General features: G+C 35.2%; 1 long non-coding RNA gene across 1 annotated transcript; it reads right to left on the bottom strand.

The window, feature by feature from the left end:
* Positions 1–24,533: 24,533 nt before the first annotated feature.
* Positions 24,534–117,263, bottom strand: LOC111093928. The gene is made up of 4 exons (XR_005383636.1): positions 116,462–117,263; positions 33,670–33,789; positions 25,718–25,849; positions 24,534–25,172 (listed from the first exon to the last, which is right to left on the bottom strand). It is a non-coding gene; the product is annotated as an uncharacterized LOC111093928 (long non-coding RNA).
* Positions 117,264–144,179: the final 26,916 nt, after the last annotated feature.

Here is a 144,179-nt window from a genome sequence, read left to right as displayed (position 1 = left end):
CCTTATTCTTGATTCTTTTGTTTAAATTAGACTAATTAAAATATATTTCAAATTTAAAAACAGTATTTGCAAAACATTTGCCTTAATTTTTCTTATGAGTATTGATATAAAATGTTGAATGTTTTCATTAGGATTTAAAATTAAAGGGTTTTCTTTCATTTCTGTGGCATAATTAGAATCAATTACCAAGTCTACAACATGAAATTATCAAAATTATTTTATTTTATTTTTATTTTCCTATAAATGTCCTCCTTCACTTTGTATTATTTCTAGAATGATGTAGCATAAATATATAACCAACTGCCATGGTGAGATCACAACATTCAGCATATCTTTCAACTTATTTTTAAAAAGTATCAGATATAAAATCACTGGAAAAATATCTATGAATCAGAATAATAATCTAAAACTGACATAGGCTTAAATTGTCACAAAATAACTGCAATGAATATAAAATAACTTCTATAAAATAACCTCTTTCCTGATTTTTCTCTATTTTAGCTTTCACTGATGACACAGCACAGAGGACTTTCTAAAACAAAAAAAAATTAATCTTTATTTTTCTCTAATTGAAAATCTTAAATGAACCTTAGCTGTTCTCATGGCAAGAAGCCAAGCTTCTCATAAGAGCACATCCTATCACAGAGGATTTGGATCATCCTTCCCTTATGAACTCATTGCTCATCACTAAACTCATGTATTTATGCCCATCTCTCTCATGTTACCTATACATTCTCCTATTTGATTATCACAGCAACTCTGGGTTAGATCACTAAGGCATAAATGCTGAAGCAAAGTTCAATTCAGATAGGGATGTGTGGAAAGTTCATTTCCTGTCCCCACAATGCTTTCTGGCCAACTGTATTGGTAATATTTTATCCAATATCTTACTTATATACTCTACTTCTTAATTGTCTTAAAATCTAGATAGGAAAAGAATATGACACAGTTCCTTCTTACATCACAACAAATCTCAACATAAGACCTAAACTTTTTATGAACCAAGAGCTTTTTCAGAGGATTTAATTTTTAAAAAGTTCTCCTTAAATTCCTTAAAAGAGTAGAAATGTCCTGAATGAGCCACAAGTTATTAAAATGCCTTTCTGGGTCCAGAGTGTTTCTTTCACGGCCTTATTCATAGTAAATGTTCAAAGCATATTGTGAAATAATTAAATTAAGAGAAACAGAAGGAAGCACCTTGATATAAATATAGTGTATTCTGTAATTGACCTGGCAAAAGAAAACTAGCATCTAGTGCATGTATTTATTTATTTATTTATTTATTTTTAAGATTTTATTTATCTATTGTAAAAGAGAGAGAACAGAAGCAGGGCAGAGAGGCAGAGGCAGAGGGAGAAGCAGGCACAGAGTCCGATGCAAGGCTCAATCCCAGGACCCTGAGATAATGACCTGAGCTGAAGGTGGACCCTTAACTGACTGAGCCACCCAGGTGCCTGGCCAGTGTTTCTGTTTGTGATGTGACCTAAGATATTAATATTCCAGGTTAATACATTATGGTTTTAGTTTAGGACACAAGTTGTGTTGTAACTGTCCTTTATTACCGTGGCATCTAGTATATTACATTGATTACAGAGTAATTTAATCAATAATTGCTGAAATATGGATATTTCTGTTTAAAACAGAACTCTGTAAACTCTGTATTGAATATATGTTAATTTTCTTTAGTGGTTCATTGAAAAAACATGGGTAAAATATAGGCCTCACTTAAGCTTTAAGGATTCTGGCTAAAAGCAAAGTGTATCTGTCTCAGTCAACAAAACTCCAAACTCTATAAAGGGAACAAAGTTATTCAATATTTAGATAACTTTTTGTGTTCCAGTTACACAAAGGGCCAACAGCTGTTTATAAATCTCCTTAGCATTATATTCTGGCTTAGGAAAACCAAGTTTCTGACATAGAGAATGAACTCCAGCCCTAGGAAATAATTTTATTCAATAGGAATTTGGCAACAGCAATTGGCTTGAGATTTAGGCCTCAACATGAGTTCATTGATCCTAGAAAATGTTATAAGCACATGGGTTAGGATACATATTCTCAATAAGAATTTTTCTGGTGGGTAGAATGGAATACTTAGAATCTTGATATGACGCCCCTCCTGTTATATAAAATAGGATGGCCACATCCATTGGAAACCGTTGTGTAGTATATTTTTATTTTCCTGTAATTAAAATGGCATTTGCTTCTTTGTAGAAGAACCATCAGGACTCATAATCATCAGGGGCACTATAAGACACTTAAATCAACTCTTCACTCCCATCTCTATACAGCTCATCTTTCATAATTACTATCACATTTATATTTTCTATTTGGATACTTATGTGTTCAATGAGATTTCAGTCATTTAACAAGCAGCTATTACTTCACCCAGATTGCAGGTGTCCATGGCATCAAGGCCCCCTGACTGTAGGTGAAATTAAATGAATATAGGGAAATTGATCTCTGAACGGCTTCCTAGCCCTGCACTCCTAGCTTTAATATTTATTCTTGTCTTATAGAATACCTCAAGGGGGAAAATACTAACATATCTGAAAAACAATTTCATCTTTTAAAAAATTATATTGCTTTCAGTAATTTTAATAACTCAATAGATTTATTCCATCCATATTTACTTCTTTCAAAACAACATTTACAAGAAGCCTATGCCAGAAAAAAAAAAACTTAAAAAAAGTCTGTGTTTATGATAAATTGAAGACACTTATTTACTTTTCTTTTTGTTATTTGGAGAAAAGGGAAAAAAATGTTAAGACAACAAAATGAATAATGTAGTATGTTTCTATGACTACAAGAACAGGCATATCAAACGGGTCCTGTTGTTAGGACATTTGACAAAGTAATAGGCAAAGAAGGAAAATTCACATCTCAGGTATAAAAAGTTTATATAAACCATGTAAACAACTTAGTGCATATTCTGAGCACTCATGATTCCATTTTGAATATGGTAATATTCCAATGTAAGTACTGGTAGTAACTGTATATCAAATTTTTCTGTTTTATTTCATTTTATACAATAGATAAAAAGCATTTGAATATTACAGAAAAAATCCTACTCATGGAACTTATGCTATAGTAATGCATGTATGATCACTAGGATGCTGTCTTATATTTCCTTGGGTGAAAAGAAATGAAACATGTTTTTCCTCAGTCATGATTAATTTAAGAAACTAAAACTCTTTGAAAAACTGGAAGTATTTTCTCCGCGAGATAATCAGAAATGTGAGGATACGATCATAAAGTGGGAAAAAGCAATGTGTTTGAAATGAAAAATCAGTGTTTGAGTCCTGTCTCCCATCTTTGATCTAGATCCATTTTCTCATCTGTGAAATGAAATGAGCAGATCTGACAAGGTCAGTTCTCTTCAAACACTTATATATTCCAGACGCCAGCCTAAGTCTTCTGTCTTAGAAGTTGCTCAGACTCCACGGAGACCATCTAGACAAGCCAAAGCCTCGTTTGGCTGACTCTCAAAAAGGACCTAGGAAGCCCACATTCATTCTTCAGCCTCTATTTTATCATCGTCTGACAGAATGTTAGAATTGAGTAGAAGGTAGCTAGTCATTATGTTCAAAGAGCCTTTTTAGTTCTGGGGATATGACATATCACAGAGTTTTTTAAATCTATTGTGCTAAGTCCCTCTTCCCATTATTATCCCTAACAGAGAGCTCAACATACTGAAGAATGATTATGCATTTACTATCCTATCTTTCCTCACTAGACTACAAACATCATAAAAACATCATGAAAAAGAAAAATATATCTATTTTTTTAGAGACTTTATTTATTTATTTGATGGAGAGAAAGTGGGGGAGAGCACAGTTGGAGAGTCAGAGGGAGAAGCAGACTCCCTGCTGAGCAGAGAGCTCAATGTGTGGCTAGATCCCAGGACCTTGAGATCATGATCCAAGTTGAAGGCAGACGCTTAATCAACAAGCCATCCCAGTGCTCTGTTATCTATTTTTGACATCTATTTTTGACAATTCCTAGTGTTCCATGCAAGAAATGGTGTTTAATGTATCTGCCATAAGGTATTGGGTAGAACAGGATCCAAAGGGCAAGGAAGTAAAAAAGGTTTAATCAATATAAGGAATAACGAGTCAGTAGCTGGTTTTATTTCTTTATTGTTCTACTACTTATATTATGCACTTGGTTTTGTTTTTCTTAGCAATACATCTACTGAAATTTTCATGAATTTATGCAAAATAAATATTTTCTTAATAAAATCAACTAAAGTAATCTCTCTACATTATCTTGAGATTCTCAATACCATAAGAATTGCTCAGACAAGAATAAAGGGTCAAACACCTCTCTTCTATTAGAATGCAACCATGGCCAGTCAACAGATCTCGTAATTCAGACCTTCTTTAGAAAAAGAATGATAACTATTAGCTTATTTAGAACATAATTTCAGCATATAATTTCACCATATAGCTGTTCTTTTCAAGGTAACATGAAAGAAACTTTAAATAGAAACTTCTTTAATTTAACACAATGCAGTCATTATGTACAAATTAGAAGTATATTCACATTGTATTGAACAGATATTTATTATTTGCTGTGCTGTTTTCACAATATTCTTCCACTGGCAAATAAAAATATACTGCACATATTAATATTTAAGAACCATAAATTAATAAAATGTCATTTAATTAGAAAATAACTTGTTAAATTGGCGTGTTTATCCTATGGTGTGATTTGATAGGGTGGGTAATTTATACATCTTTTACTTTGCTTATTGATTTCTACATAAATTATGTAGGGTTTAGATGCTTTTATTCCTAAATTATATAATTTTTATGCACCTGGGCCAAACAAATCCCAGTGTCTTTAGGATAATTAGATAGAGTTAGCAAAACACCTGAATCTGTAATACCATATGGCAGTAAAACATAAGTGTAGATTGAACTCTTAAAATTAGTGAAGTCTTCAGCATCTTGAGAATTTGGGCAGCAATAAAAGTAACTACAAAGGAACACAAAGAAACCAAATTGTTCCTAATTCTGCTTCAGTAGAGCCACTGAAAATGTATATACAAAAATAAGTATAATTTAGACCTACTTCTTTCTGGTCTCCTTGTCACCATTCTCAATTTTGGTTAAGTAAGCTAAAGCAGGATAAGCAAATTGCTATATATATATATATATATATATATATATATATATATATATATATATCTCCAAGTTCTTCTGTCTTTATACACACACATACACACACACACATACATACTTTTAAAATAAGCAAAACCATCTTGATTAACTGACATCCTACTACTTCCAATGTAAAGAACATTATCAAAATGCTTACAGCCTAACTCCAGAAGAATCTCAAAGCAAAAAGAAAACCAATTCAGTTCTAACTTAATTGGATGAAATCTAAGAGTAATCTATTGCAGACTGTTTTGAAATTACTCTGGTGTGTGGCTTTTACAACATATGTACTCAAGTTTCTCAGAAGACTGATTGTTTCAAGTATTTTGCATGCAAATTCAGTGTGAATAGGGAAGTGCCTATACTAAATGTGGAATATTGAACCTCATCCTTAGTGTGCTCCTGCTAAAGGGCGGGCCTTTGAACAACTACTATAGCACATATTTACACTTTTACAGGATAGAGAGAGCACCTAACATTTTCCAGAATCATTCTATTTATTTATTTGTTTGTTTGTTTTATTTATTTTTTATTTAGAGACTGCCTCTGTCCTGTTTTCTGCTTTCATTAAGAGTTACAGCCTTTACTAGTAGATTCTACACACAATTCTCCTTACTTATTCCAAATTCTGACTTCTGCCCCTTGCTCTCTGAGAAATTACCCTAACAAATTCAGCAACGACCACCAAATTGCTACATATGGACACCATTCACTTTACTTTGAGGCTTCCGTGATGTCCATTCCTTTCCTAACATCTCGGCCTCTCTCAAGGTTCCTTCTGTCATCACTTTTTAAACATCTTCCCCCTCCTGTTCCCCACCCCCTACTTCCCTTTGGTCATTATTAACTGACATCCTACTACTTCCAAATGCATAACTCTATCCTGTTATGCTCTTGAACTTTAAATTTCAATGTCCAGTTGTCTGAAGAACATGTGTATTAGGAATAACTTCGCACATTGCTATATCAGTACATACACTTTTGAACTCATCATCTTTTCTCTGAATTTTATTCCTCTGTCTTTATTCAAATTTTTTCAGCTGTGGCACAATCATACATGTAAATCCAGAAGAGCTTTGAAATTATCCTGGATTTCTCTCTCACCATTGTTTCCGATCAACTGAAATTCCTTTCTTTGACATCCTCTATTTCTCAATGCATCTTATCACCTCTGTATCTATCGACACGACTCAGGCTCTTTTCCCAATTCTTTAGAATAGTTGTGATTGAGTTTGCCACTCTGCCTCCAATTTCTGCTTCAAATCCATATTTTAAAGAACTGTCAAATTGAACTAAATGAAATTTTTTAAAAAATTGAACAACAATGGTTTTCAAAGCAAAGTCCACAGAACAGCAGGACCAGAATTAACTGGGAAATTGTTTGAAATGAAAGTCTCAAGCTGCATCCTCAAGCCAGCAAATCAGAAATTCTAGATATAGGGTCCAGAATCTGCCCAAGTGTTTCTGATATACTTTCAAGCTTGAGAACGGTTATTCTACAGCTTAAGATCTAGGATACGTGCACATACCATGTAGACTCTTGTTTTCTGCACCTCGCCTACTTGTTTTTTCTCCTTGAAATAGCCTTGCCATCTTTATTCATCTAAATTCCTCGAGGCATACATTTAGACTGATCAGATAGCCTCACTTCCACAATTTCATTCCTGATTCCCAGGCTCTATATCTTCATGAGTCCTCTAGTTTTTGGTGCATAGCCCTATAATTTCTTACCTCACAAATTCCATTAGTCACAGTTCTCCACCCTAAACTGCATGCTTGCTTAACTGAGTGATGGTGTGTCATTTATTTCAGCATCCCTAAAGTTCAAATAATTTACACAGGGAAAATCCAAGTTTCTTAAGAACTAATGAAAAAGTACCCAGCCTCATTACAAATAGGGAAATATAAATTAAAACATCAATGAGGGAGACCTGGGTGGCTCAGCTGTTAAGTGCCTGACTTCACCTCAGGGCATGATTTTGGAGTCCTGGAATCGAGTCCCACATCAGGCTCCCTGCATGGAGCTTGCTTCTCCCTCTGCCTATGTCTCTGCCTCTCCCTGTGTGTCTCTCATGAATAAATAAATAACATCTTCAAAAACCAAACCAAACAAAAAACATCAATGAAATACTGCTACACATAGCACATAGAAAAAAACTAAAAACTCTATTACTTCCTAGAGTTGGTGAGAATAAAGGAACTAAAACTCTATTCCACTGTGAGGGGAAGTGGGGCAAAGTGGAAATAATTATAACCAGTATAGAAACAGATTCCATCAAACAAGAAGAACAAGATTCCATCAAAATCCTAGAGAAGAACACAGGCAACACCCTTTTTGAACTCGGCCACAGTAACTTCTTGCAAGATACATCCACGAAGGCAAAAGAAACAAAAGCAAAAATGAACTATTGGGACTTCATCAAGATAAGAAGCTTTTGTACAGCAAAGGATACAGTCAACAAAACTAAAAGACAACCTACAGAATGGGAGAAGATATTTGCAAATGACGTATCAGATAAAGGGCTAGTTTCCAAGATCTATAAAGAACTTATTAAACTCAACAGCAAAGAAACAAACAATCCAATCATGAAATGGGCAAAAGACATGAACAGAAATCTCACAGAGGAAGACATAGACATGGCCAACAAGCCCATGAGAAAATGCTCCGCATCACTTGCCATCAGGGAAATACAAATCAAAACCACAATGAGATCCCACCTCACACCAGTGAGAATGGGGAAAATTAACAAGGCAGGAAACCACAAATGTTGGAGAGGATGCGGAGAAAAGGGAACCCTCTTACACTGTTGGTGGGAATGTGAAGTGGTGCAGCCACTCTGGAAAACTGTGTGGAGGTTCCTCAAAGAGTTCAAAATAGACCTGCCCTACGACCCAGCAATTGCACTGCTGGGGATTTACCCCAAAGATACAGATGCAGTGAAATGCCAGGACACCTGCACCCCGATGTTTCTAGCAGCAATGTCCACAATAGCCAAACTGTGGAAGGAGCCTCGGTGTCCATTGAAAGATGAATGGATAAAGAAGATGTGGTCTATGTATACAATGGAATATTCCTCAGCCATTAGAAATGACAAATACCCACCATTTGCTTCAACGTGGATGGAACTGGAGGGTATTATGCTGAGTGAAGTAAGTCAATCGGAGAAGGACAAACATTATATGTTCTCATTCATTTGGGGAATATAAATAACAGTGAAAGGGAATATAAGGGAAGGGAGAAGAAATGTGTGGGAAATATCAGAAAGGGAGACAGAACATAAAGACTCCAAACTCTGGGAAACGAACTAGGGGTGGTGGAAGGGGAGGAGGGCGGGGGGTGGGAGTGATTGGGTGATGGGCACTGGGGGTTATTCTGTATGTTGGTAAATTGAACACCAATAAAAAACAAATTAAAAAAAAAAAGAAACGAACTTGGTGCTTCCTGGTACAATTGAACATCTGAAAACCAGTAACAATATCCCAGCAATTGCTCCATTGCATATGTACCTAGAAAACTTACACATATGCCTATGATAAATATTCACAGTGGCTTTATTTAGGATATCCCAACATAGGAAAAACAATTGCTCATCAGCGACATGCTTTTCTTTCCAAAATGAAAAAACAAAACAAAACAAAAAGACATTGTGAGGACTTCCCTGCACAGTCACCATTAAATTAATTCATTAGTTACAATGTAAACAAAGGGGTAGAGAGAAGGGAGAGGTTTATGACCACTGCAATGTGTTGATCTTTTCCCGTGGCAGTATGTTTAGTTAAACCCTAAGAGAAAGCCTCTCCAGTACTAAGAAAGGCGAATGACAGGATCCAGACACAGGATGAAGAGGAAAATACTAACTCATCAAGACTTTAAAGGGAATGTGGTGTTTTCAATTTCTCTAATACACCCAAAGGATAACATAATATTTAGTTTTTGCCACCTATGTCCAGTCTATCAAATAAGTGGAATGTGAAGGATTGGATTTTTCCTATTTTATAGTATCCATACAACATTTATCTTGTTGTTACTAAAAAACAACACAAGCAAAAAAAAAAAAAACAAAAAACAAATCTAAATGCAAGCATGAAAAATACATTCTGTAGAGCAGGCAAGATTTTCTGATCGGAAGTTAAATAGAACTAGTTCTATATCTGATCCTTGATCCTGGTTTTGTGCTTGAGCTAGTCATATTGCATGGTTCTTATACTAGAAGGGAGGTCATCTCTATTGACAAAATGCCACAAGTTTTAATACATAGCATCTTTTAGAATTACCCATCCTTCTCATATGGGATTGTTGTTAGTCAGGACTGATACAGGGCAAGAAAACACGGAAGAAAGAGAAAAGGAATTTCTCCTCAGTTGTTCTTAAGAGGAAGCAAGTAAAGATTTTCAAACCAATACACATAGAACTACAGAGTAAAACCTCATTAAATGTGTAAAGATGGTGCAGTAATCATTACAAAAGAAGATGGAGAAGGAAAAAAGCATTTCCCTCTAGGAAAAAAACAAAAAAAACATGATGGTTCCATCTACATCTAGAGTTCTCTCTTTGCTGAACAAGGAGCCCATGCTTGGCTCTGTCCCAGGACCTGAGATCATGACCTCAGCCAAAATCAAGAGTCCGCTCTTCAACTGACTGACTGGCCCAAGCATCCCTAAACCCACATAATTTTAGGACAAAATGCACAAAGTAGGAGATCTTAATGATTCGTCTGTATACCAACTAGAGATGACACTCTCATGAATTAAAATACTTTGTTTCAAAGGAGAATTTGGGCAAAAGTGATGAGAATAATTATAAGTATTAACATTCATATAGATTGAGTAGAGCTTTTATTATTAATAAAAAGGCATATATCTTTTTGTACAATATTATGTAAATGCCATAATAAATAAACCAAAAATCTACTTTTGTGCAAATCATGCATATACACATATGGGTTTGCATTTGAATGCTTCTGTGTGTTTATTATTTTGACATTCTTTGTTTTGGAGTGACTCTTTCAGTTTTTACCCACTTCTCCCCCCACTGCCTTTTACTTGCTTTATTGTAGAAATTTTAAAAATATACTCAAGAAGCTATAGTCAAGTTATGCATGGGTTTATAGGACATCAGTAATAAGGATGGAGTTTAATGCTGCATGAATGGCCTTCTGAAGCTGAGGTAGGAGGAATGTGGGGGGTTTTCCTATGGGGGAAGTTGCATGTGATGGCGAGTTGTGATGGTTGAGCTAAAATGCCGAAAGTATCACCTGCTATTTGTCAACAGTCCTCTACATTCAAGTGTTTTCTAGGCCTTAGTGCTGTCTCTCCCTTGGCAATCTATCTCACCGTTCATTGTGGATTAAGTTATGTCCCTCAAAAGATATGTTAAAACCCTTACCCCTGGTATCTGTGGGTGTGAAACCTTATTTGCTGATGGTATTATGATGTCAATTGAGATGAGATCATATTGAAGTAAGGTTTGCCCTTTATCCAATGTAACAAGTGTCCTTATGAGAGGAGAATAGGTATAAAGGGACACACACAGGAGCGCCTGGGTGGTACAGTCCGTTAAGTGATGCTCTCTTCCTTTCGGCTCAGGTTGTGAACTCACGGTTGTGAGATCAAGCCCCGAGTCAGGCTCCGAGCTCCACATAGAATCTGCTTAAGTTTCTCTCTCTCTCTCAATCCCTCTCTCTCTCTCTCTCTCTCTCTGCCACTCCCCCCCCCCATGCTCTCTCTATCTCTTTCCCAAATAAATAAATAAATAAATCTTAAAAAAAAAAAAAGACACACATGAGAAGACAATGTGTGCACAGAGGGAGAATGTAATTAAGCAATGGAGAGAGAGATTGGAGTGGTGTCTACAAGTTGAAGGTTGCCAATGACATCAGGAACTGAGAGGACCACGAAGCAGATCATCTTCTGGGGACTTCAGAGAGTGTGAGAGAGAGCCCTTGCTGTCTTGATTTGAACTTCTAGCATCAAAAATGTGAGCGGATTAATTTCTTTTGTTTATGCCATCCAGTTTGTGGTCATTTGTTACAATAGCTATAGGAAACCAGTGTAGTAAGAGCAAACTATGATATGTTAATTCAACTCAAACAGCTTTTTTAATACTCGAAAACCGTATCTATTTAAACCACAGAGGTGGTTTTTTTGAATAGATAAATGAAACAAGCCTGATGAGACTTTGCTTGATGAACAAATACACTTCTGGGGGTAGTGACACTGAAAACAAGTTTGCTTTGACCACAGAAATCGTGGAAGTAGCTTACTGAATCCCCTGCAGAGGGTGAGTGGTGAGATTATTTTAGAAATGAGATGAAGCAACCAGCTTTCATGTTGGTATAGAAAATCCATGGGACCTCCGTATCTTACAGATACTAGAACTGTAGGTCCAGCAGGTGGGAAACACTTGGCAGTTCATGGAACTCAGTTAGGGAACTCACTACTTTCTTATAAACTTGCAGAAGATATTTTCAAGAATTTCTATGACAAGGGGCCCATAGGTGGCTCAGTTGGTTAAGCATCCACCTTGGGCTTGGGTCATGATTCCAGGGTCCTGGAATTGAGCCCCACAAGGGGCTCCTTGCTCATTGAAGAATCTGCTTCTTCTTCTCCCTCTGCCTGCTGTTCCCCTGGTTGTGTAATCTCTCTCTGTCAAATAAATAATTAAAAAAAAACTGATTTCTATGGCAAATACATAGACAATACATAGATAAATATGTGATTTACACTTTCTCTTGTCTTAAACTTAATGGTTTATTTTTCTGAATCAGTCTGAATCTCACAGTAATACTCCACATCATCTCTTTTCCTTTAGTATCGTGGACTCTGGTGAATGACCTATGTTCTATTTTTCTCAATGAAAAAAAGGGTGAAGAGAAGGCAACTATTCTCTTTGCTTTTGCTGCATAACAAATGATCCCCAGTTCTGTTTACTAATGTTTACAACAAATTACAAAAATTTGAGCATCTGAAAACAACTGGCTTACCTTTTTCATTATTTTTGTGGGCCAGTATATTGATTTTTTATTATTGTATAGTTACCAAAAACTTAGGAGCTTAAAACAACTATTTGTTACCACAAAGTTGTTGTAGGTTAGGAGTCTGGCCATAAAATAGTGCACTTTCTGCTTACAGGGTACTCAAGGCAGCTTCCATTTTCTAAGCCTGCAGAGGAGGTGTCTCTTTGATATGCTACCATAGAATCTTATAAAATAAAATCACAGGAGTGACACTTCCATTATCTTTGTCTCATAGAACATGGCATGATCAAGGGAGTGAATATCTTGTTGTATTCACAACTCTGGCCCACACTCAAAGGAAAGCGAATATACAGAGTGTGTGCTCCAGGCCAGGTCTACCTGGGAGCCATCATAGAATTCCACGTATACCAGTCAGGAATAAGGACAGAGCTTGTCTTGGCAGTTCTAGTTTGTCTGGTTCTCTCATGCAGTGCAGTCAGATGTCAGCTGTCTGAGGTCATCTGCAAGTTAGGCTGTACTGGATTCCCAGGATGACTTACTTGCTGGCATTGATGCTGGCTGTCTTCTGGGAGATGTACCCAAGAAATTATACATGGACTGTAAACATGGAGAGTCAGGTTTTACAGGCAATTGTCTTCTTCTGGATCAAATATCCAAATAAATAAGGCTGAAGAAACTTCGTCTCTTCTGATATGGCTTTGGAAATCTCATTGTGTTATATTTCCTATACTCTCTTGGCTATATTGGTTTCAAATCCAACCGGATTTGAGAGTAGGGGATACTCAGTGGGAGGATGTTCTAATAGTTTGCAGGCATATTTTAAAACTACCATGGACACCAGAATATAAGGACAGTCAGTGAAGTTATTGACCTCTATGGGCCTCTGTATAAAAAATGAAAGTAGTATCTACTTAGTAGAACTCTTACAGTAAGAAAATGTGAAATATGACAACATAGATGTGACTAGGATACAACAGCACCTGTTGTGTTTTGTTGTAATTTCTCCAACATTTGTCATTCTACACCTCACCTGTTATTTCACTAAGGGTCTTTTCCTAGTTCTATATCAAAACAAGACATATCTTTTGCTTTCTCTGAGAAATGCTTTGAGTAATGTGATAGTGAGGGCTCACTGATTAAAGAACCTGAATTTTCAGATAATACATTTGCTTGTAGTTTCAGAGGCATTTTTAGCTTGGTCAAGTTGATCAGTCTACAACCAAAAAACATACCCCAATCCTGCAGTCTCTGGAGATAAATTTTCCTATTTCCTCATTATTACTTAGAGCTGAAGCAGGAAAGGACTCCATCATCACCATCTTCACACAATTTAATTTAATTTAATTTAATTTTATTTAATTTTATTATTTTTTTATAAATTTATTTTTTATTGGTGTTCAATTTCCACACAATTTTAAACTTTTCTCTTTCAATGTGACCTCATATAAAGCAGTAATTTTCAACACTCTTCAATATTCGTAAATATTTTTACCAGGTATAGTATCTTTCAGTCTGTATTTGGTAAAACTCATGTATTTAGTTGAATACTCATAGGAGTGTCAAGTTTGGATAGTTACCTCTGTTTCTATAACATTTTTAAAAATTTAAATATGGGCTTGCTAACGTTTCCTTTCTTATTTTTTATTCTAATGATTTGAACAATGTTTACCTAATTAATGTCTTTCAAATGAATGACTATTGGCCAGTTAGTTAGAAGATACATTAACTTCTTTTTTTTCCCCAAGATTTTATTTATTTATTCATGAGAGATATAGAGAGAGGCAGAGGCACAGGCAGAGGGAGAAACAGGCTCCTTGCGAGGACCCCGATGTGGGACTCGACTGAGGACCCCGGATCACGCCCTGAGCTGAAGGCAGACGCTCAACCACTGAGCCACCCAGGTGTCCAGATCTTTTAACTTCTTTAATTTAAAGTTATCTTTTCCTTCTAACATAGGAAGAACCTTTCCAATTGGTATTGATCATGGCACTTATAATCAGAGAAATGCAGTAGCAAGTGAAGTTAGTAATGCATATATAGCTAAAATGCCCATATAAAACAGTTTTAATAATTCTCAACTTTTATGACAAGGTACATTAATAAAATAGTTCATCTACATAGTTATATGAAATTGGAATTTATTATCCATTGGTAGTCTATGAGAGGGTGATATTTAATTATAAAATGTACATAAATTAAAAATCCTAACCTATAAAAAGAGTAGCCTGCTTTTACTTGGCAAATGAGCAAATATAAAAATCAATATTTTTTACACATCATGATACTTAAAAATTGTGTAATTTAACACTTCATGCACAAGTGATTTTGATACTGTGAGTAGCTTGGACTTCATGTTGGGATTGAAAGTACTGTTTTTCTTTGTTTCTTTATAGCCCCATGGCTTCCCTTGATGCTTTGCAGGTTCTACAAAGCTGTGACTGATATGCTCTTGGGATGGGTCACCAGAGGAGATTCATTTAACCTTCCCACAGTTCTCGGGATGTTTATTTTAAATGTTTTTCCCATAAGCACTTTATGTATTAGAACAGATCCCTGGGCTCTAATAACTCAGAAAAGCTTACATTTGACTTTCAGCCAAACCCCCTTACAAGCATATGTTCTCCCAAAATGCCAAGTTTGAAATTGTCACTACACAAATTCATTGTGAAACTTCAATTTATTATGCAGAATGGGAAATAAGAATAGGACCTATTAATCTATCAAGAGAGCAGGGAAGTTTTAGCTACAATGTTTTCCTGGTACAGACCCAGCTTAATACTTACTGTAAATCCCTCTGCTCCCAAGATTATTTAAACTCTTGATTCTGAATGCTGATGACAAGAACAACACAAAATGCATCACTTCCATTTATTTTCAGATAACAGCTGGAAGATGAGAAACACTTAGGAATAATATTCCAAACCAATGAAATGAAATGGCTTATTGGAAATAAGTTATAGAGAAATGAAAATGTTACTACTGTCATATGTCTTATGTATTCCCGTGTATATTTTTCTTAACATCCAAGCACCAAATATGTGAAAAGACCTCTAACTTGGTTTATTAAGTCATTTAGAACAACTTTACCTGTCGTGTGTTAGAAGTCTATAATACAGAGCTATTGTTTCTTAGTCTAATTACACCAGACATTGATTGGAATGATGAGAGGTTGCAATTAAATGTGGGAAAAAATGCTCACCATGTACCTTAAAGAAAAAAAAAAAAACTTTTATCGCTATTCACAGATAAAAATCCTAATTCATTTATGTTGCATCAACATTTTAATCCTGCCCATATCTCTCTGAACTGTACTATATAATTTGTTCCTTGTCCCCGTGAGCATCTTTTTTTAATTTAGTTTTTTATTTTATTTTATTATTATTATTTTTTAATGAGAGAGATCACAGGGAGAAGGGCAAAGGAGGAGGAAGAGGGAAGTAGAGGGAGAGAGAATCTCAAGTAGACTCTGAGCTGAGTGCAGAATCATTGCAGGGCTTAATCCCTCCACCCCAAGATCATGACCTGAGCCAAAATCAAGAGTTGGATGATGTCCAAGTGACTGAAATCACCCAGGTGCCACCCCGTGACGGAGCATCTTATCTCATTATATACAAATATATAACATCAATACCTGCTAAAATTTTTGTCCTTGCACAGAGCCCTTCAATTTGGACCTATGGATGGCACATGCCTACTCAATCAGCCAACACCCAGATCAATGAGGAGATAGTTCCTCTAGATCTATTTGCTCTATTTTCAATGTTCCTATCATAACTTAAATTTCTTTAATATAGGAACTGGTTCTTTTTAAAATCTGCACTTTTTTGAGTTGGCAAATAATAGGCTCAGTGAATCTAGCTAAGTATCTTCTCAACTGGATTGCTGTAGGTTTAAGTTCAGGGTCACTGTTGACTATGTACTGTAGATCAATGGTAGACTAGCAAACGGTATGCAAGCTGTTTGATATTTCTGTTCCTATGAAGTTCATAAACTTCAAATGAAAGATTGAGATTTTCATATAGAAATCTCAAAGTATCCATACATACTAAACCTTACTTTCTTCAAGTTTACAAAAGCTCAAGGAACTATGTTTTTTTCAGCTAATTTCCATAGATTTGTTTAATGAAGCTTCTTTTACTGATTTCAAGTTACTGGAATTTTAAAAAATTGTATTAAGTTTACATTTGTTATTATTTACTGTGTTTTTAGAAAAATGGGTCAACTTTTTGAAAATTAATTGTAGGTATGCCATCATTTAAGAGCTGCATGACCCATATTTCATGTTAACATTTCTGATAGTAGATTGTGTATAAGTTTAATTGAAAGTATTTTTTAGAGAGTGATGAATTTTATATTACATGGCATCTTAAATTCAATAAAGTAAAGCATTATTCATCACTAAATTTTACTTAAATAATAATGTGCTATAAAAAACAATTAAAAGATGACAAAATGCAAATTTATAGTTGTCAGGCAACCAATCTTGCTGGTAAAAAGATACTGAAGAAACAGGAAAAATATGAAAATGTTAAAATGTGTGAAAAATGAATTTTATTAGAAAAGTGACCTTAGGACAATAGTCTAGTCTGCCATAAGTCTGAAATGAAAGTAGATCCTATAGAAGCAACCTAAGGTTTTTGCATAACATTCAAAGTTTCTTTCTCATTAATTTATTGAATTTTCCTGAGAGAGAGCTTAAATAATGATTTTCACTATAAGCATTCAGTGTAGCAGCTAAAGAAGAGGAAGAAAACAAAATTATGGGGCCATTATTCGAAGTTGTTCTTTCCTTTGTAAAAGCTGGAAAAAAGTCACAGTTATCCTAAGAGGCTCATAAAATGTGATGGAAAGTTATGACAAATACCCTCAGACAAAAAGAAAAAACACGTTTTTGGAAAAAATCTTTGTCTAATGACATGATTATTGTTCTATGTTATTATTGTCAGACCTATGGCAGAAAAAAATATACTCTTTATCAAAAAAGTTAGAATTTCATGAAGCTCTCAATGTGCAATGTGTGGTACACTGGTAGAAAGTGCCTGAATGAAAATATTTGTGACATTTTCTCTTTGTAGAGAAAATTAGGAGATAAAGGATTTTGTTTTCTTGTGTTTTATGAGCTGTGAGGTTAGAGTGCACTCATTTATGTATTGACATACCATAAATAAAGTATAAAAGTCACTGTTTGAAGAAAGTATGCATTTATTCTTATGTATCATCAAACCATGTACTGTTTTATGTAAATTCAGTAGCCAGTTATCAATAATTTACTCTCTGATCTTGATTTCTTTCAGAAAAATGTAAATCATAACCTTTGATTGTGTATGATTCCAATATTCTGTAAAAAATAAGATACAGGAAAGGGAAAATCAGTACACAACTTTTCTTACTCAAAACTACCCTAGTCATCAAAAAAAAAAAAAAAATACATTCCTACATGTATGAATGCTTTGAAGTGGATGGTTGAAATAAAGTTTTTATTCGAGTGATTTTCTTTGTGTCAATAGCTATTAATTATGGAATTTCAAGTATATCTCAAGGGCTTCAAATCTGTATACATCAGAGTTATATGTTACCATCTTGAAATACTTAATTGTATTATTTTAGTGTAAAAATATACCAATTTAAAATTTTCAGAGAATATTTCAGGAAAAAGTAAGAACAAAATTATGATCCACACACTTCAATTTCTAGGATTTCAATTTTCTCTAAAAACTTACCGATTCCTTATACATGTCAGATTTTTGGAAATGATTAGGTATTATTGGCATAATTAAAATTTCTTAAAATAATTGATTGAATATAAATACTTTGTAGAATCAATCAAATTATGAGTTAGAAATTCATTCAGTCTCTGATTTCTTGTTTTGTCCCAATTTGAAACATTCTTCTAGATTTTGAAAGTTTTTTTTTATTATTCCCAGAATATCTAAGGATATATTTTTAGTAAGAAAAATCTCTGTGGTTTTTTTGTGTTCATGTTACCTTAATATTTTTAGTCAAAAGCTTTGTAGTTTTCATCTCTATAACTCATTTTTTTATCGTTGACATTCTCCTTAGTAACTATGATGTTTTTGGATTTCAAAGCTATGGCAATCGTAATATCATCTTATTTTTCCAAGAGCAAATAATAACTCTTAGAAGGGGTTGAGAAAGGAAAAAGAGTGACCATTTTGGAAAGCAGGATAGTAAGTTGATCAGAAAAATGTGAATAGAAGCTAGACAGCCTGTCATTTTATGCCACTTTGGAGAGACACAGAAGAGATAGATATTTGAATTTAAATGGGAGCAAGTTATGAAAGACACTGAGGGCAAAAGGAAAGGGTTGTGGATGTTTGAGTGTGGTTGGGGTAAGAGAAATTCATTGTCTGGAGCCGTGTTTCTCAAAATGCAGTCTATAAACCTGCAGCACATATCATCTATGGACTTTTAGAAACACAAATCCTAAGGTCCCACCCTAGACGTGCTGAATCAGATCGCTGGCGACAGACCCAGCAATCTGTTTTCAAAAGCACTCCAAGTAACCCGATGCACACTGAAGTTGTGATGAATTTATTTGTAAAGCTAAGGGATAATGTTAAGAGAGTGTAACTTTGATATCAAGATTTTGCAGGTGATATATTAGTCCAAGATAAGTGAATGGTTGATAGGGAATGATAAAAGATCACCAGAAGATGAGGAAAGCAGTCAAGGAATAGAAACAGGCATTGAACAGATTATACATGTTGACTCATCCATCAGTTCATCAAAAATGATCATGAAAGTCTTAATGGAAAGAAATCCATTAGTCAATAGCAAATATTTTCAATAAATCTTCAGTAATTGAGACTAAAAGGATATTTTGGGTTTTATTTTTTTTTTTTTTTTTTAGATTTTATTTATTTATTCATGAGAGACAGGGAGAGAGAAAGAGAGAAAAAGGCAGAGACACAGGCAGAGGGAGAAGCAGGCTCTCTGCAGGGAGCCCGATGTGAGACTCAATCCCAGGACTCCAGAATCACATTCTGATCTTAAATCAGACACTGAACCACTGAGCCACCCAGGCATCCCTAAAAGGATACTTTGAAAGAGCTACTTCTTTCTCTAAAAGAAAAGGCATAATATCTTTAAGTAATAAAAATGAGCAATGAACACACTTATTCCATCCACAGGCAGCATGGTACATGGAGTGGAGCAAAAACTAATAAAAAAAATAAAATACATAAAAATAAAAAAATAAAATTTTAAAAATGAAACAAGGATGAACAGATCACAAGAGACATGTGACTCAGAGTTGTAGACATTCTATTTCTTCATGAAATACATAGGTTTCTTTTTCTTATTGGAAAGTTTTCATTTTAGAAAATAAAATATTTGCCATCTTGAGCAAAACATCAGATTATACCATGTCCAGAGGTCAAAATAGGAATTTTTCTTTTCATGATGGTGCTATACATAAAAACTCAAAAGTATAATTAAAACATTTACAAATCTACACATTGACACACATTAAGTCAATTGCTTCATGTAGATCTTAATTTTCATGTAATCACAGATTTTTTTTTATGACTTCTCAAAAAAAAAAAAACTGTTCATCATTCTCAGTCTCGCACTCTTTTCTCAATCACTTATCACCCAGATTTATTTTTTATTCATACCACTGGTAGAGCCCTGCATTATGATATGCTTTTATCTATTTACTTGAATTGTCTTCCTTGGCATAGAATATTTCATGAGCTTATGGACCACACCTTGTCTGTCACTATCATTAATTCTGAGCATATCCAGCCCTCAGTTGCTTTTGTTGAATAAATAAATGAACACATTAATGACTCTAGTGTTGCTGCTTTAGTGATAGAGGTCTTCCATTAGACAGCATGACATATTTGTTTTTACATCAGAAATCATTGGTATTGGCAATTATGACTAATTTCTTAGCCACTGCAATATTTTATTTTATATTATTTTTGTTTTTATTTTTTTAGTCACTGTGATATTTTAAAGCATTCTTTAGGGAAAAAGCTATGCCTCTTTCCTTAGATCTTGAAAGAGATCTCTGAGGAAAAAAATTAAGAACTGTTTTTAAGGAAAATAAATTTAAAAACAGAACAAAGCTTTTAAAATCATCCCTATGTGTAAAAAAAAAAATTATAGAGATAAAATAAAAACCAAATAATATCTCATCATTTGAGGTAACCACCTTTAACAATAGTCTCTACATGGTAATAAAATCCATTTATATTATAAAACAAATATTTTTTACATATACATTACATATTTTGTTATGTTGTTAATTAACATGATTTGCATTTTAACTCAAGATGGCAGAGAATTGCATGACAATAAATGTGGCTTAAATTTATCCTATTTAATGGCTATATTACTTTGCAATGCAAGTTTGTATCATAATGCAATTAACAAATATTAAGTGTTAAGGTCCTCAATTTGTCTTCAAAACCATACAATAAACAAGAGCAAAAACTTTATACTATTAAATGATTTATTTATGATAAATTCTACTATGACCAAAAAGGCTCTTAAATAATGTACAAAATTCCATTTGCTGTTTTTTACATCATGACTATTTCTGAATTTATTATATTGGTAACTTTTACTAAGAGAAATATTTAAAGTTAAAGAAATGATAAGATGGAGATATTCTAACTTGTCTGGGGTTTAATGAAAATTTAGCAATAGCTATTCACTTGCAAACAACTCTGAACTATAAGAACTATAGAACACAGAACTCAAATCCTGAATACTTCCCACTGCTGCTGGCAGATGAAAGTAGATCATAGTCAGTCACTGAGATGAAAACCTATTTTGTGCAAACAAGGTAAAAATATAAATATATTATACATCTCTATTGACACTACTGACTTTATAAATGTCTTGAAAAAATTTAGTTTTCTCATTGGTAAGTCAGAGTTGATAACAGATAAACATCATCATGAGGATAACAGGGAAACAAATGCTAGCTACAGGACCCTGCAAAGCAAAAATATTAAATGGATTTTCACTTCCTTTCCCACTGCACCTCCAACTCTTTAATATAAAGAAAAGCATAACCATTTTTTACATAAGACATCCTGCTTCTCTAGTACAAAATAATATTTGGAGAACAATACAATGAACTTTATGAGAAGATGTTGGAAATATATTTATCAGTCTGGGCATATTTTGAGCTAAGCTGAGTCAGTTACTTCCTAGGTATGTGGTTGTTGAACTCACTTTGAGAATTAGCCTTCAGAGTTTCAACATTACCAATAATTGCAGAATGTCAGTACTTAGGATTTGTGACTATTTCTATCTATTCATCATCAGAATTATTGGCAACATTGCAAGTTTCATTCTAAGGTAAATTCAATACTTGTAGGTTGGTCACCATGGGTATCAAGACATAGAACCTTGCCATCTCGTTCAGCAAGCAATGAATGTCTGCTTCCCAAATTCTTTCTTGTGAGTAGAAAAGACTTCTCCCAAATGTCTAGCAAAAACTGCCTATCTATGGCCAGATTTGTGGTGTATGCCTATTAATGACCAAGTTCATGATGGTGAAAATGATTTTGTCACTAGAATGATCATAGTACTTCCTGAAAAATGAAGTTTTTCTTATTGTCCTTAATTTCTTGAAAGTTCTCTAAACACATGCCATTAAATAGTTGGTTAATTGCTTTGTTTCCAAGAATTATCAGAATTTAACGTCTGAGAAAAATGATCTCAGATGCTATTTTTTAATTGAAGTATAGCTGATGTACAATGTTATATTCATTTCAGGTGTACAAATTAGCAAATCCACGATTATATACATTACACAGTGCTCACCATGATAAATGTAGCTGCCATCTGGCACCATACAGAAATATTACAATTTTATTGACTATATTACCCTCAGATGCAATTTTTTTAATTTAATTGTAGTTTAAGCAAAGCAACACTGATTTCAGAGTATAGATCTGAAAAGAAAACTTCATGTGTTTATTGGCAGTGTCAGAGGAATTGTGTATAGTGGTTTTAATGATTCCATTCACCATTTAAATTTTCCCATAGCCAGGAAATATGCTCTTATTACTCTTCTCATTCCACATCATCTTAGGAAATTAAACTAAAAATATGTAATTATCAGAAAAAATTTGTGACAGGGTAAAATTTAAATAGAAGATATCAAAGAGGTGCAACAGATACTTCAAATGTCGCTAAATACACATAGGCAATGAAATCTGTGATTTCCAGAGTTAATTTTGCATATAACTATCAATGAATTAACTATTTTTGATATATTTCTGGGAAATGATCAAGGAAGAATTTTCTAAGATTTGGGCTGCTGAACACACAACCACAATTGAATTTATTTTATTCTTTTTGTAAATAAATATAAGAGTGATGTATTTATGACAATTTTAGAGGAAACATGCTAAAGTGAAATGCATGGCGATCATGTGATTTATGTGATCCCTGACTGCATGCGCACATGTGAAACATAAAACATTAAAGTGACATAATTTTATTTATTTTTTTAAAGATTTTATTTATTTATTCATGAAAGACAGAAAAGACAGAGAGAGAGAGAGAGAGAGAGAGACACAGGCAGAGGGAGAAGCAGACTCCATACAGGGAGCCTGACATGGGACTCCATCCCGGGTCTCCAGGATCCCACCTGGGCTGAAGGCAGCGCTAGACCGCTGAGCCACCCAGGCTGCCCCAAGAGTGACATAATTTTAAATCGGAATTCCACAGCACTATTGTAAATGGTATCTTGAGGTTCTTCAATTCACCTTTAAACGCTTAAGAATAATAACTTATTGTTTAGTGATTAATTATCAAAAAAATAGTCCGGAAATCTATTCATATTCAAATTATTGTAAGAAACATTAATTTTAATTGAAAAATAGGTTCAGGGAAATGCAGTTGTTATAGCTTTTTAACTTGAAAGAAAATAGCAACAAATAGCAATGCAATACATTTATAAATACCTTAAGATCATATTGTAAATAAGTTCAATAACTCTGGTAAAATGACAGGTTTATTTTAAAATATTTTCATAGGACATTTAATGCATTTTGATCCACTGAAGTTTTTTTTCCAACTCTAATTAAGGTGTTTTTTTTTGTTTTTGTTTTTTTTTGGTTTTTTTTTTTTTTAGTTTGTTTTATTTTTGTTTTTCTTTTGCCTGGACTCATGGATTCAAGAAGAAACAGACAATGGAAACCACTCTGGCTTTCCAACTTTTAGTTATTCTTACACAAACCCTGAAGAGCAGAGCATGGTAGAAAGGAAAAGTGGGGGATACCCGTCATCCCCACCATTTTTTTCTTCCAATGACTTGACACCACCCAGGCCATTTCAACACATAAGGAATGCTGACCCAAGTCTATTTTCCGGGATTTACTGCTATACTCCCAACCAGTAAACATTTTAGGTGCAGCAGGTCTAGCTAATCTGCTATTTGGAGACGTTGACAAGACTGCGTGTTTCTGGAGGCTATGCAACTTTGTTGGAAAAATTAAATGAAAGAATAAAGGTATGACTTTAGTGAACTATGAAGTCCCCACACGGTTTGCCACCCTCGTGTGAGTGTAGCACGTTTACGTATAGTACAATTACTTGCTAAATTAAAACCAAGTATCAGTTGGAAATCTTCACACTATGGCAAGTGGAGGCAGTGAAACCCGTGATTCAACTATAGAAGAGAGTTTGAGTCCGAAATTTTGAGGCCATCAGTGAAATAATCATTTCTAAGTGTTAGGAAGTTTACGCTATAGTTCTAGTGTTGTATACAGAGAGAAACAGAGAGCCAGTGAGTATCTTTCCGTCTTTTGTCTAGTTTCTTCATACCCTGTAACAATTTTGCCAGCCTCTCATCAAAAACCCTTGGAAGTTTTCCCTGCACTCCTGTTCAGTACAAACTTATCATACTAACTGCTGTTTGTGTCTACATTTTTTTAAATCACAAAAGCCTTCCAAACCATTCTGAGACAAGTAGACATGCATTTGTGGAATGCAAAAGGAAAAGAAATATGTGACCAACAACATATAGTATTGTGAGGACGGGAAACACAGATGGTGGAAACATTTTTTTCGTTAATATTTGTCACAAACATATGAATGAAAGCTCACACACTTAAAATGTTTTACCTTTGCCCATATTATAGACATTTGAATTTCAACATTGAGCAGTGATAGTTAATGACAATATAATGTCTTAACAAGGAAGCTAATAATGCAATTCTTCTTTGCTTGAACTTCCACCTTTCACATTAGCTAGAAAAATGCACTTCCTACTAATCATAAGAAGGAACAAAATAGATTTTAAAAAATGAGTGAAACATCCCCTGTGGCATTCTGGACAAAAGTGTCTGGATTGCACATTTATTGGATATTAGAGTAGAAACATTGCTAATTTTTATTCCCAAAGCTCAATAAGGTTAATTAAAGTTCACATGAATATACATAAAATATTCACATGAATAACATATTAAATCATCAGCACATTGTTCCAATAGAGGGCAGCTGATTAACAGACTTAAAGTATAGTTTTTACATACATACTGGGGCCTGGCCAATGAACCAAATCAAATTGTCTAATGAATTGAGTAATCTTAAAATGGATTAATTAGGTTGGTAATTATGAATTAAGAAATTAAAAAGTGATGAATTATTTTGGTAGCAGATAATGGCAGTTGACAATTTATTACAAATTCTCATAGTATTTATTATAATAACATTAATCATGCACAGCTGTTCTGCTATTAGGATAGTTAAGGATAATTCCATAGAATTTCATTCAAAAGTAATATCTTCTGTTCACAGGAGGGGAGCTAAGTGTGTAAAGATGCATTAAATAATAAGAAATCTAAGATTAGCTTTTCGTGTGCTCATAAATTAACTTTGAAAGGAGGAGATATCTTTCTAGGTGATGACTTAGATAAATCTCCCGTCGATTGTAATGCTAATTTGAATAGTCCTCCGGTGTCTCTTGAGCCTCCATTTTTCTTCCGGGATGCTGAAAGGGCTGGACTTGCAAGGTGAGAAAACTCTTCTCGATGTTCAGTTACTGTCAGCAAAAAGAGGGCATAGAATTTATGTCTTTATGGCCTCAGCTTAAACTATATTATTTACCATACCTTCAAATACTACGCTAGTGTTGCAAAACTGATTGGGGAAGTTTCTAACTTTGGCTATCATCTGGAGACTTTTAGATTACTTTGGGATTACTTGCTTCTTAAAAGTCAGATAAAACATATTGGTGAAATGCTTTGCTCCAGGTGCAGTTCAGTGATTTATCTAAAAAGTAGCTGGAGAAGAACAAACATTATATGGTCTCATTCATTTGGGGAATATAAAAATTAGTGAAAGGGAATAAAGGGGAAAGGAGAGAAAATGAGTGAAAATATCAGTGAGGGAGACAAAACATGAGAGATACCTAACTCTGGGAAACGAACAAGGGGTAGTGGAAAGGGAGGTGGGCGGGCGTTTGGGGTGACTGGGTGATGGGCACTAAGGGGGGCACTTGGCAAGATGAGTACTGGGTGTTATGGTACATGTTGGCAAATTGAACTCCAATACAATTAAAAAAAAAAAAAGTAGCTGGTGGGGCACCTGGTGGCTGAGTGGTCGAGTGCCTGCCTTCGGCTCAGGTCGTGGTCCCAGAGTCCTGGGTTGACCGTGTTGGGCTCTCAGCTTCTCCCTCTCCCTCTGCCTACACTCTGGGCCTGTTGGTGCTTGCTCGCTCTGTCAAATAAATAAATAAAATATTAAAAATAAATAAATAGTAACTGGTATTTTCAAAGTAACAAGTTACTGAGTTTATTTATGCATTTGGCTGTTTTTTTTTTTTTTTTTTGCATAGTTCATTAATTTCACTATTTACCTTTACTAGTTTTCTCCTCCCAGTTTCTTTGGTCTATAATGTTCTGCTTTTTCTAGTTTCCTGATATAAGTGCTTCTTTTAGTTCTCATGCTTGATCATTTCTTACATAGTGAAATAAGACTGGTATACTTGAATTATTAGGTCTATTTTTCTGTACCTTTTGTTAAAATTGGGAATTAGACTAAACTATGCGGTTTCTTTAGTAAAAAGGATGAAGAAGGAGGAGAAGGTGACACCATGGAGCATCTGACAACACAAAAGTCAGAGGAGCATTTCACAAAAATGAAGCTTTCAAAAAAATGCAAACAGAAGGCAGAAGAATTAGGATTTTGAGGCTTTCCAACATGAGATCTCTGACCAAACTTCTTTTCTGAAACTGTGGAAAACAGCAGTAGAAACAGAGCTTTAGCTCAGGTGCCAGAAATAGGGGTTTACAGTCAGGGATTCAAGGAGGAAAGTTAGGTAGCAAGGATATCACGGAGCAACACATATCTTGAGCATATGCTCCCCACAGATCTCTGGCTACTATATAAATATGTACGAGTTATGGAGACCCCAAGGCCCAAGAGAATCAATGAGGAGACAGACAGTTTGAACCATAGAGCCACATGGGGCAAGATGTGTAAGGTTTTGCTTTTATAACAGTGCACTCCTAAAATTCTGTACCTCATGAAACAGAAAGTGGAAGCCCTCGTTTTTAAAATGTCAGATGTCAGAGCCTAGGCTGGCAGAGAGCTGTAAATTGCACAGGAATCAGAGAGACACCCCCAGGGGGCTGGATAAAACAGCAATGCTGAGAAATCACAAGAACGTGATAGGCATTTTTGTGAAATGCAGAGAAGAAAAATTTTGTTGAGTTCAACGAAATTAACTGCCATCTAGAACAGCAGACGCAATGGTATATTTTCCACAATTTCCAAATTCCAAATTCAAACCATTAGAAATAACAAGAAATAGGAAAATGAGACACACCAAAGAAAAGTAGTAGTCAGTGGAGACAGATTCTGAGTACAATCAGAAATTAAACTTATTAGACAAAGATTATAGAACAGCTATTGCACCTAAATTAATTTTTAAATGTATATTTTATTTTATTTTTTTAAAGATTTATTTATTTATTCATAAGAGACACACTGAGCAAGGCAAAGACATAAGCAGAGGGAGAAGCAGGCTCCCTGCAGGGAGCCTGATGCAGGACTCGATCCCAGGACCCCGGGATCATGCCCTGAGCCAAAGGCAGACACTCAACCACTGAGCCACCCAGAGGCTCCTAAGTGTATATTTTAAATAAGGGAAAATACATATTCAGGTAAAGACTATCAAAAGAGAAATCGAAATTATGTTTTTAAAAATAAAATTTTCAAAGCTGAAAAGTGGAATCACTAAAATGTATAAAAATGCTTGTTTAGACCCATAGCAAATTGGAGACAAATTTATGTGTGACCTTGAATGTAGATCAAAAGAAACTACCCTCTCTGAAGAAGAAAAAGAGAGAGATTGAAGACATATGGATGGACTTTCACTTCCAACAATATTGTAAGAGCAAGAACTAGAATCATGCTTGCTATAATAGCTTATTAGTTCCAGAAGTTTTCCTGCTCATTCTCTCAAATTTCTACATAGACAATCATGTCACCTGTGAACAAAGACAGTTTTATGTCTGCATTTGCCACCTGTATACTTTTAATCTACTTTTTATGTCTGATTGCACTAGCTAGAACTTCCAGCAGAATGTTGCAAAAGGGTGCTGAGAGGGGACATCCTTGCTTTGGACATAACCTCAGTGGAAAAGCTTTGAGTTTTTCACTATTAAGTATGATGTAGCTGTAGGTATTTCATAGATATTACTTATCAAGTTGGGGAAGTTCCTCCTCTATTCCTAGTTTAGTGAGAGTTTTTAACATGAACAGGTATTGAATTTCACCAAATACTTTTTCTCCATTTGCTGATATGTGATTTTCAAGTCACAGAAATTGATATGATTTCTTTTCTGTAAAAAAGATTTTATTTATTTATTCATGGGAAACAGAGAAAGAGAGAGAGGCAGAGACACAAGCAGAAGGAGAAGCAGGCTCTTTGCTGGACATGACGTGGGGCTCCATCCCAGGACTCCAGGGTCGCTCCCTGAGCCAAAGGCAGACGGTAAACCACTGAGCCACCCAGGTGTTCCTGTGATTTCTAAATGTGTAAATATGACGTAAATCTCACAATATTGTGGGGTCTGTTTTAGACTGGTTCCCACAGAAGGTTTTAACTCTCAAGTCTCCCTGCTGGACCTCAAGCATCTCATCAGTTACGGTGCAGGTTTTCCTACTCTGACACTACTTCCCCTGGTGGAAACCCCGTTGAACCTCTGCTCCCGTAAACTGCAATTCCCCATAAACACCTGCCTCTCCAAACTTGGGGGCAGTGATTTTCCAAGAAGACTGTGGATTTTTCAGTCTATTCAGCATTTTACTTCCTGGTAGAAGAGAGCAATAACTCCCAAACTCCTTCTATGTAGAACCCCAAATCCCACTAATCTGTTTTGGTCACATAAATCTGCCTATTGTGAATATTTCTTATAAATAAAATCATACATTTGTGGGTTTTATGACATTTCTCTGGAGCTCTCTTCATCTTTCTTCCTTCTTCAGATTGCAACTTCTCCTGTCCCACTTTCAAGTTTGTGTATTTTTATTTTTGCCAACTCAAATTTATTATTGAGCCTCCTCTATTGAAATTTTAATTTCAGTTATTGTACTTTTGCATATCATAATTTCCACTTTTTAAAATAATTTTTATACACATCTGCTTATTTTATGGGACACTGTTATCTTTCCTTCCTATAATTCTTTAAGCATGGTTTCCTTTAGATTTTTTAACATATTTACAAGCAATACTGGGAAGGCTTTGCTTGCAAACCCTACCAGGTCCACCTCTGTGACAGTTTTTATTTCTGTTCTTTTTAATGTGTATGGTTCAAATTTTCCTTTCTATTTGCATGTTTCACGTTTTGTAGAAAATAATTTAAATAATATACTTTAGCAACTCTGGATCATGATCCATTCTCGATATTGATATTGTCGTCTTTGTTTACTTCTTTATTTCTTTATTTAGAGACATGATGGACTAATTCTGCAAAGTCTGTTTTCCCACTTTGTACAGCCTCTGATGTCCCCACACAGATCTTTCCCTGTGTTTTATTGGCCTAATCACCTAAGAGTCATCCCTGGATCTGCATCTGCCACTTTTTGTTCAGAATTTGTGCTTTATGCCCCCTTGGCCAGTTAGATTTCTCTCCTCTGCTATTGCATGTATGCCTGGCCAGTATTATAGTCCAAGGGGTTTGCAGATCTTTATACCCTTGTAATTGTTTGTCAGGGATCCTGTACCAAAATACTATAGACTGGGTGGTTTGAACAACAAAAATTCATTATCTCACAATTCTGGAAGCTAGAAGTCCAACCTGAAGGTATCAGCAGGGTTAGCCTCTTCTGGAGACTATAAAGGAAGAATCCTTCCCAGTTCTCTCTGCTTGGCTTGTAGGTGGCTGTCTTTTCTGTATGCTTTTTCACACCGTCTTACCTTTATTCGTGACTGTGTGCAAGTATATTAGAAAGGACACCAGTCATCCTGGATGGAGATCCATCCAATCACCTCACTTTAACTTGATTACCTCTCTAAGACCCCATCTCCAAATAAGCTGGCACTCTGAGGTACTGAGGTTAGGACTCCAACACATGAACGGAGAGCACAACCCAACCCATGACTGCCATATTCAGTCAGGGATAAGCTTGGAAGTTGTCCCTCGATTGGTCCTGAAAAAAGGTGCAAAGTTGGTCCTGTGCACAGTGTTTTAGAGTGCCAGGGTTAAGTGTGATGCTATTTTAAGTCTATCTTGATAGGAATTGACCCGGCATAGGTATAGTTTATCTTTCTGTGTCTGCTAAAACATTCCTTTTCTGACATTCCTTTTGTGCTTCTGCCCTGTGTTGCTGAGCGCACGTAGAGCTTGAACAATGTTAGCAGGTGTGCTCCTATTTCTCTCTGATTGTTCCTGCCTGTATGTAGGCTAGCACATGTGCACAGGTTATCCTGATCCACATATTTGGGTGGGTTTCTAGGAGGACTCTTTGAGATTTTCTCTTTCCAGGCTCTCCCTCTTAAACTTCAGGTGGCTTTGCCATCTTATTTGTTTCCCTGTAAACTATATGTACTTACGAGGTTTCTAAATTTGCCTTAACCCAAGGATGTTACACAGGGGTCAGGTAAAGGCAAACAAATGTCGAATGTCTTCAGGACAGTCTTAAAGAGACATAGTGTATCAATTCCACTGCCCTTCTTCCCTGGACCTATCAAAACATTTAAAATTTACACCAACTCCTCAGAAAGACTACCTATAAAATAGTGGAAGCCATGTCTTTCACACTGAAGGGCTTCCCTTGGCTTCACAGAACTCAAGCTCTGATTTTTATCTCAAAGCCTGAGTGTTTGCTATCATTTTACTACATAAGACATTTGCACCTTTATGGATTCTATTCTTGACCTATATCATCGAATTCCGTGCATTGCATTTCAACTTCTGAGAGAATGAAAAGATCCATTATTTGAGAAATTGTGACTTTTTGAGTATTTGATTTCTTATTCTAGTGATGCAACTATGTGAGACATGGCCATATATTCAGGTCTCCGGAGACTGGAAGGCAGGATAAGTCTCCCAGAAGTATTTCTGTGGAGAAGTGTTGTTTGGTGACTACACTTTATGACTACAAAGATGAATGAAGCTGTTCTTACTCTATGCATATAAATTTTAATGTTATCTCTGGTCATGGAACAATGAATATGCCAGAAGCTGAGGCTTCTTATCACTGACCCATTAGTGCCCTCAACTCTGATTACAACATATAAAACTTTCCAAAAGTGTATTATAGCTGAGACTTTATATTAGCCGAAACTGATGCTCAGACAGGCTTGCCAAATTACTTGTAGACAGTAATGTAAAATTATGGCTGATTTTAAATGTGAGGGTCACCCAATGATCTCATGTTCTTACTCCTCAGACTTAGAGGCAACTCAATTTAATGCAACCCTTCTGTGGAAGTCAAATTCTGTTAAAGAATGCCATATAATTCCCTTTTTCTTATAAGACATCATGATCAATAATGGTAGAGAGCTCTGTTTATCTTATTTATTTTACATTTGCAGACCAAATGGGTATCCTGAACAAATAATTAATTTTTATTGTAACTAGCCATACTTCTTTTTGGCCAGCTTAATTCTTTTAATCAAGTTTGGATTCATTTACCTATTAAAAGGACAAGATGTATTGATTGTGTTTGAACACAAGTCCTACATAAGTCTCAATAATGTTTCTTTGCCTTGAGAAAATAGGGTTTAGGGCCCCTGTTATTTTGATTGCCAAATGCAAAATGATCCACTATTTATCACTTAGAAAATTGATGGGTGTGTTTTACCTCTAAGAACAACATTTTCATGAGGAATAACGCATATTAATTAAAAGCTGATATCTTAGCCAATACAGTTTCCTTTTCTAGGTACTGCTATCTGGTTTTCTTTGGTCTAGCAATTCTCAGCAGTGTCATCAAGAAAGTTAATTCACTGATGTGATGAAGTGGTGACAAACAGGCTGATGTTTACTGGCCCTAGTGACTCCACTTATTTTTGATGTTTTGCTTTGTATTGTTGGGGGTTAGCTGTATAGACTGTAAGGAAAGGGAGGACCGGCCCTCAGAAATCCATCCTAGTCACTCTTTCTTTTGTCAGTATAGACTTTTCCTTAATTTGGTACTACATCTTGACTAAAGGGACAGCCTGTAATGGGCTTATGCCATTGCCACTTCCACTGGCAAACATGAACTGTAGTGAACTGAAATTCTTGAGAATAGTGGGGCATACTATAAATTTATTGATCCTTAAAGAACCATGACACTGAAATTCAAAGACTGAATTTCCCCCTCCCACATGGATTCTGACTTTGGTCTTGTGACTGGCTTTGGTCAATGGAAGGTAGGCAAATATGACATAAGTCAAAGCTTGGTAAGCATTTCAGCTTATGTACTCTGAAGCTTGTTTTTTGTTGCAATGTGCTTGGTATCTATTTTGAAAAGAAGTCTAACATACCACAAGGAGGGATAAGAGAGATTGAGAAAAAGAGGTCCCAGATTTCCAGCTATTCCCACTGAGGTACATACTCATGAATGAGGCCATTTTGAATGTTCCAGCATGAGCTACTGTCTGGTCGCTGCAGCATAGAATACTCCCAAGGAGTCCAGCAGAAGGACCAATCAATTCAAAAACACATGAGCAATATTACAGTATTTTTTTTAATTTTAAGCCATAAACTTGGACTAGTTTGTTACACAGCAAGAGGCAACTGAAATCAATGGTGATTTGGAAGCATTTGAGTCATGTGGACATCTTGATAAATTTCAGGTTGTGATTCAGTGGTCTGGGGTCAGGGCTGGAGGTTCTATATGTTCCACAATTTTCAAATTGATACCAGTGAAACTTCTGTGCAGACCACACTTTACAAATGGAGGCCCAATAATTCATTGTTCTTCACCTATCTTAAGACCATTTCTGGGCATATAATTGCTTTAAAAACTCAGATGAATCCTCTTTTTTTGAAGTTGTTTTTACTAGAAGAGTGAGTATAGAAGATATACCATTCTAGTAACATACATGGACAAATATACCTTTAAGTAACTCAAGTTTTGGGTGGTGCCTGGGTGGGTCAGTCGTTTAAGTGGCCAATTCTTGCTTTCAGCTGAGGTCATGATCTCAGCATCCTGGGATTGAGACTCGCATCAGGCTCTGCACTTAGTGGGGAGTCCGCTTGAGGTTTCTGTGTCTCCCTCTCACTCTGCCTCTCCCTTCCCTCTCTAAAATAAATAAATACATTTTTTTTTAAGTAACTCAAGTTTTTGGTGTCTGGAGAAACCTGCCTGAGGGGATCATTGTCTCTAATGTTCAAATACAGTATTTCAGTCACCAATAATTAGTCGTCTGGGAGAATCCTCAGAGGGCTGGCACTCGTCTTCTTATAAACTCCTAGACCACTGAACTCTGCTGTATGATTGGCCCCACTGAATCTGGAATCTTTTTACAGCATGTTTATCTACACTGTTTTCCTTCCTTCCACACTTTTTGTGAATGCACTGCTTCTTTTTGAAGTTTTGGAGTAACCAAGTATTCAGAATACATTGTAATGCAATCAACAATTTAAGACTGAATGTTACACACTTGACTCACAGAATTGATTTTGATTTTGTTCCTTCATTTGTTTTTGCTTGCCCTTGCCTCTGTTGAGGCCTCAATGAATGTCATTTTCTCTATTCTTACTTTACTTGCTCTATGTATCCATCAGTCTTAGCCCCTAACATCACTCTCACTTTTTTCAACAGATGAATTTTCCTTACTGTCATTTATCCAAATTAGACTCCTGATCTAAACGTATTGATCCTGACTTATTAAGGTGTTCTGCTGAATTTGCTGTGGCTCAGCAGTTGAAAGAGTTCTGTGTATGGCGATAATAAAGATGTGTTAATAGGTTTCTACCTTAATAAGTTCACTTTTATTAAAATGACTATAATGTATATTTTAGATTAAGTAAGTGAAGCCATTGGAAGGTTAGGGCAGGACAATACTCAAAGGGCAAGGTACTCACATCTAAACTTACTTATCTCTTTTGTTCCTAGAATCTGAATATGATCCCAGTCTCTGATTTTTCCCCATATTCAGAATCCATGCCTCTCTTACAATATTTTTTTGCAAATTCAGTTCTGCTTCATTCATGATTCTACAGTAATAGAAAGGAAAAATTTAATAAGCTATTTTAGGAACCCAGAATCATTCCATCTTAACTACTACAGTATCTAATATTAAGGGTTTTTTTTATCCCGGAAAGCCATTCCAAAATTTTAAACTTGTTTTGATTACTGATTCCATTATGTAGCTGAGTAGTTTCCTGATACATTGACAGGACATTTTTTACATTTCTCTTTCTAGGGTAAAGCTGTAAAAGTTGTGTATGGTCATGATAATTGTTGTCAGTTAGCCCCAACTCTAGACTTTTAATATGCCTGTTGAAATTACATAACCAAGTGCTAGTAGAGATATATGTGTAAAAACAGTGAATCTATAAATTTTGATCTTATTCAGAATGTGAATCAATTTACCTAAGTGATTGGCTAAAAGGTACATTAATAGAATATATAATCAAAAATTAAATATTCAGATGTACTTATAATTTAAGTTCTGTTCATATTCTAAATGATTTGAGGAATTACAACCCTATGCAATAACATAATAATCATATACAGTCTTCATAAATATAGTCATGACATGGTAAAAGTGTAAAACCAGAGACTATGAAAGGCAGGCCATTTGTTTCAAATAAAAGTTGTGTGAACCTTTTCTGAGTACAAATTGGGGTTGTTAGGCCCTACCCTAAAATGTATTTTTCTTACCAAAATTTCAGAGTTTAAATTACTTATTGTCTTACGGAAGCCAGAGGAGAAAAACAAATGGAACTTGTCATAAAAGACAGATCTTCTCTCAGATGAGTAGAGCTTATTCATAGGCAATACTAATATAAAAAGTAATAGCTGCAGGATATACAGCATGCCTTATTACAGCATATTGATTAGACACAAAATAATTTTTTTAATTATTTATTTTAGAGAGAGTGGTGGGAAAGGTATAGAGACAGAGAGAGAGAGATTGGGAATCTCCAGCAGATTCCTTGTTGAGTGCAGAACCATCATGGGACTTGATCTCATGACCTGAGCCGAATTAAGAGTGGGCCATTTCATTTCTATACACTAACAATGAGACTGAAGAAAGATAAATTAAGGAGTCAATCCCATTTACAATTGCACCCCAAAGCATAAAATACCTAGGAATAAACCTAACCAAAGAGGTAAAGGATCTATACCCTAAAAACTATAGAACACTTATGAAAGAAATTGAGGAAGACACAAAGAGATGGAAAAATATTCCATGCTCATGGATTGGCAGAATTAATATTGTGAAAATGTCAATGTTACTCAGGGCAATTTACACATTTAGTGCAATCCCTATCAAAATACCATGGACTTTCTTCAGAGAGTTAGAACAAATTATTTTATGATTTGTGTGGAATCAGAAAAGACCCCAAATAGCCAGGGGATTTTTAAAAAAGAAAACCATAGCTAGGGCATCACAATGCCAGATTGCAGGTTGTACTACAAGCTGTAGTCATCAAGACAGTGTGGTACTGGCACAAAAACAGACACATAGATCAATGGAACAGAATAGAGAACCCAGAAGTGGACCCTCAACTTTATGGTCAACTAATATTCGATAAAGGAGGAAAGACTATCCATTGGAAGACAGACAGTCTCTTCAATAAATGGTGCTGGGAAAATTGGAGATCCACATGCAGAAGACTGAAACTAGACCACTCTCTTGCACCATACACAAAGATAAACTCAAAATGGATGAAAGATCTAAATGTGAGACAAGATTCCATCAAAATCCTAGAGGAGAACACAGGCAACACCCTTTTTGAACTCAGCCGCTGTAACTTCTTGCAAGATACATCCATGAAGGCAAAAGAAACAAAAGCAAAAATGAACTATTGGGACTTCATCAAGATAAGAAGCTTTTGCACAGCAAAGGATATAGTCAACAAAACTAAAAGACAACCTACAGAATGGGAGAAGATATTTGCAAATGACATATCAGATAAAGGGCTAGTTTCCAAGATCTATAAAGAACTTAATAAACTCAACACCAAAGAAACAAACAATCCAATCATGAAATGGGCAAAAGACATGAAGAGAAATCTCACAGAGGAAGACATAGACATGGACAACAAGCACATGAGGAAATGCTCTGCATCACTTGCCATCAGGGAAATACAAATCAAAACCACAATGAGATCCCACCTCACACCAGTGAGAATGGGGAAAATTAACAAGGCAGGAAACCACAAATGTTGGAGAGGATGCGGAGAAAAGGGAACCCTCTTACACTGTTGGTGGGAATGTGAACTGGTACAGCCACTCTGGAAACTGTGTGGAGGTTCCTCAAAGAGTTAAAAATAGACCTGCCCTACGACCAGCAATTGCACTGCTGGGGATTTACCCCAAAGATACAGATGCAATGAAACGCCAGGACACCTGCACCCCAATGTTTCTAGCAGCAATGTCCACAATAGCCAAACTGTGGAAGGAGCCTCAGTGTCCATCGAAAGATGAATGGATAAAGAAGATGTGGTTTATGTATACAGTGGAATATTCCTCAGCCATTAGAAATGACAAATACCCACCATTTGCTTCAACGTGGATGGAACTGGAGGGTATTCTGCTGAGTAAAATAAGTCAATCGGAGAAGTACAAACAGTGTATGTTCTCATTCATTTGGGGAATATAAATAATAGTGAAAGGGAATATAAGGGAAGGGAGAAGAAATGTGTGGGAAATATCAGAAAGGGAGACAGAACATAAAGACTCCTAACTCTGGGAAATGAACTAGGGGTGGTGGAAGGGGAGGAGGGCGGGGGGTGGGGGTGACTGGGTGACGGGCACTGACGGGCACTTGACGGGATGAGCACTCGGTGTTATTCTCTATGTTGGTAAATTGAACACCAATAAAAAATTAATTTATTAAAAAAAAAAAAAAGAGTGGGCCATTTAACTGACGAAGCCACCCAGACGCAAAGCCATTCTGGCAAAACATGGTTTCAGGGCCATATGCCACCATTTTCCCATAATAGTCTCAGTTTAGGCTTCTTTTCCTGGTATTAGTCGTAGCACCTCCTTTCTTTCTGAAAGATGTCTAGGATTAGATGACAAAATATTTGGCCACTCTATAAATATTAAATAGTTTGCATCAACTTTGGTCAGATTTATAACACATAGAATGTTAAACTTGGGCACAAGAAAATGACCATCCTAGATCTTTATAGATTGGTAAAATGATTATATGGGGCTCAGAGAAGAAAATTATCAGAGCCAGGATAAGGCAAGAAAAATAACTCTAAACTAAATAATAAATAAGGGTAGCCTGCAAATATGCATTTTTCAATAAAGATATTGAAATCTTTCTTTGTGCAGTTTATTATTATAAGCCCATTTTTTGGGTTATATAATTATTCTAACATTTCTGATTTATGTTCCATTATTGTTCCCATTTTATGAAAGAGTAAATTGAGGCACAAGGATTTTAAGTAATTTTCTCAGGCTGACATAGTTCGAGTTTTCAAAATATACATACACACACACACTTTCATACATATCCCTAAAGCATATTATGTATACACCTAACTACATATATATTTTTATATATACATCTGTATTATATATACATATGTTACATAAACTTAGACATATGGTGTCTATACACATATATAATACAGATATTATACCCATATTATAAATATATATATATATATATATATATATATATATATATATATATATATACATAAAACTGAATACCATGGCATTTAAAGAAGATTTGAGGTTAGGGATTTGAGGTTGGGTAAACATGGGCCTTTGGCTTTGCCTCTCTCTAGCAACATGATCTTCAGCATATTTTGTATTTCACTTAAGTCCCAGCACTTGAAATTGGTACCTGACACATAGCAACAATTTAACAAATTTCAGCTCATTTTTTATGTGGTTTTCAGTGTCTAATACGAAACCAAAGATAACTTATCCATTCAAAAACTCTGGTTTAATGCTTTAAAAAAAACTATTATTTCAAATGTTTTTAGTAATGAACTTATTAGATGTTTCACTGAGAACCTCATGTACTGTCTTACGACATTCAGCCATGGGTGGTAGCATGGGAAAATAAGCCTTGTTAATTGGAGAGGCTGGAGGCTGATAGAAGGAAGCAAAGGAGGACGGCAAAGACTGCCTGAACACAAATAGAATAGTGAAAGGGAACAGTGGAGCCTCCAACACATAGAGGGGGTTAATTCTACCATTGGGCTTCCTAAGCTGATCCCCACAAAAGGCACTCAGGTAATTACAAGCTTAGTTAATTATACATAAACTTTAAAACCATTACTGCATCCTTACTTTTTTTCCCCTTGGTCTGTTTACAAATGTGTGCTTATGATTTTGATTGGTTGCAATTCAAATCACTATATAACACAAAGCAAATGCTCTAGTGACTTCTTTTCAAAACAAACTTGTTTTTTTTTTTTTAGGATTTTTATTTCTTTATTTGAGAGAGAATGTGTGAGTGAGAGAGAGCATGAGCAAAAAAGGCAGGGGCAGAAGGAGACGGAGAGAGGGAGAAGTAGACTCCACACTGAGCAGGGAGCCCGATGTGGGACTCTATCCTAGGACACCAGGATCAGAACCTAAGAGGAAAGCAGCTACTTAGGGGACTGAGTCGTCCAGGTGCCCTCAAAAGAAAATTTTGAAGTAATCAGAAGGCTTGGATAGTTTATTATACTACAGAAGCAACAGATTTAGAGATATATGTGCATTTTCTTTAAATAGAGCTAATCTTTATATGGAAGTAGTTATCTTATCAATAATGAACTCAATGCTTTCTAATGCATTATGCTTCAATGAAGTTCACTTTCATGTTTAAATGCAAAGAGGAGATGAAAAAGAAGTTATAACTTACTATATAGGTATATGTTTATTTATTTAGCAGAGAAAGTGAGTGAGTGAGAGCATGAGTGGTGGGAGGGGCAGAGGGAGAGGAAGGAGCAGATTCCCGGAGGAACCAAGAGGCCAAGCCAGGTTCCATCCCAGGACCTTGGGATCAGGAGCTGAGCCAGAGGCAGACCCTCAACTGACTGAGCCACCAAGGCATCTGATAACTTGGGGTGAAATTGCATCTTTAATATTTTATGTTAAAGTATCTGTAAATTCTAAAAATATAAAGATATATGCTGAAGTTTGTATTTCAAAACTACAGTTTAAACAAAAGGATGAAAAATTAGGAATAAACCAATAAAAGGGTACACCTACACTACTGCGTGACTATGTACAAAATACAAAGGGTCATTATAATTCTAATGTTTGGAAACCAACTATATAACTTCAAATGAGTTATATAAATCAAATATTAACAACTTATGAGTTTATCAGTGAAAGGCAAATTAAACTTATTGTTATTATAATTTACTTACTTTCTAAGATCAGATTGCATATCAATCAGAAAACATTTTAATAATGTGTTGTCTAATTTATTAGGTGCTGTTTTTCTGGTCACAGAAGGTACCTCCCTTCCCTCATCATTTAGAAAAAAACAGATAACAAACGGCATGTAATGAAAGAGGGAGATGTTTTAGCTTTCTTCTAAAACTACCCACATAACCTATTATCTATTTGGTTATATTTAGTAGTAGTTTTTACCTGATTAGATTTCATGATGACAAAAATAGACATTAGATATGTACTGAAAGATTTATAGGACAATAAATAAAGTAATTTTACTGACCTGTTTAACCAACGTGAATCAGTTTAAATAGCTTAAGCTTAAAATAAAAAATAGTAACAAATTAGAAATGTGTTTCATAGATTTTTAATAAAATGTTTTTTTAAGTGAAATACAGCATTCATACAGGTAAACGTCGTTTAGACGAAATTATACGTCTAATTTGATATATTTTCTCGAAATGAACTCATTTGTATAACAGATCCAAGACAGTCATTTTAGTAACTGAAGAAGCCCTTGTGACTACCCACCAACTTCCTTGAGAACCACTATCCTGCTTTCCAATGGCCTAGTTTAGTTTTGCTTAATTTTAAGATTTTATTTATTCATGATAGACATGGGGGGGGGGGGTGGGCAGAGACACAGGCAGAGGGAGAAGCAGGCTCCATGCCAGGAGCCTGACATGGGACTCGATCCCGGGACTTCAGGATCACGCCCTGGACCAAAGGCAGGCGCTAAACTGCTAGCCACCAAGGGATCCCCCCCTTAATTTTTATTCTATAATACTATTTTGTGTCTAGCTTTTGTTTTTTATTCTCATTATTATGTTTGAGAGACTTACACATGATTTTTGTGGAGCAATAATTAATTGTTCATTTTAATTCTTGTGTAATACTTGATTGAACTAATTTAGGTTATTTACTTATTTTAATGGTTGTTTCTGGTTAGAGATTTTAGTTTATGATGATGCTATAAACTTGTCTTCTGTCCAGGTCTATACTCATTTCTTTTGCATATATGCTATGGATTAGAATTTCTGGATCGTAGTGTGAATATATGTAACCTTGGTGCACAAGCCAAAGCATTCTCCAATAATGTATTTATCCCAATTTGTACTCCCCACAGCACGGTATAAAATGTCTAGTGACTCCATATCCTCACCTATATTTAATTTTTGTCAGTGTTTCTCCAAATAATTTCATTGAGGTATAATTCACTTAAACTGTATGCTTTTAAGTGTATAATTTAAAGATTTTTGGTAAAAAAAAAAATATATATATATATATACACCCATGTAATCCTATGTCAATCTGCACATAGAGCATTTCTATCACTCACCCTAGTTCCTTCTTCAACTTTATAATTATTGCCACCAACAACCCCAAGTAATCAATAATTTGATTTCTACAACCATTTACTATTTTTGTCCATTATCAATCTTTATATACATGGAATAATACTGGATGTATTAATGCCTTATTTTCCTTGGTCAAATGTTTTTTTAAAAAAGATTTCATTTATTTATTTTCAAAGACAGAGAGAGCACAAGTGGAGGCAGGGGCAGAGGGAGAGGGGCAAGCAGACTCCCCGCTCAGCGAGAAACCCAACCCTGGGCTCAACCCCAGGACCCTTAGATCATGATCTAAGCAGAAGTCAGATGCTTCACCAACTAAGGCACGCAGGTGCCCCAGCAAAATATTTTTTAAGATTAATCTGTGCTGTTATGGCAATGTTAATTTGTTCATTTTTACTTATGAGTAAGATCTCACCATGTAGGTATATCAGTATTTATTCACCTATACACAAAAAGTTGAGCTGTTTTGAGTTCTGGAATATTATGGAGGAAAAAATTCTAATGTTCCATAAACAGTTGTGTATGTGCTTTATGTGAAGTTATGGTTTGATTTTTCTTGAATATACATAACTATAATTAATTTCTGAGTCATATGGTAAATGTGTGCTTAACTAAGAAACTGCCAACTCTTCATAAGTGGTTGTACCATTTACATTCTCTCTTTTTTCTCTCTCTCTCTATTTTTTTTTTTTTTTGGTGACCATTTACATTTTTACCAGGACTGTGTGAGTTTTGTTTGCAAGAATTCATCACCAACATGATACAGAATCAGATTTTATAATTTTAGCTACTCAGTGAATGTAAATGGTATTTCTACCATGATCTTAATTTTTACTTGACAAGAGATAGTGAGCATATTGAGCATATTTCATGTCTGTATTAGTCATTCATATCTTCTTTTATATTTGCTTAAATTTTTGGCCACTAAAAAAAGTATATATTTTGGATGCAAAGCCCTTTGTTAAAAATGTGTTTTATAGTGTTTTTTTTTTTTTTTTCCAGTCTCTGGTTTGTATCTTCATTTTCTTTTTTTTTTTTTTTTTTTTTTTATTTATTTATGATAGTCACAGAGAGAGAGAGAGAGAGAGAGAGAGAGAGAGAGAGAGGCAGAGACACAGGCAGAGGGAAAAGCAGGCTCCATGCACCGGGAGCCCGACGTGGGATTCGATCCCGGGTCTCCAGGATCGCGCCCTGGGCCAAAGGCAGGCGCTAAACCACTGCGCCACCCAGGGATCCCGTATCTTCATTTTCTTACAGTGTTTTTTAAAGAGCATAAATGTTTACCTTTTGTCAAATTCTAATTTATTATGCTTTCTTCATCATGCTCTAGTGCCTTTTTTTGGTGTAAAATTTGCCTACATGATAGAAGATTTAGTCACTGTTTTTTACAAAGGTCTTATTGTTTTCATTTTGACTGTAGGTCTATAATCCCTTTCAAATTATGTTTCGTGTATAATTTGTGTAAGAAGGCAAGGCTCACTTTTTATACCAAAAGAACTGTTTTTTTTTTTTTCAGCAATTTCTTGAAGAGAAAACTCTTCCTCCATTGAATTGTATTGGTCTATATATAAATTTGAGGAAACATCATGTAACAATAAGCCTTCCCATATGTTATCATGATACATCTTTTTATTTCCTTAAATATTTCTTTCATTTCTCTCCATATATTTTTCAGTATATATAATCTGCACATATTTTATTAAGTATATTTCTAAGCAATTTCTGTTTTGAGATTATCAAAAACTGTCAAGTTTTTAAATCAGATTCTAATTGGGAATTGCTAGTGTATGGAAATAGAGTAGTTTTTAGGCGTTTTTCTTTTTGTTTGTTTGTTTTTTTTTGTTTTTTGTTTTATCTTTGTTAATTCTAGTTGGTTTTGGGGCAAGACTCTTTAGGATTTTCTACCCAGACAATTATTTTGACTATAAGAAAAAAAACCTACTTCTTCCTATCAAATATGTCTGCCTGAATCTATATTGTTTCTTTACCTTACTCTGTAGCTAGTATCTTCAGTAAACAATGATTATTCTATTGGTGACAGAGGACATTCTTCCTTGTTCTTTTTTTTTTTTAATTTTTATTTATTTATGATAGTCACACAGAGAGAGAGAGGCAGAGACATAGGCAGAGGGAGAAGCAGGCTCCATGCACCGGGAGCCCGACGTGGGACTCGATCCCAGGTCTCCAGGATTGCGCCCTGGGCCAAAGGCAGGCGCCAAACCGCTGCGCCACCCAGGGATCCCCTCTTCCTTGTTCTTGATGGCCCTAATGAACAAGTGTTTCATGAGCTGTTGGATTCTTGTAGATGCCCATTATCAGACTGAAAATATAACTTTACATTACAAATGTGCTGCAAGTTTATACCATGTGTGATTATGAAATTAAGTCAAATGGTTTTCTTCCTCTGTTGAGAATATTCTATGATTTTCTCCCCTTTCTGATAAGCATAAAATACATTTATTTTCAAATGTTAAACCAATTTACATTCTTTGGTAAAATCCATTTAGTCACAGTGTACTATCCTGTTTATATGTTTTTGGAATCACTTTGCTAATATTTTGTTAAGACAGTTTGTGTCAATATTCATGAAGGATATTCGTCTGTGTCTTTCATTCTTAAAATATCTATGTATGGTTTTGGTGCCAAGCTACATTAAGCTTCAAGTGAGTTTAAAATTGTTTCTTCATGATTCTCTGAAAACATTTGGGCAAGATTGGCTTTATTTCCTTCTCAAACATTTGATAGAATTCACCAGAAAAGTTTTATGGGTCTGGACTGTATTTTGAGAGATGGGTTTAATTTTTAATAGAATGTCATTAATACATAGAAAACAATTCAAAATTTTCATTTCTGAATGCCTGGGTGGCTCAGTTGATTACGCATCTGCCTTGGGCTCAGGTCATGATCCCAAGGTCCTGGGATCAAGTCTTGCATGGGGCTCCTTACTCGGAGGGGAAACTACTTCGCTCTCTCTGCCTGCTACTCCCCCTACTTGTGATCTCTCTCACTCTCTCTCTCTTTCTGACAAATAAATAAAGAAAATCTAAAAAAACTACAATTTTTTTATTTCTTCTGGTTTCGATTTTGGCAGGTTGTGTGTGTGTGTGTGTGTGTGTGTGTGTGTGTGTGTGTTTAAGAAATTTACCTATTTCATCTACATTGTCAGTTTTTTGCCACAAAGTCATTGTATTACTTTTATTATCCTATTAATACCTGAAGGATCTGTAGTGATGCTCCACCTTTCCTTCCTGATCATAGTAATTTATATCCTCTCTCTCTTTCTCTTTTTCACGGGTAAAAATCTAAAATTATTGGATAAGTACTTCCTTCCAACTAATAAACTTAAAAGAAAGTCTCCATTTTCATTCATTTTCTTATTCCTCCTCTAACATTTTAAAAGCATTACATGCTAACGTATGACTAATCTTTCACTTTAGATAGCACATCTTTGCTTCTCAGGAATACAGGACTCCAATTATATCATGACTTCTGCAAGTTTACAACACTCTTTCAACTAGATCATTCTCAACATTCAAGTACACTGAACACACTTTAATCTCAAGAAGCATCGATTCCCCATAGACATGTCTCTCTTCTTGACCCCCACATACCATTTTTACAACCACCTTATAACTCTTCTACCCTGAACAAACTTCTTGCATTTTCATTGAGTTGAGGGGAAAATATTAATGAAATTATAAGTGGCCAAATGTTACAAGCAAAGTAAAAATGTTTGTACTTGAACATATTTTTACTAGGAATCAAGTTCACTGAGAGAAATGAAAAGGCATTCGCTTGATGTTTGCAATATTGTAGTCCTATAGTCAGAAAAAAATGGGAACAATTCTAAGGAAATAAATGAAAGTGAGTGAATGAAAAAATGAAATGAAAGAAGAAGCATTCTTCTAACGTAACAGTTGAATTTATGGAAGCCAGTTTAGACAGATGATAAAGGGAGAAATGATGTAGTCTTTCCAAAATGATAATAAATACAGGACTAAGAATTAGTTTAACTAGTTTTAGCATATCTGGAAGGATGAGGAAGATCTATGAAATTCTAATCAAAGAATTAAAAAGAAAATCTTTCAAAGAAATCTAAAACAATCTAATCCCCACCCCCCAAAAAAAACATAGAAATTTTTTTAGAAAGTTTTGAGAGAATGAATGGGAAGTTCAGTATTGAGCATTTAAGCAACATTATGGCACTAGTATCAAATTAAACATTAGAAGGATTCCAATGAGTATATGAGGTTGGGCATATGAGGGAAAGAATTGGAGGTTATTCCATTATCAAGACTTGGGGTAAGTGTTGAAATTGTAGGAGCATACCACCTGAAAAGAACTTTCCCATAGAGAAAGAAGTTGGTAATGTCACTGGTAAGTAGATTATTTTAGGAGACTCCTCTGACTGGCTCTAATATATCTCACTCTGATATTTGGAAATGTAAAGGTATGGCATTGTATCACAAGAACAAGTGAAAGATGTGTCATCGGATTAACTTGCACTCAGTTTAGCTCTGAAATGACAGAAGTTCAAATATCAAATCTTCAATGGAAATTAGGATATTTAATCAGATAATCACTGAGGGGAAACACAAGTACTGCAAGTAAGGTCTGAACATTGGCACACTCACCACTCATCTAACTCATTTATTTGCCTTCAAGGCTCCTGGAAGAAGGAGAATATGCATGTGATCGGAGACTCCTTCCACCTCACTTATGTTGTCAATTTGTACGTTCTTAACTTGCATACTACTTTAGTGAAAATCAAGCAGATTTTTAAATCTTTTCTCCTGTTTTGTTCTTTTGTTTGCCCACCTCCCTCCAGCAATTTATAATGTACTTTAATACACTTGACAATTTGAAGAAATAGATATTTGGGTTGAACTCTTTACTGAGTTCTAGAAACATAATTCTGATTCAGAAAATTACTTCAGAGATTTGTGATTCACTTGTGGTTTTAAAAAAATGTGTTTATTGTGTCTGATGTCACAGTGATCATTCTGATGAAGATTGTGTTTTTTAAAAAATAATAGGACATATAGCCAACTACAGAGTGTACTTTTTTAAGATTTGTTTATTTATTTTAGTGAAGGAAAGGGCAGAGAAAGAGGGAAAGAATCCTCAAGCAGACTCCCTGCTGAGCACAGAGCCCTACGTGGGGCTCAATCCCAAGACCTTGAAATCATGAACTTAGCCAAAACCAAGAGCTGGAGGCTCAACAGGCGTCCCCCACTACAGAGTGTATTAATTTAGCTTTGTAAATCCTGAAACAAGTATATAGTTGCCAGTAAGAGAAGATCAAGATATGGATGATAATGAAATATGCCTCCATCTAATCATGTAAATAAAAATTCATGGTTGATATTGGAGAAGAGAAGTTAAAAGGTGGAATATCAGAATTGAATTATTTTAGCAACTATTATCAATCAGCTTTTCCTAGAAATTTCATGTTAGAAGGAAGTTCATTTGATGACATAATTTGCATATTTAATGCTGTCATTTGAATTTTTGTACAAATATAGTTTAAAAATTATGCAATATGGTCAAACTTTTAACTAAGAAATAGAGGAATGATTGAATTGTTGGCCTATGCTAAAATGTACCTTTAAAATTTACTTAATTAATGTCCTATTTTCATTCATTTGTTTGTATTTGAGCAAGAAATGTTTGACAGTTCCAGGAAGAGGCAGGGGGTGCTATTGGATTAGTCACCTGAGAAAGGCAGACATAGGGCTTCCCCAATAAAATTTTGGTCTTTGTCCTAACACCACCACACATGTAGTTGATGATAGGTTTAGTTTTTAATTGCAGTGGATTTAGAGCAAAAAAAAAAATGTATGGAGACATATTATCTCACTGTTGCTAATACTTCACCTTAAGAGGAAAGGGTGTAACAATAAAATGAGCCATTAATAAAACTCTTTCTGTCCTAACTCTCCATTATGTTTTCCCCATGAGTAAGACTTAATTGATTTTATTAGCAAAATTTTAAGGAATCTGAAACCCATTTGGCCACACTGGGTAAGGAGAATGATTTTCTTCCTGTGTGGATCCATTTGTCTCTTGGCTTCTTGAACTATTTAAGCATGGCCTCGTTTAACACCTATGTCATTATATTGCAGATTTTTATTTACATGGCCATCCCCATCAACTTGGAGGACTTATTTATGATTATTCATATGTATATAAATATACATGATAGTTAAATTGATGTAATACATACTTAATTAATGAAGGATGAGAATAAGGATGTATGAATGTCATGTGGCTTTTATAAAAATATTTATAAATAGGCAGTAATATTTCCTCCTTTTCCTGAAGAAACACAAAGAGATTTTGTAATTTGCCTATAACTAAAAATATATTAATGGTGAAACTGATCCAGGTTTTAGACATCCTGATGGTTAATACGGCATGAAGTTAAACAATGTTGCCTTTACTTTTCCTAGTTTCCTGTCAGGGTTTCATTAATTATGGTTTTGCCATCATAATGTTGGAAGTCTGATATTGTCTTAGTGATTGGGAATCTTCTCGGGATGTTTTATACGTATTGTAAAGAATCCTTCTTAGCCATACAGTGCCTTCCTAGCCTTTTCTATCACAGCAATAATATTAATGCAAGCCTGCACTACAATTAATAAGGAAGGTAATGTGATTTAAAATACAATTTAAATCACTCACTCTCTTGGTTATCCCTAAAGACTTACACACAAACAGACATAGCAAAGCTAATGTATTATTTTTAATTTCAATTTACTTTTTGTTATAAATGATGTTTGACAATGTAAAAAAAAAAGTAGTTGTAACTAGATTTCAACATTTCAAATTGGATTAGTTTCACTTTTAAGTCTAGGAAGGGTACAAAACCCACATCATTTACAATAATTACTAGGTTAATATTCTCTTAGAGATTCAAGAGTAATGAATTATTACCTAAGTGTGATTTATCACAATGTGGAAAGCTGAATTAATTCATTCCATTTTATAAAAGACTTAATATTCTGGTTATAAGCAGAGGCTTCATTTTTCATTAACTGATACCGCCTTTGAGGAATCCCCCCACCTTATATATTAAGATTAGGAGGGTGGCAGGTACTGTGACATTTTCTGAAGGCTGAAGTTGATAGTATGCCAGGGGCTGTGCCCAGTGTCTGCCTGTGACGGGGGGATCACCTCCTCTCTGGATAATTCCCACTACGTGATTAGGTCTGTGGACCTGGCCTCAGCCTCCCTTGATGTTTGTTTTACAACTTGTTCTCCAGCCATCTTAGTTAGTCAATGAGCTACTTTAATTCTTTTTCATTACTTCCTATTCTTTAATCTGAGCAAAGTTGGGTTTAAATGGTGCCTTATTTCCTCCTATGGCTGCCACAAAAGAATTGTCACCCCCTGGATAAAACTTAAAACTACAGACATTTATTTTCTCACAGTTCTAGAGGCCAGAAGTCCAAACTCACACTGTCAGCAGGGTTGTACTCTTCCTGATGTTTCCAGGGGAAGATCCCTCTTTGCCCCTTCCAGCTTCTGGTGACCCCAGTCCTGTGGCTTCTGCTTGGCTGCATGACTGAATTCTGCCTCTGGAGTCACATTGCCTCCTCTACTTTATGTGTCTGTGCTTTTCTTCTTCTTTTTCTCTGCTCTCCGTCTCCCTCTCTCACACTTTTTTTTTTTCAGATTTTATTTATTTATTTGTGAGAGACACACAGACAGAGACAGAGACACAGGCAGAGGGAGAAGCAGGCTCCCTCTGGGGATCCTGACATGGGACTCAATCCTGGCACCCTGGGGTCATGCCCTGAGCCAAAGGCAACCACTGAGCTCAGCATCCCATCACTCTTTATTTTTAAAAAAATTTGTGACAAAAAACACATAACACAAAATTAAAATTTTAACTATTGCTAAATGTACAGTAGTGTTAAGCATAATCCTATAGTTGTGTAACCAATCTCATTAGCTTTAACATTGACCCAAATTGGCCTTTTAAAATTCCTTTTATTACGTACATATTATTTACCAATGCTACTTAAGAAATAATCCAAACTGTGTCATATACAGCACTTAATATAAAAACAAAAATGAGGGCAGGCTGGGAGGCTCAGCGGTTTAGTGCCGCCTTTAGCCCAGGGCATGATTCTGGAGACCCGGGATTGAGTCCCACATTGGGCTCCCTGTATGGAGCCTGTTCTCCCTCTGCCTGTATCTATCTCTCTCTCTCTGTTTCTCATGAATAAATAAATAAAATCTTAAAAAAGAAAAAGAATTCTATTTTCAGAAATTTGTTTTTGAGCATTTGCAAAAATCACAATGCATTGTTTGTGGATGATGTTTGTTAATGTCACTTTGGCCTATGAAAGGAAACTTATTTCATTTACAAATTAAATCTAGATATTGTACTTTATCTGAGATTTTACAATGTTTGAAAATGCATGAGTATAGTTTGCATAATGTGAATTGTCTTTATAGCTGAGATATAAAATTAGAAATAGTTTAATGAAATCTTAATATTTTCCCTTGATAAATAGACAGATGTTTATATTTATATAAAACACCTGTCTCAAAATAGCTGCCTTCTTCTACCTACCATCCATCAGAATACTGTAGCATTACCTGGTAGATGTAAGTGGGCTCATGTCATGTCGTAGTCTTACAAAGACATTAGCCACCTTGCACTAAAAATGGGTTCATCGGCCATCTCCTTCATGGCAGGTCAGACAGGTGTAAGTATTTCCTTTGAATTATGATGTTGTAAAAATGAGACTTGATAATTGAAAAGCTGGCCACTGTGACATGCAATTCTGGAAGACTTTAACATTTTTGAGGCAGCATAATTTGTAAATAAGGTGCATTTATTATTGCAGACAGCCTTAAGGTACACATTCATATTCCCTTGACAAGTAGTATATAGATACAAAACCTTAATTCATTAGCCTTGTTCACAAAATGTTGTTACATTTAAAAGTAGGATAAATTTAAGCACATCATAAAGATAAAATGATTTAAGTTGCTTCCTAACTGAGAAAGTTATTTTAGATAGAGAAAGCCTGCAGATTTGTAACTTTCTTTTATAAACAAAGATTTTAAATAGTTTGGATGACTTCAAAAGAAACATATGTTGATCAGTTGATCAGCACTTATTTAAATTAAAGTATATATATGCATTTATAGTTTAATAAATAAAAGTTCAGATTTTGTTAAAATGAATTGCTACTAACATGAAAAAATTTAAATATTTTAAATTTATTTAATTTTAATTTTTGCTTAATAGTTAGTGCAGTTTCCTCTACCTCATTTAGTATCACAATTTCTGACATTACAAAAACTCCTGTATGATTTATGCCTTTTAAAGGCTCATTAGTTTAAAAAAAAAAGACTCATTACTGTTTTTACTTTTCAATTCAGTTTTCACACTTTCAGTATTTATTTTTAAGTGACTTAGAAACAAAATTTAAGAAAAAAGAAAATATTCATAAATATAGAAATATACTATATAGTTATAGCTATCCATATGTTTTTTATAAACATATATAAATCCATAAATCAATCAAGTATTTTTATAATTAGACTAGGGATGACCCTTCTCCCAAGTACTGTAGCAACTTCACTGAATTAATAAACCACATTCTTCGCCTTGTGGCTTATATTCAAGAGTGGAGACACAGCTGATAAACTCAAAAGTGTGACATATATACTATGTTAGATGACAATCAGTACTATGGGGAAATGACATGGGCAATAGGAAGGGCTCCAAATAGAGCCAGATTTCAAATTTAAATATCCTGGACTTCATTGGTCTAATTGAGGAGGTGCAATTGAGCAAAGATATGAAAATTGTAAAGATACTCATAATACATGAACAGCTGAGGAGGGATCCTCCGAGCAGGGGGTGCAAAGGCCCTGAAGAAAAAGAATTGCTTAGCAGGCAGGTCAGAGGAGGAATAGGAAGAGATTATGGTGGTTAGAATTTGATGAAGGAGTGATAGGAGAGATAAAGGTAGAGTAGAATAGAGGAAGGGCAAGGAGTTTTGACTCAGTAAATCAGAAAGCCACTGCAGTATTTTGAGCTGATGGACTTGATGTGTCTTCTTTTTCATTGGAATCTTCTGGCTGCTGTATAGGTTCGTGAGCTGGAAAGGGAAGTGGGAGAATTGACACAGAAAGACCCATGATTAGGTCATTTAGATTTGTCAAGGGAAGAATGATGGTGATACTGACTTGGGTGATAATGGTTGGGTGGTTAGAAGGGGCTGAATTCTGAATATATTTTGAAAGTATATTATTTCCAAGAAGTTTTACTGACAGACTGTGAGGTATGTGGGGAATAAATGAGTAAAAAAATGACTAATGTATATGGTCAAAGCAACCAAAAAGTTGTGACCCTTTACTGATAATAGAAAAGATGTAAGAGGAATGGGTCTGAGGGGTAGGTTCATGAGTGCAGTTTAGAAATCAGTGTATGTAGAGGTATATCTATACCTGTCTTTATACCTAAATGTACATCTGCTTTTATATCTATGTGTATCTCTTTTTTTCTTCTCTTGGCATCTATATGCCCAACTCTCATCACAATGTCTGGAACTAATGGGCAACTTATAATTGTTTGTTAAAAAAAAAATGTTGAGGGGCATCTGGGTGGCTCAGTGGTTGAGTGTCTGTCTTTGGCTCACATTGTGATCCCAGGGTCCTGGGACTGAGTCCCACATCAGGCTCCTCACAGGGAGCCTGCTTCCCTCTCTGCCTGTCTCTGCCTCTCTCTGTGTGTCTCAGGAATAAATAAATAAAATATTTAAAAATAATTTAAAAATGTTGAATGCATTTAATCTGTTTGATACTGAAATTAGAGTATGACAACATGCAACCTCAGTGTAACATTATATATGGGGTGTTTTCTTATATTCTTTCAGAAATATAATTTGAACAACCATTAAATGTATTCATGGAAATTTTCTATGTCTTTATCAAAGTATTGTATTGAGAGTATTTTTTTTTTTTTTTTTTTTTTGCTATGCACTGAGGAGGCTTATCTGAGTCCAGGTTATATTTCTTACTAATTATATACATTAAATTACTTAAACTTTCTAAGATAATTTCCTCGTTTCTAAAAGGAGGATAGCATTATTGCCATGTTTTGCTAAGATTAGATTCATTATATAATAAACATTTGACACAGAGCAGGCAACCAATAGATTATAACTAAAATGTGTATTATTCGAAGTATGTTAGAATTGCATTAATAAGGCAAAAGTTGTGGGATTATCTGGGTCGGTATTATAGGTTTTTATTGAGTAAAAGATAAAAACCTGATAATAAATTGTACTCTGAATTAGTAAAATAAACCTTAAGTTATTACAAAGTCCCTAAAAACAACACAAAAGAGTAACAACAAATCATAAGTTATTACAGCCCAAGTCTCAAACTCCAATTATATAAAATGGCAACCTACTTCAAAATTTCTCCTGTTTGTGAGGAATATGAATTATAAATGTTTAACTAAATTATTATTATTTTAAGTTTTATGGTAATCTATCTAGGCAGCTACCTCTAATGTAAGGATATCAAGATGAAGAGATCAATGTTTTTGGCACATTAAATTGTCAGTAACAGAAAGCCACCACAAAGAGGTCACCCTTTATATTTTTTTTTTCTGGCTACTTAATGTACTTGACCATCTGTGAAGATATACCTCTATTCATATAATTCTGATACTTGAACTTATTTTAAAAATATATTTAAAAACTCACACTTTATGGTCATAAAACTTCACCCTAAAGGACCAATTTATCTTAATCCCTAACATGTCCAGCTTCAACAGAAATGAATCATGGCAAAATGTAAGAAAACCAGTCTGAAGACATGAAACCATCATCAAAATGAAAATCAGTTATGACAAAGATGTTGGAATTATTGGATCTAGTACTTAAAATAATGATTTATGTGTTCAAGGCTCTAAATGAAAAGGTAGACAACATAGAAGCAAAGATAGATAATGTAAGCAAAGAGATGGAAACTAAGAATCAAAAGAAATCCTAGAAATCAAATAGAATAAATAAAACAATGGGGCTCCCAGCTGGCTCAGTCAGTGAAGCATGCAACTCTTGATCTTAGGGTCATGAGTTTGAACCCCAAGTAGGGGTAGAAATGATTTAAATAAATAAATCTTAAAAGAGAGAGAGAGAGAGAGAGTAAGAAAAATGAAGAAGGTCTTCCGTGAGTTCATCACTAGATTTAACATGAGCAGATCAATTATCTTAAAGAGAGAAAATTTCAGTTGTTATTTTGAATATTTCATGTTGATTGCCTTATGTTCTTTTAATGCCAAATATAAAGTGAAGAGGCATTATAATATTCTTCTTCAAAATAAAGCATGTTGTGATTTGCAACAATTAATATATACTTTATGCTTTAGTTAAACATAGGTGGTCAGATTCTTCCATTTGTAACTCTATCTCTGCACATAATGCTCTACATGTTTTTGGATTCTTATATTGTGGCAAAGGTAGAGAAAAACTCATTACTACTTCGAGATATAAGATTACTAAATTCTTCGAAAAATGTGTTGAGAACTAGGCAGTGATTAAGAAGCACACTTACAGCCAGACAGTTTTTGCCTGCTACATCTTATAACAGATGTTTTATTAATCCCCATTGATCTTCCATGTAAAAGTCAAATAAATTATAGAAGAAAAACAAAACAAAAAGGAAAGCATTAACATATACACACAGGTTTATGATACTATTGTTGAGAATCGATATCCATTATGTAGTTTATGTTTACTATGTAATAGCAAAAGGAGCAATGCATGAGAAACTGCTAAACAGCTAGCACTATGACTGGCCTACGGTATTATATTTGATGGAGATTACAAAGTAAGAATATTTAAAGATAATGAGGGTTATATCGACAATACTCATAGGGATTTATAAACACATAAGTCATTGAATTGGGTAATTTTAATAATACTACATTGTTTTTCAGTCTTTATAGGTAATAATTCAGCAAATTAGAAAGGGAAAAGCTACAGAGTCATGCTTTAGAACACAGCATAGGAATAACAAAGGCAGGCTCTTGAAATGCAAATCTGCTTAGATAATGGAAATTGTTTCTTTAGGTTCAATGTTTAATTAAAATATTTGAAATTCTGGGAAATATGCAGAAGAAAGAAATAGAGATCATGGAGACAAATTACCAATTTCAGAAAACATATTAGGTGAATACAAAGAAAAGAAAAGACAAAGCCAAGTCACATAAAAATTCTTTGAGGGTTTAAATGTTTGTGGAGATGCACTAAATCCTCATAAACTAGGTATATGCTGTCCTTTTCCTGAGATTATCTTTAGGTCTGTAAAAACGTACTGTTTTAAGTCTTTGAGATAAAGTACCCACACTAGTGCATCTAATACATGTGTGTTCTCTGTTGTGTTTTCTTTTCTCCTGGAAATAATAAACACAAACATTTCGGAAATGGTGGTAGGAGATGTCATGGTTTATTTATCAAATTGATTGGACAACAACAGTGCCCAAACGGTTGGTCAGATATTATTCTGGTGTTTCTTTCAGGGTGTTTTTTGATGAGTTAACATTTAAATCAATAGACTGACCAAAGCTGATTGCCCTCCCTAATGTGAGTGGGCGTCAACCCCTCAGTTAAAGTCCTGAATGAAACCAAAAGGCTGACCCTCTCCTGAATAAAAGGGGATTTCTCCTACCTAACAGCATTCCAGCTGTTTTTCCTGCCTTCAGACTTGGATTGAAAATTTGGCTCTTCCTGGATCTTGAGCCTGAAGGGTGTTTGGACTGCACCCGTACCATCAGGTCTCCTGTTCTCAGGCCCTTAGACTCCTACTGGAACTACATCATTAGCTCTCCTGTGTCTCCAGCTAGCTGAGTACACTTTGGGACTTTTTAGTCTCCATAATCATGTAAGCCAATTTTTTATAATAGATTATAAGCAATATTGGTTCTATGTATTTGAAGAACTCTGACTAATGCAGAGATCACTACATCCACTTTGTTTCATATAGCATTTAATATATTTGTCTTTAACTACTCATATCTTATGTTAATAGTTCAAGGTATATTTTTAATTTTAATTCACTTTTTCTCAAACCAGTAAATCATACCTGGATTTAAACATTCATTTAGTAATTTCTGTGGTAATTCTCATAAACCTATTTTAATACATCTACTAAAGAATTATTCTAAAAGTATTCATACATTTTAAAGCTTGTAACTTATCTGAAGCCTCCACTCTCTAGTAATGTTATTTATTGATCATTTATATTGAACATCTGTTATATTTAATTAGCCATAGTCATCTATTAACAAACTGTATTTCTCCCTTTTGATGGGTATATTATGGATTAAAAAAAAGATTTTCATGGCTATTTTAGATATTTTAATTCTATTATTCCCTATCGTGAAAGCATATTGAAAACTTCAAATTTATTATTCGGAATCCACCCTAGTCTGTATTTGATTAATATTTTTTCTTTTTTAAAATTTTTATTTATTTATGATAGTCACACAGAGAGAGAGAGAGAGAGAGAGGCAGAGACACAGGCAGAGGGAGAAGCAGGCTCCATGCACCGGGAGCCCGACGTGGGATTCGATCCCGGGTCTCCAGGATCGCGCCCTGGGCCAAAGGCAGGAGCTAAACCGCTGCGCCACCCAGGGATCCCTGATTAATATTTTTTCTAAGGAAATATTACCTGCTATTTATCATCATCTCTTCCTAATTCTTAATAATTCCTCAAAAGCAGCCAAAGCAACATCATTATCACTACCAACACTAGCATCAATGACAAACTTTTAGTTCAGCATACATATATAAATGTTTATATGTATATGTGTGTGTGCATAATGTATCTTATATGCATATATGCATGTATGTGTATAAGAATTGTGTGCATACATAAATATATACACATATGCATGTGTGTATGTATGTATTTGTGAGATATATAAATATTTGGATACATCAATGTTTTATATTTATAAATATATTTATTTATTAAAGGTTTTATTTATTTATTCATGAGAGATACAGAGAGAGAGAGGCAGAGACATAGGAAGAGGGAGAAGCAGGCTCCCTGTAGGGGCTCTATCCCAGGACCCTGGGATCACAACCTGAGCCAAAGGCAGATGCTCAACCATTGAGCCACCCAGGTGCCCTAATGTCTCATATATTTAAATCAGATCACCTTGTTTGCCTCCTAAAAGGAAATTAACAATATTTGGAGATATTTTTTATTGTTAAGACCAAGAGGGTACACCTGTCATCTAGTGGGTTGAGGCTAGGAATGTTGCTAAACATTCCATAATGTATATAGTCCTCACTCTACAAAAAATTCATGAGGTCTAAACTGTCAGTAATGCAAAGGTTGAAAACTGCCTCAAGATGATCTCAAGTGTCCCTAAATCCTGCTTAAGCAATATTGTAAATAGACATAAACATTTAAAAAAAATAACGAAAGGCAAACTACAGATAAAAACTGTTCATTTTTAAAAATTTCAAGTCACTGGTTTCTTCAGTTTTAAGTCTGCTTCTTGAACCTATTGCTTTTCTAATACACATATTTAATGAGACTGTAATCCTTTAATCCCAATATTACAGTTTGTGAGTCTTTTTTTCCCATCCTCCAAATAACTCTCCTGCACTACCTTTGAGACATTTACTTCCACCCTTAGGGGCACTTACATGTTAAGGCCTAGAAATCAAATCTCAATTCCTAAAGTCTGCCCTATAATAAATCTAGCATATGTTGACCTAATAGAAAGTACAGCTAGGGATGGTTCATTTTGAAAGTACGTTCCATTCTATCAGTATCTTTCTTTAGTATCATTCTGGACCTACTTCCTCCCTCCTCAGGCAGGTGTGTTGACCAAATGTATCTAAGTTTTCTGCAAAATCCAGCTCAAACAGTGTACATATAATGTCTCTTGTAATTTCTCTTCTCCTTGGGTTCCAATTTCCAGGTCATGATGAGGATACTGAGAGTCAGCCAAACCACAATCCAATCCTAGATTGTTAAATTCTACAGAAATCTCTAGCAAGACATGAGTAGAGCTACTGTCTTTTCTGACCACATGCTTCCTCTCTTAGCCCAGCTGACCAGTTAGCAGAATATGTATGAACAAGTGCTCTTTTTATTAAGTACATTGATCTAGGTCAGCTAGAAAAACAACAGGTTTGGTCCTCCAGGTGTTCTCAAATTTACATGACTTGGATGAGCATATTTACACAAATTCTAAAACAGTTCCTTTATTTTTAGCATATTTGACAAAATTCAACTACTCTGCTCCTCTTTCTGCATGGTCCTTTAGTTTTGCCTATGTACATATTTGTTAAAATTATGCATCTGCATTCACCATTTCTGTGTGACATATAGATAGTTGTGCCTAACATCTATTTCTCTTTTTATTCCACTGTAAGGGAATTTTAAATTTTTAAGTAGACACATGGGCAGTTATAATAATGTCAAACTAAGTCCCTTACATATTGATTCTTCCATGCTTACATTATTTGATTGGTGAGGTGCTTCAATATGTATTGCAATAAAACAGCAAAAAAAGCTTTTTGTGGTTGTTCCTCAAAATGCAAGGTAAATGATCATGAGAATAAACAGACATATATGACAGCAGGCAATTGGGTTTAGATTGTTTAACTAGAAAACAGTAACAAAACAATTCCAATTCACAGATCTGTATTGACTGTTAAATATCAAGTTCCTAGCACAAATCCTGGTACATAGTGTACACTCAGTAACATCTACTTTGTTTTGTTTTCGGCAAATAATTTGCATGGTCTGAATATATAGTTATACCACTGGTGATACTTTGGAACTGCAAAGTAAACAGTTGTGTCACCTTGAGTAATGGGTAGGAATAATGTGTAGAGGTGTTCAGAATTCAAAAAAATTCGTCATGGAATAGTAGGAAATAGTAAAAATTTGGTTTAGATCCATAGATTAAACAAATGTTGGAAATCAAGTTGGAGTAATAGATATGATATCAAATTAACATTCAGGGTTGAATGGTCATTACAGGAACTGGTAGTACAAGGCATATAATTACAAGTAAGAAAAGTAAAGGAATACCTTTAAGCCATTTCTTGACATGTATCACACATGTACAAATACACACATACACACACATACAGATACTATTTGGGGGCTTGTTTTTAGGTTTCAACATGGAGCAGAGTAATTTGAACTCTCTGACAGAAGATATCCCCCCTAACCTCTAGGTAAACCTCCCCATCTGTGCCCCCTTTGACAGATGCTAAATGTTAGAGAGTCACTTGTGGAGCATAAGCGAAGAAAGGGCCATACAGATTAAAACACCAAGGAACTAAATTAACTGTGATGTACATTGTTGTTAGATATTCACAGTCCAAATAAATTCATGTGAAAAGCAAGGAGACTGAGCCCGAACTGTCTTAGTATTCAAGTGCTTAAATGCAAAATTTCAAGCTAACCACTTTTGGAAGAGAAAAAGGTACTAGAAAGTTGACTTATTTTGGCAAATTAGTCAAGTCAAGAAATTTTGAAAAGATGATCATGATGGATCAACAGTAGCCACAGATTGTTTGACATGACCCCTAATGAGAAGTTGGTCTACTTTCTCTGCTTTGACCTCATCAGTGCTTTGATAAGTAGAATAAAGAGAGTCAGTAGTTCGGTGTTTGTCTCTTCAATCAGAGCCTTCATTTATGAAAGAAAACTGCTCTGCTCAGGGCTTATGTGGAGACAACTTAAGATGGCATGGATAGATAGAATGATTGGGAGGACCCAAGTTTCTAGCTGTCTTCATCAAGATGCCAGGAATGTGAGTATAGCTATCTTTGACCTTCCAGCAGAGTTTAGCTGCCAGCTAAATACTGTGGGGTGATCCCAGTCAATACCATCTAGAGCCTAAAAATCATCCAGCCAATTTCTCATAAAACCATGAGATACAATAAAATGTTTATATGTGAAGCTAGTACGTTTTAAGATAGTTTGATTCAAAGCTACGTATGATAAATATACAAAGTAAGGCATGAAAAATCAGAATTACATAAAATTTGGAAATCAAAATGATGCAATGAGTGATGGGCATATATACTTCTAAGAAGAAGAGTATATTTATGGGATAAGAAAAGTAGATCCATAACTGAAATTTTTCCTGCCTAAGACCCCAAAATACCCTCACTCTGGTAAAATACATCATCTGATGTTGCAGGATATAGTATGTGTTCTTGTAGTAATTTAGTTATTGTGTAGTAGAAATAAGAATGGAGCATTCGCCTCCATAATTACATGTGCCTACTCTGATCTAGAATGGGATAAGAATGACTAATAAGATGTAGACTGTATAAATGAACCTACAATCTTATTCTTCCATTTTGTTGTTTTATTTATTTATGTATATCTGGGTGATATAAGAGGGGTATCTGAGATGACTTAGGTGACTGTCTTCAGTCACACAGTAATGGATGGTGCTATACCATTTCAGAGCTCCTGACTCAGAGGGGACTGCTATGGATGATTTTGTTGCCTTAGTGAAAATTGCCTCAGGAATTGGTGCATGATTTAGCACAAAATGAAAAATTTTCTGTGTAAAATCAGAAGAGGGAGACTGGGAAAATGGGAGGAAAGAGACTGCCAACATCTATGAAGAGATTGAAAAAAACAGCTTGTCAATTCCCAGAACTACTAGTGATAGTGAAGGGTCAGGAAGAGTCTGAATTAAGTGATCAGATCATGAGGAAGAGGACATGACATGACTGGAAGTCAAAAAGAAGGCGGATGTTAGTTGCCTGGATCTCCGATGGCAGCAGTGAGAAATTCCTGTCCAGAGATATACTACATTATCCAAGCCATCCAAGTCTCAGAAGTTGCGTACTTGCCTCAGATGTCTTCATATTTAAAGAGGCCACTGTCAGATCCTTTAGTGGTTGCTACAGTCACACAACACAAAATGTCCACAGAGCATGAAATGAAAGAAGGAGATAACCAATACATTAGTTTCACCCCTGGAAAATCCAAATTATTCCAAAAGCATTAATTATTGCAGAGGCTCCCACATTCATTTTACTCCATGGTTAATTCATTTTTAGTGATATTCACAATAAGAGATATAATAATTCAGTAACAAATATAATAATCAGAGATATTGTTCTACAATTTTGTACTTATATGCAGTCAGGTCATGTGGGAACATACAGTTTTGTTCATGATGATATTTGCTTTTCTAAACATTTTAAACTATGATTTTTTTACCTCAAAAGATTACATTGAATAAGTTAAAAAACACTTCTGATGAGTAGACATATTCATTCATATGGTCTAGAGTATGGAAATAAGAATGGATCATTCAACTCCATAATTACATGTGCCTACTCTGATCTAGAATGGGATAAGTGAGGGCTCATCCCACTTGAGTGAGGGCAGCCAGGGTGGCTCAGCGGTTTAGTGCCGCCTTCAGCCCGTGGTGTGAGCCTGGAGACCTGGGATTGAGTCCCACGTCGGGCTCCCTGCATGGAGCCTGCTTCTCCCTCTGCCTTTGTCTCTGTGTCTCTCATGAATAAATAAATAAAATCTTTTTAAAAAAAGGAAATACTTGAGCTACATTTTCACTTCTTTATATATATATATATATATATATTTTTTTTTTAAGATTTTATTCATTTATTTATGAGAGACACAGAGAAAGGCAGAGACACACAGGCAGAGGAAGAAGAAGCAGGCTCCTCACAGGGAGCCGGATGAGGGACTGGATCCCAGGACCCCGGGATCACCACCTGAGCCAAAGGCAGAGGCTCAACACTGAGCACCCAGATGTCCCTACTTAATATATTTCAACTAGTTTTCTGGTTTGTTTCTTTGTCCTTTGGGTCTTTCTCAATAAATAACAAATATGTTCATTTACTAAACATAGCATTATTAATGGTAATTTAAAATATGTTTTAGGAGTCTGGAATCATATATTAGTGCTACTCCTTGAGCTGATTACAACTAAGAGATCTGAGAAAAGTCTTATTAACTCAAAGTATACTTACATATTTTTAGTATAACTTTGTAGTCCTCAAGTTTTAGCTTCTCAGCCCCTCAATGACAGGGAAGACAGCTTAATTTTTGTTTGCAATTTTTCCCCAAAGATATACTAGGTTAGCAAATAGCATTCTTGTAAAATTAGGCCAAATTTCTTAATTTTATATTATTATCTTGGATGTTTGTTATTCATCAAGCATTTATTTTGTACCTCTTCTGTATAGTTACAAGGGACACAAAAATGAATCATAAAGAATCTATAACATACTGAGCTCCCAGTAGGGGAGTCACATAATGTATACAATGTTATAGTTCATGTAACAGATATCTGAAAAGAATAAAAGGGAAGTTCAAGGAAGAGAGTGGTCAGTTGTTGCCAAGAGGCAGAGGAAGTATCAAAGGAGTCAGAGAAAGGATAAATGATGAGGAATACACATCTCTTAAAGGGAAATGGGCTGGTCGGAAGAGAGTACAAATATTTTCCTTCCACGTGGAGGCAGTGGGGTGAGCCAAGATACAAAGATCTGATAAATTGGGACCATCACAAAGCTTTTCACTACAGTTAAAGCACTCAGTTCAAATGTTCAGGGCACTTGCGGGGCTCAGTGGTTGAATGTCTGCCTTTTGCTCGGGTCGTGATTCGAGGTCCTGGGATAAAGTCCTGCATCAGGCTTCCAACAGGGAGCCTGCTTCTCCCTCTGCCTATGTCTCTGCCTCACTCTTTCACATGAATAAATAAAATCTTAAAAAAAAAAAAAAAGTTCAAATGTTCAAAATTTTGGTGGTGGAAAGACCCCAGATGGTGCCTAACACACTTGGATGTCCAGTGAAAACAATGAGCACCTACTGAAAAGTTGTAAGAAGAGAAATTACATGAGAATGCATGTTTGGGGAATATTGAGTGGATATGGGAGTGAAGGCATTTGGGGAGTTAAGATATTATATCACAACACCTTTAACCAACAAACATAATTATTAAAAAATTTTTGTCAGGAAATTTCAAAGTGAATTGGTGATATTAAGAATAATGCAATTTTGAAAAACATTTCCATTAGAATCTCTCCCCCACCACACCTACTAGATTTTAAAACTCTTGGTTAATTCATTTTTGTGTGTATATTTAGCATTCAACATCATTTCTATAATTAATCCAATTAAATGTATTATTGGATGAGTGGCCTAGCATTTCTGTTGCCCATAAAAAATCATGGCTACCTAAAAGGAATCTAAACTCTAACAGTTAAATTGTACTAATTAGAATCCTGGGGAAAAATATAATCTGTATAATAAGGTTTGCTATTAAACTTTTTAAAAATACAGTTTTATCATACTACACTTATATATGTTAATTTTCACCTTAGTCAAAGATCACACATAAACTACACTGTACATTAGGTAATACAAATTATTAATATAAATAAATATACATTATTTAATACAATGCATACTTCTGGACCTTAAAAAATCACTTGAATTGTTGTTATGTGAAATTATATTTTTAAAAGATGTATATATTTTGAGAAAGTTTTAATCTGCCACTGAGAACTGTGCATATTTTCAAAGAAACAGTTTCAAAGAGAAGACTTGAGTACAAATTGGAATTAGAATCTGCCTGACAAAAAAAAAAAAAAAAAAAAGAATCTGCCTGACATTCATATGTGAAAAAATGTTCTTTGACGTTAGTTATCATTGCAATAATCTATTAAATTGTTATACCATGGATGCCTGAGTAGCTCAGTGGGTTAAGCATCTGCCTTTGGCTCAGGTCATAATCCCAGAGTCCTAGGATCCAGCCCTAGGTTGGGCTCTCTGCTCAGCAGGAGGTCTACTTCTCCCTCTGCCCCTCCACTGCTAATGCTCTCTCGTTCTCTCAAATAAAAAAAAAAAAATCTTTTTTAAAAATTAACTGTTATAACATTAATCAAGTATTATGTCTCATAATAATTCTATATTTCTATATTTTACAAAGATTTCGATTACTTATGAACTAGAGTTTATAGTTTTTAAACTTTTCTTTTCAAGATTTTATTTATTTATTCATAAGAGATACAGAGAGTCAGAAACACAGGCAGGGAGAGAAGCAGGCTCCCTGCAGGGAGCCCGATGGGGGACTCGATCCCAGGACCCCAGGGTCACATCCTGAGCCAAAGGCAGACGCTCACCCACTGAGCCACCCAGGTGCCCCATTTTTAAACACTTCTGATTGAAAAAAAAAACACCCTCATTTTCTTAATTAAAGGCACAGAGAGCTACCTCTATTACGAATACGTTTCCTAGAGCCTCTGGGTGGCCCAGCAGGTTAAGCCTCTAACTCGTGATTTTAGCTCGGGTCGTGATCTCAGGGTGGAGAGACTGGGCTCCACACTGGGCAGGGAGCCTGCCTCAAATTCTGCCTCCCTCTCCCTCTGCCCCTCCCCCCACTTAAGCGCTCTCTTTCTCTCTCTCACAAAATAAATAAATAGATAAATAGATAAATAAATAAATAATTTTACAAAAGAATACATTTCAAGTTCATTTTACCAGTTTTATAAAAAACAAAACAAAACAAAACAAGAAAAGCACCAATATATATGCACACAGTTTAAAGCATTAAATCATTTTAAAAATACTGGTTCATAGAATATCAGGCCTCTGTTCTCACCTTTCCTCTCTTTGTGATTTCTCTTTCCCCATAAGCAATTAAATTCATCTATCTTAGCTTACTACAATAGTTTTTTTTTTTCCCGTTAGCCTTCAATACATTCTTATATTCTTTTTTTTTTTTTAAGTATTAGGTGTATTGTATTGACTTCATGCTAACGACATGTCAATTTGTTTTTTTTTTCTCCTATTTCCAACAAAATAAGGTACTCTTCCCATACCACCACCCATTAAATATATTTGTATCAGACATTTGGTTAAAATATTAAAGATACTAATAAATTTGCAACATTTCCATTTATGTTTTTACAACTATGGTGTAAAATTGCTTTCAGTTTTATAATTGTAATTATAATGTAATCTAACACTGAAAACAATGTAATATTGCTTTCAAATTTAAAATAGTAAAAATCTAGGGGCACCTGGTGGCTCAGAAGGTTAAGTGGTTAAGCATCTGCCTTAAGCTCAGGTCATGATCCCAGGGTCCTGGGATGGAGCCTGGAGTTGGGCTCCCTGCTCAGCAGGGAGCCAGCTTCTGCCTCTCCCTCTGCCTCTCCACCCTGTTCATGAATGCTCGCTCTCAAATAAATAAATAAAATATTTTAAAAATAAAAATAAAAATAAAATAGTAAAGTTCTAAATTGCATATAATTAAAATTGTCACTATATATGGTCGAAACTTTTAAAATCATGAATAAAAGGGAAAAATTATTTTCAATTAAAAATTATTTTAAAATGTTACCACAAGGATAATTTTTCATTAAAATAGTGAAAGAATATTTGATCCAAATCGAATCTGCTTCTCAAAATGGTGGCATAAATGGAATACTTCTTTTAAGTACATAAAGAATTTGTGAATGTCAGTTTTTGAATGTGTGTCTTCAGATCTCTCTGCACATAGGGGATATGATTTTAGGGAGCAGATACAAACTGATAATATTGTGATTTTCACATAGTTCAAAATATTCAAAATATTAAAATAAAGCATGCTCAAATGGCAGTAAATTATGAAAAAATGACTATCTTGTCATCACGGAACAATAAGAATGGTTACATATGAAAATAAAGTTGTTTACTAAAGACTAGTGGAAATATGTGAACTTTGTATTTATGAAAATATTATTTAAAAAACAAATTAATGGGGATCCCGGGTGGCTCAGCGGTGTAGTACCTGCGTTCAGCCCAGGACGTGATCCTGGAGTCCCGGGATCGAGTCCTGCATCAGTCTCCCTGCATGGAGCCTGCTTCTCCCTCTGCCTGGGTCTCTGCCTCTCTCTCTCTCTCTCTCTCTCTGTGTGTCTCTTATGAATGAATAAATAAAATCTTTAAACAAATTTAAAATAAAAAAAAACAAATTAAGAGAATGTGCTGATGCTTTCTTTTGCTAAATTTCTTTCTCCTATACAGATAGAAGGGGCTATGAATCAGGAAAATTCTCTCCAGCAATATCCTGTCATTCTTCAAACATTGATCTACCTTGGGAAAAAACTCTAACCCCACTTAACCGAAAAAGCAAAATTTGAAATACTGTTATCAAATTGTTCTCATCCTGAAATAAAATGTTGGCACTTGGTGATCTTGGATGAATAATGTATTATTCATCATTTATTATGAACATTTCATTTTTCATTCCACTGCAAAGGGTTCTAAAATCATTGGAGAAATATGTGTCTCTAAATATGTTGAAATATGATTTCATGTTTCTTTATTTAGAAGTGTATTAAAGTAAGTGGCTGCTGGAAGCCAAGCCAGTAACTGCTGTTAATTCTCCGTCTTGGCATCATGCAGTATATTTCTGCTAAAATGTCATATTTCCATCTCTGAACACATATAAACATCCAGTGTCAATCATGCCTTGGCAGCCAATGTATATACAAAATGTTTTATCCTGTCTTCTCAAGTTTCCTTTCTCTCCTGCTTTTTTGGCAAGGCCCTTCTAAATTTACCCCCATTAGATGCCCTGGCAAATGAAAATGAGTTTAAGTGCAAACAGTTTCAGTAATCGCCAAAACAACCCCACCCTTTAGGATTTATGTTGGTGACACTATGCGGTTGACCATTTTTAGATATTTTAGATCAGCCATCTCCACAACTGCTCTGTAGATGTCATACAACACTGAGTAGTAGACTCTGTCATTCATTTGCCTTGGCACAGCTGTCAGACTTTTGCAGCAAAGTTTGAAATCAACCATATATGTGTTTAAATGGTTACTTCATTGCTTACTGATTGTGAAATTTTGAGCAGTAAATCTAAACTCTAGCATTTTCTGATTTTACAAAATAATGGCTTATCTCCTGCCTTACATTTCAAGGTTAATTCATAAGTGTCTTAGAAAAAAACATTCCATCTTACTTCATGGTTCCCAGCTATGAGACTTAATCTTAAAGAAATTTCACATTAGAGGCTGAGCTATCCTCATATAGTTGCAAAATAATATTTGTAAATATAGCAATTAAAAAACTTGCTATATAATAAAATCCTTTTTTATTGCCATAAAAGAAAAATGAATTGGGGATTTTCTTCTTCTTTGAATTTTATTAAAATATCTCTTGTATTATTTTTTGGTTCATTTTGGCATCCTACTTTTAACTGTTAGCCTTCTCCTGGCCTCCCTCTATTCCTAGTAAACATGCTTTGGATATTCCATGTCTGCAAAACACTTTAGCTGGAACTAGAAATTAACTTGTCCTCTCTCTCTCTCTCTCTCTCTTTTTTTTTTTTTTTGTTACACAAGTCTAAGAAAATCTGAACTTTGGATGAACTCAATGGTTTGGCTTTAGGTATACATTCTTACATACTTATATTTGAATAGCCAAGCCCAATTGAAAAGTGTAAATTGATGACTGTCCCTTATGAATCATAGGTAATTTGTTGTCTTCCATCGGAAAGAGTAAATAAGGTTGGATGAGAAGCCAAGAATGCTGCTATGGTCACATCTTTCCACATAGAAACATAAGGCACAGGCTGGTGGTCAATGTTCAAGCCAAGCATGTTGCAATCTCCATCTACAGCTTTGGCTTATCAGGATATCCATGTCTTTTGCTCTCTCCTAAAACATTCTGTAGACATTGAATTTTACCACAGTCCTCCCCATCTTGTTGATTTACTCTTCTCTTTACCTTTGCTGTATACATTATTTAAAGAATCTTCACCTAGTTTTATTTTAATAACAGATTGTTTAGTTTTCAGTCTAGGTATCATGTCCTCAGGAGAATCTTCTCTGAATTCCTAGATGAGGTCTGTCTCTCATTACAAACTACAATTAGGGACGCACCCTTTAAAAAAAATAAACTTTATTTTTTAGAATACTTTTGGATATACACAAATATTAAGAAGATAGCACAGAAAAATAAATAAATAAAAGAAGATAGCACAGTTTCCATACAGACTGAAGCCAGTTTCTCTTATAACATTTTATATTAATATGTTACATTTGTTATAATAAAAAAACAACATTAAAACATTATTAACTAAATTCCATACATTATGCAGATGTTTTTGTTTTATCTCTTGTCTTTTTCTGTTCCAAGGTATCATCCAAGATACCACAGGACATTTAGCTGTAATGTTTTTCAGGTTTGTCTTGATTGTTACAGTTACTCAGGCTTCCTTCTTTTTGATACCTTGACAATCTTGAAGAATACTGGCTTGATAACTTACAGTGTGTTTTTATATTGGCTTGTGCAATGTTTCTTTATGAGCAAACTGGGGTTCTGTGCTCTTGGAAGAATGACAGGGTTAAATGCCACCTTCAAGACAACTTATCAATTGCACATGATCATAATGACTTTCCATATTTGATGTTGACTTTCATCAGCAGACTCAGGTGGTATTTGCCAGGTTTTTACACTGTGCACTGTAAAGTGACTCACTCTCTGCCCACCTCCAACACTTCATTTCCCTTTACAGTATATTTTGGAAGGAAGTTACTATGTATATAGTCCACACTAAAGAAGGGGGAGCAGTATTTCAACCTCAGTAAGGGTGGAATCTATACATAATCTGGATTTATCTCTCACTTTTTACTTATTTAATAATTTATTTACGTGAATCTGGGCTCATGAATGTTTTATTTTATACTTTGAGTTATAATTCAATACAACTGTATTTTGTTCCTCAATTTATTTTAGCTTTGGCTATTAGGTATTTTTTCAGGTGGGTCTTATGTCCCTTTGGTATATCCCCAATAGTGTGAGTTTTTAGTTTTTGTTTGATTACTTTTAATCACTTCCTCGCTTGCTGGTACTATGAGATGTTTATTTTGTATATTTCCTTCCCAGTTCTAGAGTCAACCATTTCTCTAAGGTGCCCTCTTTCCATTTATTGGAGAATGTTGTTAGAAAACAGGATCTGGGCACAAAGTATTATGCACTTTTTTTTATAGTACTTTTACTGGATTGTAAATATTTATATCATTAATTATTCAACTTAATTATTAAATATTCTCTTTAATCCACTAGAGACTATGTTTTATATTATCAAGGACTCTAGTAGAGTTCATAGCATAGAGTTTAATAAGCGTTAAAATTGTATATTAATTTAACTTACCATTATGCAGTCATGCATCAATGCTTAGTTTGGGATTCATTTAGTGCTATATGAATCTCCTGTGTGTGTGTGTGTGTGTGTGTGTGTGTGTGTATTATATCTAATTGAATAAAAGATGAAACACTTAATTTATAATATTATAATATGGAAACTCATGAATTTCCAGAAATCATGCCATGCCATCTGTATGCCTATTTTTAATTATGTCTTTTATACTATGACTGAGATTAGAGAAAGAAACTGAAAATATATGCCTATAAAATATGTATTTCAAATTCAGGGGATGCCTGGGTGGCTCAGGGTTCAGGGTCTGCCTTTGGCTCAGGTGGTGATCCCGGAATCCTGACATCGAAAACTGCCTCAGGCTCCCTGCATGGAGCCTTCTCTCTCTGCCTATGTCTCCGCCTCTCCTTTTGTGTCTCTCATCAATAAATAAATAAAATATTTTTTAAAAATCAGCATAATTTGATTATTGTAGATGATCAGCACTCTTCAGTTAGCCATTAATTACTAGAAAATATGCACTGTTTTAAAGAGTCTAAGTACCCTCTTCATGAAATCCTCTGAAATAATTAATAATTATATCTAGGTATATTTTCCATAGTTTAGACATATATTTTACAATCTTGTACAATGGCAGTCTATCAAACAATGTATCTTAGGCGAAGATTAACTCTGAAAACTAGATGAGGAGGGTATTATTTATTATTATTTATTTATTAAATATTATTATTATTTTTTATTATTTATTTTTTAAAGATTTTATTTATTTATTCATGATGGGGAGGGGCAGAGACACAGGCAGAGGGAAAGGAGGCTCCATGCAGGGAGCCCCACGCAGTACTTGATCCCAGGACCCCAGGATCACACCGTGGGCTGAAGGTGGTGCTAAAAGGCTGAGACACCCAGGGATCCCCAACTTCCTCTATAAAAGTCACATATATTCAAAACATTGTATCCATGAATAAAGTAAGAAAAGAATCTTACAATCATATCAAGAAAAGTACAATAGATCTGATTTATGAAAGGAATGGTAAGAAGGATAGAAGGAAAAAAAAGGATAGGAGGAGCAGCAAAAGAGGGAGTGAGGAAAAAAGATGTCAACTTAAACAGATTATTGATTATAGCTATTCACTAGTCTAAGATTGAGCTCTAGAGCATGTTTTTCATATGCTCAGCTCACTGCTGTGGATTAAATATCATAAACTCATTGTACAAAATGAGATGCAAACCTGGTATTTATGGCCCTTGGCCATTCATAAATGTAAACATATTCTAATATGTAATTTGTTTTAATAAGTGCTAATTTTGTGTCTAGAAATTAAGGCATTTATGATACCTCAATTGTTACTGACACTATTTTGGATTTTTAACTACTTTTACTTCATTTCAATTAACTTAGGTCTTTTCAGTCACAGTTATAAACAGATTAATCTTACATGCTATATCTGTCAGGTTAGTAATAAAATATGAGTATTGTTTTATTTTCATAAGTAGTTATTAATAAAAACGGCATCTCACTATTTTCTAAAGATTTCTCTCGATTCCTATTATTTATTTTGATTTCTTATTTAAAGACTTATGAGCAAGAACCATGTTACCCTATAATGATTCATGTGTTTAATATAATTGTACCTATTTTTTTGTGTTAATTACTATTCTTATTTTGAGTAAAAATATTTGAGACACCTGGGTGGCTCAGTTTGTTAAGTGTCTGCCTTCCAGCTCAGGTCATGATCCCAGGGTCCTTCTGCCATCCTGGCTCCTTGCTCAGTGGGGAGCCTGCTTCTCCCTTTCCCCCTGCCTGCAGCTCCCCCTGCTTGTGCTCTCTCCCTTTCTAATAAGTAAATAAACAAAATCTTAAATAAAAGAGTAAGAATATTTAATGAAAAAATGTATATTTGGGGCATTTAGTTAGCTAGTGCTTTTTAAAGTAACAGATTAGATTTATGCATTTGGGAATATAAAATAAGACTAGAGTTAGCTAGCTAGATAGAAGTATTTAGATGTAATAAAACAATGTTTTTCATCATTAGCTTGTGGAATCAGAATATCAGATTCTCATCCAATCAGTGAAATTTATTTAAAATATTAAATTAAAATATTAGTTTTAAATTCTAACCAATATAATCACAGAACAGATAGGAAAGTTTTAAGTATGCATAAAAATCTTTTGGTACATAGTTAGCGTAAATTAACCGTGGGGAAGTGTTTTCTGTAAAGGGACAGATAATAAATATTTTTGGCTTTGTAGGCCATATGGTTTCTGCCACGACTACTCACCATTTATGGTACAAAAGTAGTCACAGACAGTAAATAAATGGATGACAAAATGATGAGGGCTGGATTTATTCAATGCTGCAGGCCGTAGTTTCCTGACTTCTGGCATAAATAATATTTTATCAAGATAAACTTACATTTTCAATTGAAATGGCATTTCACAGCTAAAATCCAGTATTACTGAAAATAAAAAATCAATAGTAATACATTATTGTTTATTTCATATTTACTTTTCCTTTATTTCATCTGATTTTATTGTTTCAGGGTGGTGTTTCTTTTAGTGAACGTTAACATTACTGTAATTCTTCTTTGGTGAAGCTTTTTATTTTTTTTCCTTTTTCCTTTTCTCTTTTCTTTTAAAGATCTTATTCATTCATTCATGAGAGACACAGAGTGAGAGAGGCAGAGACACAGGCAGAGAGAGAAGCAGGCCCCATGCAGGGAGCACAATGTGGGACTCGATCCCAGGACCCCAGGACCACACCCCAGGCCGAAGGCAGGCACCAAACCTCTGAACCATTTTAGGGGATCCTCTGGTGAAGCTTTTTACATAATATTTCTGTTTCTCCATATGGCACATTGATAACCATGCCATACTTCTGCTTTTTTAAAAAAAGATTTTATTTAATTATCTTCATTTATTTATTTGAGAGAGAGAGAGAGAGAGAGAAGGGGGAGAAGGAAAGAATCTCAAGCAGACTCCACACTGAGCACACAGCTTAACATGCAGCTTGATCTGACCACCCAGAGATCATGACCTGAGTCAAAATCAAGAGTCAGACATTTAACCAACTGAGCCATCCACAGACCTCCTTACTGCTACTTTTTACAGTGTAATGTCTTAGGAGACATGACTAGACTTCACAGACGCTTGTAAAAGGGAACAATCTGTTACTTCCATTTCTCTTATTCTAATTCTGTCTTTACAATTAAAGACCATTATAACTTGATTCCATACTAACTCATTAATATTTATAAATTTTACTTATAAAATTAAAGATAAAATTGTATCACATTTGGAACATTGAAAATTATTAAGCTATAATTTTTGATGCCAAATGGATTGAGATGTAACTTCATATTCTTATGATCAATAAATTGTTCAATATATTTTGTACCTGTGAGAATGTCTAAAATTAAGCTTTAAAGAAAGTGTAAAAGTCTCAATCACAGTTTGTTTATTCTCTTTTAACTACTCTCAGATAATTGGAAATAAAAGAAATCTCAAAAATTATCTAGTCCAAAGAGATTTACTCTTCTTAAGCAATATATTTCTTTAAGCTCTATCTTCAATTAGATATATACCTATGTAATAGAATGTGGATTTTTTATTATTTTGAATGCTTTGTCAGTATAGTTTTTTTATTTTAAATGTTGATAAGTATATATCATAAAATATTTTAACTTCAATTTCTAAATCTGGTGGTGTTCTGGAGGTGTATTCCAAATTTGGAGGTGTAAAAGACATTATTAGAAGATCATGTAAGGCTTCATAGTAAAAAATAGTATGACATAGTAAAATAGTAAAAATAGTAGACATAGTAAAAAATTCGAAAGTGACTCTAATTGCAATGGGAAACTGTTGTGGACAGACTTGAAGATGGCCCCAGATTATCTCTGCCTCCTAATATCCTTGAGTATGGGCAGGGATTATTTGAGTTATGACTTGCTCCTAAATCATAGGATATAGCATAGAATGACCGTTGTTAGGACTGTGTTACACGAAATTGTAGTGCCCCTCTTTCTAGTAGGCTTTTCCCCCTTATTGATTTGATTAGAATAAGTGATCATGGTGAGGAGGCCCAGATGGCAAGCAACTGAGGGTAGTCTCCATCCAAAAAACAGTTAGGAATCGTTGGAGTCATCTGGTTGACAGCCAACCAGAGACTGTGATCTTAGCCATACAGCTCTCAAGGAACTTAATGCTGCCAAGAAAGACATGAAATTGGCAGCAGATGTTTCTCCGGTGGATCCTTAGATGGAACTGCAGCTATGACCCACACCATTATTAGAGCCTCTGAGATCCTGAAGCAATGGACCACTTAAGCAGTAGCAGTACCTAGACTGCTGGTCAACCCAAACAATAAACGTAAGAAATATGTGTTGTTTATAGCCACATTTGTGACAATTTGTTACCCAGGAATAAACAACCAATACAGATGTGTTGAAGGTTTTTGAAAGACAATCGTTCACTTATGTAGCAAATGAATCACCAATTGCTTTTGGACTGTAGGCTCTCATGGTAGAGGAAGTTATAAAAAGATCAATTAGAATTTGTGTGTGACTTTAATCATCCATCTACCCTGCTTATGACCATCATATTTCATTTTCCTATAAAAGCTGTTTTTGGTTTTTTTTTTTTGCACAATATTAATGCAACAGCATGCTCTTTGGAAAATTTTTATCATCTAACACCTTAATGTTGTAAATCAATTTAAAAAGGCAGTTGGAAAGGAATCATTTTATAAAGAAAATCAATGCAGTATTTTCTTACATATTATTTGTGCTGACCAAATTAGGCTTTGAATTAGTGGATATTGTCCTGTGATTGTTCTATAGTGCATGAAATCTTATTAGATAATTCTCAGAACTTTTTGCCCCAGAGTAAGTGATTTTTACCAAATACATTCTGATAAAGTGACTTACATGAGGGAAATTTTATTTGGTTTGGATATTACTAAATATTTTTGTTTTTTAATTGTATGTTGAGTGTGTGTCCATATGTGCATTTAACTGTAATTGAAATAGCACTTAAATGCATTCATTAGTGAAAAGTCTTACCTTTGAGGAAGATGGGATTCTGAAATTAAAAAAGAAAAACCACAATCTTAGTTTGTACAAATTAATTTGTAGGCTTTTTAGGAAATTTAGTGGAATGAATTGGTTATATAATTGGAGATACCATTTTTCTCAGATCTGTAGCATCTGACTGGGCACTTTCACTTACATGAGAACAATGACAACCAATAAGTGCAGTGTTTTCATTTGCTCATGACAGCTGCAACTCTCAATCTAAGCATGTTACAAATTAAATTATTCTAATGCTTACAGCTAATCTGTATATATTCATCATCAGTCCAGAGTAATGCCTGAAATCACAAAGGGAAAATACTTCCAAGTTTCTTAAAACAGGACCAAAATGTTCCTTGATTAGGATCTAGTCCTGCTCTCTGAAAATAGTTGCTCAAAATAGCTATAATTCTTCCTGGGAGTGGCTCCCTAATTCGTTGTTCATCATGGCTTTCTCTATGGTTCTTAAGTAGCCTGCTTTTTGTTTATATAAGACTCAAGTCCCAAAAGCCTTTTTGCAATTTGATTTGTCTCAGATAATTTTAGCAAACTCAGTAGTGTTTTAAGGCATATGTTACTCAAAAAATTTTGAAATTTGTATGCACTGATTTGAGTCACTTTCACTTTATTTACCAAAAATCACAGTATCACAGTAACCTTTCCTTTCCAGGGAGTTACCATCTTATTTCAAAGAGACATACAACCTTGCTCTTGCTTTTCTCTTTGTCCATAGGCTTTACTTCATTTCAAAATCTTTTATTGGCTAGAAAACTAGACTTTAAAATATTATTTTCCAATCCAACACAACTGGCCCATATGTTCCCTTTAAATTCTGCTTAAAAATCACAATTCTTTCTTTAGTTCATCTTTTTCTTGCAGTATCTTATCAGGCTCAGCAAGGTGCACTTAGCTGACACTTTGAACAATCTGCCTCAATCTAGCCTTAGTAAAATCCAAATGTTGGGATCCCTGGGTGGCGCAGTGGTTTAGCACCTGCCTTTGGCCCAGGGCACGATCCTGGAGACCCGGGATCGAATCCCACATCGGGCTCCCGGTGCATGGAGCCTGCTTCTCCCTCTGCCTATGTCTCTGCCTCTCTCTCTCTCTCTCTCTCTCTCTGTGTGTGATGACTATCATAAATAAAGAAAAAAGAAAGGAAACCTGCTAAAAAATAATAAAATAAAAATGTTTAAAAAATAAAATTAATAAAATCCAAATGTCTTTAACATATTTTATATCTGCTAAGTTAGTGCAAAAAAAAAAAAAAAGTTTGGGCACTTGTTTCGGTACTCTAAGTATCATTTTTCCGGACACAAATTACATACTCTATTTTCACCAATTGTTCAATCTTTGCTAATAATTTATTCATCATTGTTCAAGGCCCACATGCCATTTAGTGTCAAAACTAATTTCACATTAAAAAAATGTTTATGGCAATGCCACACTTTTAATACACAATTTTTAGTATAAGAGAGCCCATAGTGTGAAGAAGATGACACAGGATTACCAAGAGGCTAACACAGAAATAGCAGGTTTATACCTGCTTATACCAAATGACAGAAGGGCTGCCATTAACTCCTTCTGGTCAAACTGCAACAAACATGTTTAGTGACACACTGAAGTGTGGTTTATGGTCCTAATGGATTAGACATTTACCATCAGTAACATAAAATGAGGCTCATCAAACAAAATGCGATGGATTTTTATGGATAATTTGATGTTAAGATGGAAATATTACAAGTAACATCCTGAATATTTTAAATGTTCCTAAGACTTCATTCCAAACAAGATTTGAAAGGATCCATACACTTAATTTCTGAACTTAAAGCAAACTACGACCACAAGAAGAAACACAAAATCGCTGCAAAGCAAAACAAAAATTAAAAATTAAAGATATGTCATACATACACACAGAGAAACAAAACTGAATGCACAGTATTCACTCTGTAGCTTAGAAGAATAGATATTAGAGGGGAAAAAAAGGGCAGGAGTCCAAAGTACTTTTGTGGAAAACAAATGCCACTGAATTTTGAGGTCCTCAACATCCATTAGCCTACTAAAGGCATTTATGGGTATTTTCTTGTTTTTAACTAAGTTTTCCCCAAACATATTCAAAAGTAGGCCAATTCCTTTTTGCCTAGGACAAATCTATTGTTGAAGGTTTTTGCCATCACTCAATGGAGGAGCTTGTTTCTTAGCTACCTATGGACTATTCTGAACTGGTTCTTTGTGTATGTGTTGGCATATTGATTTTTTTTTTGCATATTGATTTATATTGAATTTTCACAAACAGATCAACTTATTGTCAGATCACATGAGTAAATAGGAGGCCATGAATTTTACACAAAGGTAGAGAAACAATTGTTTGGACACAACATTTAATGCCAGAAGATTGATGATTTCACTACAACCTTCAAGTGCTCTATGAAAGAGTGGTTGAAATGTCCTTGAAAGAGTATTTTGCCCACTATTGTTTGCTGCAGGGTCTGTCATAATATCAAACAAATAATAGCTTCTTGGTAAATGCTTTAAATGAATTTAATAAGGTTAAATATTAGCCTTTTCCAAATTGACCTCATCGTTTTACTTCAATAACATTTAGAAGAGCTTTTTAAAGCAGGTCAAGAGTATTTATTTATGTATGTATTTATTTATTTTTAAAGATTTTATTTATTTATTCATGAGAGAGAAAGAGAGAGAGGCAGATACAGAAGCAGGCTCCATGCAGGGAGCCCGACGTGGGACTCAATCCCAGATCTCCAGGATCACACCCTGGGCTGCAGGTGGCGCTAAACCGCTGGGCCACCGGGGCTGCCCTCAAGAGTATTTTAAACACCAGTTACTTTAACAAATGACTCCCCAGATTACATGCCTAGCTTGATATAAGGTCTGAAAAAATAATTTTCTCCTTTATATCTATATGTATTCATCATTACTTCTGGCTCCTTAAAATTATTACAATCATAGTTCCATAACCATTTGTTTAACTTAAAATGTGCCTTTAGCCCAAAAATTGGGAAGAAAAAGATCTGTTCAGTGTGGATTACAAATCTCTCTGAATCTGAGAAGTTTGAATATTCTTTCAATAATATATCATTGGAGGTCCACAAGTGTATATGTATGAAATACATGAGTGTGTGGGTATCTGTCTTGGAATGTAAATTATGATAATTCTGTATATCGACTTAAAAGAAAATTTAGAACTAGAAAATAAAACATATCACAAGTGAGATATGAGCCATTATAAACTCCTGACTGATTTTTTTTAACTTTTTCTGTATTTTTATATAACCCACAAAAGTTACTGTGAATGAAATAAATGGATTGCTTAGTTAAAAATCAGGTTTTAATTCACATGGGATTTACAGTACTTATTGCAATGACTTTTGAAAGAGCTGTTTAATAATGCATTCAGTTTCAAAGAAAGCAGGTAATAAATGTTCCAATTTGTCAGACTTTATTTACCAAAGAAAACTATTAAATAAGAGAATCCATGGAATACAGGTTTAAGATCCTCAATTTGACAAGTGTAATTTAACAAGTCAACAAACTATAGAGAACATCAAGCCACCATGATTTTTCCTATCAAGGTAACCCTAGGATACACAACTAAGCATGAAAATGAACTTTGTTATTTTCAGTATTGTACCTATGGTCCTTTGCTAATTGAATATAAATGCTAGAAACTTGTATGTCAACAATATGTATAAAATAACATACTTATCTTTTTTTTTTAAAGATTTTATTTATTTATTCATAGAGACAGAGAGAGAGAGAGAGAGGCAGAGGCACAGGCAGAGGGAGAAGCAGGCTCCATGCAGGGAGCCTGACATGGGACTCGATCCAGGGTCCCCAGGATCAAACCCCGGGCTACAGGCAGCGCTAAACTGCTACGCCACCAGAGCTGCCCAACATACTTATCTTTAACATTGGTAAATATATTTATGCAAAATGCATAGATTATGAACATATGTACATTTATAACTTTCTTCTTTAATAATTTTATATTCTTGACTTTTTTGTACGGGAAACAAAATACTATACTCCACTATGCTTTATTTTCTCATAAAAAATACATATACATTTGTTTTGGAGATACTTAACAATACAGGAAACCACAAAGAATAACATGAGAAACAACCACCTACTATATTACATTTGCCTTTAAAGTTTTTATTGTTAATTATCAGGAAAACAATTACAAACATATCTGACCTTTCCCAAATCTCTGCCACTAATTCTTTTTCTGGAGAAAACATTATTGTGAAGTTGGATAGTTTTCTTTACATGTTTTTGTCTGTTTTATTATATTACAATATTTCTATAATATATCTATCCATAAATAAACTCAAGTGCTGTGTTGTTTTAAAATGTATGAAATATAAATAAAATCTTTTTAAAAAAGGGATGTCTGGGTAGCTCAGCAGTTAAGCAAGCATCTGCCTTCGGCTCAGGTTGTGATCCTGGAGTCCTGGGATCGAGTTCCACATCAGGCTTCCCTGGAGAAGCCTGCTTCTCCCTCTGCCTGTGTCTCTGCCTCTCTCTCTGTGTCTCTCATGAATAAATAAATAAAATATTAAAAAAATAAAATGTATGAAATAGGCACTGTCTTTTTAGTCAACATATTTTTATCAACCTACTTTCTGTAATTAATATCACATATTTTCAAACCCATTCATACTTTTCCCTAACTCAATAGCATCCTTGATCACAAGAGTTAATTCAAATGAAGTCCAAATGGTCTGTTCTTTCCTTTGTTACTTGTGCATTTGACATCATGTCTAAGAAACCATTGCCACTTCTGAAGTCATGAAATTTACCCTGTTTTCTACTAAGAGTTATGTGGTTTTAACTCTTATATGTAGATCTTTGATCTAGTTTGAGTTGATCATTATATTTAATGTAATATGAGTCTAACTTCATTCCTTTGCATTTTGGTATTGTTGTTCCAGCAATAAAGGGAGTATTCTTTTCCAATTGAATGGTCTTGGAATCCTTGTAAAACGTTTTTGACCATAATGTGTGATTCTTTCTGCACTCTCAGTTCTATTCTATTGATTTATGTGTCTATCCTTATATTAATACCACTGTTAGGATTACTGCAGATTTTTTAATAAGTTTAGAAATCGAGATGTGTCAGTCCTCTAATCTTGTTATTTTTCAGAATGATTTCAACTACTTAGGGTAGTTTGCAATTTTATATGAATTTTAGGATAAGTTTTTCATTTCTGAAAAAAACAGCCATTGGGACATTTTATGAATTACACTGAATATGTAGATTACTTTGGGGAGTGTTGCCATCTTAACAATATTAAATATTTGAATGCATACACAGGGAATATCTTTCACATCACTTATGTTCTTAATTTATTTCAGCAATGTTTTGTGGTTGTCATTGTACCGGTCTTTCAATTCCTTGATTACATTTACTCCTCAGTATAGTATTCTTTTTGATGCTATTTTAAGTCGAACTTTTTCAATATTTCTGGATTTGTGCATGTGTGCTCTTTGGGTTTTTCTATATATACCATAATGTGACTAGAGATAGATTTACTATTTCCTTTCTTTTTTTTTTTTTTTAATTTTTATTTATTTATGATAGTCACAGAGAGAGAAAGAGAGGCAGAGACACAGGCAGAGAGAAGCAGGCCCCATGCACCGGGAGCCCGACGTGGGAATCGATCCTAGGTCTCCAGGATCGCGCCCTAGGCCAAAGGCAGGCGCCAAACCACTGCGCCACCCAGGGATCCCTACTATTTCCTTTCAAAGTGAATAGCTTTTATTTATCTTTCTTCCTAATTGATCTGGTTTTACTCCCTAGTCCAATGTTGAATGGAAGTGAGTGAAGTGGGTAACTTTGTCTTAGTCCTGATCTTGGTGGGGAAGCTTTCAATCTTTCATTGCTGAGTATGATGTGAGTTGCAGGTGTTGTTATAAAAGCCCTTTATCATGTAGAAGAAATGTTTTTCTATTTCTAGTTTATTAATTGTTTTTATTATAAAAGGGAAATAAGTTTTATCTAATTTTTATTTTTTAAAGATTTTACTTATTGATAGAGAACGAGCACATGCACACAGTGGCAAGGGAGGTGCAGAAGGAGAGGAAGAAGCAGGGTCTCCACTGAGCAAGGAGCCTGATGCAGGACTCCATCCCAGGACCCCTGAATCATGACCTGAGCAGAAAGCAGACACTCAACCACTGAGCCACCCAGGCATCCTGATATCTAATTCTTTTATTGCATGAATGGAGATAACACGCGATTTTGTTTCCTACTGAGGTGGTATATTACACTAAGGTAGTGTATTTATGTTGAACCACCCTTGCATTCCTTGAATAAACCCCTTGTTCGTGGTGTTTTATTCTTTTATATATGCTGCTGAATTCAATTTGCAACTATATATTGAGGATATTTCTATCTATAGTCATAAGGGATATGTCCTGTTCTTTCTTGGGGTGTCTTTTTCTGTCATTGATGTCAAAGTAATTATAGCTTCATAGATTGAGTTAGCAAATGTTCCACCCAATTTCATGTGCTAGAAGATGTAAAGAACTGATGTTTCTTCTTTTACATATTTGTTAGGGCAGCCCAGGTGACTCAGCAGTTTAGCGCCGCCTTCAGCTCAGGTCGTAATCCCGGAGTGTCGGGATCGAGTCCTGCATCGGGCTCCCCATATGGAGTCTGCTTCTCCCTCTGCCTGTGTCTCTGCCTCTCCCTCCCTCTCTCTCTCTCTCTCTGTATCTCATGAATAAATAAATAAAATCTTAAAACAAATAAATAAATATTTATTAGAATTCACCTTTTGAAGCCGTCATTGAAAAATTTTCACAGCCAAAAGGAACATAGAAACAAAAATAAATACAATGTGGCATTTTGTATAGAATCCTGGAACTGAGAAAAATGCACTAGGTAAAACTAAGGAAATCTGAAGAAAATATGGAATTATTTAGTAATATTGTGGTAGTATTGTTTCATTAATTGTAACAAAATGCACATAGTAATTTGTTAGTCATAAAGCAGTAACTAAATGAGAGAATATATGGAAGCTGTATTCTCTTTCAGTATTTCCTCTAAAGCCAAATTTGTGCTAAAAATACAGTATTTTTTAAAAGCTATGTATCAGATATGAAAAAGCACCTCTGTAACTTATGCATATGCATTATTAATAAGTATACTTTTATTTTAATCTTATATGCCTAATACTTGTAGCATTTTACTCGTCTCAAATATCTCCAAAATACTGGCCAAATATAGATTTATACACTCGCTATAAATATATTTAATATGACGAAACAATCATTTGTTTGGCTTCTTGTGTCAATTATATAATCACAATACAAAGTAGCTGGAAACCACATCATTTTATCAAAGAAACCTGTTAAGTATAATTTTGTGATAAGCAAAAAGTAACATATAAAATCACACAATAGTAAGATCCCTTTCATTTCTTTTTAGCTTGTGAATATCTCTGCCATACCAGTTGACTCAAAGTAGCCATAATTGTTGTAAAAAATTAGATGATGTTCATTGTCACAATAAGGATTGAATGCTATTGTCAAACACTGAGGACAATAGTGTTTAAAAACAGTGTTCTCTAAAGAAGTTCTTAAATGAACACACATAATTAAAGATAAGTTGCTTTTAAACCACATTTCTCTACAGGAAAAAAAATAAAGCATTTTTTATTAACAATTAAGACGAGGTGGCAGTGTATCGTGTTCATATTGCATTTATGTGTTCATTTTGCATGGTCATCTTTTGTCCCACAGTGAACCTAACTTAACACACTCTCACGTCCCCTACCTCACACCTCCGGAACTTTCTTTGCCTTCATTAACATTCTCCAGAACTACCACACATACCCAATTCTCAAAATCCATCTGGCATTTTAAGATTTTGCCTTCCTCCTTTATTAGCCTCATATTAATCATCACTTTGATTCTAATTTTTACTAGTAATTTTGAGCTCGATTTGACAGAAGCATAGTTTCTTTTTAAAAAAAAATAATTTTTTATTTATTTATGATAGTCATACACAGAGAGAGAGAGAGAGAGAGAGAGGCAGAGACACAGGCAGAGACAGAAGCAGGCTCCATGCACCGGGAGCCCGACGTGGGAGTCGATCCAGGGTCTCCAGAATCACGCCCCAGGCCAAAGGCAGGCGCCAAACGGCTGCGCCACGCGGGGATCCCAGAAGCATAGTTTCAAGTAGAAATATATACACTTGGCTGGTGGAGGGTCTTGCCTCTATGCTGACAGCTGCTGACTATCAAGGTGGTGGCCGATGCACAGTTTCCTAAAATAAGACAATGAAGTGGCCTCAGCAACTGTCTTTCGTTTGAACTCCTAGAAGCCAAGGCAGGGTTATCGAGTTGGTGATGTTCAATATCGTGGTGTCTCAGGGAACCGGGATGCCCGAGGAGAGAAATAGAGACCAGGGAATGGCCCATCCGTGCAACAGTTAGAACACATACTTCGATGAAGTTCCCTGTCTTATTTGGGTGCTGTACAAAGCGCCCCAAAAGAATGACAATGATAATATCAAAGATCACTGATCAGAGGTCACCATAGCAAATATAATAAGAGTGAAAAAGTTTGAAATACTGTGGGAATTATTGAATGTGACACAAAGTGAGTAAATACTGTTGGAAAATGGCACTGATGGATTTAATATAGGGGTTACCATGAACCTTCAGTACTGTAAAAAAAAAAATGCAGTATGTGTGAAATGCAATAAAATGAAGTATGCCTTCACAAAGGTTGCTGTGATCTATATTTTGTCTTCCTACCTACCAAAACATTTTTCTTCTAGTATCTTAAGTAGTAAATACTAACAAATTTTCATACATTGATATACATCAACCTCTGCAGTTACCAAAACTTTTAAACAGCAATGTTGTATAAAATTAAAGCTTTTTAGAGCAGGGGTATCTGGGTGGCTCAGTGGTTGAGTGCCTTCAGCTCAGGTGGTGATCCCGGGATCCTGGGATCAAGTCCCACGTCGGGCTCCTTGCAGGGAGCCTGCTTCTCCCTCCGTCTCTGCCTCTCTCTCTGTCTCTCAGAAGAATAATAAAATCTTAAAAAAAATTTTTTTTTAGAGCAGAATCACTTATGTAGTGAAATTCATCACTGATTCCCTGTATAGTTCTATCTTTGAATCTATGAAAAAGGACATTCTTTTTTTGTGTTTATAGTAATAGATTCACTAGGAATTCCTTTGAGTATTGTGTAAGATAAAAATCTGATTTTACATTATCCAATTTGTTTAACTAGTAGGTTTTAGGATTAATATTTTACAAAAAAGAAATTAAAATACATATATTAATTAATTATAATACAGTCTTTATATCTTGCAAAAACATTGAAGAAAGAATTACATTTATAATTCACGAACTATTTTATATTAATTCAGATGTATTACTGAGATAGAATACCTTATTTTTTTACTTCAAAAAACCATAAATGGAAAATAAGATTTTATTTCTTCTGTAAAAGTAACCACTTATTTTCAATACAAATGGACAACAACAAAAAAGCCATAAAATTCAATTTTCTGTATTGGGATAGGTGTGTGACTCATGTCCTGTTAAGTGTCCTTGAACTGATACTCATATTTTCTAAATCAGTGTTATTAATTATAAATTAAGATATAATTGAAAATTATCATACTTATACCAGGAGAAAAGAAAATTTTCTCAAACACAGTATTATTAAACATCAACCAAAACATATTTAAAAGTTTAAGTATTTGATAATTGTTCCATATATTATGAATCAAATTTTTTTCTTCTCATTTGAAAAAATTTCCATGTTTTGTCATTAAAAATCCTTGTCCAAAGATCAGAAGTAAACCAATTTTTCTTTTTGTTTCTTCTCAGTTGGACTATAAAATTAGTTGAAAACTTTTTTTATAGTTTGCTGTATTTTTCAAAAAATGAAAATTTTAGGAATGTTTAAATGTAAATTCTGTAAATGCATTGTCATTAAAATTAAATGCTTATGATTTTATATACAGATGAATAACACAAAGGTTATAAATTACTAATATTAAAAACATTAAACAATTATCAACTATATCTTGTTATTAAAATTTCATAATACACACATGTGTACTTATATAAGTACATATATAGAATATAGAATGAATTTATTTGCATTAAACAAATGAAGTTTTCTTATATTTTTTAATTAAATGGATATGTTTATAAACTATCTTTCCCTTTTTTAATTAAAATGAATAAATACATATATATGTGTATATATTTGCATATATATAGCATTTAATTGCCCAGAAATGAACATTTTTCTAATTTTTCTCCTTGTTTCAAATCATGTATATTTAAAATCATAGTGACATAGGAATAGAATACAGAATTTTAAATTCTGAAACTTGTACAACTTAGCTCTATACTATTTTTAGAGCATTATTTTTTTTTTTTACAAAATTGGCCTGATCTATAGCACAAACTGTTAATTTATTCTACTAGACACTGATGTAATATATAGATCCCCGTCTCATCTACATGTCTCAGATTCTTCAGAACTGAGATGTAGCAAGTAAGTACTCTATAAAATACATATGGAGTAAAAAAAGATATTAATACAACTTATGTACTTTTTCTTTATTTAGGATTTGATATTTCAATTGCTTAATTAGTGAAGGGAATTTCCAGGAAACCCATATGGCCTAATTTATAAGTACATGAAGATTTGCTATGAAATACAACCTCAGTTCAAATTATCTAATTTCAAAATCATCTCAAATGGGCGATACAGCTGGTATCAAGGCTGTTCAGTTGGGCAGTTTGGAAGTACAGGTTCCCACACAATGGTCCATGCAGTGTTGCAGGGATGATGCATGAATATTTGAATGCTCATTGAATATGCAGAGCCCTTATCTCTGCTCAAAGTTTCTGCATCAAAACTTGGAGAGTGATCAAAATGTGTATATTTGGAGAGTATCTCTCTATTAAACACTCTGCCAACATAGGGAGGGCAGCCCTGAGAATATGTGTTATGGTAATCAAATATAACCATTTCTTAAATGCTTATGTATATTCCATCTTACCAATTATGTATCTCAATATTTTTAATTAAGCAATGAATAAATTTTTTTGTTGCTTTAATAATTCAGCTGCTTATTTGACGTTATTTCTGAGTCTCACTAGTTATAACTTAAATCCAGGAGTATGTAATAATATTCAATTCATTCAAATTATCAACAGATTATTTTCTAAGTGAAAAAATAAAAGATGGATATTTATTTGAAACAATTTAGTACAATAGATATTTTGAACATTTACAATACTTCTGATTAAGACTATTTGAGATTATTATAAATTAGTTTCTTAGTATCAATATTAAAATATAGGTTGGCAATACCAATTAATCAATACTTTTGATACATTATTTTGGGATAAGCTTATCTTCTTCATTTATACTGCATGGTGCTTATATTATTGTGGAAGGCAAATGTAAATATTCAAAGCCCTTCTGAGTACCATTATGGTAAATCACACATACCAGCATCTCAGTTTGTCATCTCATAATTTGAAGAAATAAAGACAGCCACAGTGGGCCACAAGGCAAGCAACCCTCAACCGTTTGACTCACTCTAAACTTGTGATGCAAAAATACTATAATCACATGTCACTATTTGTACAGTAAATAAGAAATAATCATGAAAATTTGAAAAGAAAAAAACAGTAATTGCTTCAAGTGAAGGAATCAATGATAAGGATAGTTTAGGGATCCCTGGGTGGCGCAGCAGTTTAGCGCCTGCCTTTGGCCCAGGGCGCGATCCTGGAGAGCCGGGATCGAATCCCACGTCGGGCTCCCGGTGCATGGAGCCTGCTTCTCCTTCTGCCTATGTCTCTGCCTCTCTCTCTCTCTCTCTCTGTGACTATCATAAATAAATAAAAATTTAAAAAAAAAAAAGATAAGGATAGTTTAGCCAAGTGGAACAGAGAAATTGATTAAGAGCAACTCAAGGCAAAAGCCAAAATGAAGTTAAGTTCATGAAGCTGAAGCTGAAAGTATGCAGTGGTTATAAGTCAATTCTGCCTGTAGGTCATATTGGCAAAAAAATAAAATCTCTATCTCAGGTTTTATATTAATGGTGGTGAATGGTTAACACAAAATGAATGTATTGGGAGACCAGATAAAATTAGTTCCATTGGAATATAATCTCTCATAACATTTAAAGAATCACTGCCTCTAACAGTACCCTAAAGGTGCTGTTACTTCCATAAACGTATTTCAGTAACTATGAGAAAAACGACAGGTAACAGCAATAGATTAGGGAATTGATAGACTCAAATGTTAAGCCTAGTTTCATCTTCTAAACTGTGGAGAGGATAATTGGATAATTTACACTAATTGTCTTCCTTTGACAAGGAGCTATACCTACTTGAAATATCATACACCTAATACATTTTTGTGAGTTGACGCATGTCGTTTAATCCCATTTTGTTTTACTTGTTGAATTGTTTTAAACAGTGTCTTGAGTGTCATTGTGAATGTGCCACTAAAATTGAGCCCCAATCCAGTATGTTCAAGGCTAGTTCTAACCAACAATACTCCTCTGAAAATGTGTCTCTTGGGTATATGGACAAACACATGGCTATTAGGGAATTTTATGTCATCTACTAGTCCTCTACATGTATTTCTCATCAGTAATTCCCTGGTACGTCCTTTATTTCCACAAATAATGCAGGTAGTTTTTTTTTTTTTAATTTCTCCAAATAATACAGATGGATTTTGTTTTTGTTTTTGTGGGGTTTTTTTGTTTTGGGTTTTCGTTGTTGTTGTTTTTAGTGTTCCAGATGCTATTACAAACTGATAAATTAAGAGGTCCAAAGCACCATGATAATCCTCTGTACACATATTCATAACAGGGCATGTTAATTTCATTTGACATTAATTCAACTAATGTTACAACGGACTCAGAGCCAAACAATTTCACAGTTTTGGAATATAGTGAACAAAAGAAACATTGCCACTAGAAAAGGGTATGCAAAGACGTATACCCGATCCTCCTTTAAAATTACTGTAAGTAATCATTTGGAAATAGCTTTGAGTTTCCTGTGGGAACTAAAGAAGTTACATACTCCCATTTTCTATACAAAATAATATCCATACCTTTAATATGCTATTTCAGGACATCTCCATCTTCTCTAAAATTTCCTTTCCAGTGCAATTTCTGTGTTATTTCCTTGCATATACTTTTTTTGTACAACCAACACTAGACCATTATTCTTTACATTCTTTCAATGAAACACCCACATCTCATGTTAATACATTTCTTTTTTTTTTTTTTTTTTATGATAGTCACAGAGAGAGAGAGGCAGAGACACGGGCAGAGGGAGAAGCAGGCTCCATGCACCGGGAGCCCGACATGGGATTCGATCCCAGGTCCCCAGGATCGCGCCCTGGGCCAAAGGCAGGCGCTAAACCGCTGCGCCACCCAGGGATCCCCCTAAATGAAGTTCATCACATTGGATCTAGCACAAATGGTAACTTTTCTTGGAATCTTTCCCAAATACCACCAATTGCTTCCAAAATTCTTCTGCTAAATTAAGATATGCTTCTCTCTCGACACTTGTCACATGCTTCGTTAATCATAATTCTTGTCTATATTTTTAATCTTACATGACATGACTGATTTAATATATTAATAATAATAGCATCAACCTTAAGAACAATATCAGTTAATCTTTCTTACTGAAATAATTTGATGTAATTGAGTAAATTTAAGATATAAAACATGATAATTTAACACATTCATATATTGTAATATGATTGTCATTGTAGCAATAATTAGCTCTTCTATCATGTTATGTAATTATCTCCTCTTTTTAGGGGTTGGAATCATTAAGTTTGAGTCTCTTAGCAAGTTTTTATGATTATAATAAAATATGCATCATATATTCACTATACAATGCATTAGATCTCTAAAGCTTTAATGGGAATATAAATTGGTTCAACCACTATGGAAAACAATGTGAGATTTCTCAAAATATTGAAGATAGATCTACCACACGATCACCAATTCCACTTCTGAGTATATACCCAAAGGAAATGAAAATAAGTTATTAAAGATAACTGCACTACCATGTCTCCTGCGGCATTAATCACACTAGCCAAGATGTGAAAACACCCGAAGTCCCTATCAACAGATAAATAGACAAATTAGAGGTGATATATATTTTTTCAGCTATAAGAAAGAAGGGCATCCTGACACTTGTAACAACATGGATGGACTTTGAGCGTACTATGCTATGTGAGATAAGTCAGGAAGAGAAAGCCAAGTACTGTATGATAGCATTTTTTTGTGGAACCTAAAAGAGCCAAACTCATGAAAATAGAGAGCAAACTGGGGGTTATGAGGGGATGTGGGGGGTACAGCCCGCTAATCTGTACAACTTATCATGTATGTGAAAATATCTTCCTGTAAGAATTTTACCTATAAAGTTCCTATATTAGCATTTATTTACTCATTCATAATCAGGAAATAAGGAAAGTAAGGCATGGAGAGATTAAATAGCTTTGAAGTGATATCTCAGTACTTCTGTTATTTTCTATTAGAAACAATTTGCAGATTCTGCCCCCACGTAAAGGGATAGGATTACAGAGGGATGTGAAGACACAGAAGTGGGGCTAATTTGGGTCATGCTAGAGTCTCCCTGTCACAGTCCATCCTCTGGCCCTCAGTGATCTGTGTCCTTCCCACAGGAAAAATGCATCCACCTGCTTCCAAGGTCCCCAAGAGATGCATCCCATTAAGCTATCAGTTCTAAGTGTCGATATTTGTCATCTAGAGCAGATCCAGGTGAAGATGAGACTCTTCATTAATCTATAAACTCAAAAAAAATCTATAAACTCAAGAGGCAGGTTATCTGCCCCCCCACCCCGGCCACACCACCTGCAGTGGTGGAGCAGGCAGGGTAACAGATGTAGACATCTCTGTTCCAAAAGGGTGACAATGAAGGTGCAAAGGATTCCCTGCTCCATAGTGATTTTAAGATGGTGCCAGGGAAATGCCAGCCATCTCTTGAAAAGTTTCCAGGCCTGGGAATGACTCTCTGAGGCTCTCCCTCCTCCCTCTGTGTTCCTCATTCCAGTCATCCTCCCTCTTCCATCAAAGTAGCATGTATCAGTGGCCCAATAGTTCTAGCACTTGCTTCCTGCCTGTAGAATTTCAAAACCATGAAAGCTTCTTTTCATTTTCCACTCCCCTTCCTCCTTTCAACTTTTTTTTAAAGATTTTATTTATTTTTTTTTAATTTTTATTTATTTATAATAGTCACAGAGAGAGAGAGGCAGAGACACAGGCTGATGGAGAAGCAGGCTCCATGCACCGGGAGCCCGACCCGGGATTCGATCCCGGGTCTCCAGGATCGCGCCCTGGGCCAAAGGCAGGCGCTAAACCTCTGCGCCACCCAGGGATCCCCCCTTCCTCCTTTCAGTCTAAGCTGGCAACCTTTTGGGTAAAATAATTTTCTCAAACGCTGTGTGGATTTTCTGTGGATTTCACGAGAGTTTACTCCATTAGAGAAAAAAAACAAACAAACAAACAAAAAACTATACCCACATTTTGTTTCTAGATAATCCCACCTCTATCTAGGACTAGATGCTGAGGCAATGCAGGCCAAGTGATCAAGCTTCTTAGTTTCTACTGTTAGACTGACACAACCTGAGACAAAACCTCAATCTCTCCAAAGGACCAGTTTTGTAACTAAATAGCCAATTGATCTTTTGAGGTTTCAGGGAACATTTGTATAGCTGCAGCCTTCATTTTTGGTTTTGGTCCCTCCCCCCCACTCCCCGTAAAGATCATGTTTTCCTGACAGTTCTTAAAAACAATTTCTAATTTTAATATCCTTTTTATCTAGAAAAGGTCAGAGTTTTCCAAATATTCATATTCTTTTTAACAGTTCTTCCGTCAAATTATTTTTCTATTCACACTTTTTACTATAAATAAAAAGAAGACACCAGTTAGCATCCCCAACACTTCCCTTGGAGATCTTTCTTGCTCAAGAACAAAGCTCACCAATTGTGGTACTACTTTCCAGAAAGGTGCTGAAGAAAACGTCCCTAAGTTTTCTGCCGGTACATGTCAAGGATCTCCCTTACTCCATTTTCTAGTAAAATACTTTTCCTTTACTTTTGATCCATCACTGGCAGTGTTCTCAAAGTTATGACACATAACTATCTCTTCCAGGAAATTTATTTATTTATTTGTTTCTTTTTATTTTTTGGTTTATGTTAATTCTTTTTTATAAAAATTATCTAAAATTTTAGTTAGTTAACATGTAGTGTAATACTGGTTTTGGGTGTAGAATTTAGTGGTTCATCGCTTCCGGAAATTTAGTGTTTAGTATGCTCTTCAGAGGGTTCCCAGCCTCTGTCCACTGCTCAATTCCAAATCCACTCCCACATTTTACCTTATTTGTTAAAATAGCACCTCATTTCCAGGTAAACAAAATCTGAATCAATTGCTGCATGTGAAATTGACACAAGCTTAGCTACATAAAATAACACACATTTTGTAATCTCAGAGTTTGTGAGGGTAAGAAACCTGAGAATAGCTTGGATGAATCCTCAGCTTCAGGATCTCTCACAAGAATCAAAATGAGATGTTGGTAAAAGTTTGGGTCTTAATTGATGTTTGACTAAGGAAAAGATTTTCATCAAACTCATGAGGTCGTTATATGCAGAAGAATGAAGTTGGGCCCCTAATTTCCAACACTCATAAAAAATGAACTCAAAATGGAAGAAAAAACTTATACATAAAGCCTGAAACTGCAAAACTGCTAGAAGAAGAAAAAGGGAAAAAAGTCCTTGACATTGGCCAGGCAGCAGTTTCCAGGATCTGACACCAAAAGTGTAAGTGACTAAAGCAAAAATTAATTACTGGGACTACATGAAACTAACAAGCTTCTGCACAGCAAAACAATGAAGAGACAACCTATAGAATTGGGAGACTTATTTGCGAAATATATATTTGATAAGAGGTTCATATCCAACATATATAAAGAGCTCATGCAATTCAATGGCAAAAAAACAAACAATCTGATTAGAAAATGAGTAGAGAAACTGAACAGATATTTTCGAAAAAAGACATACGGATGGGCAACAGGTACATGAAAAGGTTCGCAATAGCACTAATAATTAGGAAAATGCAAACCAAAATCACAATAACACATCCCACATCGATTAGAACAATTGTCATCAAAACGACAAGAGATAACAAGTGTTGTTGGCAGGGATGTGGAGAAAAAGAAATCCCTGTGCACTGTTGGTAGGAACATAAATGGTTATAGCCACTATGGAAAACATGGAGACCCTTAAACATAAGAAATGGAACTGCCTTTCCCCTTTCTTCTCTAAGAGCAGCAACTGGACTGAAATTCTTCATCTACTTACTCACTGTGTGGGGTTTGGAGCATGAGTGCTGCCTAGTAACATCTTAGATTCTCTGAACTACCTAATAGTATCATGTATTGCTTTAAAAAAAATTTAAAAAGAAAAAAGAGGATAAATAACATAAAGTGAGTTCCTTCCAATGATTCACTGGTCTTACAGGAAAAATGAAAGACAGAAAAGAGAGGCAGACAGAAATATTCAAATCTAATACTCCACCACTCAGGCTTCCCAGAACTTAGAAGTAAAATTGAATCGTTCCTAACGATGAAGTAAAATGCAATTATCTTAAAAATTAAACTACCCGTGGGCCAAGCTAAATTTTAGTGTTTTAAACAGGCAGCTGAAATATATGAATCATCCACTACTCCCTATATCCCTGCATATTCTTATCTTCCATACGTTCATATTTTCTGTCACTTTACCTGATTTTTTTCCCCTTTTTATGTCTGGACCAGCTTCACAGCTCATTTGCTTGCAATACAGCATAATTGGTTTTCTCCTTGACATGTTCTGAATACATGGTTTTATGTTAGAATTTGAACAATGGGGCACATATCTCTGTCTGCCCAATAAACCGAATTTATGGCAGAAAAGCTTGATTTTTAAGCTCTCAGACATGGAGGGCAATTTATCTTTTGCTTCCATTGAATTCATTTCACATATTGGGGAAATCTGTTTTGGATAAAATTAAACCTTTTTCCATCCATTTCCTCTGGACCTTGCTCCATCAATTATTCCTTGTTTCTCCTTTGGCAACTCGAGGACTCTCTTTTGAAGATGTTGGCCCCTCTGAATCCATAAGATTTTAAAAAGTCATTTTCAACTATAACCCCTCATTCATTTCCTTTTTATTGCCAATTATCTTTTCAAAGTACTAGACAACAAAGTCTTCTCCATCTTTATCCCCATTCAATAAACCCTTAAAATGAAGGAGAGAGAATAAGTTGATACCATCAACTGCTGGTCATCCTTGGCTCCTTGCAGCATTTGACAATCATGACCAGACCTCTGACAAGGCAATATCCTCTCAAGTGTGATGTTTTTTCTAGCCTCTGTATTATGGCTCATTTATGTCAAATCAAGTCCCTAATTATAAATCTATCTTTAGTCCATATCTCCTGTATATCAGTTTCTCTCCACTTTCCCCCATCTATTTGCCTCAAAGTATCATCTTTCTTGTCAATCACATAGATAATTCTCAAATCTGGTGATATCTTACTTTCTGAGCATAGTCTAGAATTTTCAGTGGCCCATTGGATACTTCACATAAGGTCCAGTCATTTCTGAATTAACTATATGAAAAAAAGAACATGTCTCAAGTTCATCCTTTCTAGTTTCTCACTGTGGTAAATAACACAGTTATCACTATTCCACTGACGACAGAGGTACAAGTACTACCTACATAATGTCTCCTAGATCTGTGCCATTTTGACATTCTTCCAACACTTATCTTTGCTCATTTGGCTAGTCACCTATTAATTCACTCTAGTAGGTAATTATGAAGTACCAACTATATGCAGGCATTGGCCTAGGTTCTAGAATATAAAGATGAATAGCATAATGATAAAATATGGTTTAAAGTTTCAATGTCACCAATCTGGAATTAGAATATGTTGTTACATATAATATGTAATGGATTTGTTCCCATTATTTAAAGTAAAAATGCTACAAGAAAAATAATAATATAAAATATACCTCTTCATCATTCATGTTTCTGACCATTGACTACACTGTGTTTTATGTTATATTTTAATCAACATTTTGTTTTGACCAACATATATAACCAGCATATATGTTTCCCTCATGCTGCATGTCCATACTATGCATAGCTATGTATAGCACATTATTTAATGTAATGAAAAATACCAAAATATTAGTTATCATTACTATCATTTTCATAATTATGTACCAAATGGTAAATTTATATATTATATAACTTGGTATATTCATATATATTATATAAAACATGTATTTTCTCTGTGTGTATATATAATGCATATAACATATAGATGCATATGTATATTTATCCTTATGAATAGGAATTTGTATGTATGTGTATATCCATGTATAAAAAATACATAAATAGTACCAAAGTGGAATGTAGGAAAAAATAAATGATTGAGTTCTTAACTCTATCCTTTGTGAAGTTCCTTTCTAGATTATACTATTTAAAGTATCATTATCATTAGGAACATACGAGTAATTTGTTTCTTCTGTTACCAGTACTGGATTTTTATGTCTTATACACAGGTTTTATTAAATAGATAACTGGTTACTTCCTCATCTCATGATTTTGTTGTGTTTTATATTGTATGTATCTTTATATAGTCTTTTATTTTGCACTGGCTCATCATCCAACCTAATTAGCACAAATACACTTAAATGGTCAGTAAATTCCTGAAAAATGTTTATATTTATACAAAAAAAAAAAAAACAGTTAAAATTCCAAAAGATTCTTTTAAGGCTCTTCATTCTTTACCTCAAATCTGCTTGTCTAATTTCATATCTTACCACTAACCTACAGAAGACAAAGGCAGGACTTATTCCTTTCCTAAAAGCATTGATTGAACATTATGCCTTGACTTCGGTTTTCTGTGCCTCAATGCCATTCATTCCTCTCAGCAGATTATAAATATACTCATTTTTCTTAATGTATCTTCTCAGGAGAAAACTACAATTTATATTTTATTCTTTCTTAATTAGGCTATACTGTCCTTGTTGCCCATGACTGGACTTGGCTCATTTTGTTTAAAGTGCAACATCATAGCTAAGACCTGGTTCAAGAAAAATGGTTAATAAATATTTACCCCTTTTATACCATTTTAGTCAGAACTTTTTCCTGCCATTGGAAGTCTTTTCCCTTTACTTCACTTATTACAACAGTCATGTGACAAACTTTAAATGCATAAAGGTGAGATAAATTGTGACGCGGTCCACCCGTAAGTATTGAATGCACATTTACTACTGATTTCATGTAAAATTGTTTTTAATCTTATGAAACTACATGATGGGCCCAGTTCTAATGAAATTACCCATTTAAAATTATTTAATCTTCATCTAGTATATCAACTAGTTGCTATTAATTCCTTTATAGAGATAGCCCAGATAGATTAAGTAACTTGTTTCAGGTCGCATAGATGGTAAGAGGAATAGCAGGTTTCAATATTTGCAGCCTAACCAGCTCCAAAACCCCTGTCTCAGCCATCCTGCCCAATTTGCCTGATCCAGCCCAATCTGAATTTCTTTTTCTTTACTTCTTTTCTAGTTATGAGATAAAATTCAATTCTAATAGGCTGTATTATTCATACTTTAATCACATTTATAAAAAATAAAACAGCTACATCATCAACAGCATGAAAAGCTGAAAATTAGAAGGAAGACAAAAGTGTGAAATGGTAATTTTGCGAGTCCATGCACATGTATTTTTTTTATTTTTTTTATTGGAGTTCAATTTGCCAACATATAGCATAACACCTTGTGCTCATCCCGCCAAGTGCCCCCCTCAGTGCCCATCACCCAGTCACCCCAAACCGCTGTCCACTTCCCTTTCCTCTACCCCTTGTTCATTTCCCAGAGTTAGGAGTCTCTCATGTTTTGTCACCCTCACTGATATTTTCACTCATTTTCTCTCCTTACCCTTTATTCCCTTTCATTAATTTTTATATTCCCCAAATGAATGAGACCATATAATGTTTGTCCTTTTCCGATTGTATTATTTTCAGAACTGGGACAAACATACTTAAAAATATATAAAATAAAATAAATAAAATAAAACAGGTGTTTTAATGAGAGTTCAATATCTTAGAACATTACCAACACATAGGATAGTTCAATGGTTAAGTGTTCATGTTAACACAGACTAACAGAAAAATTAACAGGACATTTATTTTCAAATTACACACAAAGTGTGTGTTTGAAATCCTTTTAAGTACCAAAAGTATTAAGACTAGAAGAAGAAATTTAGCCATAGTACATGGCTCAGAGCAATTTAAAAATACACATAGACCAACTTGTAAAACATTCAGAAAAGAGATCTTATTTTAATCAGACATATAGATTGAATATGAAATCCTAATTTTAATAAATATATCACAGTTATAGAAGATATAGGGACTTTCTAACCATCCATTTTTCTTTATATCCAACCAACCATGTTAAATCTATACAAATTACTTTAGGCTATGAAAACCTGAAGCAAAAATATATATCAATAATGAATGTAGAAGGAAAAAAAAACACAACTGATTTGAAGCTACAATTATATTTAAGGACTATTTGTGTCCAAACTGGAATTAGGCCTTTCTTATTTTTTCAAGGGCAATTCCTGCATAACAAGAAAAAAACACATAAAAAATTTTGTAAGAGAATGGTGTTAAAGTTTTGGAGAATCTTTTTAAAATTTAAATGTAATAAATAATATGGTTTCTGTAAGCAATGCATACATAATTCATGTCTATAAGAAGCTCTAGAATCAAATAAATTGTTTTCTGTATTTGGACATTGTATAGTTGAGAAAGGTTACACATATGAAATATTTAGCAAAAATTTGGGACTTTCAATATAATTTCAAACAGTGATTTAACATCCTCACTTCCCTAGGTTTTAAATAATTCTTAGAAAAAAGGACAACACTCGCTTATTCATGTATTCCCATATTCGGTAAAGAACTGTCTTTGGAAACTCTGATATGAAGCACCTGTTAGTACAACTTGAAACACTTCTAACTTGAAGTTAGCACAACATGAAACAGGAATATACATTATTAAAGTTCTATTCTCAAAAGAAGACTTTGTACCTACTTCATCTGTCCATTCTACACATAAGTAATCTCCCCAACATTAACAGCATTACATGTGGTGAGTGTGAATATGTGTGTGTTTGTGTGTGTGTGCCCTACTGATACATATTCAGGGTCAAAAGATCAAGGCAATGCAAAAGTTACCACACTGGTTATCATGAAATTTTTCCTACTTATATATGAATCAGTATGGGTATACATTTTATTTATTTTTTAAATGTGATTATACTACATAAACTCTATAATGTTAAAAATTTAAAAATCATACGTTCTGATTTCCGTGAGGAATTTTGGTGGTTTTTGGCAGTCCAAAGACCTTTATGGTGAATATAAGTATTATTTTTATATAGTAAGAACAGAAAAGTGTTTCTTGATAGACACTGAGAAGATTTACCAACCGATCATTTTGAGACCATTCCCTGACTCCACCCAGCTTGAGTGAGACTTGACAGACTGTACAGACTTCCCATACTTTATGCCAAGAATTTGAACTTCAAGGGGGCAGTCTGGGTGGCTCAGCAGTTTAGCGCCACCTTCAGCCCCGGCTGTGATCCTGAAGACCTGGGATCGAGTTTCAGGAGTCCCACATCGGGCTCCCTGCATGGAGCCTGCTTCTCTGCCTGTATCTCTGCCTCTCTCTGTCTCTCTCTGTGTCTTTCATGAATAAATAAATAAAATCTTAAAAGAAAAAAAGAATCTGAACGTCAAAACCATGACTCCTTTTGCCTAATATCAGTTGGTGGCATGATTACTGTGTAAACTACATATCATCCCAGAGATACTTGATAAAACATGACTCTGCTCTCTGCCCAATTCTCTCCAAATAGCTATTGGAGTCTAATGCCTGAATACATATCGTAGTGAAGATCTGGAAGAGAATGTGGCTTTATGCTGTTTCATCTATTAATGGACTATCTAACCTATGAATCTGGATGAATACCACTAGATTAGGGAAGAAATTAAAAGTTCACATATGAAAGCACTATATTTCCACTATCGTCAGTCATAACTAGGCTCAGTACTTAGAATCACATGCTTTCAAAGATAATGTCAACTGATAGTTAAGCAGAGTCATCACAGATTTGAAAACCACCATCTAGTATACATTTATATACTTACATTGTAGAATAGATAAACTCATGGCTTGTTTAATGATGGGAATATTTTGAACTGTATTGAGTGTTATCCATTTCAACAAATGAAAATGGAAAAAAAACAGTGCAAAATATTGTAGGAGAAGAGAGAAAAAATGTGCTGTCACAGCTCATCCATCCATCCATATATTCATGATAGATACACACAGAGCTCCTGCCATCGATGGAAATCTTGTTAATTTTCTGAATTCATAAATGAACAATACAGGCCCTGTCACTCAAAGGATTTGCTGTCTACAAATGCCTACAAAGCATACATCACATGAGCACAAGTTTCTACAAGCAACTCACAGAGAGAAAGAATATGGAAAGCATAACTGCAATTTACAAAAAAATATGAACTTTTAATTTGAAAAAAGCATACATCTATTAGCTAGAATGGCTTTCCTATAGAATTTTTAGAGGGTATCTAGTAATTAAGAAATTCTGCAAAAATCTATTTCATTGACAGAGGCAAGCTGATTGAGGAACACCAGCTGTTGGGCAGTTGCTGATGCATGCCCCTTCTAGAAAGAGGGGAGTTGCTTCAGTGCTCATGTAATTCATCTACATCAGACTCTTTCAGAGTCTGTCTTAATTGGGGAATATGAAAGCATTTCAGGGAAGTCCCAGGATGAAGGTTCTCCCTCGTCTCAAAAACACACATCCCAAGTAACATTGGAAATATACTTTTTAAATGTCATAATCCCCATATTTTGTAGATAGTGGGTATACTATGTTGAATAATATCCCTCCCCCAAAAGTCATGTCTACCCAGAACCTCAGAACGTGACCTTATTTGGAAAAAGCATCCCTTCAGATACAATTAATTAAGATGAGGTCATGTGGTATTAAGGTGGATCCTAAATTCTTCTTATAAGGAGAGGAAAGCACACACAGTCACAGAGACATGGAAGGAAGAAGGTCACAGAGGCAGAGATTAGAGTTAATGCAGCTGCAAGCCAGGTCAAAGATTACCAGCCAACACCAACACGATATGTTGAGCAAGGAAGAATTCTTCTATGGAGGGAGAAGGGATGGTCATGCCAACATCTTGATTTTGAACTTCTGGTCTCCAGGACTATGAGAGAATAAGTGTCTGTTGTCTTAAGCAAACCAGTGTATGATACTTTATGGCAGCCCTAGGAAACTAATGCGACAGGATCGGTAATTTTCATTAACACTGAAATTAAAAGTTTTGAATATTTTAACTAATTATCTGAAATAGAAAACTATTATCACAAAAAGAAGAAAATAAAATGGAATCCAGAAAGTAGTAGCTTTAATATATTGCTGCTTGCTATAGAAACCTAAAGACTGAAGATATGCATTATAAATATATTTCAAACATTCCTCACAAAATCCCCCACTCTTTCATCTATTTCCTTGAGGGTTAAAGGCTTAGCTACATTTGAAATACTTCATAAAGATAAGCTTATGGATTCGGTGTTTAATGAGACTATTTCAGGAAGCAATATATAATTAGAGGTATAAATCAAGACTTAAATCCAGCGAAAAGGATTTCTACTAAAATCACATTTGACGGTTTAAAAAAAAAGAAGAGAGAAAACCTACAGAACATGCTGATGCTCAAGTTGTGCTAGTAAAGAGGAAAGAAGATGGACTTCTCCCGTGAGAGAGGCTTTTGTGCATTTCCCTTTTGTTACTATTGTCTATTTTAACATGGAAAGATTAGGGATTTCCAATACTCTGAGGCAATAAAAGATTAAGTTTCTAAAATGAAATTCTCTCTCTCTCTCTGACAAGAATGTGGCCCTCTGTGCTAGAAATAGAGTTGGATCTTTGTTAGATAAACCAACTCCCACACCTGAAGGGTAAGTGAGAGGTCTGGGCCCACTTGTCACTCTCTGCCCTGAGGATGTGAGCTGTGAGGTTGTACTTCAGTCCCTCCAGGAGGACTGACTAAGGTTTGCACATGTGCCTGTCTTCTAGATGTTTCCTTCCCTCCTTCCTTCCTTCCTTCCTTCCTTCCTTCCTTCCTTCCATTTTCTTCTTTTAAAAATATTTTCTGTCCTTCACAACAAACAAGTAAACAAACAAAGAGCAGAAACAGACCCTTAAACACAGAGAACAAACTGATGGCGGGGCCCAGAGCAAAATAAGTAAAGGGGAGTGTGAGATCCGGGCTCTGGTTATGAAATGAGTAAGTCACAGGAATAAAAGGCACAGCACAGGGACTATAGTAGGTGGTATTGGAATAGTGTCGCACGCCGACAGATGATAGCTACACTGGTGGTGAGCACAACGGTTACGTGGAATCACTATGCTGTACACTTGAAACTAATCGAACGTTGTGTATCAGCTATACTCCAATAATAAAAAAGTTCTCTTCAGTTTTCTTTTACTTTATAAAGATTTTCTGCTTTACAATTCAGCATCTTTTACAGTGTAGCTCAGTGTGCTTTGCTTTATTTACTTATTTTTTATCCAAGTGCAGTTGATACACAACGCTCCATTAGTTTCAGGTGTACACCTTAGTGAGTCAGCGCGTACATAGACAACACTGTGCTCACCGCAAGTGTAACTACCATCCATCCCATTCCTTCCCTATTACAGTTTATTTGACTATGTTTCTACTCTGATGGGACACTGATAGTTTTAATATTTAAGTTTTTGTTTAACATTTTTTAGTTTTACAGCTAATTCACCATTTTGAGTTGCTGAAATGCTTTCTACATTTCTACTCCTTTAGTAATGAGTTTAAAAATATTTAATGTTGTAATATACTTCCATGATTTACCATCCATGAATTTATGCTCAGAGCAGTCTCAATGTCTACTCTATGTCTTTCCTCCATTTTCACTCCTATCACTTTCTTCTATGTTTTTTTTTCCTCTGTTTTTTCTTTTATATGGTCTCCTTTCCGTTCCTCAATCTCGGTCAAGCTCCATGCTGCCTGACAACTCTTCTGGCTTTTCCTTCTGCCTCTGATGCCCTGTGCCCAGGTGCATGGTTACCTCTCACCTCCTTCAGATTTTCACTAAGATCTTGTCATCCTAGTGTCGTGCCCAAGATTGCGAATCCGAGAAACCACCAAGGAGCCGACACCGATGCAAACTCCCGAGGATTTATTTACAAGCTCCAGCCTGGGTCCTCGTGCACAGGACACAGGGGAGCAGGGACTTGGACCCCGAGACTAAGAGGCGCAGCAGCTTTATAGGGGCCAGTGGCCCATGGGATACGCAGAAAGTTGCACAGTCATGCTGGTCCGCTGAGCCGATTTCCGGTTAGGGGTTAGGGTGTGCCCTGGGCTTGACTAGGGCGGGGCAGTGCCCTAAATAATAAGCAGGTCAGCGCAAGGCGGGGGCAGCCCAAAATAGTCAGTCCTGCTCTGCTTGTCCAAGGGTAGGGGATTTTGTTCAATTTCCTGGGTTAATGCTTTTGCTTCTATTCCCTTTCCGGCTGTACTTCTATTTTTTTTCTTCCTTAACCCTTGAACACTTTCTTATATGCTATGTAACATAATTTATTATACTTATTGTTTATTTTCTGGTTTCCCCACTATACTCTAAACTCCAAGAAATTAGGAGTATTTGTCTATTTGGTTCATAGGTGTGTATTTAAGTACTCAAATAGTGTTTTTACTATGTTAAGTCCACTTATAAATTTTTGAATAAACAAATGAATGGATAACTTAAAAACTTTAACCCATATGTTATATGTCAGTTGAGGACTATCCACTTCTATTAGTTTATAAAGCTTCAAATCTATTTCATATTCTGTGAGAATCCATAGACCTCTCCTTGACTTCCTCAAATATAAAATTATATAAGATTTTTGATAGCAGCTTTTCTCAAAGGTGTGTAAGCTGTAATAATTTATATCCCCTTCCTTATGATTTTATATTTTCTATAGGCATAATAATTAGCATATGCTTCTTTTATTTTTATTATTATAAAAATAAGGTTTTTTATTAGCAAGGGACAGATAATTCCTCCATATGTAAGAAGAAATTATCCAATTAAACAACTTACTGAAGCACTTAGATGCTTATACCTTTAATTTTGCCCCTGTTCATGTCACTTTTTAAAAGTTTTTGTAGTATTGGATTTATAAAGTCCTGACTTACTATAATCGAATTGGAGAGAAAACTAATTTTTCATTCATTTTCTTATAGCTGAAACATCAATTGAATGTCTTACAGCCATATCCACATCATCAAGATGCTTAGTATCTTTCATTTATTGGCAAATGCCATAGATGAAAGAAATGGAAACGTGAAAGCTAAACCTGAAAATATGAATGTGTGAATTGCCAGGACCATATACATGATAGAGTAGATACGTATCAAATGGTACAATGGTTATAAAACTCTTTAAAGACTATTATTTGCTTATTGAGGGGTGGAAATGCTATTTCCATTAGAAAGTAGAGTAGAAGATAGACTTAATGATGGAGAAATTACCAAAAAAAAGCAACAAACAATATAGTACTCATAAATTACTAAAGTTTTTGCCACTGTCAACATTAATATATAGCAAACAAAGGATGAATATTTCAAAGATGATATGGTAATTGTTAATACTTGTATTTAATGTCTAGTCTTATGTTCCTCCAATGAGACAATAAAGTAAGTCACTTTAGGTCATTTTGCTAATGCTACATGACATCCATGTCAGAAGGAAAATTGTTCATCCTGCTACCTCAAGGCAGATCCACAAGAATGGTATTTTACTTCTTGTGGTAATTTTATGGGTTTTTTTTTTCCCCAGCTTGTAATTGCATAAAATGTTAAGAAAGAAAATGCCTTTAAGTAAAATACAATGCATATCAACTGAAAGATTTACATCAAAAATGCTAACTTGCTGTTTTCCCTACATGGATAATAGCTTTGCTTTAGGGTACTGAAAGCAGAAATGGTATTACACACTGCCAAGAGGGCAGAGATTGTTGAAACATGCTGCCTCATAAAAGAGAAACAGAAATGTATTACTTATAAAAATAGCTGTATGAAAAGGGAAAATAGAAATCTGTAAACTCAAATATCACAGCATCTTTTACCTTTGCAATTGTATGTTCAGATGCCATAAGAAAAGTATTATTATAGGCTCAGACCATATAATAGTTTAATTTTACATTTACATTAGAATAGTTTTACTCGTTAACTTTCTTATTGCTATAACCAATAGTAATTAATCAATGTCCTAATTTCTGGGACAAGGACGTAAATAGAAATCCTTTATACTGTGGACCCAAAGTTCAAAAAGTAAATATATATATATGTATTTTCTTTAAAATGTTTAAGTAATCTATTTAGATTGAGATTTGCAATTATGATAGAGTAGCTTATAATAAATTTATTCTAAGCAGTTGACAAATTTGATTATTTTTCTAACATGATGGTCTGTGTTTATGTAATTTTTATATCATGAGAATGGAATTCCATATTATTTTATTTATCAACAATTAGTCTTGCTTATTAATGGATATTTGTTATGTACTTAATCTGAGGCAAGTACCATACATAATGGATGCTAAGAATTGATGAAGGCAGACACAGTATTTGTGCTGAAGGAACCAGTGATCTAGCTAGGAAGATATTTAAACAATGACTCTACCACAACACTCCGGGTAGTATCAGAGCAATATATGGAAGATATCTGTGTTATATAGAATCCTAACACCACCCCCCATCCACTCACCTCTGTGATTTCCTACCCTGATCTAGGGTTATAAAAATGATGAGATAAAACATCCTTATTATGTCGTGTAACATGGCAGGGGATTTTTCAGATGCAATTAAGGTTACTAATCAGTTGATTTTGAATTAGCCAAAAGAGAGATTATGTCATAGTTTATGTGGATACTGGTTTACACGGAGTACGTGGAGAATATCTAATCTCCAATTATATGACCACTTTGAAACCAGAGAGTATTCTCTGGCTGGTGGCAGAAAATAAAATCAAAGAGATTTGAAATGTGGAAAAGATCTGATGTGATGTTTCTGGTTTGCAGATGGAGGGGAGCAAGTAACATGGCTCTAGGAGCTTCAGTGGTCCGTGACTGACAGCCAGCAAAGAAAAAGAGACTCTGTCCTATGACCACAAGGAATGAATTTGACCAACAACCTAAATGAGCATGTACATGGATTGACCTTGAGTTGAGTGAAACCATACCAAAGAATCCAGTTTTTTTCTGTCTTGACTTTTGGTGTATATAACCATGAGATAATTAGTAGATGTTAGGTTGTAATTATTTTTCATGAAGCAATTGAAAATAACTGAGGTTTTGAGAGTATAAAATAGAAAGCAATTGTATTGTCTTCGGAACCAAGCGTAGCTTTACTGCAGAGAGGAATATTTAGCTGTGTCATAGAAATAACCTGTCTTTCCTTGGTGAGAAAAGTCTCATCAGTTAGACCAGTAGCATGACTTGTTTTTCCATGAAGAAAAACACGTAGAAAATAATGAAGAAAAACAAGTAGAGTGTATTTAATATTTTAGATTTAAAATTATTTATTTATTTGTTTGTTTATTTATTTGAGAAAGGAGAGAGAGAGCAGAAGAGGAGCAGAGGGAGAGGGAAAAGCAGTCCCTTGTTGAATGTTGGGCCTTACATGGGGCTTAATCCCAGGACCCTGAGATCATGACCAAAGCTAAAAATAAGAATCAAAGAATCAGAGCTTAACCAACTGAGCCACCCAGTTGCCCTGGATTTAGTGCATTTAAAAGTTATGTCCTTGAGTCTGTAATAAAGTTGCTTAGAGTTTAGTGGCTGGTGAGATTTCTAAGGCTGGTACCAAATACTTTGTGAAGAGTCTTTAATGGTACACTAATAAACTTTAACCCCTCAGCAATAAAAAATCATGGAAGATTTTATTTAAGTATTTTGCAGTAATTAATATAATTAATTACTTAATTATGGTTCTGTTTCAGAAAATTACCACTAGCAAAAAGCAAGGCTTGAGAACTTGAATGATGCCATTTTAAACCAGTAATATAACTTAGAGATTATTAACAGAGCAGAGCTCTACAGATGGTATAAAAGTTGGAGGAGTTTTATAGACCTATCTATGTATGTATTTGATTTAGTTTTGCTGGATTCTGTTTTTTTTTTTTTTCCACAGAAAAAATCCAGCAGCAATGAAAGAAAGACTGACAATTTTACTGAAGTAGGTAATAACAAAGGCTCCTGAGCTCAGAAGGTTTGTGTGTGACATTGGTGGGGGGGATCAACATATATATTTCCAAAATCAAATGTTCAGTACTGCAACCCCATACCAAAACCCACTGGCAGCTCCATAAAGGTTGGCCGTTAGTCCTGCTCACTGCTGTGTCCCTGGAACACAGTTATGTTCAATAAATACCTGTCAGAGAGAGGGAAGAGAACGGGGGAAGGAAGGAGACAGGTTCTGCCAGATTCATTCCATGGAGAGGCACTTGTGTAGTTGCCCTTTGTAGCTTCTCAACTTGGTCAATCAGGCAGAATCAGTCTTTGTGTACAATTAGCATGAGGCCTTCAGAAAATTAAAAATTAAGTCTGTGTAATACAAGGGGTTTTTGTCTTTGTTGTTCTTGCTGTCAAAAGTCAGTATACCAAAATTTAATGGTATAAACAAGAAGCACTCATTAATGTTTAATAGTCTGAATCAACTGGAGAAGTGCTAATTCTCAACTGGGCCCACTCACATGTCTGTGTGAGCTGTGGATGAACATCTAAGCTGACAGTGCTTGGGCTCTCTCATGCTTGGCTGCAGGCGATTAGACAGCCTCAGCTAGGAAAACAATTCTCCTTCACATTGTCTCTTCTCCTACAAGCTCTGTCTCCTAATTATGAAGGCTAGCCTCATAAATGACAGGACAACACTATATCTGTGTTCTATTGGAAGAAATAAGTCATGAGTTTAGCCCATGTGAAAGTCTTTAGAAAATTGATTTTACTGCTTGATGGCAGGTAAGCAAAATCCTATTGCAAAGATATGATATAGAAAAGCATAATAGTTTGAGTCATGATCTGTCTGTTATAGTATGTTTGCGCTTTTTCAAGAAAACCCCAACTCAGTGGTCATAAAGTCATAAAACCAAATGCTTATAGGATCAAGCAAATAAACTAAGGTATGAAAGGACTGAACAATAGAAACATGTGGTGTCTATAGCAAACTGCTGAATGGATGGTCCATGCAAAAGTATTTTCGAATACAATTTCAAAAACAATATTCTAGGTAAACAAATACCTTTGAAGGAAAATACAGCCTTTGTTTATAATATTCCTTACTAAAGACAGAGTAATTTTATTATAGAATCTTAATTTGAACCGTTATAAGTTTCTGATCTCAATACTTAATGATGTTGAACAAATTTCATTGGAAAGCACTCCCATAATATTTGATATTTCCACAAACCTAAATAAAGTATTTTGGTATCAATAGTGGGCTCTTGGCAAATTGCCTTTTAATATGTACACAGGTGAGTTTGATGTAATCCCACTAAATTTTTGCTATGCTGTTTGTGCTTTTAGTGTCATATCCAAAAAAATCATTGTCAAGACCAAAGACAAAAAGTTTATGCTCTACATTCTCTTCTAGGAATTTTATAGTATCAGGTCTTATGTTTAAGTTTTTGATCCATTTTCAGTTAGTTTTTGTGAGTGGTCCAATTTCATTTTTCTGCATTGTTTATCCAGTTTGTTGAATAGATTGTTCTTTCTCTATTGGGTGTTCTTGGCTCCCTTGTTAAATATTAATTAACCATATATGAGGGAGTTGAATTCTGGATTCATTCTGTTCCCTTAACCTGTTATCTATTTTTATGCCAAACATATGTTTTAATTATTATAGCTTTGTAGAATAATTTGGAATCAAGAGGTGTGACACAGTTTTGTGCTTCTTTTTCAGGATGGCTTTGGTTATTTGGGATCTTTTGTTGGCTCCATAAATCTTTAGGAATATAGCATATATAAAATAATACTGTATTATAATCACCAGGCTTGGTAAGAGACTAGATCTTAACTATCCTCACCACAAAAAATAATGAAAATTATGTGACATGATAGAGTAATCAACTGTTGTTACAATGTCAATCATATCACAATCAAATCAAAAAGTATGCCATAAATTTACACAATGTTATATATCAAATATATTTCAATAAAAATAATATGTACCCAAGTGAAATGAACATTACTATGACTTTTTCTACATCAAAAGTTGTATAATCTAATATTAACAAATGGCCTACTAGGGGTATAGCTAACAAAAAATGCAGCAACTCAACATAAAGCAATATAGACCATATGAGACATGGAAAAAATTACCTCTATATTTATGTGTCCCAAAAACATTTTTTAAAGATTCTACTTATTTATTCATGAGAGGCAGAGACATAGGCAGCAGGAGAAGCAGGCTCCCCATGGGGAGTCCGATGTGGGACTGGATCCTAGGACCCCAGGATCATGACGTGAGCCAAAGGTAGACGCTCAACCAATGAGCAACCCAGGTGCCCCCCAAACCATTTGTTTTATCTTTAACATTCTTAGAGGCTACGTCTCTAAGGACTTCTTTGAAATTAAATTTTCCTGAAAGTAGAAAATTATGGTAAGACCTGGAGCAAAGCATTTCCATCATTGAGAACTTGCATGTGTCTTATTAACCAACCCTTTCCTCTCACTATGCATGTTATTTTTGGTATTGATTGATGCTAAAAGCAACAGTGGTTGAATTAAGAATTTTCTTCTTGCAAGTCTAAGCTTTAGCTATTGCAAAGCTGTAGAGGTGACTCCATTCAAGACTGAAGATTTTTGAGAATGCCTATATATTCAGATTTAAAGTTTCTTGACCTGGCATTATCATCATTTCAAATATCACTATGAGTACTTTATTTTTTGTTGATTTTGTTGACAGTCCTAATACTTATTAATGAAGTATAATTAAATTTCATTATCTCTCTCTAAAATTTCTGTGTCATATAGGTGTATGTAATCTATTATTTAATTTTGCATACTTCTTTCCTTCAATTTTTGGAAAAAAATGTTTCTTTCTCCCCATTTTTACTCCCATGTGTGCATATACACACATGCACATTCCTTCCTTAACTCCTCTGTGATTTAAACAAGCAATGATATTCTGCTCCTCAATGTCATTGGGCAGCTATGAGTACTTTAAAATAACTTTCATTAATGCTTCATATAGTTTTGACTAGAAAGTATATGAAGTATAGTAGCCTAAACCTCTTGTAACTAGAAAAAAATTACCATTTAGTTTCACATTTTCAGGACCTCAGTTTATGTTGAGGGGATAGAGGAAGAATCTTATTTTCTATAGTTTCACCTTCCAGTTTTTCCAATGGTTGGGAGAAACTATATTGGTACATTGGGGAGAAAAAAGGACATTTTTTTCTAATTTCCTCTTCTAAATCAGGCTGAGGATTGCTTTCCACTTCTACAATTCAAATGATTTGGGATGCAAAGCAAATGTCCAATCATAATAAATTTATTTTTCATTACTAAACCACATATTTAAAATACCACTTACATTTATCTTCTCTACACTATATGCTTTGATTTATCTGAACCTGTACCAAGTTGCTAATAAATTGTCAACATATCTTCTGTTCCAGTATCTTTCCTTCCACTTGCAAGTTTGAGATCTTATTTATTAATACACTAAAAGTGCAATGCTCTGCTTTGAGTTCTGTATTGCTAAATGGGGCCATGTTCAATGTCTTTTCCACCTCTCTCAGTGTAGCATCTTACATTAAGCATGTATACTTCAATGATGTCCAAGCACTAAGAGCTATAACTCTAGCTAAGAAAGCTCTTGCTGGAATACACTAATATAAGTCAAGCACTATACCCCTTAGCACAGCTGCTAGTACTGTACTTGTTATATTAACCTTAAAATCATAAAATCATAGAATGTTAGAGATGGAGACATCTGTGAGATCATCTATGCCAATCCAGTAATTTTATAGCAACTGAGGACCAGCAATGACAAAAGATAAGCCACGTGGGACAAAGGTTAGAACATGAGTATTATTTATGAGTCCTGATGATTGTATTTGTTCTGTTACTTTCGAGACAAAATCATGTCCTAGGAATATTGGATTGGAAATTCCAACAGCGATTGTATAATGCCCTTTGTGACATATAAACTCAATGACATTATTGAAAATATATATTATGAACAAGATGGCTTATAACAATATTTTTATATTTATTGGTACTTAATTGATACTTCATTCTGAGATACACAGATCTAAATACTTTGGTTGTTTCCCAGGATATACAATCTGCTGCTGACATATGAATCCTGTCCCAAGCAAGAATATGACTAATTGACTTTCATCATGAGTTGTTTGAGTGGTTCATAGTATATAACCCACAAATAATATTTACATGTATTTATGAGATGACAGAATTTGAAAATCTTTTCTAGTGCTTATTGTATGACATATGCATGAAAAATTGCTTTATTGTTTGACACATAGTAAAATCATATTTATCAGCATTATATTCTCCCCTGTGATGCCCATTTTATGGAGGTTTATCTTTAACAAATTGGAGATAGTATTTTTTTGGAAAAGTATACCCTGTGATAAATGCTGGTTTGTGTTTATGCTGACAAGCAAACACTTCTTATTTATTTTTTATTACATGGAACCAAACATTTTTTGAAATATTTTATTTTTTAAAATGTCTTTCTGATTGGCAAGTCTGAGTCTACAATAACTATTTTGACCTCCCTTGAGAATGCCATCAACTTAAAATATTTAAGTAATTCACAGAGCAGTTTCTGTTTAAACGTAGTTTCTACTTCTGTTTTCTTATAGCTCTTGCCTAAGGAAAGCAAATATTTCATCAGTTTTACATTACACAAACCCAAGACACGAAAATAACACTGACCATTGGACATATACCACAAAGACATATAAGATCCACCATTCTCGTTTTCAAAAGTATAGCACATCTGATTCACTTGTGGAAGTAACTATGTCACTTGTGCTGCAGATAGCCATCAATGCTCATGAAGATAAGTACTAGTATTTCTAGATAGACTAAGCAGCCACACATCCCTTTAATCCATTATCACTAATTTTAACTCCTTTCTCTGTATTTCACCCAGGTATTTAAAAGCTTTTAGTAGAGTACTAGGACTCCTGAAAGACAATCATAGCAAAAATGTGAGGAAAATCTAGAACCTTTCATGGGACCAAGTAGAAAAGAAAATAAAGGAGAGAATTCTTTCTATGGAGGTGTCATAGGAATGTTTTCCAAACCCAGAGGAAAACTCTACTATGCTGCCAATTGCAGGAACTCCCTGCCCATTGCCTGCTCTAGAATCTCACACCCTAGAGAGAATCAGACCATGGGGCTCATTTCACTCTCTGATATAAGATTCTATTCATCACTTTAACTTATTAAAATAGCCTATTAGTGAAGGATGTGTGAGCTTTGGATGAAATAATACATATCAAAGAAGAAATTATAATTTGAAAAGATTATGGGGACCGTGGGTGGCTTAGTCACACATCTGCCTTCAGCTCAGGTCATGATCCTGGGGTCCTGGGATGGGGCCCCTTGTCAGGCTCACTGCTCAGTCAGGAGCCTGCTTATCTCTCTCCCTCTGCCCTTCTCCTGCTTGTGCTTTCTCACTCTCTCTCCTTCAAATAAATAAATAATATCTTTCTAAAAAATAAAAGATTATGAACTGAGTGATAATAAAAAAATCAGCATACCTAATGTTGTGGGATTTAGTTTAAAGCAGTGCTTATTATAAAATTTGGAGCTTGAAGTGCTTATGTAAGCAAGAAGAAATGTCCAAAATCTCAAAGATCCAAAGCCACCAAGGAGCTAGAAAAGTAAACACAAAATATCCCCAAAATGAGTATAAGGAAAGAGATAATAACAATCAGGAAAATAAAATTTTGAATATGAATAAGGAAAATTAATAAAGCTAAAAGTTGATTTATGAGAAAGTTGGTAAAATTGATAAGCCTTGAATAGACTAATAAAAAAAGCACATTACCAATATTAGGAACAAAAGAGAGCTTTTCACCTCTGATCATATAAAAAGTGAACAGATAATAAGAAAATAGTATGAGCAACACTACACCAAAAAGTTAGACAACTTGATTTACATGGAAAATACATATTCCTTGAAAAAAAATTAAACTTAACACAGATGATACAGATGGAACATAAAAGGTGAGTAGTCCCGTATTTGTTAAAAAGATTGATTAATTATCAACAAACTTCCTTCAAGAGAGCTCAACCTCAGATGGCTTCAGTACCAAATTCTGTCAAACACAAAAGGGAGATGTGGCCCTAGTTTTCCACAAAGACTTTCTGAAAATAAAAAGGATAAGAACATTTCCTAACTCGTTCTGTAAGACCAGCATAACCATAAAAACAAATCTGTGGGGCACCTAGGTGGCTCATTTGGGCCTTGAGCTCAGGTCATGATTCCAGGGTGCTGGGATTGAGCCCATGATTTGACAACCTGCTCAGTGGGGAGTCTGCTTCTCCCTATGTCCCCTCCCCCTGCTTGCTCTCTCTCAAATAAATGAGATCTTTAAAAAAAAATAAAAAACAAAACAAAATCTGTGAATAATATTGAAAACAAGCAAACAAGCAAACAAACCCCAAGACCAATATCACTCATGAGTATAGATGGAAAAAATTAACAAATTGAATTAAAAATATAAAATACAATAACTATGCAATGGCCAAGAAGAGTTTGTCCTAGTGAGCAAGGTTAGTTTACTTTTGAAAAATTAAACAGTGCAGTTTGCCATTTTAATAAAGGACAAAAACTGTGTGACCATATTGGAAGATACCATTAAAAAAAAAAAAATGAACAGTGAACCTAGGAATTTAATGAAAACCTCTCAACCTGTTAAAAAGCATCCATGAAAATAAAAGTAACAGCAGCTAACATCATACTGAATCACAAAAAATTGAATGCTTTCCTCATTAAGTAGAGGAAAGGTTTCTCAAGTTTGGATATTTTGAGAGACTCAAAAGACCTCCCAGAACTTATTCACATAAGGCTTTCATTTAAAGGTAAAATATATGATGCAGCAAGAAAACAAAAGTGCAGGCAACATTATAGGTCTAAGAGCTATCCAGGTACAGGCTCCTCAAGGTCCTACTTATATAAACACTGGCACAGAAAGCTCTTCTTCAGGTTTAACCAAGACTTGAGTGTTAATCTTGGCTCATGCTCCTCTGGTTATGTAGCCAAACCAGACTATTTAACCAGTTGTATCAAGTGAAAGACATCAAAAATAAACCCAGCCCTGGTATTACAAGAGAGTTTTGAAATTTAACCACATATCACAAGGCTTCTCAAGTTGGTCAGCAGTCAAAAGTGGACATAGTTATCCCCAGAGATAAGCTTACAAGCCTCCCAAGTCCAGCTGCAAGATAGGAAACAAGTGCCTATTCTCACTACATCTGTAACACATTACACGGCAGATCTTAGCCATTTTGATGAGAAAAGGGTGAAAAAATTAAAGGAATGAAATTTTCAAGGAAAGAAAATGGTCTCTTCTTACTCATGGCATTACTGGATACATAGGATTCCACCATGAAACTAGTAGAAGAAGCAAATGAATTAAGCCAAGTACACAGATACAAGCTAATATACAAAAAACAATTTTATTTGTATATGCTAGGAGCTAAGAAGTATATAATTAAATTAAAACAAAAATAGTTCCGTTTTGATAATATCAAAGGAAACTCAATGGGAGGAGAGAGAAAGGTGATAGCTGGTGGTAGACTTGAGGTCAGACATTGTACTCTGGGGGAGGAAGTTGAGTTTAAATGATAGTGGGAACAAGTCAGTAAAAATGAAGAGTTTGAAAACATTGGACATTGATTGGCATGTAATATTATGAGGCACTTAAAAAAAAAAAAAAACAGTGGGGAGAAATGGAGAACACTAACTTACACGTTTCATTTTGGAGAGGCAAATTACTGCCCAGCGACTGAAATGGTCTTGGCCAATACTTTATTTAACACAGATTCATTTTGGGAATTCCATAAGCTTAATAGCATAGCGGATAAAGTCTATTAACAAGCCAATAGAGAAATAATATAGTCCATACCAATAATAGATTAATCACACTGTTGCTCTAGGCAAGGAGAGATGAAAGGAACAAAGTCCAAATTTGGGTTAGGTGTACCTTTACATGAGTTGGTCCTCAGGAGGGACAGCTTAGCCAACCAAGAGCTCACATCCAGTGCCCTTCACTGGAGGACTTGCTAAGGAACACGGATACTGCCATTGGTGGGCAAGATAATCAGAATTATCTGACGGGCTTTTGTCACTGTTGGTAAAGGAGTCACCTTTACTGGAACAGGAGCTCATTGCCCAAGTGTCTTCAGGGAGCTATTTTAGATCAGCAAAACCACCTTGACCAGACTGAACACTCTTGGGCACTTTTCACAAACTCTGGGTATTTATCTAAATGTGGTCTTGCCATAGTTGTTTCTACTTATGTTTTTGTTGATAAGCCTCCACCAGGGCCCCTCTGTAGCTGAGCTACTGAGTTCTTATTGGTGAGAACACATTTGATGGTGCCCATGCTGACTCAACTCACTTCATTTTTATATCAAAACTACTTTACTTCTAAACACAATTTTTCTTTTTCTTTCATCAACAGGTAGATTTGAAATCCTATCAAATCAATATAAGCAACATAGCAGAAAGGACGAGTTTTAATTTTATTTAGGTAGAAAGGTGAAAATGCATTGTATATATGCTGTCTGGTGTTTGGCTAATGATAGGAAGTTCAAGAAAACTCTTAGTTTTGGTTTTTATATTTGCCGTAATACAGAATGTAGAGTTAATTGCTGAGAACAGAAGAAAGATAGCAAAGGAAAATATTCAAATATTTGTTTTTTGAAAATGTGAATGAGCATTGAATAGGAAAACTGAGTCAGATTGTTGGGTGAAATTGGAGCTTTTATTGATGTCACAAGATAAGAGTAAATCTGATCTGTTCATTTGCAATTTTTTGCTAAACTTGGTCAGTAATGCAGTTGCCATATTTACTTGGCTGAAAGATACTAGAAAATTGAGATAAGAATCTTGGTTAAAGAATGTTTTGATATTAGATGATAGACTCTAAGCATATAAGCAAGAAGAAAAACAGGCATAGGAGACTATAAATATAAGAGAATTAAGAAAGAAAGTTAATGAACTCAATGTCCTGATTTGTTCTAGAACAGATGTACCGGTAATATGACACTGAAACAGAAACTGCCAATAGTATTCCATTTTCGTTCTGCAAAAAAGAGATTCCTTTTTATTGTCTGAATTTATCTCAGAGAGATAAAGTCCAAGGATACAGCCCTGGGACTGGGATCTGATGAATGAAGACTAGAGAACCTAGTTGTCAAAGAGCTAGAGAATACATGGTAGATAGACTGTGTCACAGGGTTGTGTAATCACTCACAATGCTAGTACAATTAGAGTATAAAAGAGAAAACAATAAAATATAACATATGACATGTTTTCATGGAAGGAAATATTGTGGTTTGGGTCAAAGTAAAAGGAAGAGAATGGAGGATCTGGTTTAGCAAAATATCAGTAAACCAGAACAGAGAATATCTGGAATAAAGTTTGCTGTGGCAGTGAATTTGATGTGTTGGCTTGACTAGGCTATGTGGTGTTAAAATATTTGGTTAAACATTAATCTGGGTGTGATTGGGAAGGAGTTTCTAGATGAGATTAATTTTTGAATCTGTAGAATGAGTAAAGCACCAGGTCCTTTCTAATGCAGGTGGACCTTATTTAATCCCTTGGAGGCCTGAATGTAACAAAAAGACTGAGTTGGAAGAGACTTTACTCTCTCTGCCTGCCTGGCTAGGAGCTGGGGCATCAGTCTTCTCCTGAGCTTCAAAGAACCCAGATTCATACACACTGGGAACTTCTGGTTAAGTTCTTTGACATTGCAGATGCAAACATGGTGCCAAGAAAAGTCTTTTTGCTCCTCCAAGGTCACAGACCTAATGAAAAGTAGGTCTATTTTCCTGTGTTCTGGGTGTAGCCTCTGACCAATCATGGTTCAGGTCCTCATTCCCTGTACTTCCTTCCAGCACTGATGGTGCCATTAGTCTCCTGATTCCTGTCAGTAGTTTCTACTTAGAGATCAAAAAAATGTGTTTTGCATGTGTGTTGTATAAGGGTCTGGACTAGAGCGCTAACTGATCCAAGTAAGAATAAATGATCAGATTGGTTATTTTCTTGCTTTAGAGCAGACAGCACTCGGTAGCCTGGAATGATGAAGAGTTACACAATGACAGATGCACAAATAACAGATGCTCTATATTAAAACATTTGGCTTTCCTAAATTGATTTTTTTCTTATTCATTTTAATAAAAGGTTTGTCTCTATTTTTTTAATACCCTGATAGTTAATTTGTATCATATCTAGGATGTAAATGTATAAATACATTGAAATACCAAATGGAATCTAGGTCCTTGTAATAAAATGCATTTTCTGAGTATGTTTCTGTAGTCTAGATATATTAACAGAACAATCTCCAAGTCTGAACAAAAGTACTATATTTACATTTTGTTCAAATGATAAAGTGGAATCATGAATAAAACAAATTTTTTACATTAATTCGGTCTCTGAATATTATCTTTTTAATTAAACTGGTTAACTGAGACTATTTTAGTTAGGAGAAAAGTGCCAAGAACATATTTATAAATCAAGGGGCTCTCAGCAAAGTAGAAACAACAACCACAGTTTGATTAAGGACCTTTGTCTACCATCCAAAATCTGTCACACTGGTTTGATATTTTTTAAACTGTAATAACAAGTGGTATTCCGTATTTTTCATTAACTTAACTACCACAGTACTCTTATTTAACCATGAAGGGGAACAGAATTAGCCACTCCAAAATATATCTCTTTGACAGAAGAATTATTTTGAACTAAAGGCAATCAAAACCTAGTGGACTCAAAAACAAACAAACAAACAAACAAACAAAAAACAAAAAACAAAAAACAACTTAGTGGACTCAGAAAAAGCTCTTTACCTCCTCAACTGCATAAATTTACATTGGAAAGGGAGCCTGTACCAGAAAGAAAGCTATCACCAGAGATACCTTTCCTAGGTATCTAGGAAACATATTACATGACAAGTCAACCTTTTTAGGAATGGCCTTCCTCCTCTCTGTATCCTCAGACCCCTTTCCTTAATTCAAGATATTACTTGAATGTCCTTTGGATCTCATATTTTTAAAGGATTTTATTCACTTATTTGAGACAGAGAGTAGGAGAGAGAAAGAGCACAAGCAGGAGGAGAGGCAGAAGAAGGAGAGGTAGGCTCCCCACTGAGCAGGGATTCTGATGCTGCCTGGATCCTAGGACCCCAAGATCATGACCTGAGCTGAAGCAGAAGCTTAAGCAACTGAGCTACCCAGGCACCCCTGAGTCTCATATTTTCGTGGGGCTCCCACATGTACAAAATTGGTATTTCTTCCATTATTCTGCTTTATATTAATTTAATGATTAGACCAACCAGAGAACCTTGAAGAGAAGAAGGGGGGGAAAATTTCTGCTCCTATAGTAGGCATGTTCTAAGAAAAACGTATTACATTGAAAATAGTTAAATTTACCAGTTACTGGGTATCTAAGGAAAAAGCTACAAAAAATTGCTCAACAAACTGAGATAACATTTGACTCTTATTAAGTTACCAGAGAAAATAAAAATATATCTTGAAAAGTATATCTTGGCTTGATTAATTTTTAAAGGCTAAATGACAAAGAGCTGCCAAAAGTGAGTGGTATTGGAAATAATCCCTGGGACCTAGGGTTATATATTATAAATCAATTTAACTATTAAGCTTTCTGGATTTTCAACTCTAAATCCCCACACATTTAGTGTAAAATTGAGTATGGGACTTTGTAGAAACTTTTCTGAACCAGGCATAGGAGTCCTGACTTTTAGTTCCTTTAACCTTGAGACGCCTCCCTGAAAAATGTATCTGTGGGAATTAAATGAAGGAATCAGCATAAGCCTTGTAAAGAGGGTGTGCAGCAAATAAGGCTTAATAGTTGTTAGCTTCCATTAGTAGTACCGTTATGATTAACCCTGTCAGGCTTCGGTTTCTGCAGCCCAGTGATTTCCTCCTGGGAGCCGCAGCAGTGGTTAGACCTAGGTAATTTATGCCAGAGCATGCTGCAGGAGAAATTGTATACAGCCTCCTTCACAAGTTTTTATAGAATCAAGAAGGCTAATGCATGGGAAAGCACACTGAATCTATAAAAAAGTATGTGAATACAAGGTGCTAGGATTATAAGTACTTGCTGTCATATGCCTCCAGAGAATACACGACACCGAAAACTTGGTTAACTGTGGAAAATTGTAACTGCTCTGTAGAAAATGCAAAACCCCAAAATGAGAAAGGAATTTCCAAAACATAAAAGATGGAGCCACAGATTTTAATTTGCACTAACATTTGAGTGTACCGACGTTTTCGATTGGCCGGGAACTAACCTGGGTCCTACCATGATCCTCCGTGTGCTGGTTAACAGTAAAAAATAATAACAGTAAGTTTTACATAATTTTAGGTGGAAGCTGAGTTTACTCTGTCAGGTCCAAAAATTTAGTAATTGTACTTTTTCTTTTAAAAATGGAGTATTGGAGGGCTCTTGATCTTCATAACTAGCCTGGTGATCTTTAAATGTTCTTAAATTCATGTGATTTATTTACTAACCTTCCTTGTGTATATTGTGGAGGCCGAAAAAATTAAGGCCACTCCACCTCAAGTTCAGCATTAGCACAAGTACAGCCATCTCAGGCCCCTGGGAATTAGAGCTGAACTTTACAGGAAAAACCGCAGAACACCCTTGACAGAGACAGAAAGTCCCGTATTGGGAATGAAAACAGAGCTTAAGAAATTCCTCCACCTCTTCTGAAAATCCCCTAGACCAGCCCATAAAAACCCAGTTGTAACCCCCCTAAGGGTCCAAGTCCCTGCTCCGCTGTGTCGGGTGTACTTGGACCCAAGCTCGAGCTTGTTAATAAACCCTCGTGTACTTGCATCGGTGTCGGCTCCTTGTGGCTCTCTCGGATTCACAATCTTGAGCACAACATCTATAAATCTCACGGCCCTTTCTAGGAGGAGAATAGGAAGCTCTCACAAGTCACAGAACTGGAAGTAGTCCTTGCGCACCCTTGAAGCACCGAGAGCTGTTCATATTTACCACTACATCTCCATGGAATCGGGAAATGTTTCAGGCTGCTGCCCCCCTTCCCTGATCAACTCTTTCCAGCCTTCTTGGCCAGGCAGAAACCTGCAGTTGCCTTTTGGACAAAAGCCTACCTTCTCCCCAGGGGGCTGGCCTCCTGAATAAAGCTCATACTCGAGTCAACACTCATCTCTTGCGACTTGGCATTTCGAGTAACAGGCAGTCGAACTTGGGCTCCGGTAACATCTTCAGCCTCAGACTTTTCTGCCTTCCATCCACCTTCCGTGCCCTTTCCATAGGTGTGTCTGAGTGCACATGTGGGAGCATGTGGGCTCCTTGTGAACTCCGAGTGTAGGACCTGAGGAAAGTGTATTTTTGACTCTCCCTAGCTTCCAAGGCAATGTCCCATTTCTCTCTGTTGAGAGCAGCAATGTAGCTGTTAAATACAGTTTTGCTTTGGGGGCTCAGGTAGAACTCTTGGAGATCATTGGCCTATACCCTTGAAGACTCAGCTATTCCTTAAGAATTTCTCTAGCTTCAGACTCTCTTCTATTCCTGGAGCCCTTGACCTGAGAAGAAGTATCAAAGTACCTGAAGTTTGCTGTAATAATCTTGGCCAAGTCTGTGCCATGCCACTAGGGCCTGGCCCACTCTTCCTCCACGTGTCCCTCTGCACCTTCTACACTAGGCTGGATGATGCATGCCTAGGAGTTATTTCTGCATAGAAGTGGTTCCCCTCAAGAGCACGAAAAAGGAATCCAAAGCAAGATTTCTACATCTGCTTCTCCTATCTAACAAAATGCCTTACCTCAAGACCAAGGCATGAAAGGGGCAAATAAATCTGAACTAGAAGCTTCTCTACCTCTCTTTACTTATTTTTCTATAGTTATCTGTGAGTCAGTCCTGTTTCCATCTCTTCTAACACATACCCGTGAGCAAATCTCCAAGCTCTGATGTCATAAATGAGGTGGAATCTTCTCCACAGGAGGAGTTGACTCTCTAAGCTGAATCCTCCAGGTCAAGCCTTCGATGTTGTCAGTAGAGGAAAATGATTCTAGAAAATCTTTTCTCAAAACAAAAGGAGGGTCTTAAAATAATCCTACGTTTAATCTCAAAACCCTTTATATTATTTCTATTTGTTTTTCTAATCTCAAAACCCTTTATATTATTTCTATTTGTTTTTCTAATCCCCAACTTTTTGTGGTCCTTGCAGTCTTCCTTCTCTGTACATGAATTCAGTAATATCCCAATCTTCAACTCATTCCCACCTCTCAGTCCAAGAGAGTAAACAAATAACAGTCAACAGGGGCCCACCAGAATGAAACTTTTGTTATCAAAAAGGCAACTAAGAAAAGCATGTTAATAGTTCTAAAAACAGTTTCTCCTACTGAGAGCTTACTTCATTATTATGCATACTATTGACTAAAAATATGCACACAATTTTGGTGACAAAAGCTGAAATAATATCAAATCTGAGGGAAATTGATGAAAATCAAATTCCACATCTGTACATGTGGCAGTTTTTGCAAAATCATCTGGAAAATAATTAAATATTAAGAAAATAAAACCTCAGTAACATCATTAAATTGCGCCTCTTAACATTAGGCAATCTAATTTCTCAAAATAACTGGAAAACACTGCATTTTCTTAAAAAAAATAGTATACAATCCATTCAACAAGGGAAAAATAATTCCACAGGATCTATACTAGGGTAGGTATATGAACATAAATCCTAAATCAAGGGTAGTAGGAGGTAGTGAATCTGTTGTAATCATGTAAACTTAATTCTCCACACTGATTAGTCATTGGGTTGCTTGTTGTCATGCAAATAATTCATGACAAAAAAAGGTTTATCCTGTTAGCAAGAAGGCAAGATAAATAGAATTAAGCTCCATGAGAGCAGACACTTTGTCCTGTTCACCATTGTATTTTTTGTCCGTAGAAAAGCATCCAGGGTAAGGAGCCTTAACTGAAACACTGAAAGAACAAAGTCTTTTTTTTTTTTCTGAAGAGAGAATACAAGTCATTGTTTCTATATTACTTCTCTACCATCACTATAAGTTACCATAGTTTTATCTATTATCTCACATTTCTGGAAGTCAGAATCCTGGCAAAGGTTTTCCAAAGCTTAAATCACGGTGTCAGTCAGGCTGTATTCCTTTCTGATGTTCTGAGATGAATGAGCTCCTGGGCTTATTCAAGTTGTTTGCAGGATTCAGTTCTATGAGGCTGTAGCACCCAGGTGTCTGTTTTCTTGCTGCTTGCCAGTCAAGGGTCATCTGCAGCTTCCAGAAGCCACCCACACTTCTTGGTTAACAGTGCTCTTCCTTCATCTCAAAACCATCAATAGCAGGTCCTTTTCATGCTCCAAATGCCTCTCATCTTCCTGTCTGCCTCTTCTCCTTCCATCCCTGTGTGCAACATGGCTCCACTTGACCCCTTTGCATTTTGCTGCTTTTAAGGGCTCACATGATTACCTCCATCCAACTAGATAATTCAGGAAAATCTCCCTAATTTAGGGTCAGCTGACTAGTAACCTTAATTCCATCTGCAATGTCCCTCATAGTAGTACCTGGATTCCTGTTTGAATGAATAGCCATAGTATAGGAATCTTGGGAGGAGGGCATTTTGAGAGTTTTTGTGTAACACCATCTGCTTCTTCATTTTAATTATGAAGTGCCAGAAAATAGGATTCATGTCACAATAAAAGGATGAATAAGTCGGGATCCCTGGGTGGCGCAGCGGTTTGGCGCCTGCCTTTGGCCCAGGGCGCGATCCTGGAGACTCGGGATCGAATCCCACATTGGGCTCCTGGTGCATGGAGCCTGCTTCTCCCTCTGCCTGTGTCTCTGCCTCTCTCTCTCTCACTGTGTGCCTATCATAAATAAATAAAAAAAAAAAAATTAAAAAAAAAAAGGATGAATAAGTCATAATTCTCAATTTCAAATAATAAATAGCACACAGATTGAGAGATAAAGATAAAGATTTAAACAATCTTTAAAATAATGTGTATCATAAAAACACTTGTGAGTGTCAATGATAAGGATATAAAATTCTATGGAACTAGTGAGATGGGAATTAATCCTTTAAAAAATCCTTAATCCCTTAAAGGATTAGAGAGAGGAAAAAACTACTTAGAGAAAATAGGATCTTATTTTTCTAGAGGATATATAGTTAACGGGTATGGAAAAGAGGAAGTAAGATATCACCAGGAAGAAGTAGGTGCAGAGCTGTGAGTTGTGAAAATAATAGAATGTTCAGAAAATGGTAGGAGGCAGTGAGTTGTTAATGTGGCTGAAAGGAAGAGCGGAAAAACTGGGAATGGAAAGAAATGGGGTTATAAACATAGATTGAGACAGATCTGTAAATGCCCAGAGTACCATTGCTAAAAGACTGAGAAAGAACTGGAAGTCAAATCTAAAAATCCAGATGTGTGTGTGTTTACAGTAGCACTAGTAGTTTTGTGCTGCGTAGATGGGATATGTGAGTATTTTTGTGCTATATAGACTGGATAAAGCTGAGGGATTAAGGATAATATTTTTTACATTTCAGGTATTTTATCAATTGAATGCTTCAACTTAAAGTTCTCATGTTGTGGACGCCTGGGGGGCTAAGCGGTTGAGCGCCCGTCTTCGGCTCAGGGGATCCCGGAATGCCGGGATTGAGTCCCACATCGGGCTCTCTTCGAGGAGCCTGCTTCTCCCTCTGCCTGTGTCTCTGCCTCTCTCTCTCTCTCTCTCTCTCTGTGTCTCATGAATAAGTAAATAAAATCTTAAAAAAAGTTCACATGTTAAGATGGCTCAATGTGTTTTTACTTGTGAGTGACATAAATAAAGAATAGATTAAAATAGGATCCAAGTACACCTGAAACTAATATAACACTGTTAAGAATACTGGAATTAACATAAAAAAGGTAATAAAAGCAATAAAACACAGTCAAATAAAATGAGATCCAGTTGACTCTTTGGAGAGAGAGAGTCTAATATAGAATCAGACTGGCTTCTTTTTTGCCCTACTCCTGCTTTCCTTTCTCTTGCTCATATTGGCTCTGCAAATTTACTGCTTTCATATTTTAGTCCTTTTTCTATTTATTTATTTATGTTAACAGTACCAGATTTTGGAAAATAATCCAGTTATGCACAGACTTTTTCTCTCTTATACTGTAGTATCAAAAATTTATTCAAGTGCTGAATGGCACTGATTCAATTCATTATGACTAAAGCAAGTAGAAGATTGCCATCAAATCAATTTTGGTTTATAATTCATGGTCGTGGAAAGAAAAAAATAATACAGTTCAGGAAAATGGATACAAATAAAATAGCACATTTTAGATATGTGTTCAAATTGAAATAGTTCTCCAAGGAAATTATTTTATATGGATTCACGACAATTACCACCTGCTGTAAATTTATGTTGTGAGTACTTGGATGATAAGACTCCCCGATCATTGCTAACATCGTGCACCTTTCACAGAAATGTGCCAATAAACACATCACAGCACATGCCCTCCCCTTCCACACATTGTTTATAAAAATGCATATAGTCTCACTAATGAGCAGCAGGAGAATAAGAGACAATTTTTTATGAAATATTAAATAAATGGTTTTACGTTTATCTGACTTAAACTTATTTTGAGCTATTATAATTTAAACAAATAGGTACAGCCTTTAGCCTATTCTAATTTCTTACATGATATATAAACAATCTTACTCACTATAAGATATTGATTTCATTATAAAATGATAAAAACAATTTAAAAAGCTAGAGAAATACAATAGGATTTTGGTATATTCTTAATAAATACTATGATAAAAACAAAAAGAAATTTAAAAGTTTGTTTAACATATTTAAAGATGTCAATAGTACTGTTACTTTATTCATTCAACAAGCAACCATTGAGTGTTCTTCTGGGAACTATGCATTCAGCATTGTTCCAAGAAGTGTAAATAATGTTCGGTGGATCAGAGCAAGCAATTAAACAGATTAATGAAAGATCATAGTACACTAGACAATCATAAGTACTACAGAGATATTGAAAGAAAAAGAAGAATAGGATATGCTTTGTGTGGGTGTGTGTTTGACAGTGGGGGGAGGGCACAGGACATTACCTCTGTAAGTGGGAAGGTTTTACCACAGTAGTGACCTATGGCTAAGACCTAATAGTATGAAATGACCCTGTGAAATTCCAGGAGATGGGCATTCCAGTTAAAGGAATAGCAAATGTTATGGAGGTTCTTCAAAAAAATTAAAAACAGAATTACTATATGATCCAGCAATCTCTTTTCTGGGTATATATCCAAAAGTAATGAAATCAATACTTCAAAAAGAGATAATTGCACTCCCATGTTCATTGCAGCATTATTCACAATAGCCAAGATATGAAAATATCCTAAGCAACCATGGATGGAAAAATGGATAAAGAAATTGTAGTATATATAGAGAGATGCAATGCACAGTATAGTGAATATAGACAATATTATACTATAATTATCAAACTTGCCAAAAAAACTAGAACTTAGTTATTCCAATCTTCAAGAAGAAATGATAATTATGTGACATGGTACTAATTCATACAATGGCAATCATATCACATAAATGTATCAAATTAGTATGTTGAATATGTTAAATTTGCATAATTTTATATGTCAAATATATTTCAGTAATAAATACATATAAATAAAGTATATAAAATAAATAAAATATTTTGGTCAGTATACACTGTTCTTTTGACAATTTCTTTTGTCTCAGATAATGTCCCTGTCTCACTCACCTTCATTCTTAGGAAATGGAACTACCTGTAATTCTGAAAGGCACTCTTTTTTTGCTATTTTTATTTGCTCTTCCCTTTATCTATAGAATATATTCTTTCCCCATTTCCAGTGGCCAATTTTTATTTACCTGTGAAAACAAAACTTTTCTTAAAAAAAAAAATACAGGGGCACCTGGGTGACTCAGTCAATTAGGAGTTGGACTCTTGATTTCAGTTCAGGTCATGATCTCAGGGTTGTGGGACTGAGCCCCACATCGGGCTCCGTACTCAGCAAGGAGTCTGCTTGAGATTCTCTCTCTCCCTCTTGCTCTGCCCCTCCCCCTGTCCTCTCTTTCAAATAAATAAATCAATCTTTTTTTAAAAACTCCAAATAAAAAAAATAAATAAATAAAAATAAAAATAAATAAAAACTCCAAATACTTTGAGTATCTACTTATATAATACAAATAAAGGACTATTAGTATTTAAAATAAGGGACACAGTGTCACTTCAATGATTACCTCAGGGGAATGCTAGAAACTTGTGTCTCTATTTTGAAAGCCATACTGGGACCCAGATACTATTAATGCTGATGACTAATCCCTATAAATATTGTTATTGAAATCCTGAATTTTAAAAACATATGAAAATATGAGCATCCAGATTAAAAAAAAAACAGAATTTATCCATATAGAAAAAAATAAAAATAGCTTTTGACTTGTTCTCAGCACATAAAGAAAAAAAATGTGTACATGCATTCTTACACCCTTCTCCTTCATTCAGAATGACATATAGGCCTCATTTTGCCTGACCTTCTCCCTCCTGCTTGTCCTCCCCCCTGCTTGTGCTTTCTTTTGCTATCTCTCTCTCAAATAAATGAGTAAAATCTTTAAAAAATACAGATTTTATTCATTTATTTGAAAGAGAGAATGCAAGAGAGAGCATGAGGAAGGCTGAGGGAGGGGGTAGCCTGACATGGGACTCAACCTCAGGACCCTGGGCTCATGACCTGAGCCTAAGGCAGGTGCTTAACTGACTGAGGCATCTAGGTGCCTCAAATCTGTATTGTTTTAAGCCACTAAAATTTACTAATGCTAGAGCAGCATTAGAAACTAATACTTGATCATTTAACTGAAATCAGAGAGCCTAATTTCAAAAATTAAAGAGACATAATTTTAAGTACAAGTTGTCTTGGATGTGGGAAAACTCTTCTATAATGATATGTTCCTGGACTTCCAGTTTCAGATCTGACATGAAAAAAGGCTTAGAACTCCTCACTTTTATTCTCACAATAAGAACAAAGATGAATACATTTTGATGAATTATTGCAGGCTGAAGTAAGTTAATTTGAGAGTTAAGAGCTCCTAGAGTTCTTGTCCTAGAAGAACCCTATAAGATCATGGATGATAAGTACAAGGGCCCCACCCTTACACTGAGTTCTCACAGTAAAGATTACAAAAATGTCCTCTCCAGTTTTAAGCAGGGGAGGGTGAAACAAAAATGTCGAAATATGCCCAGAGCATTCTTCATAACAATGGTCTGCCCTGGAAGAGAAACTACTTTACCAGAGTCTTATCAGAACAAATAGAGCAGCAGTTAAACAACCCTTGTCTCCTCTCCAAACCCAGATTTCCTGTCCCAAGTAGGAGAACACAAAGGTCAACGAAACACTGGTTAGGTCACATCCTCAGCACTTACTAAAAAAAAAAAAAAAATTCAATAATATATGCTTCCACCTTAGGAAACTACAAAGTGAAAAGCCAAAAGAAAAGCAAGTAGAAGAAAAGAATGTCAAAAATAAAAGCATAAATCAGTATAATTAAAAGCAAATGAATGATTGTGGAAAATCAATAAATCCATAAAATCTAATTCTTTGAAAAGATCAATAACATGTATAAATATATAGCTAGGATAACCACTCCTAGGGAATAGCTAGGGAAAGAGAGAGAAGACACAAATTACTAATTCCTCAAATGAAAGAGATCCTCATTACTGATACCATGGACATTACAGTGGTAATAAAGAAATATTATGAAAAGCTTTATGGCTACCAATTCGATACTTAGATGAATTAAGTCAATTTCTTAAAAGACACAAACTAACAAAACTCATACAAGGAGAAAGACTATTCCATATGATACTGAAATGATGGTACGTGATGTCATGCGCTTGTCAAATCTCATAGCTGTACAAAGCAAAAAAAAAAATGTTTGGATTAAGCTAAGAATAGTTTTTTTTTTTTTAATTTAGAAAAAAAGTATAGTTTTAGATCTCCTTAAATTGTCTTTTATTTCAAATTTCTACTAATCAATTATTTGGTGGTATCACTGCCAGAATTTTATTGGCAAAAAACATTCTCCTGCTTTAATGCACATGTGAACCTAATTCTACTTACATTAAAAATCTTACTGGTTATTACGATTTTGGAGTATTTCTGTCATTCTCTATTGCTTGTCTTTCAATTTTTTATTCTGGTAATGTAAAATTTTAAACTTTTTGAGGAAGAACACTTTGTTCAGTGGATCACACTAATGTAATCCAGCTACTCTCTACTAAGGAAAAAATCAAAGGAAATGAGCCTAAGAACTGATTCTAGAAATGTGTGTGGTGGTGAGTGTGATTAATTAGTGACAAGTACCTTGCTTAAGCTCACTGAACTTAATTCAAGCCATATCTACAGACAGCAGTTTTTCAATCAATTGTGCTGGGCTAAAGCATCTGACCAGATTGCTAAACAAGGCATTGTCTTTTAGGGAAGTAGGCTGGCTCCTTGGTCCTCCAGGGAATTATCTTTTGAAGTGGCTGTGGCAGCAGTACTGAGGTAAAGAATTTAATGAAGGAAATGAGGCCAAGTTAAGAAAAGTGGAAATGGAAAAATGTTCCAGCAAGAGCTATACCACAATTTGAGTTAAACAGAATGCAGGCGCTAGGTTCCTTTGAGCCTGTTTTTGTTTACCTTCTTTAGATATAGATGGCAATGGGAAAAACCAATCACAATGAAGGGACTTTTGCAACAACCAAGCATCATACAGCAAAATGGGGAAATCTACGTATTCTTTAAAACCACAAAAGCAAGAATTCATTGTCAAATGAGCTTATGCTGAATGCAGATGTTCAGCTCACAACTCTGTGTCAGCTAAATCTCTTCTAAAGCATGCTGGATGCTAGGATACCCAAGGGTCATGAGCTATAAATAGGTAGACATTATTTATTTTTAATGTAAATCCAAACTTAAAACATTTAACAACATATTTATGTCATTCATTTTTGCTTGGAAAAAAAATCCCATCTGGAATCCCTTCAAACAAACCTCCATACATCCCGACACAGCTGTCATTTTCTTCATTTTATACATGGAAAGGAAAGCAAGAGCTTGTTTATCAACTACAATGCTAGGAATGGCAAGTACAAAACTGATCTTTGGCTCTAGGAATTGAGTGATTTATCTAATTAGACTGTCTCCAGAGACTAAAGGTAAACATTGCAATAGATTCTAGATAGATTAAAAATTAAAAATCAGAATGATAGTATATGTCTTATCAGTAGCACAGAAATTCAGAATAGATTCAAAAGATTTTATTTTATTATTTGTAAAGACTTTATTTATTTATTCATGAGAGAGGCAAAGACACGGGCAGAGGGAGAAGCAGGCTCCACGCAGGGGGCCCGATGTGGAACTCGATCCCAGGACTCCAGGATCATGCCCTGAACCAAATGCAGATGCTCAACTGCTGAGCCACCCAGGCATCCCCCCTAAAAAAAATTTAAATTTTAGAGTAAATGATCTTGAGGAGAAATCACCTCACAAACAGAGGGAGGTACTGAGAGGTACACATGAAGTTCATGTCTCAATAAAGACACAAATTCATTGAGAGATCTAATCATAAGACTATGGAACACTTTCTCTTTCTCCACATCTTACAACACATCATTACAGTCCTATTTACATGCATTTCTTTGCTTAGTATATCCTGTCCAGTTTTTAACAAATCATCACGACGCATACTGAAAGGCAACAAATAAGATTCGAAGAGATGGAACAAGCAGCAGTACCAGACTCAGATATGGCAGGGATGCTGAAATTATCAGGCAGGAATTTAAAACAACTATGATTGATGTGCTAAGAACCATAATGTAAAAAGCAGACAGTACGCAAGAACAGATGGATAATGTAAGCAGAGAGAGTCAATTGTACTATAGGAGGATTGTATGGTGACCACTGGTAGCAACACTTGTGGTGAGCATAGCACTGTAGGAAACTCAGAGAACAAAAGGCAGAATAAATTGTACAGAATAGAATTATACAATGTGTATACACACACACAAACTAGGCGTACCACACTCAAAATACAGAAAATTCAAAAATGACGGAAAAAAATCTTCAGAAAAGCCAGAGTTGAAAAAGCACTTTGCCTATAGAGTAGCAAGATAAAGATTCCATCTGACTTCTCAGAAACCAGGCAGGCAAACAAAGGAGAAATATTTAAAGCATAGAAAGAAAAACCTTACCAACCTAGAGTTCTTATCCTATGAAATGATATTTCAAATGTGAAAGGGAAGTAAAAACTTTTCATGACAAACAAAAATTACAAGATGCCAGTACACCTGCCCTGCAGGAAATGTTAATAAGTCTTAAAAGAAGGAAAGTAATGTACATTAGAAACGGGGATCAACACGAAGGAAAATAGATCACTGGAGACAAATTAGTGGAAGGTAAAATAAAACTTCTATTTTGTCATTCTTAACTGATCTAATAGGTAACATTTCATAGTAATAGCAACAGTGTATTTGATTATGGATGTGGCTGTACAGATCTATGTGAGTACGCATGCTTATAATGACTATGCATAAGTTGAATGTTGACAATGACATAAGAGACAAGAGGAAAGAACTAGAAATATTTTATTATATTAATATAAGGTACTTGCAATACCCATGAAGTGGTACAGTGTTATGTAAAGATGGGTTTGGATTAATTATAGATGTATTTTGCAAATGCTAGGGCAACCACTTATAAAAGTTAAAAAGAATTAGATAAAATATATTTTAAAAACGATTTTTGTTTATCGGGAATTCAGATTTAACTAGACATCCTTTTGGCTCGTTTAATCATTCTGCTAATGTGAAATGAATTGTAAGGGAGTTGCATAGAAATTTCTTGCTTTGGAGTAGTTTGTAGGGATAAAGAAAGGAAAAACCACATGGTCAGCTCTTCCTCACCTCCTGCCTCTTGTCAAGATATTTTTCATGAAACATTAACATTCCCATACCTCTGAACTGGCACCAGGCTCTTCTGGGCAGCAGTTGACAAAGCCTGGTACTATCAATTGTGTACCTTTTAGCCCTGATGTGATGGAGTGGCCACAGCCTCTTGGAGTCTAGTCAAGAAGGGCCTCATAGAGTGATTCAGATTTGTGCTTAGGTGTGCACAGTGGAGGCCAGGCCAGGGGCCAATTTGAGGAGGCTGAGATTTCATCAGTGTTAGGACAAGAGTGTATTCACTTTCCTTTGTGTAAATGTCTGATGGCTCAGAGGAGGTTAGAGCCAAATAAACATGGGAGGTATACAATCTTGATTAAATAGAATTAATTACGTGGGGGTTATCATAAAGATGAGGTGGGTAAATCACCAAAGCACAATGCATAATATTTAGCACACAAAAACACATGTAACATGGGCAGTGTTATTACACCATCAAAGGATCATAAATGGACTACATGCCTTCATATTTTTCCATAAGAAACCAATATGAGAGACAGGGCAAGATGGCAGAAGAGTAGGGTCCCCAAGTCACCTGTCCCCACCAACTTATCTAGATAGCCTTCAAATCATCCTGAAAACCTACGAATTTGGCTTGATATTTAAAGAGAGAACAGCTAGAATGCTATAGTGAGAAGAGTTCACGCTTCTATCAAGGTAGGAAGACGGGGAAAAAAATAAAGAAACAAAAGGCCTCCAAGGGGGAGGGGCCCCACGAGGAGCTGAGCTAAGGCCTGGGCTAGTGTCCCCAGGACAGGACAGCCCCGCCCCAGAGAAGCAGGAGCTTCACCAACTTTCCCGGGAGGAAAGGCAATCGCAGGGAGTTAGAGCAGGACCCCAGGAGGGGCAGGGATGCCCTCAGGCTCCCTGGGATACTAACAGTCACCTGCGCCCCAGGGAGACCCCGCCACACCCCCAGCGGAGCTCCCTAAAGGGTTGCAGCACATGCCCAGCTGGACCCGGGAGCAGCTCGGAGGCAGCTCGGGCAGAGGCTCCGGGCGGAGGGGGCTACGTGGCTGGGAGCGCGATTCCAGCAGCGCAGGCCCGGGAGCCCAGGGCACCAGGGACACAGCCAGGATCTTGTGCTCCTCCAGGGACAGGCTGAGGCCGGGAGGGCCCAGAACAGCAAGGACACTCCAGCTGCCGGGTGGCCCCGAGCTGAGCAGATCACCGGGCCGGCCCCTGGAGGATCCAGGCCCCTGCGGACTGGGAGCTCCATAGTTACTGCGGTAGCTGACTTTAGGGCTGGAGAGCTGGCCGCCACCACTGTCGCTGTTCTTCCTGGTGTCACCTTGTACCTGGGACTGAGCAGAGACCTCACAGGAAAAACAGTTCACACTCAGCCATGCACCTGGCAGGGGGCTGGGCAGCGCTCCCAGGGGCACACACCTGAGAATCGCACAGCAGGCCCCTCCCCCAGAAGACCACTGAGTCGGACAGGGGAAAAGCAAGTTATTGACCAAGCAGCACTGGAAACTTCAGGGGAACTCGAGGGATTTACAGTATATAGAATCAGAGGATACTCCCTTTTGTTTTTTGTTTCTTGTCTGCTTCCCCCCTTTATTTTCCTTTTTTTTTCTTCTTCTTTTTCTTTTTTCTCTTCTCTTTTTCTCCTTTTTCCAGTACAACTTGCTTTTGGCCACTCTGCACTGAGCAAAATGACTAGAAGGAAAACCTCACCTCAAAAGAAAGAATCAGAAACAGTCCTCTCTCCCACAGAGTTACAAAATCTGGATTACAATTCAATGCCAGAAAGCCAATTCAGAAGCACTATCATACAGCTACTGGTGGCTCTAGAAAAAAGCATAAAGGACTCAAGAGACTTCATGACTGCAGAATATAGATCTAATCAGGCAGAAATTAAAAATCAATTAAATGAGATGCAATCCAAACTAGAGGTCCTAACGACGAGGGTTAACAAGGTAAAAGAACCAGTGAGTGACATAGAAGACAAGTGGATGGCAAAGAGGGAAACTGAGGGAAAAAGAGAAAAACAATTAAAAGATCATGAGGATAGATTAAGTACCGAAATCCCCGATGAGAACTTGGCCTGGTTGATACATTGATTTCAGCCGTGGGGATATCCTGTACACAGAAACAAGATGTATTATTCCAAAATTCTGGCAACTGTGAAATAATGAAGAGTTTCAAATTGCTAAGTGCTTGATAATTTTTGGTAATTTGTTATGTAGACGATCAAAAATGAAGATAGTACATCAGCTTGCAGTTTTGTTATTCTGTTCAGGTTTTTTTCAGAAATGTATTGGCTATTTTCATTCATTTTATCTGTATCTTTCTTTATGCTGTGGTAAGTGTTCCATTTAGATTATATATTTTTCTGATGTCATATTCAAGTTATTTACATTTCTTTAAATCTTCCTTTTTTCTAGGCTGGCATGTTTATTTCCATAGAATGGAGAGATTTATTCAACTTTTTTTCCACCATTCTTTTTCTATTTTTCATATTTTGTTTTATTTTGCTTCTTCCTTTGTATTTTAGGTTTTGTTAGCTAATCGGATTTGTTTGATTGTTGTTTTGTTTATTCCCAGATATTACTTATTATACTTGTTTTTGGTCATCATTTTTCTTTTTTGTAATTTATTAATTTCTGATTTAGCCTTTATTAATTTATTCTTTTTATATTTTGATACATTTTAGTAACTTTGCCACATGTAGTTTTAAGATCTTATTTCATGTAGCTTTATTCTGTCATTAATGAATATATATGTCCATATAAGTATCACATAATTTGTTCTTGTATGTGCTGACATCAGTAATTTCATGATTATTTTCAAAATATTCTGAATTTCAATTTTTATTTTGTTCTTGCTTGAAGATTGTTTTATGAAGGAACTGTCTTTTGTACTTTAACATTTATAAGGGATGTGTATATGTGTGTGCTTTTTACATAGTAAGAAAATATTAACATGCTATTTACAAGATTTTTTTCTCTACTTGTACTTATCATATTTTTTCTTCATGGCTATTAGTAATATATACTTTGAGATTTTGTTATTGTTTCCTGAACATTTGGGCAGGGTATTTCCTATGTAAATTCTTTTATATATATCAATTACATTTATATATTATTTTATTGAAGTGTTCTATATTACTACTAATATTTTCTCAGTATTGTCTATCATGAACTGAAACATCAGAAGGGTACTTTTTCCTATACCTCTGGTTTTTTGCTTCATGAATGTTGATGCTATGATACTTGGTACGTGCATATTCATGATTACAAGCTATTTATTGTGGGGCCCTTCCCTTTCACATTTAACAACTTTTGATAGACTTTAAAGTGACAATTATTAATATTTTCATTCATTTTTTCCTTTTATTATTGCCTTTGTCTGGTATTGTTATATCCATTTGTCTACTTTCAAACATTTCAAGAACATGTATATTAGATGTGACATTGGAATGCAGTATATATTTGGGTTCTGCTCTATAAACTAAAACTTAAGACTGTTTTCCTAATAATAAATATGTTAGTATTTGGTATGAGAAATACGTTTAGTTTCAAAACTAATTTTAAAATATTGTAGTATTTTTAATTGAATAATTTATTTAATGCCCTTTATTTAAATATATTTTATTATATGAACTATCTTTGCTTATACTGATAATTTCTTTATAAAATTGTATTTTTTCCTTTGCCTCAAGTTTATTTAGCCTTTTTTTTTTTTTGAACATGTAGAAAGCCTATTCCTTTTCTTTAGAGTTACAATGCTCTCTTTATTCTGTTTAGTTGTTTTTTTATCATTCTACTTTGCTACTTTCTCTATGGCATTAATTTTGGCTATGGCTTTATTAACTTTATCATCAGCAACTTAATTTATATTGTTGAGTTGCTATTTCTTCATTAATCCTTATAATTTTTATTTGATATTTACATGCATAGAGTGCACTATTTGAACATTTTAATACATATTTTTGAATCCTTTTTAGTCACAACTTCACCTATTTATAGACAAAATATGTCTCTAGTGTTTCTTATTTGTTTTCAGCATTCCTTACCTCTTTTTTCAATATTTTGAATATTGATCCAATTTTCCTCATCTCTGCATGCCTACACGTCTTCCTTGCAGCAAAGCAATTTAAAAAGGAGGTAGTGAGTGATTAAGGTTATTTAGATAGACATCATATTGATTGACTCGGGAGCTCTTTTGACAAGGAGTATGCGTGTGTGTGCGTGTGTCTGTGTGTGCTCATGCATGTGTGTATGAGTGTATATGCATGTGTAGATATCCTGTAGCAATTCACTGGTAGCTGGGTGTTTTTTTTTTTTTTCCTTTGAGTATAATTGATGTACAATGTTGCATTAGTTTCAGGTGTGCACCATAGTGATTCCACAAGTTTATGCTTTAATGTATGTCTCTGTCCTTAATAGACTTGAACTTGTAAAACAATCCTGTTGGTCATCTCAAGAAATGGTACATCTGTGATTCCATGATTTCAGATGGCTCTTAGGGAGGCTCCTAGAATCAATACAATTGTATTTCCATCATAGATCTTGCTTCTTAACCTGTGCTTCTTAATTTGGAAAATCCTGTGCTCTGCAAGCGCTACCTGGGTTGTGGATGTTCTTGTTGCATCCATTCTCAAGCTGATCTAATATTCATTGAACTTGGGAACCCACCCTCATTTATACCGTGTTTGGAGAATAAAGGAGTTGTTAAAATCATAAAAACTATAATTATCATTTCTGTTTTTCATTTGCTTCATTTTCCTTGTCTTTCATATTGGTTTAGAAAGCAGATTAAAGGGAGAGACACCTTTTCTAGGTTATAGCATCAAAGAAAGGATTTGAAAATATAAAGTAATATGGCCCTCTTTTAGAGCAAAAGCTTCATAAACTTGCTTTTTCCCATCCTACTCATGTCTTTTAATTGTGCAGTATGTATATGTAATGTATAGTTACAAGATATATATTGAAATAGTGAATAAATTATCTCATGAAATATGTATTTTGCAACTTGCATTTTATTCAATATTTTATATTTTATTTTATTATTTAAAATTCATAGGTTGCAAAAAGGCACCCACTGATGGACCAAATTTTATGATTTTGCTACATTTCCTTTTTCACTTATTCTTCTCTACACATACACAAACACACATATATAATTTATTTTCTGAATAATTCGGTATACAGTTAAAGATACTGTGACAATTTTCTCTAAATAATTCAGTATATATATCCTAAGAACAAGGATATTTCTTGCATACTAGCATTCAATTGTCAAAATTAGGAAGTTCGATATTGATGCAAGATGATTATCTCATCCACAGTACATAGTCCAGTGTTTCCTAGTTCTCACTAATGTCCCTTAAAGCAATATTCTTTATTCTATTATCAATCTAGATGCCTGAGTTGCATTTAATTAACAGACATCCCGAAAAAATACTTTGACCATCTATTTTGGCCTGTGTTGTTAATTTCACTTTAATGCTTTGTAATTTCCATTGTTCAATTATAACAAAGTATATTACATCTTGTTTTCAAGGTTTTGGTAATATTACAATGAAAATATTCCTGCAAAAGTATTTTTTTTCTTCAAAATCAGAGCATCATCTGGAATGCTAGGAACTCCAAGGACTCATAGTCAGATTTTTACATATCAGATATCAATTTTCAGCCCATTGAAAGTTGTTTTACATTCCATTTTCTTTTGAATTCATTATGCTTATAGATCTTTAAATCTTTGCTAACATGATGCTGTGAAATAGTCTCTTCATTTCCTCAATTATTGGAACTGTCCTATTTTGCTTTGTGCTTTTAAGATTTTCCTGTTTATTTATCTTGCTAATTTATATTGCATTTCTTTCTTATGAATGGAAATATTGGATTGAAAGATTTCTAGAAGGTGTTAGATGTTAACCCACGTGTTTTTGGAAACCATTTTCCAATTCTGACTTTATTACCTCACTTTTTATGACACATTTGTCATGAAATGTTGTTGTTTAATGTATATATGGTCAAACTTCATAAGAGATATCTTCCAATTCACAGAATGTTAACCTCCATAGGCATGATTTATTGTAAAGATTTCAGTTTTTCTATTGATGTTTATTTAAGTCTTTGATTCTGGAAATTTATGTTACATATAGGAGGAGGTAAGGATCTAATTACTTTTTTACCAAAGGATAAAAAATTGACAGTGTTATTGCATTATCCATGTTTTTCCTATAGGTTTGGTAATTCTATTTGTTTCAAACATAAAATATACACATCTGCATGAGTCCCTTATGGTCATACTATTCTGTTTAAATGTTGCATTTGCATATTCTATGTAAAAGCATTTTTAATAAAAGCAATAATAGCATATGTATTTTTATATCTATAGCAACAGGTATTATATGAGAATTTTACAATTGGCATTATTTTTCAATGAGTGATTTCAAATTTAATTTTTAGTATATATTATCCGATCATATGAATTTATTATTTATTTATTTATTATTTATTTATTTATTATTTATTATTTATTTATTTATTTATTCATGAGAGACACACAAAGAGACTGGCAGAGGCATAGGCAGAGGGAGAAGCAGGCTCCGCAGGGAGCCTGATGTGGGACTCGATCCTGGCCCCCAGGATCATGCCCTGAGCTGTAAGCAGTTACTCAATTGCTTAGCCACCCTGGCGTCCCTAAATTTATTTATTTTAAAGATTTTATTTGTTTAGAGTGAAAGCACGTGTGAGTGGGATGGAAGGGTGGAGGTGAGAGGCAGAGGGAGAGGGAGAGAGAGAATGAATCCTCAAGCTGACTCTTGGCTGAGTACAGAGCCTCATGCAGGACTTGATGTGGGGCTTGATGTGGACTCAATCCCAGGCCCCTGAGGTAATGACCTGAGCCAAAATCAAGAGTCAGCTTCTTAATGGACTGAGCCACCCAAGTGCTCCTGATCAAATAAATTTACCCCCCCAGATGTTGTTATCAGTATGCTAATTGCTTTAGTATTGATAAGTTGCCTCATGATTAATTCCAGAAAAATCTGCTCCCTCAAAGTCAAATAATGTCTTATTTTCATCACCCAAGATTAGCTTTACCTCCTCTTGGATTTTATACAGATAGACTCATCCAGAATGCATTCATTTGGGTCTAGTTTTGATCCTCAGGATAAAGTTTTGAGAATCACCCATATTTTATATCTATAAATACTTCATTTGAGCACTTCCCATGCTAAGTAGTATAGACATACAATAGCTTGTTTATCCATTCATCTATTGATGAACATTGGATTTTAGCATTATGAAAAATACTGTTCTGATTAGTTTTTTGTGTTAGAAAATGTTTTCCCTTATCTTGATAAAATACCAAAGAGTGGGATTGCTTTCCATGGAGTAGTTATATTGTTAGCTTTACTATTATCTGTCAGCTCCACAAAGTGTTGGCAATATTGTAAACTTCCATTAGACATATGATCCATTTCTAGGTGCTCTCATTTTATATCAACATTTCAAATCATCAGAAGTTTTGAATTTAGCAGTTCTAATATCTATAAAATGATATCAAGTACCAAAAAGGGTGTAGAAGTTTCCAACTCCACTTGTGGGTTTGTCTATTCTTTACATTCTATTCATACTTGCATCAGATATTTTGAAGATTGCTTTTCAGTGCATACACATATGTGACCAGTATGTCCATTGTTGAATTGTCCTCCTTATCATTATGCCATGATTCTCTTTGTCTCTGATGACATCGCTTATTCCGAAGTCTACATTTTTTAGTATTACCATGGTTGCTTCAGCTTTCTTTGGATGAGTGTTTGCATGGTATATCGTTTGCCATCTTTTCACTTTTAATCTATCTTTTCCTTTGAATGTAAAGTGTGTTTCTAATAGATATCTTTTAATGAGGTCTTTTTATTTTTTTTATTTTTTATTTATTTATGACAGTCACAGAGAGAGAAAGGGAGAGAGGCAGAGACACAGGCAGAGGGAGAGGCAGGCTCCATGCACCGGGAGCCCGACATGGGATTCGATCCCGGGTCTCCAGGATCGCGCCCTGGGCCAAAGGCAAGCGCCAAACTGCTGCGCCACCCAGGGATCCCTAATGAGGTCTTTTTAAATGAAATTAAGAAATCTGTTTTTTAAAGTGATTTGTTCAGATTTTTCATTTAATGGAATTTTATGATTGGACAAAAATTTACCATTTTGATAGTTGTTTTATCTTTCTTATATCTGTTCTTATTGCATGTTCTCTTTTTATTCTGCCTGCATTATTATTAATTATGTTCTATGGTTCCATTTTATCATAATTTATACTTACTTTTTCTATGCTTTTGGGTGGCTGCTCTAGAATCTATAATATACATGTTTAAATAAATCACAGTCTAATTTCAAATAACATTATATTATTTCATGCATGGCTTAAAACTTAAAAAAAAAAGTGTATTTATCACTCCTCTTTCCCATCTTCTGCACTGTTGTTATCAAATACTTTATTTTTGTATATGCCATACACCTTAGTTCAGGCTGCTATAACAAATTATCATAAATTGGATGGCTTAAACAATAAAATATTTATTTTTCAAGGTTTGAGAGGCTCAGAAGTCCAAGATCATGGTGTCAGCAGATTTGGTGTTTGGTGAAAACTGACTTCCTAGCTTGCAGATGGCTGTCTTAGTGCAGCCTCTCTGGCAGAGAGCAGAGAGGAAGCAAGCTCTCATGTGTTGTTGTATAAGGACACTAATCCCATGCATGAGAGCCCCATTCATATGTCCTAATTACTTCCCAAAGCTCCATCTGCTAATACCATTACAATGGAGCTTAGGGTTTCAGTGTATGAATTTGGGGGAAATGGGCTCAGTCCCAGCAAAATTGCTACTAGTTTTACATTGGGCAGACAAGTGTATTTTAGGGCAATTAAAAGTCAGATGAAATATCTCTTTTATTTACTTTTATTTTAACCATTTCTGTATATCTTTTTGTTGTTATTTATGTAGATGAGTGCTTCCATCGTATATCATTTTCATTCTTCATGAAGAATGCTTTTTTAAATTTTTTCATTGGGAAAGTCAGCTAGCAATGAATTATATCAGATTGTTTTATAAAAATATATTACTTCTCTTGTATTTTTGATAATTTTGCTGAACTCAAACTTTTAGGTGGGCAGTGTTTATCTTTAGTATTTTAAAGACCTTACCCCATTGTCTTCTAAGTTACATAGTGTCAGAAACCCTACTCAAAGCCTTATCTTTATTCCTCTGCATGTAGAATGTCATCATTTTTTGGCTACATTCAAGATTTTTTTTTAATCTTTGGTTTTGAGCTGAATAAAAATTATATGTACAGTTTTTTTTCTCTGGTTTTTGATCATTTGTTTTTAATTTATCCTGCTTGGGTTCTCTGAGAATCTTCTATATATGGCTTGTATATTATTATTGTTATCTTGTATATTATTATTTTCCAATATTTTAAGAATTATTAGCAGTTATTTCTTCACCTTATTTCTTTGAACTTTATTTCTTCCTTTTCTGGAAGTGGTTTTATGTATGTTAAAATGTTTGGAATTGTCTTAGGTCTATTATAGTGTTTATTTTCAAATTTCATATAATTTTTAACTCTTTTTTTTAAGCTTTTAATTTTAGGTAATTTCATTGAGTTTTCTTCTTATCCACTGATTCTTTCTTCAGATATATCAGATCCACTAATCTGTAATTTTGATCACTTTGGTGAAATCCTCCACATGCTCATATTCTTTCCCATTACCAGAGTCTAACACATATAATTATTTTAAATTCTCTGTGTGAAAGTTTCACATCCGAGCTATATCTGAGTCTACTTCTATTGATTTTTATGTCTCTTCACAATGGGTTTATTATTGTTGTTTTTCCACACTTTCTTGTGTGTCACTTAATTGTTTTTCATTGAAGGATAGGCATCATATATAAAAGAGTAGATAGTGATGTAAATAGTGTTTATACCGTGGATAGTATTTATTTTCATAGCTTTTCTTGTACTGGGTGGCATGCCCTTAGTATGGGTGATTGTCTCAATCTAGTCAGGAACAGAGCTAGGTTCGGATTTTGCAGTTTCTTTTGTCATCTTGAATGTCTCACCAGGGTCACAGTTCTCTAGCCTTATCTTGCAGTTAGTGTGGCAGTCTGAAGTAGCAGAGGAAATTTCTCAGTACTCCTGCTCTCCCTGCAACATATTGGCCTTCAGTGCACACCTGTAAATCAAAAAGAATCTCTATTCATGCTTTTATTCCCCCTTTAATGGCAAACTATTGTTACTCGGTATTTTCTGCATTGGTCTCTCCTTACAAAGCCCCTTCTTTCCTTAGGTTCTATAAGTTTGATGACTTAATGAAAAATTATGCTTGTTTAGATTATCTGAATTTTTCTTGTTATCACGGTGGTAACAATGCTTTTTTCCAGTTTTCTTCATTCAAAGTGTAAGTAGGATCCCATGATTACATGGGATTCATTTCAATTATGAAATATAAATGTTACATAGATTAATAAAAGCAGTTTTCACAAGTAGTGTATTTAGTATTGACTTTTATAAGTAAACTTTTGAAAGGACATGAAGATGAAAATGATACATTTTCCTCTGGCTCATTGAAGAGTACAAGTGACAAAATGAATGTATATGGATAATTGTTCTATCAGGAGGTAAGAAGAGGAAGAACAATGTACTTTTTAAAGAAATATTAAACTTGCTTACATCTCACACACCATCCTGTTTTCAACCAAGAGATGTAAATACTAAATGCAAATGTAACTTCAGTATTAAGGAAGCATATCATTATGAAAGGCTTAGATTAAATATCCATAATTAAAATTATTCTTTCCCTCTGGAGAGGATTTAAAAAAAATCTCCAGATGACATATGTACAATAGAAAAATACCCAAGCTATATCTACACCTTATACTTTCCTTAAAAATAATCAAATATAGTTTTAACATAGCTTCCTAAGACCCAAAGTCCCAGAAAAAGAAAAGACAACATAATATCCACTTAGATATTAATGTAGTACTCCATTCTTGCAAATATACTGCAGATTTGTTGTAGGTTATTTATCAACCTCTTAAAATAGAGGCTCTATGAAAAAGGGAGAAAAGGGGATCCCTGGGTGGCGCAGCGGTTTGGCGCCTGCCTTTGGCCCAGGGCACGATCCTGGAGACCCAGGATCGAATCCCATGTCGGGCTCCCGGTGCATGGAGCCTGCTTCTCCCTCTGCCTGTGTCTCTGCCTCTCTCTCTCTGTGTGACTATCATAAATAAATAAAAATTTATAAAAAAAAAAAAAAGAAAAAGGGAGAAAAGGAGGAAACCTTCTATTTGTTAGATGTTACAACAAGTGAAAAAGGCCGAAAGACTTTTGGACTTTTGACCACATTTGGTATATACAGTTACTATGATTTGAAATTGATATCAATGATACTCACTAATGAAGAAGTAGACAAGAATATGCCTCTAAGACGGAGGTAGCCATGTATCTCAGATCAAGAGATCTATTTGATAATTGGGAAAACGTGTTATAAATATTAAAATGCCACATAGAAAGAGTACAGTCCAAGTATCAAAAACTTAAAGTTTTTGACCTAAATTCTCCCAAAATTTGATATTGATTTGCAACTGAGCTGCTTTTTTCCAAGGACATCTCTATCAAGAATATCTCAGATACACAGACAAAATTTAAAAAGGTAGTAGACTGAAAGATTTTTTTAAAGATTTTTTGTTTATTTATTCATGAGAGACACACAAGAGGCAGAGACACAGGCAGGGGGAGAAGCAGGAGGAGGCTCCATGCAAGGAGCCTGATGTGGGCCTCGAACACGGGAATCCGGGATCATGCCCTGAGCTGAAGGCGGTGCTAAACCGCTGAACCACCCAGGCTGCCCAGACTGATTCTTAGATATTGTTGACTTGAACATTTGTAGGCTAATTCTTATAGTCAGTTGTGTAGGAGTTTTATAATAAAACATAGAAAACAAGCAAAAGTGAGTTTGGAATATTTTTCTTTCTGATGCTTTCTCCTTTTTCTCTCTGTTCACTAAGCTTCTACCTAAGTAATCCCACCACTGCTGTACTTGAAAAAAAATGTTTATTTCATAATTCACAAATATTAAAGGCAAACCTACTGATATGCTGATTGCAGTTAATTTTTGAAAAATATCATGCCACAACAGCAAATATAAAAGATAAACCCCCAACTACAAGGGTCAAGTTTGTTGATCATAAACAGAATGTTTCATCTATGTGAAAATGTATCTCTTGGTTCTGTGTAGTGATGATGACATTTACAAATAAGTTTATAGCCCTTTCAAAATGCCACTTAAATCTGAGTTTAAATTTTATTGGATTATATTTTACTATAAGAAAGACAATGTAACTAAAATAAGAGTAAACACAAATCACAAGAAAAAATAATTACACCTGAAGCAGGAAAGTGATAACCCCTCCCGATTTTTACGGCATTTACTTTGTAAAACCTATCACTGTGAATTCTTTTTCTGTCCCTTTACAATGTGTATAAACCTTTTAAAAGCCAAAAAGCAATTGCCAATTTCATAACCCTAGGATGTTATTTTTTAAGGACCTGGAAGGACCCCTTTGAAATGAGAGGAAGGCAACACCCTTATCGTCTAGTTTCCGGACGAGGGTAGGAAGCTAACTTCTGGGTGCCTGACTCCAAGTGCAAACCTACATATTTTCACAAATATATTGGAAGCATTTTTTTTTTTCCTTTGAGTGAAGGCAATCAGCAAACACAAATGGTCATAGGATTGCCGGGTGAATTCAGGATGCACCGTGTGTGGCAGATACTGGCGCCAAGTTCTGTCCTGCTGCGACTCGGTGTTAACCTGAGGGCGTGCACGCGGCGGGGCGCCCTGGCCGCCGGGAAACAGGAGGGGAGCTTCCGTGGGCGGGAGCTGCAGGCGCTGCGGGTGCTGCAGGAGCTTCCGTGGACAAGGAGCTGCAGGAGCTACGGGAGCTGCAGGTGCCCTGCACATGGTCTGGTTGGGTGATTTTCCATGAGAAGACCTTTGTTCTCCTCTAGGCTCCTGGAACCATTTCCTGAGTTGGCACAAGAGTCTGTGTTTAATTCCATTGCCCCAACAATAACGATCCATTAGTAAGGAAGGACCATGAACAGGAAGTACAACTGTCCAGCCAGGTGTTCCTGCCAGGCCGCCCCCCACCCCACGTCCGAGCCGCGGGGCGCTGCACCTGCCTCGTTACCTCCACATTCCCCATTTGAGCAGCCTAGGACACCTCGCGGAGACCCTGAGGAATCTAGGACGTCGGTACTCCATGCAGTCCTGCCTCCGGACCCTGTAAGGTTCACTCTGTTTGGATACTTCACTCTTTAACTTAAGGTTTACATTTTAATTTAGGACTTAAATGACAATGAAAAAATGTCAATAGATTTCTGCCTCTTATCTACGTAGGACAAAGGATTTGGTGGTATTGCATTACTTTCAACAACCCACTCCCAACACCCTCACTTCTTCACTTATACTATTATCTTTATATTGTTAGTTCAACTATGACCATAGTTGCTATGTTCACAGCAATCATATTGGTTTCTTTCTTTCTTTCTTTCTTTCTTTCTTTCTTTCTTTCTTTCTTTCTTTTTTCTTTCTTTCTTTTTATTGGTGTTCAATTTGCCAACATATAGAATAACACCCAGTGCTCATCCCGTCAAGTGCCCAATACAGTGCCGCTCACCCAGTCACCCCCACCCCACAACCACCTCCCTTTCCACCCCCCCCTTGTTCATTTCCCAGAGTTAGGAGTCTCTCATGTTCTGTCTCCCTTTCTGATATTTCCCACTCATTTTTCTCCTTTCCCCCTTATTCCCTTTCACTATTTTTTATATTCCCTAAATGAATGAGAACATATAATGTTTGTCCTTCTCCGACTGACTTACTTCACTCAGCATAATACCCTCCAGTTCCATCCACGTTGAAGCAAATGGTGGGTATTTGTCATTTCTAATGGCTGAGGAATATTCCATTGTATATATAGACCACATCTTCTTTATCCACTCATCTTTCGATGGACACCGAGGCTCCTTCCACAGTTTGGCTATTGTGGACATTGCTGCTAGAAACATCGGGGTAAAGGTGTCCCGGCATTTCATTGCATCTGTATCTTTGGGGTAAATCCCCAGCAGTGCAATTGCTGGGTCATAGGGCAGGTCTATTTTTAACTCTTTGAGGAACCTCCACACAGTTTTCCAGAGTGGCTGCACCAGTTCACATTCCCACCAACAGCACAGGAGGGTTCCCTTTTCTCCACATCCTCTCCAACATTTGTGGTTTCCTGCCTTGTTAATTTTCCCCATTCTCACTGGTGTGAGGTGGTATCTCATTGTGGTTTTGATTTGTATTTCCCTGATGGCAAGTGATGCAGAGCATTTCCTCATGTGCTTGTTTGCCATGTCCATGTCGTCCTCTGTGAGATTTCTGTTCAAGTCTTTTGCCCATTTCATGATTGGATTGAGTTTAATAAGTTCTTTATAGATCTTGGAAACTAGCCCATTATATGATGCATCATTTGCAAATATCTTCTCCCATTCTGTAGGTTGTCTTTAAGTTTTGTTGACTGTTTCTTTTGCTGTACAGAAGCTTCTATCTTGATGAAGTCCCAATAGTTCATTTTTGCTTTTGTTTCTTTTGCCTTCATTGATGTATCTTGCAAGAAGTTACTGCAGCCAAATTCAAAAAGGGTGTTGCCTGTGTTCTTCTCTAGGATTTTGATGGAAACTTGTCTCACATTGAGATCTTTCATCCATTTTGAGTTTATCTTTGTGTATGGTGCAAGAGAGTGGTCTAGTTTCATTCTTCTGCATATGGATGTCCAATTTTCCCAGCACCATTTATTGAAGAGACTGTCTTTTCCAGTGGATAGTCTTTCCTCCTTTGTCGAATATTAGTTGACTATGAAGTTGAGGGTCCATTCCTGGGTTCTCTATTCTGTTCCATTGATCTATGTGTCTGTTTTTGTGCCAGTACCACACTGTCTTGATGACCACAGCTTTGTAGTACAACCTGAAATCTGGCATTGTGATATCCCCAGATATGGTTTTCTTTTTTAAAATTCCCCTGGCTATTCGGGGTCTTTTCTGATTCCACACAAATCTTAAAATAATTTGTTCCAACTCTCTGAAGAAAGTCCATGGTATTTTGATAGGGATTGCATTAAACGTGTAAATTGCCCTGGGTAACATTGACATTTTCACAATATTAATTCTGCCAATCCATGAACATGGAATATTTTTCCATCTCTTTGTGTTTTCCTCAATTTCTTTCAGAAGTGTTCTGTAGTTTTTAGGCTATAGATCCTTCACCTCTTTGGTCAGGTTTATTCCTAGGTATCTTATGCTTTTGGGTGCAATTGTAAATGGGATTGACTCCTTATTTTCTCTTTTTTCAGTCTCATTGTTAGTGAATAGAAATGCCACTGACTTCTTGGCATTGATTTTGTATCCTGCCACACTGCCAAATTGCTGTATGAGTTCCAGCAATCTATGGTGGAGTCTTGGGTTTTCTATGTAGAGTATCATGTCATCGGCGAAGAGGGAGAGTTTGACTTCTTCTTTGCCAATTTGAATGCCTTTAATGTCTTTTTGTTGTCCGATTGCTGAGGCTAGGACTTCCAGTACTATGTTGAATAGCAGTGGTGAGAGTGGACATCCCTGTCTTGTTCCTGATCTTAGGGGAAAGGCTCCCAGTGCTTCCCTGCTGAGAATGATATTTGCTGTGGGCTTTTTGTAGATGGCTTTTAAGATGCTGTGGAATGTTCCCTCTATCCCTACACTCTGAAGAGTTTTGATCAGAAATGGATGCTGTATTTTGTCAAATGCTTTCTCTGCATCTAATGAGAGGATCATATGGTTCTTGGTTTTTCTCTTGCTGATATGATGAATCACATTGATTGTTTTACGAGTGTTGAACCAGGCTTGCATCCCGGGGATAAATCCTACTTGGTCATGGTGAATAATCTTCTCAATGTATTGTTGGATCCTATTGGCTAGTATCTTGTTGAGAATTTTTGCATCCATGTCCATCAGGGATATTGGTCTATAATTCTCCTTTTTGGTGGGGTCTTTGTCTGGTTTTGGAATTAAGGTGATGCTGGCCTCATAGAATGAGTTTGGAAGTACTCCATCTCTTTCTATCTTTCTGAACAGCTTTAGTAGAATAGGTATGGTTTCTTCTTTAAACGTTTGATAGAATTCCCCTGGGAAGCCTGGACTTTTGTGTCTTGGGAGGCTTTTGATGACTGCTTCAATTTCCTCCCTGGTTATCGGCCTGTTCAGGTTTTCTATTTCTTCCAGTTCCAGTTTTCTTAGTTTGTGGCTTTCCAGAAATGCGTCCATTTCTTCTAGATTGTCTAATTTATTGGCGTATAGCTGTTCATAATATGTTTTTTAAATCGTTTGTATTTCCTTGGTGTTGGTAGTGGTCTCTCCTTTCTTATTCATGATTTTATTAATTTGAGTCTTCTCTCTCTTCTTTTTAATAAGGCTGGCTAGTGGTTTATCTATCTTATTAATTCTTTCAAAGAACCAACTCCTGGTTTTGTTGATCTGTTCCACAGTTCTTGTGGTCTCTATTTCATTGAGTTCTGCTAGAATCTTTATTAACTCCCTTCTTCTGCTGGGTGTAGGATCTATCTTCTGTTTTTTCTCTAGCTCCTTTAGGTGTAAGGTTAGCTTTTGTATTTGAGTTCTTTCCAGTTTTTGGAGGGATGCTTGTATTGCGATGAATTTCCCCTCAGGACTGCTTTCGCTGTATCCCAAAGATTTTGAATGGTTGTATCTTCATTCTCATTAGTTTCCATGAATCTTTTTAATTCTTCTTTAATTTCCTGG

Source organism: Canis lupus, chromosome 34, assembly GCF_011100685.1.
Source record: "Canis lupus familiaris isolate Mischka breed German Shepherd chromosome 34, alternate assembly UU_Cfam_GSD_1.0, whole genome shotgun sequence".
NCBI classification, from domain to species: domain Eukaryota; kingdom Metazoa; phylum Chordata; class Mammalia; order Carnivora; family Canidae; genus Canis; species Canis lupus.
Note: the sequence above shows the minus strand (reverse complement) of the source record. Positions and strands in the feature narration are given on the sequence as shown.